General features: G+C 42.7%; 4 protein-coding genes across 4 annotated transcripts; 1 reads left to right on the top strand and 3 right to left on the bottom strand.

Annotated features, from left to right (window-relative positions):
- Window positions 1–3,750: 3,750 nt before the first annotated feature.
- Window positions 3,751–13,899, bottom strand: acte1 (actin, epsilon 1). Its single transcript, XM_062461506.1, has 9 exons — window positions 13,746–13,899; window positions 12,225–12,375; window positions 11,626–11,754; window positions 11,216–11,326; window positions 10,933–11,017; window positions 10,456–10,617; window positions 10,039–10,230; window positions 4,922–5,103; window positions 3,751–4,123 (listed from the first exon to the last, which is right to left on the bottom strand). The coding sequence occupies exons 2-9, from the start codon at window positions 12,351–12,353 to the stop codon at window positions 3,980–3,982; spliced, it is 1,134 nt and encodes a 377-aa protein (XP_062317490.1). The 5' UTR covers window positions 12,354–12,375; window positions 13,746–13,899; the 3' UTR covers window positions 3,751–3,979.
- A 6,938-nt stretch (window positions 13,900–20,837) lies between these two features.
- Window positions 20,838–22,368, bottom strand: guca1g (guanylate cyclase activator 1g). Its single transcript, XM_062460643.1, is given in 4 exon segments — window positions 20,838–20,972; window positions 21,708–21,777; window positions 21,831–22,028; window positions 22,171–22,368. Coding segments are annotated over 4 exon segments (588 nt in total). The 3' UTR covers window positions 20,838–20,850.
- Window positions 22,369–23,535: 1,167 nt separating this feature from the next.
- zgc:101566 (Transmembrane protein 263-B-like) lies at window positions 23,536–78,738 on the top strand. The gene is made up of 3 exons (XM_062461528.1): window positions 23,536–23,715; window positions 24,388–24,490; window positions 74,973–78,738. The coding sequence occupies exons 1-3, from the start codon at window positions 23,710–23,712 to the stop codon at window positions 75,251–75,253; spliced, it is 390 nt and encodes a 129-aa protein (XP_062317512.1). The 5' UTR covers window positions 23,536–23,709; the 3' UTR covers window positions 75,254–78,738.
- A 1,529-nt stretch (window positions 78,739–80,267) lies between these two features.
- On the bottom strand, window positions 80,268–83,547 carry chst1 (carbohydrate (keratan sulfate Gal-6) sulfotransferase 1). The gene is made up of 2 exons (XM_062460642.1): window positions 83,100–83,547; window positions 80,268–82,064 (listed from the first exon to the last, which is right to left on the bottom strand). The coding sequence occupies exon 2, from the start codon at window positions 82,021–82,023 to the stop codon at window positions 80,737–80,739; it is 1,287 nt and encodes a 428-aa protein (XP_062316626.1). The 5' UTR covers window positions 82,024–82,064; window positions 83,100–83,547; the 3' UTR covers window positions 80,268–80,736.
- Window positions 83,548–123,885: the final 40,338 nt, after the last annotated feature.

Here is a 123,885-nt window from a genome sequence, read left to right as displayed (position 1 = left end):
GTCTACAGGGAATAATACACTGCTGAACACATCTGTGGGCTTTCTTAACAAGTAACACCTTACAGTGTGCTTACACATTAAGTAACATGATGAAGTGTACTAATTAGCTCCACTTTTCTCAGGTCTTAATGTACTGAGGTAAATATGTATTAGCATAAAACCACGTTAGGTTTGGGTGTTAGGTTTGTACTTGGTTTTATTTATATAGTTTACTTACGGGTTTGGTTTTCAGGTAACAACCTGACAGCAAGTAGCCTACATATTGTAGAAGGCTGAGAAGAGCCGTGTACAAAGAGTGCTCTGGTTCTAACTGATTTTAGTATCGACAGCCAAAGACCCCAGCCAACGCTGTGGCGTAAATGTGTCAGAGAAGGATGGGGACATAGAGGTTTTCCAACCCCCCCCCCCCTCCTACTCACAAACACATACATCTCCATCCACCTCTCACCAATAGTGGCAATGGCAGCCAAGGATTCAGCCAGACTGTTCATCAGCCAGAGAGAGTGAGGCAGCCGCCCGGTCAGGCTAGGCAGATTTATAGAGCTGGCCTAGACACGGCACCGTGGGCAGCACACGGAAACCTTCTGATACAGAGACAGCTGTGTGAATCACAGGTACCATGTTGTAAACCGTGAGGAGATAGTATGGACAGCGGCTGTTGGCTGCCAGGAGTTATAAAAGAAGCTCTCAGTATATCAGTGGGTTGCTAGATACATGAATACATGATGTATTTTCATCCAGGTCTGACTGGTTGCTGAAAGATGGCTTAATAGCCTTTTTATCACAAAATAGCAGAAGACCGAATGATTCACTGACAACTTGATGCAACTGCAACGCAACTTTGATCGTACCAGTGCTAACACGTGGGTCAGTGTGCGAATTACGGGGGGGTTTGACCCCCCTAATTAAGAATTGGATCCCCCCAAAAGAGGTAAAAACAACAGGTCTAGGAGGTCGATAGATTTATATATCGTATTTACCTGTAATCGTCAATATTACAATATATTTATTCAATAACAGGTTGGCGATACACAGAAATGTTGACTTTATGGCAGGGCAATATCACACACATAAACACAGCGCGCGACTGACAAGTGTGCAATACAGAAGCTGGTTGAATCACCTCAGTGTAGGTACCACGTAGTGAGAAAGTGCAAGAAAGGTAAGTTAGCTATCTTATACCAAAACAATTACTAATATAATTTATATCTATAATATCTTTGTCAGGATTGTATTTGTAATGGAAATTAGCTACAGAATATTCACAAGAATGATAATGATAGAAGCACGCGCCTGCGCTATACTGGGTTCCCTTTACGCCCTGGAGAAGAAGTTGACCCCCCGATTGTCCTTGTATAATTCGCACACTGACGTGGGTCATCATGGTTTTATAATGAGACTTATTATTGCTTAGGAATTATGGTAATTTGAGGTAATTAAGTTATCATCCCATTATTTGATCCTTTAGGCCACCTTGCTTTCTGCTGATTAGGTAGCGTTCCTTTCCATAGAATACGGTAAATTAATGGGCTGATAGCATCACACAGATTATTTTTTTTACGTTTTTTTTTTTTTTAAGTTTAGTGCGCGTTTTCATCTTAAGCATGATCTCAATTGTATTTGTCTTGATTTTTCAAGTTAAAAGCAGGTGATTCTTTCATTTCTGCTCAATCAACTTTTCTCATTACGCAGATTTTATCAGGAAATGTAGGTCATCATACCCCTTATCATTCTGCAAATGAGTACTGGACTTTGGCTAGATTCGTTTTACACCGAAACAAACCACAAAAAACTGTGTAGCGAAATTAACAATAGCAGAGCTTACCTTGATTCATGGGAGGTACTGTCCGTACGGCGCTTCTCTACTTATGTACCTGCGCTTGAGGATGAGGGGGAACTAGCGAACGTGTCTGTTCGGTACTTCTCAGAAGGCATCAACAGATATCACGGGTAGTTTTCCGTTTTCAACAAGCACTGGGGTATCGTATGCTGCGGTGCGGTGGAGAAAAGTGTGTCCAGCGATTTATCTCGGGGGTATCAGAGGGGTAAAATGAGGTTTGAGACCTGGCGTTGGAGCAGCGAGCCTCGCACAGTGGAGGGAGGAGGGGTTTAGAATGTAGGTGCAATTAAACCACTCACTGTAATTCTTACCGAAACTAATCCCGCAAAGAAACAGCAATCAACCAAAATACAGACTCTCCAAATATATAATTTCTGCACGAGAATATGACTGCTCGATAATATTTGTTGTGTAAACTGCCTCTTTAAAAGCTCTATGTAGTCTTCAATGACAAGCACCAGGAATTATACTTGATGAGGAAATGTCTCACTTGATTTATCATCCTTTGTTTGGAGTGCAGTCAGTAGCAGTGTTTCTAACCCATGGAGGGGCTGTATCCAGAAGTTACCTCTGGTCAAGGACCCTGGGGAGAAGTTGTCATCATCACATCTGCTCGCCCCTGCTCTGAACTCACTGTCCCCCTGTGATTGGTGGTGGAGCAGGAAGTGGGGAGGAAGCCAGGGGATGAGAGGCCATTACTCACTCTGGCCTCCCAGATGCTTCACCACCTTCATTTGTCTTTGACTCCACATCCTGTAACTGGCCCTGCACAGCTCAGCTGAGCATGCCTGAACTGGGTCAGACAGACAAGGCAGGCAGACCAGGCAGGCAGGCAGGCAGACCAGGCAGGCAGACAGGCAGGCAGGCAATACAGTAGTTTACAGACAGGCAGTACTTAAACTATTTAGTACATTCAATATACAATATATTTAGGATTAATCCCTTAGGGGCAATTCCTGGAAGCAGGCATAGTAAATAACACAAATCAAAACCATTCGAAATGCAATTTCCCTATGAGCCCACTAGATTGATTGAATTCTTTCATTTTTAGGAAATGAAAACTTTTGAAAACTTGGTGAGATGCACATCACTCAGCAACAGACAGAAGCGGTTGCTCTGTAACATCTGGGCAGATGTTGTAGATAGCCCATTGCTGTTGAAGAACAACTTCACATCCCATTTTAACAATCAGGGGACGGTAAGACACAGTGGGGTCCTTGGGACAATGGCCCTGCCACACATCCATCCTCGCCAGATTATCATCAGATGAAGGGATATTGTCTGTTCCAGACAGGGCTAGCCTCTGCGCGAAACTGTAGTAGCAGGACACACACACACAGGACACACAAACACACGACACACATACACACTCACGTACACTCACAAATACACACAGGCCAGAAGTGTATGGTTATGCTGTTCTAGTTTGTGTTGGCCTGTTTCATTGCTACTGAGGGAGACACAAGACCCTGTGTTGTTCTGTGCATCTGACAATAAAAGACTTGAACTTGAACACAAGCCCTCTAGTCTGTGGATGTCTAGCAGACCTGACTCACCACTGGGTGCAGGGCTCAGAACAAACTGAGTCTCCCATCTCTGGTGACACTTTGAACACCTGCTACAGACTATATGGTGGTACCCATGCATCTTCAGGCACACAAGTGCAGATCATTTTAGAGAACACATTACCTCCATGAAAAGCCAAACGTCTGTCTCCAAGTGGAAAAAGATCTTAATTACAATGAGGGAGTTTCCATGTGGGGCACACATATATGAAGACTGTGGGAGTTACTACTGTGAGGGTTTTCTCTCAAACTTGCATGAGCTCTTTCAATGTAAACCACTGGATCTGTCTCACACACAGATCCAGAGAAAGTCAAAACCACCCAAAAAAACACACAACCCCAGAGTCAAAAGGCAGATGTCATTTATTTAGTAACATATCCAAACTAGAAAGTCTTTGAAGTGTTTGGGGACATTAGGATCGCACATGGGGCTCAGTGGTTTGGAGGAACAAGAAATAGGTAAGCCTAGGGGGAGCATGGTATTGGATGGTGTTGGGGGTTTAGAGGAAGACAGAGGTTAAGTAGAAAGAAAAGAAAGAGATTGGGTAAAGAGCAAAGGGAGGGGTGGGGGACTTTAGAAGCACTTTCGGTGGACGATTGAGGGTCCGGCCTCCTCGTACTCATCTTTGCTGATCCACATGGCCTGGAAGGTGGACAAAGAGGCAAGGATGGAGCCTCCGATCCAGACTGAGTACTTACGCTCAGGGGGGGCGATCATCTGGAGAGGGGAAGAGGAAGAAGAGAGAGGGAGGAAAGGGGGAGAGGAGAGAGATACAGTCAGAGATATGACAGACTATGATGCGTTATCCACTGTATGTACCTGACCGTGGGATACGCTGCTGTGGTGGTACTGTGTTCTTAGTTTCATGTTCCTGGTCCTGTTATTTTACAGCATGCATCAGGATGTGTAAGACTGTTTGTGGAACTCTGTGTGTGTGTTTTCGGTTGTGTATTGAATGATATAAGATTCCACTGTGGTAGAATGTGTTGTATTGGTAAAAGAAGGCAAGGCTCAAGGACTGTTCAGGTGGTGCATTCTGGAGGATTGATTTTTTTGTGGTGTGTTTGTTTGGGGGTGGGGTTTGAGAGAAATTCAGCTGCTGTATTGTGGGAAATTGATTTCAGTTTGTGTGCGTTTGTGTAGCTGATAGTGGATATATTGGTTTGTGGTGTGGGTGAGGGTTGGGGGGGAGTGATGCAGTGTTAGGGACTCCTGTTTTGTGCTGTGTTTGATTAATGTGGTTTCTGAGACATTCAGTTTGGCCTAAGGGAGATCAGAAGGGGTCGGTATGTAGGAGACTAGTGTTTCTGAAATAGAAATATATATTTTGTAATTGTATCTATTCTATCCATTGTCAAATGTATGTGTGTATGTCTGTGGGTGACCGCATGTGTTTGGTGTGTGCATATATGTATGACTGTGAGCGACAAAGAGAGAGAAACAATGACATTATGTGTGTGCGTGAGACAGAAAGAGAGTTGTCATGATCTTTAGTGTGTATGTGTTGGTCCACACCTTGATCTTCATGGTGGATGGGGCAAGGGCTGTGATCTCCTTCTGCATGCGGTCACCGATACCAGGGTACATGGTGGTACCACCTGACAGGACGTTGTTGGCATACAGATCCTTACGGATGTCAATGTCACATTTCATGATGCCGTTGTAGGTGGTCTCATGGATGCCAGCAGACTCCATTCCTGAAGAGACAACAGTCATTAGACTCACATTGGAACCACGCAACATCTCTCTCATCACAGACGGGAGGTCAGGAACTGCTCAACACTTTCCTCAATACAGACAGGAAACAAAATGCATCATTACATACACTGTAAAAAAACAGGAACAATCTGGCAGCTGGGACGCCAGATTAAACCCATTAAATGACAGTAAAAAAATATTAACATGAATTAACCGTAAAATAATTTTAATTTTCCTGTACCAAATTTACAAGATATATCTGTAATATTACATTACAGGCTGTTCTTTGCCGGTAAATATGTAGGGGGTCAGGTGGCTGAGTGGTTAGGGAATCGGGCTAGTAATCAGAAGGTTGCTGGTTCGATTCCTGCACATGTCAAAGACATTGTGTCCTTGGGCAAGGCACTTCACCCTCCTTGCCTCGGTGAGAATGTCCCTGTACTTACTGTAAGTCGCTCTGGATAAGAGCGTCTGCTAAATATAAATATGACTTTTGTTCATTGAACTTCTCTGTAAAAAAACATGTGTACTATTACCCTGAATAAATCAGATTTGCGGGGGAAAAAACGATTTGTAATTGTACAAACATATGTACGTTCACATTATAAACCCATGTTATGACACTTTTTTACTTCAATGTAAGAATACAGAATTTTCAATAAATATAATATTCAATAAAGCGAAAACAAGATATAACGATTTAACATATTCATTCAAAACAAGTCGTGTGCACAACACACTAGTGATGTGTCGTTCGTGAACGATTCGTTCATTTTGAACGAATCCTTACAAGGACTCGGGAGTAACGAGTCCTCTCAAAGAGTGATTCGTTCATTTTCTCGTGGCCGCGCATCGGGACTGTTGCATAGGCTCTGTAGTGGTAGCTAGAGGAAACAAACGATTCATTCATCTCCCGACTCGGTCTTTCTACGGGTCTTTGGATCATTTTTCACGTGACCTGCATAGGCTCTGTAGTGGTAGCTAGAGGAAACGAACGATTCGTTCATTTCCCTACTCGGTCTTTCTACTAGTCTTTGGATCATTTTTCACGTGACCTGCATAGGCTCTGTACTGGTAGCTAGAGGAAACGAACGATTCGTTCATTTCCCGACTCGGTCTTTCTACGAGTCTTTGGATCCTTTTTTCACGTGACCCGCATTGTATTTTTTTGTAGAGGAAACAGTTTCCTCATTCCCTTTCGCGTGGCCGCTGTTTCAGTAAGACGTGAATGATATTCGCTCAAGTCATACTGACTGGTTTTGTTATTTTCACTTTACATTTACACTTACAGTTTAGTGCAGTGTAATTGTTTGCCGTGATAATTAAATGCTAGTGTGATAATAAATGACCAAATCATACAAACTGTCATGATACATTATTTTAATGCAGGAATTTCTTTTAAAATTGTATCTGCTGGTGCACATGTCATGCACTAACCTACATGAGAATATGATACGTGTTTGCAGTGGACAGAAAAAAACATGTAGGCCTATAATTTACAGAAAAAGTGCGGTGATTTATTTGTATTTTTTTACAGTGCACAATTATGTCCTGGTTGTCCACAACCCTGCGTGATGGAGCCTACAGTCTTTCCCATCCCCACATTTGCATTGACCTACATTCTAATTTAGATTCTCTCTGAACTGCACATTTAAAGTTTCCACTATTTAGGCAGGGCCAGGGAGACTATTCAATATTCCGCTTTTGCATATTCTGTTGAAAAAGTACAGTTGAACTAGAAACGGCTGTTCCTGCGAAACAGCAGTGAGAATGCTGAAAACCTGAATGGGGATAGCTGACCATGCTAAAAAAGCTGAAAATAGTGAAAATTTAGTAGAAAGTTATAAGCTGAAGCTTCAAAGCAACCGAAAGGTATTTTTGAAAGGGACTGGAGCAGCATTCCAACAATGATTTGAAAGGATTTACCATTACTTTTAAAGGGAGAATAATTTGCACAAAAACCTTAATATTTTAAAAAGTATAAAAGTGAGAAATGAGAAAATACCCGCAAGCTGAAATGAATTTCAAAAATGTGTGAGTCACACAAAAGAGGCAGTGTGGAAGCTGAACTGCATCATATTAACAAAGCTAAGAGCTAAAATAGCCTACAATGTGGGAGAAGCTGAAAGCTGAACTGTTAAACAGAAGAAGAAGTAGGCTAGCTAGTCGTAACAAGAAGTTACGAAGTTAAGTTTTAACAGATTAAATTATAGTTGGGATAGTATTAGCAGTAGCAGATGTAGCCTATGCGTTTACTCGGCTTTCTTAGTTGGATTCAATGTGTTGATGGAATGAAACATACAGCAGTAGGGCCGATACAGGAAGACACGGCGACACTTTGTTGCAGAAGGATGATGGTGCAAGTTTTGTCCGTGGAGCATACAACGATTAATAAAAAAGAATCATGTAAACGTGTTTATTGAGTAATCGCATAACTAATTACACATGTAAACGGAGTAATCGTATTATTGGCATAAACCGACAATTGCTAGTAATCGTGTTTCTCATGGTCAAGTAAACGTACCAATCACCTGTGTGAGAGACTGAGTGGTGCGTGTCTGTCGTTATGGTGATGGTGCAGCTATGATTGCTAACGCGCTGAGGGCAGAGAATAAGAGAAATGTAGCTAGAATCCACACCTCAAACAAGTTAACCTAGGCGCAAAACTGTACGTCCAATCCAAAATATAAGGATATTTTCCGAGACCCAAGACTCTGCCGAAACCAGAGATATTCTTTATATGTCTGTGCAGTCAGAAATACGACTCTACCTGCAGTTTCAAAAACGTGTTCCTTTTGCTTTCCTGGTGCTTGTTTGTTTGGTTGCCACGGTGATGGCGCAGCTGTGATAGCTAACGAGCTAGGCAGAGAGAAAAACGAACATTTACCTAGCATCCACACCTCAAACAAGTTGACCTAGACGCAAAACTATACGTCCAATCCAAAATATAAGGATATTTTCCGAGACCCAAGACTCTGCCGAAACCAGTGATGTCCTTTATATGTCTGTGCGGTCAGAAATACGACTCTATCGGCAGTTTCAAAATCTTGTTCCTTCTTGCTTTCTCTGACTGATTTTACTCACCTCTCCATTGAAGTTAGTGAGAGAATTTGAAAGGCTGCTCTCGCTTCAAGGCTCATAGCTGAAAATCTGTAAATGTGAGCTCTTTAGTAGTTACATTGGCTGAAAGAGGACAATGTTTCCTACATTTTAAGGTATAACTTGTTTCTGTAAGTTAAACTATATGAACGTTAGAGGAATTTGTTTGACAAATTAGTTGAATATCAGAAAAAGAGCAGCAAGCAGAGTGTCTGCTTGCTGCTCGTTCATAAAAATCAAGAAGGAGCAAACATTTTAATGTATTTCAAACTGTCATAATTCAAAATTGGCTGAACATTTGAAAAAGCTGAATCATTTGGGAATAGCTGAATGTCTTGTGAACATTTTAAAGGTTGAATGGTGTCTCTAGCTGAAAGTAAGCTGAAGTAGTTACGTTTGAAAGAGGAGGAAGCTTTTTAATGATTTGAAAGGATTTACCATTACTTTTAATGGGAGAATAATTTGCACAAAAACCTTAATGTCTTAAAAAGTATAAAAGTGAGAAATACCAAAAGTCATAGCCATCATCTCCTGAAGGAGCTGAACGTTTTGATACAAAAGTTGTAGGAATCGGTTAAAGTATGCAGAACGAGTTAAAGGCCAAAAAACGGCGGAAGAACTGAGAAGTTGAAAAGCAATAGTGAGAATGCTTAACAGCATTCTCACAATGAATGTTTCATGAGTTGATTGGAGGGTGGTCTTTAGGATATGAGAGTGCGCATCAGGAGCAGAGACGCTGTGAGAGAAGGGCTTGGACGGCTCGTGATAGATGGAATGAAGAAGTATCAGCAGCGCGGTGCTTTTATGAAAAACGACACCCTTCATAAATTATTTATGCGGTCGGACTGTGTGTGCTGCTGTCATTTCCAGAGATTAAAATAACACTGAGATCCCATCATAAATTCTGCCGCGCAAAACCTCCCAAATTGAATGTGATATAATCTAAAACGGTTCAATAGGCCATGCCGTTTGTTTGCCGTTACACGTTAGAGTGAAGTGTATAATTAAACAGTTCTCTTCTCATTTTGGTGATAGGCTATGTGGCATCCTCACATATTTTAAACAGTTGGACCAAAACGACTGTTATGACTTAAATTAAAACTTCCCCTCAAGTTTTTTTTTCAAATTGCATTTCATTAATATGGAACCCCCTTGGAAACAAGCTGATTCTAGTTGTCACTGGCAGTATATTCGATTGCTCTACAGGATTTATGATCATCACTTGATTGCCCTCTCGTGGTTAATTGCTTGAATAATCTATCAGTCCCACCACAATACTAGCTCAACAGCGCAAATACAGGGAAAACAAAACTAAGTATTAGGTAACTGGTTGGTAGCTAGTGCTGGAGCTGGCTAACACAATTCTGTACTTTGGAGAACTGGATTATCTGCTACAGAAGACCACATCCACAGGCATAATGTACCAGTAAGTAAGCTATACAGCTGAGGTAACTACTAGACTTCCGCTGTGTGGGAACTGCAGGAGCAAACCAGTCGAATGGCGTACAAAAATACAGGGTGTTGATATGACAGCTTGGAAAAAAAAGCTATGTTACCACCCTGGCCGTCTCCCAGAAGTTAACAACCTACTAAACGGGCATTTTTGATAGTGCAAAAAAATTGAGAGACGAATTAGGGTGGGAAAATAATAATAATAATAAAAAAAGATCGGCCTATATGAGAGAGAATATAGGCCTTGCCAAATGCACACACACCCAATTAATTATGAACTTTACACACGATGAACTGTATGGAAATCCGTTTTACATCAGTTCATTGCAATTACTACATTACTTGTCTCAGGGTATGGTATGGTGGTTGTGTTTGAGACTGACCGATGAAGGAAGGCTGGAAGAGGGTCTCGGGGCAACGGAACCTCTCGTTACCGATGGTGATGACTTGACCGTCGGGAAGCTCGTAGCTCTTCTCCAGGGAGGACGAGGAGGCGGCGGTGGCCATCTCATTCTCAAAGTCCAGAGCCACGTAGCACAGCTTCTCCTTGATGTCACGCACGATCTCACGCTCGGCTGTAGGGTGGACACAAGCAAATATGAGAACGTTTCCATCACTCAATGAATGTATGCTGTTACACTATGTGGCCAACCGAGGGCGCTGTTAGTACATGCAATAATCATAGGACTATGGTAATCAAATGAAACTACAACTACCCAGCTTTAAAGCCTTTTAAACGACACTGTTAAACTAAATTATGAAAAATGAATTATGACATTTGTTTTTAGATTTTTGTATACCAGTGGTGACGAAGGAGTATCCTCTCTCAGTGAGAATCTTCATGAGGTAGTCAGTCAGGTCTCTGCCAGCCAAGTCCAGTCTCATGATGGCGTGGGGCAGGGCATAGCCCTCGTACACTGGCACGTTGTGGGTCACACCATCACCAGCATCCAGCACAATACCTGGCAGCAGTCATAGCATCCACAGGTCAGAGTCTCTGAGACGTTGAAGTCAATCTAATCTGAGTGGTGAGGCAGCAGCATGTGTAGATCCAAACACACATGCATACACACACATACTCACAAACACACCAACACACCCAAACACACACAGCAGTCTGTCTGAGAGCCCTTAAGGCTGACAGATGTTCACTTATTTGTAGATTATGTGCTGCGTCTGCTTGTTGGTTTAGGGCCCCAGATTTACAGGCAAATAAAGTGAATGTGTTGCAGCAGTGTGGTAGAGTGGCAGTGTAGCAGTCATGTCTGTGGGCTCACCAGTGGTACGACCAGAGGCGTAGAGGGACAGTACTGCCTGGATGGCCACGTACATGGCTGGAACGTTGAAGGTCTCAAACATGATCTGAAGAGGAAGGAGAGGAAAGTCATAACAGATTATTTGTCTGAAGAAAAGGCATCAAGAATGCACATGTGTTTTGACAGGTGTGTGCGTCTGTATGTGGTTAGTTGTGTGGGGTTGTATCTGTGTGTGTGTGTGTGTGTGTGTGTGTGTGAATGGACAGGTGTGTATGTATGAATATGTGTGTGAGTGTGTGTGGACCTGGGTCATCTTCTCCCTGTTAGCCTTGGGGTTGAGGGGGGCCTCAGTGAGCAGGGTGGGGTGCTCCTCAGGGGCCACGCGGAGCTCGTTATAGAAGGTGTGGTGCCAGATCTAAAGAGAGACAGGTGGTGGGGGTTAGACAGGTATGTTGACACAGAGACAGGTCTACTGACAGAGGTCAACTGACAAAGAGGTCAAAACAAACAGATAGATAGAGACAGACAGACAGACATACAGACACAAACAGAAAGACAGGCAGGCAGGACAAACAAAAATATTCAAGCATCCTCATCTTTAATCTGTACAGATGAGGCTATATTTCTTATTGTTCATGAGACCAGATAACCCTTCCATCAGAACTGCTTGTCTCCTTGCAGTCCTCAGGTCTGTGGTCTATGGCCAAGCCTCACCTTCTCCATGTCGTCCCAGTTAGTGATGATGCCGTGCTCAATGGGGTACTTCAGAGTCAGGATACCTCTCTTGCTCTGGGCCTCGTCTCCTACGTAGCTGTCCTTCTGACCCATACCCACCATCACACCCTGGGGGAGGGGGGGGGTGCACAGAGGTGGTCAGGAACAGGGCCATTGTAAAGAGGTTCAAGAAGAGGGATTTGCAAGGTCACCTGTTCACAGGGCCCGCCATAACTACTGATACCCCTGGTGACTCTAAAAATATACATATACCTCACACATACCTAACACATACCTCATACATACCTCTCAAAGCAGGTATTCTATGCACCTATACTGTGCATTACAAGGATTAGCAAGTACATTCCCATAACGGCATTCTCACAGCACATAGCACAGGCATCCAAAATGACCTTTCAAGTGAAGTGTTGATGACTGTGACTTAGAAGAAGACAGAGCTGACAGAAACATCTGTTTGTTTAGTGTGTGTTTGTGTGTGTAGACATTGTGTGTGTGTGTGGAGGTGTGGATTCTAAGTGTGTGTGTGTGTATGTGTGGATTTCAAGTGTGCAAATTATGTATGTGTGTGTGAGCATTACCTGGTGACGGGGACGGCCAACGATGGAAGGGAACACGGCTCTGGGGGCATCATCTCCGGCGAAGCCCGCCTTCACCAGGCCGGAGCCGTTATCACACACCAAGGCTGTGGTCTCCTCCTCATCACACATGTCTGCTTAGCTAGCTGTTGACCTGTAGCATAACAACACACACCAGAGGAGTGTTCACACGGGGCGAAGTGTTGCACAGTGTTTCATGACATAATCTTTAACTATATCAGAAACAATTCTTCATCTGTAGACAAGCTTGAAGCATCTGTTGTACTGACATACATTTTCTTACAATGGTGTTAATCATGACAGGACACTCAGCTTCTGAACAGACCCTGGGATGTATTCAGAAGGCAGAAACTCACGGTTCACCTGATATAGAAACAGGCTGAATAGATCAGACATGACCCTGGCTCTGTGATGTGAAAGAGGAGTATGTCTGGTCTAGGTCTTGTGTTTCTATCTGAATGGCCTGTGGAGTGCTACTGTTAGCCCCAGGTGTTGCTCATAACTCAGGGTGTCAGAGACACAGAGAACACCACGTGTCCTGTCTGGGAAACCCGACACTGCCCTGCACTCTCAGACACTTTGATCCCTCTTTTTGCTTGCTGTACGATGCTAAGTCACACTTGATAAGAGGTCAGACAAACATGTTTCAACAGTTAAGGTAGTCTTTATAATCCTTGTAGACAGTGGGCGTTACCTAGAACAAAACACACCTTTATTGACTTTATTCATCACATAGATTGAAATGATTTACATATAGCCTATATTTTATACATTAAGGGGAGGCTTTTATCCAAATGACATTCAAATAGTTAATTTAGAAAGTACAGCAGAAAATCAAAGTTCAAAAGTGTATAGTTCTTACTGTATGTCAGTGGTCAGAGTCAAGGAACGGTCTACCAGGCACAGTGCAAAGTAACCACATCTCAGGTATCAAGCATGGTGCAGCAATAATATCTCAACTACAGGGATATTATAATCTCAATTACAATATTTCATAGTACAGCAGCATGTATAGTGCAACATCAACCAATGTTGTTTGAGCAACAATGTAAGATATATAGGTACAACAGGTTAACTGATGTTCTGATAAGACACGGCCTTGGTTCTAGTCCGACATGGGTCAGTTACTATTTGAATAAACGGCCAGAGTTTGGGTGCCCTTGATTTTTCTTTCTTGGTTTAATCAACCAATGGATCAGTCCTTTAGGAGCCAAATGTGAGACACATCAAACACACTGTATTAAACAAACACCTTTCAAGTGCCAGATCTGTATAACTGAGCCAGATGTGGTTGAAGTACATACAGATGTTCCTCAGCGCTAACCACAATACTGTTCGAACTGTGCACTTCTGGTCCTAATTATTATATTATTATACTGTCATATTATTGTCTGCTGAATGTACTATGTGCACTAGTTGTATGTAGCTTTGGATGAAAGCATCTGCTAAATTAATCAAATGGAAGTTAAAAAAATGCAGTAGCTGCATGATAATTAGACTTACCCTGAGGTTCCGGAGAGGTAATGAGGAAGGGAAGCTCCCTGGAGAGACAAAGACAGAGAACAAGAGAGTGGCTGGCTTCACCTGCTCTCTGTATTTAAATAGGGGGAGCAAGGACCCATGGCCTCACATACCTCCCCAAGCCAACTCCTTTTTAGGAGACATTGTCCCTCCTGACGGGCCAATGTGGTGCCTACAGGTAGGTTGTCCTCTGTGAGAATAAGGAGCCTGGATGCATGCCCGCTCAGCCTGTCCATCACGCACACTTAATTTAATATTAGAAGGAAATTCATAGCCGGAGGATCCACTTTGGAGTATTGATTTGGATAGGTGAAAAGCTACACTGTGCGTATGAATTGAATACCCACCTAGCAGTCAATTATAATAGAGTATTCAACTTAGTCATGGTGTGATAAGATCATTTATTGTTGTGGAGTGTAAAAGAAGGGTGAGTGTGTGTTCAGTGCTGGAGGTATGTTGGTTGGTGACTATAAATAAGCCGACTGAGGGTGCATCTGTCATAATGGAGCCGGGAACGTTTGTCTTGTCATTCAGGCTCCAACCACCACAACAACCCTACCACATAACCTTCTCAACATACCATCAAAGGAAGTTTCGAGGCGTCCTGGGGTGTGGATAGGGACTGACATAAAGACATATAAAGACAAAGTCTATTCTGCCAATAGAAAGACAAGGCCCTCCTCGCTGCCCAGTGCCAACAGCAGGTCAGAGGAGACAAGTAAACTACGCCCCCCATTCGCTGTAATGCCCTGTCATTGGACCGTGGCCCAGTGTCTTTCTTCAGTTGGCACAAGACAGCAGCGCTGTGGCGGGCTATGTTCAGAAAGCTTGCTGATGGTAGTTAACCAGCCTGATAGGCCTGCTGATGCCACAGTTGTTAACTTGCCTGTTAGGCCTACTGATGCCACAGTAGTTAACCTGCCTGTTAAGCCCACTGAAAAGCTTTGATGGGACTGTCTGAACCAGAAGCTGTTTTTTCCTCTTTACTGATAAAAATGTGCATGAGTGGTGAAGAGGGATGAGTGGTGAAGAGGGATGAGTGGTGAAGAGGGATGAGTGGTGAAGAGGGATGACTGTTGAAGAGGATGAGTGGTGAAGAGGGATGACTGTTGAAGAGGATGAGTGGTGAAGAGGGATGACTGTTGAAGAGGATGAGTGGTGAGATAACCCACGAAGGACCATGCCTTCTCATTCTTGTTTCTTCCAAATCTATCAACTCAGCCCCTTTTACACAAGCCATTCAAGGTGGGAATGTGGCATCTTCATGCCATCTCGCAGTTCTGTATAAAAAGTTCAAACACAGAATGGGGGGTCATTGTTGTACCGGCATTAACCGGCAACCTTATGTGGGTTAGGGTTATGGTGAGGAATGTTGTGTATAGGTAAATCAAATATCAATATCTTTATGCACATTTTACTCCTGCTTTGTTTTAAACAGTTGTCATTCAGGTCCAGCCAGTTCCTCTATTACTCAGTGTGAGTGCTCATCAGGGTTGTAGTAAACTAGGATGACATGCTATGTGTCATGAGGTGAGGGTGGAGGGTTAGCGTTAGGTTGGGGGTAGGGTTCTATAGAGGACAGAGGAAGCCCCCTGTCTGTTCTTAATGGGGTATTTCATTATTTATTTTTTTGCCCTATTATTACCCTTTTATTACCCCTAGTGTCAACAGTGGAGGTGTGGAGGTCATGAGTGCAACAGTGAAGACACCAGGGTACCTAGTTATTTCAGCACATGGGTGATCCTCTTATGTCCACCCCTACTGCAGGCCGCTGGCCCTGGACCTTTATCAGCTGGACCACATCCAGGACTGGCACCCAACAACAACAGCACACAAACAAACACACACTGTTAAACCGATACATACAGAGTAGCACATGCACACACACACACACAGACACAATACACTGTCAGATACCCACAACACAGATTCACATGCTTACACAGGCACACAAATACACAAACACAAAGACACAGAGGCCCACACACACCTACACCCTCACACTCACATACACGCATACATACATAGTCACAAACCCAGACAAACACACACACACACCGTTTCCCTCCGCCCCTCAACCACACCCCTGAGCCCCTCACAATTAAATAGGCATGACCATGGTGGCCCCTAATAATTAATGATAAATGAAACAAGAGCTGTGTATTGTTCCATTAAAGATCCACTTCCTGGAACCCTGGTTGCTATGCTGGTCATGTGACCAGCCTGCCTGTGTCAATGCCACCCCTTGTCATAGTGAGCATTCTTAGACACTGAAAATAGCACCAGCTTCCCCAGATCCTTGCTCAGATATATACACAGATGGTCTCTACTCTATGTGACACAGGACAGAAACCATTAGATCCTGACAGAGTGAAACCTTGAATTAAATACACAGGTTCAGTATGAGGGGGCAGCTTCACAAAATACAGCTCTGAGCTTTGGTACAGCATGTTTTTCATTCTAACTCCTCATTATTCTGTTGCTAGAATACATAAAAGAAGCACACCCTTTTAGGAACAGATCCCACTTATTTGTCTACCTAAATGAAATAATGAGATCATGTGTTTTTCCTGGCTTCAGAATGGCGAGACTGCAGGGATATCTTGGGGTTGGTATGGCCTTCTGAATCTGTCACAGCAGGAATGGTCAGAATGCTGCAGTACAACAGACAGTTATACCTCCACAATGTCACAGAGACCCTGTTTGTCAATCAACATGGCATCTGTCACTGAGCAATGTGGTTTAAATACATACCTCCACTGGAAGGTGTATATAAAAAGTGCCTTTTGAAATGTTTGACCTTTTTCTCAATTGTACTCAAACATACATTTGAAACTACAAAGTTGGAAATGAATCAATCTGTATCTGACATCAATTTAAATAGATTCAGTGTATCTCACAGTGCTGTTGTTGGGGCATGTATAGCTCTTGTTATGTAACCACTATAGACAGAGATGGACAGAGAACCCCCGAGGACGCCTCTTATTGGCTAAGAAGCCCCCTATGTCTCTTATTGGCTAAGCCCCGAAGTTGGGTGACCTCTGACCTCTACCCCTCAGTCAGACCAGGAACTACCTATGGAAAGGTAACAATGTTGTGAAAACTGTTTCGATAAGTAAATTGTCATATGATATATTTATAGTAGATCATAGTTTTTTTTGCAATTCCAAAAAAACAAAACCAATACGTTCATTAAACGTGCCTGTGTTAGCAGTAGTCATAGTAATCCTTTGTACACACTATTTACCACCCCATATAGTCTGCTAACTAAGAAGGGGCCTGCTCTTAATGCTGCTTAATGTCAAAGATCACACAGGTACAATCCCATTATGTGATTATCCAGAGGGCTCAACACACACAAGCCAGGGCTGGACCTAAAAATACTTTTCACCACACGTCCCCCAGGAGTATGTCACTACGGAGCACATAGTAATAATGTCATAATTTGTACTGTACATTCCCAATGAAGTAGAATACAGTACTAACAGTGTCACTGTCCTGGCGTGGCAGGTATTGCTGGAAGATAGATCCAAACAACTCTGACAGATCCAACATAGATAGATCCAACACAATCTACCGTAGCCTATTTCTTCGATTAAACGCCTCCCTCAAGTAAACGCCGCCCTCGAATAAACGGCGCACCAAAAATGAACATTGGGTAATAAACACCGCCCTCGAATAAACGCTGCACCAAAAAAATCAGAAAACGGTTATTTAATTGGTTAAATTAAACACAGTATTTATTACACAAGTAAATCAAAAGTGTACAATATAGCGAAGTAGCTGACTTGGCCACTCGCGAATTCCCCTTTCATCAACCCCAAGTTAGCGTGCTACAGATCTGTTGCTGCTGGTTAGTGCTTTCTAAACATGCTGCAAATAGGAAACGGGCTGCAAATATAGAAAACACGCTGCAAAAAGGAAAGCACATAAACCCCGAAAACAAATGCAATAAAAAAAACATGTATTTGGTTGTGTTGTGTGTATTTGCAGCGCGTTTCTATATTTGAAGCGCGTTTATGTATTTGGTTGTGTTGTGTGTATTTGCAGCGCGTTTGCTGAATGCTGCCCATGTGTTGTCAAATGAATGAAGATGTTTTCTTAATTTTATTGTGTTTTTCTATTTGCATGTGTTTTCTTAAGTTGCAGGGCGTTTGCACGTCGGCCACCGTATGCTTCAAATTTCTACACAATGTAGACACACGCGTGGCTTCAATTTTAACTAGGCTTTGTGTTTGACCTCCTTGTCTATTCTTTGTTTGTCTGACTCTCTTACAAATTAAACGCCGCCCTCGAATACACGCCGCCCTCGAATAAACGCTGCAACAAAAATTAACATTGTGTAATAAACGCTACAGCGTTTAATCAAAGAAATACGGTAGTTTTCACTTTTACAAGAACACTGTGGGAAAATTAATGTATACATGAGCACATTTTTATATTAGATCTTCAAATTTTGGATCAGTGTAAATCTGACATTTAGTTTCTGATGGCATAATTCTAGTCAGAATATGAGTCTGATACCGCTCCGTTGGGCTGTGAGTATGGGGTGTGTTTCAACCGAACCCGGAAAAAAATGCCTCATCACTCAATTTGATAGACCTACAACCAATCAGATCAACGTAGTATGTTGTTTGTTGAAAACGAATTCAACCCAAGCGCTCTTTGGTGATGTGGTTGATTACGTTACTGTTGATCATCTGTCCACCATCGTATAAAGCCTGCCCTGACAATTTGATTGGTCCGAACAGCTCTTGTTCGGACATAGTTTTTCCCCAACCGAGCGACCCCAGACCTAGCCTGGTCCTAACCAGACCCTCCTACATTTCTTTTGTACTGAGGGTCTGGGATTGCTCCATTGACAAGCGTTAACTTCCTTGAAGGCGGGTACTCTGTTGAAGTTTAAAACTATTGGATCTGCCCAGAGCCACTCTGATCTGCCATAACCAATCGCTAGTGTTCGCCTTAGCCAACTCCTTCACCTCGGAGCTAGCTGCAGTAGCTGGAAAATCAAACTTTTCCCGAACCCCGTGGGGAGGAGGGCCACAACATCATGACCACCAACAAAACTCAGCAAGGATTGTTCTTGCTCCGGCTTTAACTTATGGATATTCGGCAGCGTTGCCACAACCGCAGAATAGCTTCGCTCGCATCTTTCTCCGCCGCCATTAATGAACTACAACTCAAACTAGTGCACGACATCAACGTCATTGTTCTCATCCACTCCCTCTGTTCGCTGATTGGACCTACAAAAAAATGTGTTTCTGAAAACCGACTGATGCACTGAAATCCCAGACCTAGTACAGAAGCAAAATCCAAATTGAGCGGAAGTACGTAGGAGGGCAGAGCCAGGCTACCCCAGACCAAACTTCCCGAACAAATTTTTTTGTGGGCGGGCTAAGTTTGGCTGGCACCCAGGCTAGGACACTAGTGTTTTGAACTGTTAATCAATTCAAGAAATGTTCTTCTCGCTTTCAAACTTTACTAGACAGGAATAGTATGAAACTGCTTAGAAATAGTCAGGTTTAATATTCACACATGGTGGATAGCAGTTTGTTGATAGAGCATCTGTATCCAATCTTCTGTCCAAAGATTTCAGTTTGTTTCTTCAACCCTCCTATCCACTCATCCTAACCAGATAAACAGTGCAAGTGAAACATGTGGTTAAATGAGGTATTACATTGAGGATATATTAGCATAAAACAGTGCATTTATTGACTAGTTATTGGTTGTGATAATTATATAGAGATATCATATTGAAAAACTAATCTGAATGAAATGTTTTTCCTTTAAAAAGTTTAGCATTGGGCATTGGTAGGTCCTTAAACAGAACAAAAAGTTTGGAACAGAATTGATTAGGCACCGTATGATCCATATGTCGAGCTAGCAGCTCTGTTCCAGACTTGCTTACTTCTCAGAACACAGCTGACAACTCCTGCTAACAACGCAAGAGTTTCACAAGTCTACACAATGTCTGTAGACATTTCTGTCCTGTCATCCCAGAATCTATCCACAGCCACTTCAGAGGAAGTGAATTTCTCACTGGGATAGGATATGGGTGTTGTTCAACTTTAATAAAGCGATCACTTAAACTTTCCAGTGTACTCTAATGCGCTGGTAAAGTGAGCATGTCAAGAGGCTTCAGTCATCAAGTTAGTAAAAATGCTATTGCTCATTAGATGTCACATCACAACAGAATGAAGCAAATTTAGGGATGAGAAAGGTTACCATTGTTCCCACTGCTCCTGTTGCACCTTTCCTATTTAAGAAATGTCCTATTTAAGTTATTGGTTACTGAATTTGTTTTTACTGTAAATTTCAAATGAACTAAATTAGGTGCATCAAGCACGAAATTTCAAGCTCCAAATGTTTATGGAAAAAATATGAATATAGTGATTTGCCATTTCTTGCTAAACAATGGAGAACTTGAATGTGAATATTTAAATGAAATATGTGCAACATGCCAAATGTACCTTGTTTGATTTCAAAAGTTGATGACAAAGTGACAATGAGATGTGAGAATAATGATCAATGTTTTCACTTCACAACAAGCTAGATCACTGTGTGACTGTTACACAGCATAATTTAGTTACACACTGAAGGTCATCAATGTATATTCAGCACCATCAATCGCCCATTTCTGAGTAGTTGATGCTGATGTTCAGTGTACAGTAGTTCACCTGCTACAGCAGGTAGGCAGGGTTTACATGCCTGGTATACCGAAGCCTTATCTGTGTGATCTATAAACATGGCTGCGGCCAGTCTTCACCCTGAGCGTACGTCCTTAGCTGAACCACAACGTCTTTCTGTCAGGCAGCAAGTCTTGTTCTTGTGTAATGAATTGGATTAAAGCCAAACCAAAGATTTAGCTCCGCTTTTCCTTGACTGGGAGCCATGTTGGATTGACTGTGACCTCAGCTTTTCAGAACTTATGATGAGAACACCATTGGTACAGAACAGGTCAACCAGCACGTGTAAAATTGTGATGTGTTGAAGAAAGACTTGGATGCGGCAGAAATCTCCATCCAGCATTGTTCTTCAGTGTTCTCTAGTTCTACCAGTCTGTCTAGGTATGGCACAGGGAACCTCATAATGTCCTTCTCCAGTGTTCTTTGAACCATCCACTGGCATTCACGTCCAGTTTGAGGATATTCATGATCCACTCATTTCTCTGAGCTCCCTCCATGAACTCTGACAGAGAGATCTGACCTGATGAAAGAGGAGCAATCTCAACATCTACATCAACATCTACATCAACATATATATCTACATCAACATCTACATGAACTGGAGTTGAATATAACTAAAGAGAGAAAAAGAATAGTTTGAGAGCCCTGTCACCCTTTTCCAGTCTCTAGCTAACATCCCATCATCCTAAACTAGACAGGGGTGGAGTTTAAGACCATGCTGCTCCATAGAAAGACCATGATCTGTTCCTGTATTTAGCCCTCCTTTAAACCGTGGAACAAATTACCTTTGCACCAAGCAGACCTCAATTTAATGTCTAAGCTTGAATAGTTCTTGTTTTCTAATATAATAGACTGCTTAGACCTAGGGCAGAATGTTTCACCTGTGTTTACCTACAATAAGCTGTCATACTTTTAAATGCCAATACATATGTTTATTTAAATATAGGGCCTACTGTATGCTGTTTGTGTCATAAGAATGTGGTCAGGAGGCTTTTCCTTATGTACTCAGTTATATACTCTGTAAACTATCGCCCAAATATCACTCATCAACACAACTTTGTTTTTTTGGTTGGATAGTCCATCTGTGGACAGTCTGTAGATTCTATATAGGCCTAGATGTTCTACAAACTAACCCTAACACTGTCCAGATAGTGTTACCTGGATTTGTATGTGTAGTAATAGCCTCAGTAATAAGTAATGTCATTATGAATAAGTAATATACTGATGAATGTAAGTAAACCACCAGAACATTTACCATCTTGGTTTTCATCCACAAGTTCAAAGAGTTTGTCGCAAACTTCGTTTGGTGTCATACCAGTGTTGTTCTGGTTTATTTTATAAATGATCTGGAAAGACATAAAGTAAAACACATTATCACAGTAGACTAACACTCCCAATGACATTTACAACTTTTTTTGCTCTGTACCTTGACGATGTGCTTGACCTCTTGTCGGTCCAGTTTGCCATTGCCATCCCTGTCATAGACTTTAAAAGACCACTTTAATCTATCCTCGAGTTTCCCCCGTAGCACAAGGTGAACTGCTGCCACAAACTCCATAAAATCGATCACATTATCCTGAAAACAAAGAGGTATTGTATTATCAAGCAGTAGCCTGCCCATGTAGGTACTCAATTGATTTTGCGATGTTTTAGGATATGCTGATAGATATGCCACAACTGAAATCAGATTAAAAATACGCTTTTTCGCGTAGGCCTACCCTGTTTGTATCAAAAGACCGGAATATCAATTCCATGTATAAACTCTCCTCCACTGACGAACTTGGAACTCCAAAAAGACTCCTGAATTCATGCAGGTGTAGAGCTCCACTCGGGCATTTATTCATGAAAGCTGTATAAAGACCCTGTATCTCTGCCAGTTCAACCTCTTCATCCGCCGTGCTTTGATTTTGTCCCATGGTAGCATCCGAATTATTTCAGAGCTAGAAATTACTGCAATTTTTTACGATAAGAATCGGGGCAGTATCCAGTTTGCATTGGCACCGTATTGCAGCACCATCTCACCTTTCACACAATACTGAACTAACCTAATCCGCTTGAGTTAAACTCCAGGTGAATTAGCTAATTTGTCAAGGACCGAGACGTTATTTATAGACATCTTCAATTTAAAACTCGTCCTTAAAAAACCTCGCGCTCACAGAATCCAAGAAAACCTTTGGGCACCTTTGAAGACAACATTAGGCTAAACGAAAAATTATACTTAGCCTAATTAATATTTTAATTCGGATTAATTGGATTTGGTTACATATAGGCTACATAGGATTAGTTATATGGTTATAGAATATCACAGTTTTTATTCTAAATATGATCATATGTACTTATATGATAGCCTTTATTTTTCATTAACATAGGCTAATTAAACACGTTAAAAGTCAAGAGAGAAATAAAGAAAGTAAAAGAGAGATGGAGAGACTTCGAGAGAGATAGAGAAAGAAAGAGAAAGTGAGACAGATATCCATATCCTTGTGAGTTGAGGACTATTAATGTCCTAGTTCATTATCCTGTTAAATAATTGGCATCTTTCAGCTACTCTTGCTGCCAACACTGCGATGTCATACTGTGCCCAGGCCGAGGCAGAGGGGGGTTAAAGCGCAGGAGTTTAAAGGTGACTTTGTTGTTCGTTTCTTTAAAGCGTTAATTTTTCTAGATCAAAGCATAGCTGATCAGTTCGGAAACATACGTTTCTAAGGTTATTAAGGTTATTGTCTCACTAGGGGAAACATTTACTGCATCAGGGTAACAGAAAATAAAACAACAGTAACGACAGAATAAACACAAAAAACGCAGTTTTCTCGTTTCTACCAGACAGGCTTTAAAACTCTCCATAAAAGCGCATCCCCAGTAATAAGCACGTAGCTACACACTGAGATAAAACCGAAACGTTTAAGTAACATTCACCTGATTAAATAGATCATGTTAAATAGCTGATGTCTAAAAATCTCCATAGTTGGATAGATCAGATTGACTTTGATGACTCGGAATGGGGCTACCCCCTTGTGGCCAAGATTGATAACTGCAAACAATGGTGGTTTCAACAAACAAAACATCCTAAACGTCATTTCCGCTTACATTTTGACAGCAAAACACTGCAAAATACGTCCAATACAAGACATATTCAGTGTTATGTGGTATTTTTACCAGCTGCTGCTTACACATTCAAAGTTTTGTAGAATCGTGGACGTGTGGAACGTATTTTTGAATTTAGGAATAGAGAACGCAGCAATTTTAGGGCTTAGACGATGAAGGTGAGTTGGGGGGTCGGTAATGGATCGTGTTTTGTGTTTTTCGCTGTCTGACGCGTTAGCTAGCTAGTTAGTACTAGTCTGCTGTCACTGACTTGGAAAGTATCGGCCTCTATTTTGTGGAATCTTAATTCAAAATACGTTTTTAGACTGTGAATGCACTGGTGTCATCATCATCACAACATTTGCTCCGAGTTACTCATCATTTATCAATTTACGACGAGCTAACTCTGATCTTTCCTTCCACGAATAACTAACTACTAGTAACCTCTGCTCACAGCCACAACAAATAATTACAGATCATGATGCTGCCTAGTTTAAATTGTTTACATATCTGAGGAAACCTGACACGTTGTCACTTAGGTATCGTTCCTGCTGTCTTTTGTAGGGTGTCAGTGTGGTGATATGATTATTATTTTTGCCTTGCGTCAACAACTGCAGATTATAAAAATCTTCTCTAACACAGCAAACTGCAGATCAATTGACCATAACAAACATTTGTTCCAACTGTGTCTTCAAACTTTGATCCCCATATCATTTGACCATACTCACATTATAACAGCATTGTGTCACAGTAGGTAATTAGGCCATGATGTGTTGCCACTGTAAAACAACCCAACTATTAGAATCTAATGCAAACTGAGAAAATAGCATTACATTCTCTCTTTTTTGCAGGTTCCCAACACAGAGAACGAGGTGGTTGAAGAAGCTAGCTCCTCCCAGGTGGACTCCAACCAGGAGGAGATTCCACCATACCTCCGTGAGGAGCCCCCAGAGGGTGAGAACAGCTGCAGTCAAACCCTGTGAGAGGTGGAGGGGAGAAAGGCACTAGTAGCATGGGAAACATTCAAGTACAATTTTTGTACCTGTTGGGTCTCACCCCCCTCCTAAATGTAAACACTGACCCATCAATACTTTGTACCTCTGTCCATCCTCCATCCATGACCCTCTGTCCAGAGACAACTGAGCTCGTATTCTCTTCCCTCTCAATCTTTTTCATTGGTTTTGATAGCTGCATGCAGTATTGCTTGATAGAATACACAAGCCTGAATTTTTGTGTTATTGACACAAAATGAGTCACCAGTGCAAGTCATACAGTGTATGCCAATGCTTTTGTCAAATGACACACACGACAGTCTGTGTTACGTGAGTAAAAGCCTGGGCCCAGACAGCATGGAGAGATAGAAGTGTCTGAAGGTGCAGTGTGGTCTTGTAGCCTACAGAGGGACATGTAACACCAGTGTTTTCTTGTTAGTTCATGTTTATGAAACAGGCTCTCAGATAGTGCTGTGGCAGAGGGCAGTGTAGCCTGTATCAGGACAGTGATTGGTTGGAACCAACTACCTTAACGAGCTAAACATGTAACTAACCTGATTTAGCTTGTCAGCCAGTTCATTATTAGAATCAGGTGTATTGAATTGTAGTTGGAGCAAAGGCTTACTGGATGGTTCTGTAGCTCTCCAGGAGCAGGCTTGGAGGCCACTGACCCAGGCGTAGTAGTATTTATAAATACAAGTTTGGTCATAAAACACTGTCAGGAATACAGCAATACTGTATAGAATCAGCCATAATTTGTTGGTACTCTGGGTTTGGGTCGTGCATTTAACATACGTTTTATTTAGACGATCACACACCTGTCTCTGTTATTCGTAGTAGTCACGAACAACTAGTCTCTAGAATTTTCCTCTCAACTCCTTTGGCCTGCATGAGCTGACCTTGTCCTGGTTATACGCTAGGCAAGCATGGAATCATTCGTTTAGATATGTCATTGCTGCTATTTATATTTATATTGTGTGTTAACTCTCTCTTCAAGTATTTTGTAACTGAACACAGAGTTACCTGAAAGCTTGAATTTCCATCATGGTTAATAAAAAGAACTGAATTGTTGGGTCCATTTGTCAAAGTGGCCTTGCACTAATGCAGGTAGCAGCAGCCAACCACCTCAAGATTGCAACTACTAGGCTGCAGAAAGGGAGCAGTAAAATAGGCTTTGGAGACAGTGAGGAGACATAAAAGAGAATATGAATATAAACGCCTTCCTCTTGACAGGACTTTTTTTTAAAGGCCTACCTCTCTTTTACTACTCTCTTTTACTACAAAGAAACTAGGTGATGCTCTTTCGGCATAAACAAATGCTATTTTTGGTCAAGGACTAGGAAATTACGGTAATTCATTTCACCAGTACAGTCGTGTGCCCGTCTGCAACCCTAAGTTGTTAGTGTTTTGTGGTGTTTAAAAACATGCTTTTATGTAGATTCTAGATTGTTTACCTCCCCTTGTAATTAACCAGACTGTAATTAACCACATTGTCCATCTCCATTGCATAAACCCATACACAAGCCAACCTCTTGACCTAGCTTGGACTTTATGTAATAAGATGTTGCTGTTTACTAGGCCTCATGACTGTGTAATATAGCAGTCAGACCACATCTTTACCTGTCAGAGAAGCTCAGGGCCAGATCATTCAGCTGAAACTGTTAAAGATCCTGTAAAGTAAATTCCATGTTTTGCTTCTAAGTACATTATATACATGTGAAATGAGTTCCTGAAAGCATGTGCAAAGCGCTAAAACTTTGTCGCACTGAAATGTGGAGTTAGACCGAAGAACAGTTTCTCTTCCGTTTCAGATCAGGTTTTAATGGGCGGAGCCAAAAAATGCCCTATCTACGTCATTTCGCCCCATCTACGTCAGATCACTGAATGTCTCCTCCTGCTGTACTGTTATTGTAGCTTACATCAGCTAGCTAGCTAGCTTCAGGATGTCTCCCACCACCCGCAACTGCATCTTCCCTGGATGCAAGAACTCCAGATGCGCTGCAACGCCATTTAAGTTCCCTGTTGATAATGAAAGGAAAAATAGGTGGATAGATTTTGTGAAGAGCCACGCTCATGGAAAGCTTCGGATAAACTCCAACAGCCGCCTCTGCGCCAGTGACCATTTCACGGCGGACAGTTTTAACATGGACCAGAGACAGACGGGGTTCACCAACGCACGGTTTCTCTTGCAGCGCGGAGCCGTACCGAGCATCGCCCCCCCGGCCGTTCATCCTCCGGTCGCACCTGGACCATCCACCGCCGCCTGCAGTTCATCACTCAGTTCTGTGTGCTTGTTATAATTATACTAGATAACTTTTCCAGAGGTATCTCTGCTATAATTAGTGCAAACCGCTAACTTGATATTAGCCTACTCGGTGTAGAATGATGGTATTTTGGTGAAATGGTAGCTAATGTGCTAAAAGTAGTTGGAGAGCTCACTGTCTGCTGTCTCTGCTGTAAATGTTTACTCTTGTGTTACAGCTCAGGGGAATATTTCATTTATATGCATCTGTATGTTTCACTCATTGAACAAATACATTCTAATTCTATACTGTTTTGTTCGGCTTGACATAGCGTCCATTAGGTTCGTAGGTAGCTTACTTGAGAAGGCAGCGCCTTCCAGAGGGGGCCGAGCTTCAGCTCCATCAGGCGACACGCCCCCCCAGTCTCGAACAGAGAAGACTGCTGATTTTCTTACGATTTCAAAGCCTAATTTAACATACTTGTCTGTGTTTTTTTTTCATTCCAATTTGGATGGGTAGTTAATAACACATTATTCTGTGGTGTGGTGAACTTGAAACTTGTTTTTAATTCCACTTTACAGGATCTTTAAAACAGTTTGAATGCATGTCATCAAATGACCACCAGGGCATCTCTGAACACAGAGTTTCATCATTTCAGCTGAGATCAGCAGAACAGAGGATGGCTCATTTGTCCAAACTTCTTGTAAACGTGTTCCTGAAGGGTGCTGCAAAGAATACCATCTGTTATGAGTTATTAATAGGACAAAATGAAAGTTTTATCGACGTGTTTTTTCTCTCGTCTCCTGTCCTGTGTTGTGTTGCATGCTGGTCTCTCCATCATCGTGACAGATCCAGCACACACCAGTGCTGCTGTTTGATGCCGTGTGAAACTGTGATGGATGGACTGTCAGGCCGCAGGCAGCCCTGTGTGGTGTGTGTTTGTGTGTGTGTGTTGGTGTGGTGTCTTGTCTCTCCTGTGTTTCTGCTTGATGTCCGATGAGGACAGCCCTCCCCTTGCCAGCCCTTTGTTCCAGTCACTTGCATCATGGGAGTATTTCCATCCAGTCCCAGCCCCTGTCATTATCACACACTAGTAAAGCCTAGATGATTTCAGTGATTACAATTATGGACAATCACAGTGTTGTCAGGGTAATGGTTGTCGTGATTAGCCTGGTGACCTTTACTGAATATTATTTCGCTTTCGTTCATTGCATGATTATGATCTAAAGCGAAGTAAAATGAGAATGATGGGCCAAACAGTGGGTGGCCAGGTTCTACTGTAATATAGTATGGTGGGTTGCCAGGTTCCACTGTAGTATAGAATTGTGGGTTGCCAGGTTCCAGTGTAATAGAATGGTGTGTTGCCAATTTCTACTTTATGCTGCCCATCAGACAGGTGTATTTATTGTACTTGAGGGCTGACTGAGACAATGTGATGTAGTCTCATAGCAGGGCTCCAGACTAACTTTTTTTACTAGGAGCACAGTAGCCCCTGACTGAAAAATTTAGGAGGGCAAACAGAACATTTATGGGCCCACCTTCAATCGACCTGCAATGCAATTATTAATGTAACTAGAGAGGGTACCATTTCTGTGGAAATTGTGGGGTGTGCTTGTGTCGGTTGCAGATGGGTCAGTTTTTTTACTGATATTTTTACAACTGATATACAGCGGCGCTAGCCTGGCTCTGCCCTCCTACGTACTTCCGCTCAATTTTGATTTTGCTTCGGTACTAGGTCTGGGATTTCGGTGTATTAGTCGGTTTTCAGAAACACATTTTTTGTAGGTCCAATCAGCGAACAGAGGGAGTGGCTGAGAATGATGACGTTGATGTTGTGCATTAGTTTGAGTTGTAATTCAGTAATGGCGGCGGAGAAAGATGCGAGCGAAGCTATTTGGTCTGTTGTGGCAACGCTGCCGAATATCCATAAGTTAAAGCCGGAGCAAGAACAATCCTTGCTGAGTTTTGTTGGTGGCCATGATGTTGTGACCCTCCTCCCCACGGGATTCGGGAAAAGTTTGATTTTCCAGCTACGGCAGCTAGCTCCGTTACAGTAGTGGTGAAGGAGTTGGCTAAGGCGAACACTAGCGATTGGTTATGGCAGATCAGAGTGGCTCTGAGCAGATCCAATAGTTTTAAACTTCAACAGAGTACTCGCCTTCAAGGAAGTTAATGCTTGTCAATGGAGCAATCCCAGACCCTCTGTACAAATGAAATGTACGAGGGTCTGGTTAGGACCAGGCTACAGCGGCGCACCACACAAGCTTGAGTTTAAATACATTATTTAATGTGACATTACGTACTGTACATGCAAGTCTTAGCTTAAATGACTTAAATGTATGATGTGCTTGTCGATCAGTCCTCCTACGCCACGACACGATCGTTGCTGAGCAACAGCGCAAACACAGGCCATACAGTAGCAACGCTAGTGCTAAATAAGTATTTAGCTGCTCGGCTCCATGACGCCGGGTAAAGGCTGATATATGCTTCTGCGTTTTTCGAAAAACTGACACATGGGAACGCCCTCGTCTCCGTGGAACGCCCTCTACGAGCTCTCCGTCAGCCCTCGGAGAGCCCCGGAGAGCTCGATGTGCACCTCCTGAATTTTCTAACTATCCGTCGTAATTTCGGAGAGCGACGGAGAGCTACGGAGACCCCCTTGGCTGTGATTGGTCAGTATTAAGAACCGCTTGCGTCAGGGGCGGGGTTGCCGTGATAAACAGGACGAACAGAATCCTTTGACCGCCATTGCTGTAAGTTTTCACAATTCATATTTCAGCTAAACAGTACATGTAAATCAGCATCTGAATTAAAATGTGACGAGAAATGGGCAGAGTAGTTGCTGAAAATGTGCGTATTTTATTGATGAAACGGCTAATTTGTAAATTTGCTCCGACTTCTCGATAACCTAGGTAAATAAACAATCCACGATGACTTACAAAAAAACGTTGCGCCACCTACTCTTCTGGCGGTGAATTGTTTTCAGCACCCACAGCCTACGGAGAACCATAAACGAAGTCTATCTGTCCGTATCCGTGCGTATCCGTGCGCCCGCCCATCCGTAAACGGAGACGCAGAAGCATATTTCGGCCTTAAGAAGGGCTTGTGAGACTGCTCACCAAATGAACGAAGGGGAACCCACTTGTCTGGCAGATTAAGACATGTTCGTAGGTACCTAGCGAAAAATAGCCTCAACTTTCCAAGGCTTTTAGCTAGGTTTATAGGTTACTAGCGAAAAGTAGCCTCAACTTTCCTAGACTTTTCGCTATGGTACTAATGCTGAGGGCTCGCTGATATCGCTCTTACTAGAACCTGTGTGTCATTGCTAACGTGTGCTGACGTTGTGCACACCTATTTGTAGGTCACACATGTGCAAGTTAAAATGCTCGCGATGTCTCAAAAACTGGTCGCAAAATGCGACCATTTGGTCGCAGTCTGCCAAGTTTCGTTTACACGTTTGATATTTACGGTGCTATGGAACAAAACCTAGTTTTTTCAACCCAGTTAAATCAGGACAAACCCAGAACTAGACCAGCCCCTAAAAGGACCAAAGCAGTGTAGACCGACCGAGTCAGAACTGACCCATTCAGAACAGGACTTTTCTGTCAGGGGACAGGGAGGTACTATATCCTAAATGAATCCCACTATGAAACAAGCAGAAACACGCTGTTGTTTAGCATGGAAATCTGATGAACTACTTTCTTGGTTACAACAAATGGAATCTCCATGCCCTTACCTGCCACAGTACATTACTTACATTTACATTTATGCATTTAGCAGACGCTTTTATCCAAAGCGACTTCCAAGCGAGAGCTTTACAAAATTGCATAGGTCACTGATCATAACAACGAGATAGCCCTAAACATTGCGAGCAGCCAAAACATGAAGCATACATTGTGAAAAACCAAATAAGTGCCAAAGGGAAGAACCATAAGAGCATGCAGTTAAACAAGTTAATATTTCACAGCGAGTACAATAATTTAAATCCGTTACAACTAACCAACAAGAGCAACAAGTCTCTCAATAAGAGTCATTGTGATCCTGGAGGAAACTAACATCAGGTCCAGCCAAGCATTCCTAAGTGCTGTTGTACTCCTGGAACAAGTGCATCTTGAGCCTTTTCTTGAAGGTGAGGAGACAGTCAGTGTCCCTGATGGAGGTGGGGAGTTGATTCCACCATTGGGGGGCCAGACAGGAGAAGAGCTTGTGTTGGGACCGGGCGCTCTTGAGCAGTGGGACCACCAGACGGTTGTCAGCAGAAGACCGTAGGTGGCGGGTGGGGGTGTAAGGCTGGAGGAGAGACTTGATGTAGTCGGGTGCAGTCCCGTTCACCGCTCGGAAGGTCAGTACCTTGAGTCTTGAATCTGATACGGGCCATGATGGGAAGTGTTACGCGCACGCCTAGTAGCATGGTGAGAGGGAGGTTGATATTCATTTCTCGGGAGTAACTTTTAAAGATAACACTTTAGTGGCGCAGCATCTGGGTGGAATGCTCAGACAGGTATCTCCTGATCTTCCGGATGTTGTAGAGGGTGAATCTACACGACTGAGAGACCGCAGCAATGTGGGCAGTGAGGGAGAGCTCGTCATCCATGGTCATCCCGAGTTTCCTGGCAGAGGATGTAGGGGTCACCGTCGCCGATCCCAGGGTGATTGAGAGATCGTGTGAGATGGAGGGTTTGGCTGGGATGATGAGGAGTTATGTTTTGGCGAGGTTCAGCTGGAGGTGGTGCTTGGTCATCCAGGCGGACATGTCTGTGAGGTAGGCCTCGATCCTAGCTGAGATCCCCGGATCAGTCGGGGGGAACGACAGGTACAGCGGCGTGTCATCAGCATAGCAGTAGTAGGAGAAGCCATGGGAGGTGATGATTGGACCAAGCGAGGTGGTGTACAGGGAGAAGAGGAGGGGTCCAAGGACGGAGCCCTGTGGGACCCCAGTGGAGAGCTGGCGGGGGCCTGACACTTTGCCTCCCCAGGAGACCTGGTAGGATCTTCCCGACAGGTAGGATGAGATCCACTGAAGTGCAGTGCCAGTGATGCCCATCTCAGAAAGTCTGGCGAGCAGGATTTGATGGTTAACCGTATCAAATGCTGCAGAAAGGTCCAGCAGACGGGCAGACTGGAGGGCAGTGGTGACTGACAGGAGGGCAGTTTCTGTGGCGTGGCCAGTCTTGAAGCCCGATTGGTTGGGGTCAAGGTGAGAGGAGAAGGTGGAGAAAAGTTTGTGAGGGTTTGAGGCAGAGTTAATTTTGTTCAGGAAGTAGTGGGTTTTAGCATCAGTTATGCGGGCAGAGAAGGATTTGAGGAGGGAGTGATACTTATCAAGGTCCAGACCGTCTTTAGACTTGCACCATCTCCTCTCAGCTGCCCGAAGACAACAACATCCGTGAGCCAGGGGCAGGAGGGAGAAGATCGTGCAGGCCTGGCTGACAGGGGACAGAGAGTGTCCAGTGATGCAGTTAAAGTGGATAACAGGGTGTTGGTGGCATTATCAGTGGGGTGGGACATGGACTCGTCAATGGGAGGGAGGATGTTACAATGGAGGAGAAATGGGAGGGGGATAGGGAGCGGAGGTTGCGGCGGAAATTTACGAGGGTAGGGGAGGTAGGAGGAGTTGGAGGGAGAGAGACAGAGAATTGGATGGAGTGATCAGAGATGTGTAGTGGGGTTACAGAGGTTAAGTCAGTGATACAGTTACATGTCAGGATGAGGTTGAGCTGTTTTCCTGCCTGGTGGGTCGCCGGTGTGTTCAGCAGCGTCAGGTCGAAGGAAGTCAGAAGAGACTCGAAGTTGACGGCCTGCGTTCCTTCGAGGTGGATGTTGAAGTCCCCAAGGACTATCAGTGGTGTTCCATCATCCGGGAGGAAGCTGAGGAGCATGTCCAGCTCCTCCACAAAGTCGACTAGCGGCCCTGGTGGGCGATAGAGGACAACTAAAAATGCTTTGATAGGATCAGTTAGCATCACATAATGGTGTTCAAATGATTTGGCAGTAACAGAGAGTGGGGTGGATGTGTATTTAATATGAGGGGACAGAAGCAAACCTGTCCCACCACCTCACCCGGTTGAGCGGGGTGAGTGAGAGAACGAGTGGTTGACGGAGAGAGCAGCTGGAGTTGCAGTGTTCTCTGGGTGGATCCATGTCAGCGCAAGGGTGTGCAGAGAAGCATTGGATGCAAACGCCGGGATGAAGTCTGCCTTGTTCACAGCAGACCTATAGAAAGAGAGATGGCAGGTGGAGAAGATCTGGATAGGTGGCTGAGATTAGAAGTGGAACGTATACTTTGTGACATATCTACGTCTACGTCTGCGAGTGTTGTAATGAACGGGAATGCTGAAGAAACACATGCTAGCTATGAATATGTTCTAGGTGGAATAGAATACAAATAGGGTGATACTTATCAGAAGAGGTGATCCGCCTCGTAGGCCATCCTCGGTGGACTCCCACAGGTAGACTCCCTGTCTTTGTTTGACCGAGTCTTCGTGCGCCGAGGCTGCCACTGCAGTGCTAGCCGCCTTAAATATGCTAAGGCACAGTTGACGATGGCCCTAATTATGTAAACAAAGCCAGGGTCTCACTCGGCGGCAAGTACCCTGAAACTCGATCTCTAGCTAGCTACCTATTGACCAATTTAGCTGCTATACCCTTAACCTCTGTCCCTGAGACAAAGTTTTAGCTAAACATGAATGAAACAAACTCTGGTTACTTACAGTCAACTTCATACAAACACTAATACACTTACACACAAATGCATACGTACACATACCTCTATGCACACACACCTCTGTGTTCACTCACACACATGCAAACCCTTTATGTTCACATGAACGCACCCTCCACTTAAGTCTACACACACACACACACACACACACACACACACACACACACACACACACACACACACACACACACACACACACACACACACACACACACACACACACACACACACACACACACACACACACACACAGTGCGGGCACACTGTCAATAAGACAATCCCATACACACATAAATACACACACCACTCAAAGCAAAGAGAGAATTAGATTTACCTCCATGGACTGTGTGATATTGTCAGACCCTGTGATTCTATGACAGAACATGCCTGGATGCCATCTGGAACTGTCTTCCCATCTCTGTCCCTCTGTCCCTCTCTCTCACCCTGTCTCCCTCTCACCCTGTCTCCCTCTGTATCTTCCGGTAGGTCTCACTTTCCATTAGTTTCAGCTCAGTGCGTCCTAAACTCACTGGAGATGTTTATCCAGCCATGAAATGCAGCGTCATGCTGTGAGTTTATACTGTGTCTGGTACAGGGGACCAGCCAGTCAGACCAGCCATTCAGACTAGCCAGATACACCAGCCTGATAGACTAGCAATATACACCAGCTTGTCGGACCAGCCTGCCACTTCCCAGAATGTTTTACCAAAGAGAAAAGAGGGATTAGCACTTGACTACATCAGCCTTGATCTTCTTCTGGTCCTTAGTCCAGGCTATGAGTGAACATAGGGCAGATCCTCAGTGCTCAGAATAGACAGTATGGTGAGGTTTTGTTTGTACACCACTACCAACATGATTATCCTGCATACTCTGTTGTAAGATTGCAGTGTGGAGTATTATTGGTATGTGTCATGGCTGGGGGTGATGGGAAGAGGAAATGGGGGAGTGCAGCCATGATGTGGCTGGTTATTATGTAGTGAAAGAGAGGAATGAGAGGTGAAGAAGGGAAGATGTTGGAAGTGTTGCTGACTATGTTAGCATCAGATGCTGACAGGATGCACAGACAGGCTTTAGTGAAGACATCCAAGGGAATGGAGTTTTAAAATGTCCATGTTAAATCCCCCTCAGGGACCCCTGTCAGCACACAGGACTAAGATGCCAGGAGGCATTTTAAACAAACAAGAAAAACAACGTTTGCTGTCTATTGAAGAAAGAGAGAAAGTGAAAGAGAGAAGATACGAACGTCTTCCTCTGATTTGTCAAATGCCAAGCATTTAGACTTAAGATAAAGAGGAACGGCAAGCTGCTCCTGTAGTGGTTATTTTTCACATCCAATTATTTTCTCCTGCGGTGTGATTTCCTGTTATCATCTGGCCTGTATTCTATCAGAGAGGATAAACAATGCTGGAGAGATGACAGTATCACACAGACCTCTCTCTCTCTCTCTCTCTCTCTCTCTCTCTCTCTCTCTCGCCCCCCCTTTCTCTGCCTCTGTCTCTCTTTGTCTCTTGCTCTCTATCTCTCTCTGTCTTACTTTTTTCTTGTGCTGTCTCTCTTAAGAACAATGAAAATCAGCAGGGATTCAGCTTGCCATCTGCACTGATATTTACACATTTTGACACAACTTTTCCAGCTCTTCCCACCTCTCTCTATTCTTCAACACAAACATTGAACTTACACTTAACACCAACAGTCCCACCCATATCATGCTGTACCTATTGACAGAAGGTTACACAGCAAAGAAGAAGCCTGAATATTGAAGCAGTGAGATGATATTCATGACCTAGTCCCTCAAACCATGGCAGCGTGTTGAATGGGCCTGTCTGGTCTAGGGGGGCTGTTTCCCGGATCCTCCAGAGAGCCTTTGTGTGCCCCAGGTGAGGACAAATTAAAGACATAAATCAAAGCTAGCTGGGGACAGTGCGAGCAGGGAGCTTAAAGGGGCGATACGGTTTGTGAAAGACAGCGTGAGGGATTAGCTGGGGCTAAGCCTAAAATGTGCACAAGTACGAGCACAGACAGGCATGCTGACACACATGCACATACAGACACATGCACTAGGCACACACGCATGCACACACATGCACACTTACATGCAGTCACACAGATATACAAACACTTGCATGTAGAAACGCACAGACACACACTCACAGACTCACACACACACACATAGAACAGACACACGTAAGCGTACGAACATTATCACCAACTTGTTAAAAACTCGCTCCAGGGTTCTATTCAGTCCGACTGGGAATCCTCAGTGTTTCTCAGCCATATGGCGGCGTCACAAGGACACAGTTGAGAGGAATGTCTTGGCTCTGAGCTCTGCTCGCGACTCAGAGCCAGCTCGGGGGACACAAGGCCAACACAACAAAACATGACTGTCTCTGTTGAATTATTGAAAATCAGTTTTCACCCCTTCCCTTCTCACCTGGCGTCTGATGAGCCCAGGTGTAGCGCCATGCATTATTCATGTACTTACCCTGGAAATAGAAGAGGTCTCTAAAATGGAGATTAGGTTGCATTGAAAGTTGTTTTTTGTTCAAGGTTTTTGACTGTGATCTGTGATGCTTGGTTCAGGTTATGCTGCTACTACTCTCTTGGTTACGACCAAAGGATAGCCTTACTTGCCATAGAACATTACTTTGATCACACAGACAAACATACAGACACACTCATGCATACACACACACACACACACACACACACACACACACACACACACACACAACACACGGACATCTACCTGTCCAAGAGTTATTCATACATCCTGTAATAAACAGTGTCATTGGTTGGTCTCTGCCTCCGGCTTTGAAGGCTGCCTTGGAAACAGCTCCATGCCTTCACATACACACTCACGCACTAGGGGTGGGAATTATTTGGTACCTCACGATTCGATTCAAATCGATTCTTGGGGTCACGATTTGATTAAAAATCAATTCACAATTAAAAATTTCTATATATATATATATGAATAAATAAATTAAAACATAAAAAAACTAACAAAAAAACCCCTGATTTTCTACATTTGTGAATCGATGTGAATCGCTAGAAGACTGAATCGCGATTCAAATGTGAATCGATTTTTTCCCCTATCACGGACCCACGATTGCACACACCCACATCACACAGTCCCACACACATACAGGACACACACACACAGCAGATGTAGTCACCCACAGTAGCACACTTACACACAACATACCCCAGCCACACACAGTAGCACTCACACAGACTACAAACTCGTTTTTCTACTTTAACTTTTGATGGAGACAGATGGCCTTCTGTCAGTGAAGCACAAACTCACGTTTATTTTCCTGCTGACTGTCAGGGACAGGCACTGGTGCACTGTAGACCATAGCTAATTATACATTTCCCTGAGCACTGGACAGGTTTTTTGTCGTGAATGTAGTTTGGGCAAGAAAGAGAATCCATAGATAGATAGATACAGCATCAGAGCTACGTTACCAGTCTATGACTGTCTTCAGTATCTGCCTAGGGTTAGGTCACCCTTTCCTCCCCCTCCCCCTAAACCGCCCCAATCATCGGACTAAATGTTCATCTTTTATGGAGAGACTGACACAGAACTGTCTGACTCAATCCCATGACCTGCTTACAGGAGGAGAAAGCAAATGTAGTTATTCCTCATAACATTAATGGGCTTTAAAAACAACAGCTGCAGTGACATGGGCTTCATGTCCCTCTGGATTAGCAAACTAGGCCATCCTCCCAATGACATACTCTCTACTTCCTATCTGGATGATAGACCACGTTATTTCCCCTCTGGATGATAGACCACATTCTCTATTTCCTGTCAGTGGATGATAAACCACCATCTCTATTTCCTGTCTGTGGGTGATAGACCATCTTCTCTCTTTCCTGTCTGGATGATAGACTAGGTTCTCTATTTCCTGTCTGGGTGATAGAGCTTGTTCTCTACTTCCTGTCTAGATGATAACACATGTTCTCTACTTCCTGTCTGGATGATAGAACATGTTCTCTACTTCCTGTCAATGGATGATAGACATGATAGAGCATGTTCTGCACTTCCTGTCTGGACATTCTCTCCTGTCTGTGGAAGGCCTATCTGTGGAGCACCATGATAGAATCAGAGCCTTAAAAAACAGTCCATTCATGGTGCTGTCCCATAGTCCTGTCAGTGAAAAGCTATGTTGATGCCTCCATGCTAGCTTTCAGCCTGACTAGACTACAGGTTCCAAAGGAAGCCTCTCTGCGCTTTTTATGTGAACAAACATTTATTCATGACGTCCTCTCTTGTCAACCTCTTGTCCCTATGGCTCTGGGTCCTTTGTGTTGGTGTACACCGCTCTGCTGCTGATAATAGCCTTCAACCCAGGGGCAGAGCAATAGTCTTAACTGTTTTTTCACTGTCTGGCTACCTAGCTGGTTGTTTGTTTTGTTTGCTGCCTTTTTGTCAGCTTGCTGTTTGGGTAACTGGCTGACTGACTGTGACTGACTGTCTATCTAGCTGTTTGCCTGGCTGGCTGTTTCTGTGTTTGGCTGACTGTTTCTCTGGCTGGTAGTTTCTGACTCTGGCTGACTGTTTGTCTTGCTAAATGTGTGGCTGACTGGTTGGGAGATTTGCAACTTGCCTGGACTCCACATTTGATAAAATAGTATTTTACTACTGTGTTTATGTGACGGAGCTGTTGCTCCTTATCATCCAAGGGAATAGCAGCAGATTTCCCCTGTCTCGCTTGCTCAGTCTATGATCAATGGTGAAGCTTTCCATCCCAGCAGGATAGCTCCTGCTAGACAGGGAGCAGGTACACTACAGCTCTATATTCAAAGACTTAGGTGTCCTCTTCTCTCTGCTCCTCCTCTCCCCTTTCCTCTATCTTTACCTCTTCTCTCGTTTCCTCTCTTCCTCTGCTCCTCCTCTCTCCTTTCCTCTATCTGTGCCTCCCTTTTCCTTTCTCTAGTTATACCTCCTGTCTCCTCTCCTTTTTCTGTGCCTCTTTTCTTCTCTCCTCTCTCCCTCTGCGCCTCCTCCACTCAGACTGATTACTGATCCTCAGGAGGAGTCTGCTGGGAGCTTGGGGGCTGTAATGTAGCATGGAGGAGGAGGAGAGCAAGAGTTAGCTGTTGTTTGTTTGGGAAGAATTCATCGTTTGGTGTCTGCTTTGCGCAGAATAATTTGCTTGGAGTTGTGGGAAAGGTGTGTGTGTGTGTGTGTGTGCTGGGTGGTGGAACCGGAGGGGCTAACAACTTGTTAGCGTGACTTTCTCCTTTCCAGGGTTGGGTCCCCAGACAGAGCCAGGTCTATCTCAACCTTTACGTCCGAGCTTTCACATGGCGCTGAGCTGTGGGGCTGTCCCAGGACACACTGACATTCTGTTCCTGACTGTGGAATCAATCCAGAGTGGTATTTCCTTTAGATGGAGTGACGGCAAGTTGCCTGTTTTCTACAGCCGTGCTTAGGGGATGATAACCAGGAAGAGAGGGGGATGATAACCAGGGGAATGGGTGTGAAAACCAGGGGGATGGGCGATAAGACTAGAGAGAGGGGGGTTAACCTGGGAGTAGGTGATAACCAGGAGGCGATTACCAGGGGATAGCCAGGGTGTGATAACTGGGGGGGGGGGGGGGGGTATTGAGCCTTACCAATCACCTTTAACTCCAAGGTATTGGTGATGATCATAATGATGATGGTGACAATGATGGTTATTATGACAATAATGATGGTAATGAAAATGCTAATGGCAATGATTACAATAATGGGGATAATGATGGTGACAGCGATGAAGGTGATAAGTACGATGATGATGATATAATTCTACGGAACTTGGAACATGCTGCTGTAGCTCTGCTCTGTGACAGGTATTGTCTAGCCCTTGTATAGCCCCGGCTTGAGAGATGTTGAAACACATCTCTTATAGTAGAGCAGGGTATTCAGGGCTCTAGTCGTCAGGGCCCAGTCGTCAGGGCTCCAATTTTCTGTGTGTCAGTCTTCTAGGCTCAAGTCTTCAGTGCTCCAGTCTTTAAGGTTCCAGTCTTCAGGGCCATAGTCTCTAGTCTTCAGGTGTCTACCTGTTAAAAGTCAGCCTGTCTAGCCCCATCAGCACTGCTCTCTGACCACAAGCTGCTGCCTGCTTATATTACAACTGACTTAGGGACCTGTGTGTCTACGTGTGTGCCTGCTTGTGTGCGTGTCTGTGTGTGCTTGTGTGTATGCATGCGTGCATGTGTCTGTTGGGGCGATCTGTCTATCTGTAGAGTGGAAAGTTTCCGTCAATCAGGGCTGGACTGGCCATCTGGCATACTGGGCATTTGCCCGGTGGGCCGATGCATTTTTGGGCCGAATCGCCAATAAAATGTAGGCTATAGGCTTCTTTTTTTTTCCCGGGCTGGCCCATAGAGAACTGACAGCGGCCCATTGGTTAATTTTCTTTATTGGCATTGGCCTGACCCAATCATATCCAGGAACCCCCTTCCCCTGATTCATAATATTGCCTCCCGCAGGCCCTAAGACACGAGCTGTTCGCTAATGCGTATGCTGGTTTAGCATCGTTAAAGTTTAGCATCGCTAAAATGGAGAAACGACCACCAAAGTGCAAGGGAGGCGCAGAAACGTTAAGAATAAATCTACAGGCGAATGCCACAAAAATGTGCAAAAAGTTGTTTGGGGGGGGCTTTATCTGCTTCAACATCAGCACCTGTAGAGGAAGGAGGAGAGGTAGCTGGCTCAGAGAGGCAGAAACATACTGAGAGGGTCAGGGAAGAAGCCGAGGAGCAGGAGAGTGACAGTGACAGGGCCATGGGAGCGAGTGAGGAAAAGATGGAAGAAAGAGTAGTTGATGACGTGGTAAGGAGTCGGCAAATTAACAGGGACTCAGGAAGGGAGGGAGGGAGGCTGTGTGTGTGTTTCGGTATTGTATTTAGCAGACACTTTTGTCCAAAGCGACAAAATATGAATCTTACAATAATTACAACTAGAAAGTGCATGTCCTGCAGAAAATGCGTTGGAATGCTGAAAGCTGAAATTATTTTTTACAAATTGCTGAAAATACAGAAATGAGAAAATACAGACTGAAATGAATTTCAAAAATGTGTGAGTCACACAAGAGGCAGTGTGGAATCTGAACTGCATCATCTAACAATGCTAAGAGCTGAAATACAATGCGGGTGCAAGTTTTGTCCGTGGAGCATACAACGATTAATAAAAAGAATCATGTGGACGCGCTTATTGAGTAATCGCATAACTAAATATAGCTGCAAGCAGCAATGAGGTGGCCAAGCAGTCGAATGACCCATAAAACATGTTGTACATCCTCAGAAGAGGGTTACGAGTACACGCAACAAGTTTGGTGTGAATCCATCAAAGATTTGCTGAGATACGACCCAACTTCCTGTTTGCTGGCTTAACGCCACATTTTGATTGGCCGTACCGGGCAAACGGTTTTGAAAATCCAAAAAACATATGATGGCTTTTGTGAGGCCTGGTCTGAAGATGATCTCTGCCAAATTTGGTGAAGATTGGAAAACATTTGTAGGAGTAGTACAGAAAAAACGTTTTTTCAGTAATTCAAAATGGCGGCCGCATCAATTCGGCTGTTATCACAAGTTATCATGTGTCACACACGGGATGTCCCAAGATATCATGAGACAAAGGAATCACTTAATAAAGGCAAACGAATCAACAGTTATTGGCCAAAACACATTTTTGCATCCTGCGGCCACGCCCAGTGATCACATGACACCAAATTGTTTGGACATCCTCAGATGAGGGTTCCGAGTCATCATACCAAGTTTGGTGTTGATTTCTCAAGGATTGGCTGAGATATGACCCAACTTCCTGTTTGGTGTCTTTGCTGCCGATTTTGATTGGCTGTACCGGACAAACGGTTTTGAAAATCAAAAATCTTTGGATAACTTCTGTGAGGGTTGCTCTGACGATGATGTGTGCCAATTCTGGGGAAGATTAAAGAAGAATTGTAGGAGGAGTAGGCTTTCAAAGGTTTTCGATAAAACCGGAAATGGCGGAAAATTTATATAACCGGAAATTGACGCCATAGGGTGTGTTGAACTCGTCTTGACCCAGGGAATCCAATGGTACCTCATTTTTGAAAATCGGTCATACGGTTCAAAAGTTACGTGTGTAAACACAAGTCCAACTTTGACCCGTTGGTGGCGCTAGAGTGCTCCAATGGGAGACATGAAACTTTGTGAATATAAAGAGGGGACTGTGCTTAATGAGTGTGCCAAATTTCACAACTTTTTACCATACGGTTCTAGGGGCTGCCATAGACTCCAATGGCAGAAGAAGTGTAATAATAATAAGAAAAGGTAGAAACACTTAGGTGGCTTCGCCGCTTCGCGGCTTGGCCACCAAATATAGATGCAAGCAGCAATGAGGTGGCCAAGCAGTCGAATGACCCATAAAAAATGTTGTACATCCTCAGAAGAGGGTTACGAGTACACGCAACAAGTTTGGTGTGAATCCATCAAAGATTTGCTGAGATACGACCCAACTTCCTGTTTGCTGGCTTAACGGCACATTTTGATTGGCCGTACCGGGCAAACGGTTTTGAAAATCCAAAAAACATATGATGGCTTTTGTGAGGCTTGGTCTGAAGATGATCTCTGCCAAATTTGGTGAAGATTGGAAAACATTTGTAGGAGGAGTACAGAAAAAACGTTTTTTCAGTAATTCAAAATGGCGGCCGCATCAATTCGGCTGTTATCACAAGTTATCATGTGTCACACACGGGATGTCCCAAGATATCATGAGACAAAGGAATCACTTAATAAAGGCAAACGAATCAACAGTTATTGGCCAAAACACATTTTTGCATCCTGCGGCCACGCCCAGTGATCACATGACACCAAATTGTTTGGACATCCTCAGATGAGGGTTCCGAGTCATCATACCAAGTTTGGTGTTGATTTCTCAAGGATTGGCTGAGATATGACCCAACTTCCTGTTTGGTGTCTTTGCTGCCGATTTTGATTGGCTGTACCGGACAAACGGTTTTGAAAATCAAAAATCTTTGGATAACTTCTGTGAGGGTTGCTCTGACGATGATGTGTTCCAATTCTGGGGAAGATTGAAGAAAAATTGTAGGAGGAGTAGGCTTTCAAAGGTTTTTGCTAAAACCGGAAATGGCGGAAAATCTATATAACCGGAAATTGATGTCATAGGGTGTGTTGAACTCGTCTCGATCCAGGGAATCCAACGGTACCTCATTTCTGAAAATCGGTCATACGGTTCAAAAGTTACGTGTGTAAACACAAGTCCAACTTTGACCAGTTGGTGGCGCTAGAGTGCTCCAATGAGAGACATGAAACTTGGTGAATATAAAGAGGGGACTGTGCTTAATGAGTGTGCCAAAATTCACAACTTTTTACCATATGGTTCTAGGGGCTGCCATAGACTCCAATGGCAGAAGAAGTGTAATAATAAATATAGCTGCAGGCAGCAATGGCGGGTTCCTCCTCAGCATTGCAAACCATTACAAAATTGACATGACACAGACATGTATTTCATACATGTACACAACATTTCAAGACAATTGGATCAATGGCTGATTTGAAGTCATTTTTTGAAATTCTTCACAAATTGTCACTGTAGAGAAATATCCATTCTGCCGACATTATGGGTTCTTGAGACTTATTTGTTCCCCATTGGCAATAAGGCATACGTACCAACTTTTAGACATGTTGGACTGACAGGGTTAAAATGCCACCCTTTTGAAAGTGACAACTTTGAAGCGTGTTGTGTCAGGCCACCTGTGCTCTGGTCAGGCCCATCATGCAGAGATCCATTCTTTAAAAGCTTTGATTACAACAATAACTTTATGAAAGTGAGGATACACTTCACTAAAGGAAGTGTGTAGGTTATGTACTACTACTGCTTGCTCTGCCCACACACTTTCCCCATCCATGCGGTTTCCCTCTATCCCAGCGCAGGTCATGCCAAGGCATAAATGCGGCAGCCGTATGAGTATTAGAAGTAGCCCAAAAAACATACCATACACAGTCACACTGTTTTCAAAACTGAAACTGGTTAGAAGACCATGGCTATTAGAACTCTACCTGAATTAAGCTCTCTCTAGAGTCTCAGTCAAACAACTGTCAAGAGTCATGTAGGGAACTGGACCAAGGTATAGCTAATGTCCAGCTGTTAGCAAGTGTACCTTGTGATGGTACAGCAGCTTAACAATACTTTGTCATGGTCAGACTCTCTGATCCCATTAAACTACACAACATGCACAATCAGGGTGACCAACAGTATTATCTTAAGTAAAAAACAATAACATTACACACATTTAAGTGAACGAACACAACAACTGAAATCCCTTGCACAGCTGTTGTAACCAAACTATTTTCCACAGCTATTTGCGTTTTTGGTGTGCACTGCATGCTGGGTACCCAAGGGCGCTGACGCTACAATATTTATTATCTAGCTGTCTTCCGGCTGTGTAATATGACGAGATGCTAGCGATGCAAACATGAAAGCTTGTCTCGGGGGGTCATGCATGTGATCTCACTACAAGCTTTTGATTACACGTGAGGACTGTTAGCAAAGTATTTCTATTCGTGTTTTGTTAGTGATTGAATGGTAATGTCAGCTAGCTAAAAACAATGTTAGTTAGCTTGGCTAAAATGGTTTTCATAGCAACAGATATCAACAAATCAGATCAATCTAACTTTATTCAGAAGGGGGGGGGGGGGTGGGAACATATAAACTAGAGGTGAAATGGTAGGCATTGTTCTGCCTTGAAGCTGCGTGCGCATCCTCATTGTTTGTAACCACCAACCCATCTATATGTAAAGATAACATCCAAGCTAGCAATTTCGCCAAATTTGACTGCAGATTTTTTACACCATATGTACTTCGTTATGGTTTTTGAGTCAAACAACTTGCTAAATGATTAAATGTCTGTTAAATGTCAAATCCAACTTTAAATGTATAAAAGAGAGAATTAAACCTAGAGGTTGAAAAGGCTACGTTTGTCTAAACTGACATGCACAAACTCAGAGCACTGAGTTTCAACATCCATGTACACATTTTGTCTCTATTTTTTATTCTACTCTTTAACGCATGACTATGTTTAACTTAATGTCAGCACCTCTCTGTCATCAATTGTCTCTGGAGTGGGGGATGGGGGCTTCTTATCCAACAAATTACATCCCTGAACTTTTAAAACATATCAATGGCCTACTACAATTGTAAACATCCTTTGGCCTTCCCATGCTGGGAAGAAAACTACAGTTTTTCTTTGATTAAACGTTGACCTTGAATAAACGCTGCACCAAAAATGAACATTGTGTAATAAATGGCACCTTCGATTAAACGCCTCCCCCAAAAAATCAGAAAACGGTTATTTAATTGGTTAAATTAAAACACAGTATTTATTACACAAGTAATTTACAAGTGTAGCATACTATTATCCCATGAAACACTGGCAGGCGCAAGTGTCTTTCTTGCTACAGATTTATTTGAAGCTTTTTCTCCAAATCCACCGTTAAAACTAAACTCACGCTGTAATGAGAAAATAAAGACCACATTAGCTTAATATGAACATGCAATGACATGCGCAGCATGTAAATAACATTCACCAAAGTCAAATACAGACACAAAACAACATACTTTGTTGGCTGCATGCTGTAGCCTACACAAGGGAATAGAGGTTTCCTTAGATTGCTAACAACCTCTATAACAACTTTAAACTTATCACTTAGAGTGAATGTGCATAAAGCTCCAGGACCTGACAACATCCCTGGCTGTGTTCTCAAGGCCTGTGCTCCTGAACTGGCAGGTGTTCACTGACATCTTTAACCTCTCCCTGTCGCAGTCTGTCGTCCCCAATAGGTTCAAGGGGGCCACCATCATCCCAGTCTCTAAGAAACCATCAGTGAACTGTCTCAATGATTACCGCCCTGTTGCCCTGTTGTGATGAAATGCTTTGAGACGTTAGTCAAAGACCACATTACATCCTGCCTGTCACCTGCATTAGACCCACTCCAGTTTGCAAATAGGCCGAACAGGTCTACAGATGATGTTGTAGCTTTGGCCTTGAACACTGCTCTCTTTCACTTGGATCAGAACAACATATACGTGCGGATGCTCTTCATCGACTTCAGCTCCGTTTTCAACACCATAGTACCATCAAGGCTCATCATAAAACTACAGGACCGGAACATCAGTCCTTCCATGTGCAGCTGGACAGGACACAGGCAGTACGGCTAGGTAACATCACCCCACCAGTCTAACACTCAGCACTTGTGCCCCACAGAGTTGTGTGTTAAGCCCACTGTTGTACTCTCTGTTCACCTATGGTGTGCAGCCACAAACAGCTCCAACACTATCATTATGTTTGCTGATGACACCACCATTATCGGCTGCATCAAGAATGGTGATGAGTCTGCCTACAGAGCAGAGGTGGCAACAATGACATCCTGGTGTCAGCATAACAGCCTGTTGCTTAATGTAGCAAAAACCAAGGAGTTGATAGTGGACTACAGGCGGCTGCAGGGAGAACATGCACCCATTCACATCGAGGGCACAGCTGTGGAGAGTCAAAAGTTTCAGATTTTTTGGTATCAACATCAGTGAGGATCTGAGCTGGACCACCATATTGGTGTGGTTACAAGGACAGCGAAACAGAGGCTCTTTTTTCAGCGGCGACTGTGGAAATTTGGCATGGACTGCACTATACTGACCAATTTTTACCGGTGCACCATTGAGAGCATACTGACTGGTGGCATTACAACATGGTTTGGCAACAGCACTGCCCAGGACAGGAAGACACTACAAAGAGTGGTCAAATCTGCACAGCGTATTACAAGGACTGCATTACCATCCATTCAGGACCTTTACAGCCAGCGGTGCAGGAGAAAGGCCAAGTGGATCATTTCTGACCCTAGTCATCCCTGCCACAGTCTTTTCTCCCTCCTGCCTTCTGGAAGGCGATACAAGAGTATAAGGTCCTGTACCAGCAGATACAGGGATAGTTTTCTCACACATGCCATCAGGATGCTGAACTGTCCTTGAAATATCTTTTTGCACTACAATTTTTCTTATTTTTTCTACCCTTTTTCCCCATTCTTTAGTATTGAATTTTTTTATTCTGCAAGTTGAACGGACATTGAGCACAAAGAATTTCATTACTTATAAATGCTGTTTATGAGTATATGATAATAAACTTGAACTTGAAACTTATCAGAGCTTTAAATTGTCTGTGCTTCGCTTGCTGTTAGGTTGTCGACTCTCTCACTCATGAGCGTCCCAAAAGGCCTTCAAAATAAAGTCACGTAATAATTCTGAATACAATGATATAATTCTAAATTAAGACATTGCTTGAAAAAAAATTATACATTATTATAATGCAATTGCGACAATTGCATTCAGGCCTATAGATAGTTATACATATTGTATACAATATGGCGAGGTAGCTGACTTAACCATTCCTGAATGTGCTTTTCATCAACACCAAGTTTGCGTGCTATAGATCTGTTGCTGGTGGTGAGTGCTTTCTGCACAGGTTTCTGTTTGAAAGCTAAAGTGTAAGAATGTTACGGCATGCTGCGTCAGATTTGTACACAAAGTAGAGACACGCGCGGCATACATTTTACACTGGGCTTTTGTTTGACTTCCTTGTCTATTCTGTGTTTGTCTATGGCTGCACTGCAGCTACAATTCACTGAATCTCTCTTACCAATTAAACGTTGCCCTTGAATGAACGCCACCCTCGAATAAACGCTGCACCACTAACTGCTCTATTAAAAGGGTTCACTATGAAGCAAACCATTCTAACAAAATAATAACAACATTTACAATGATTTCAACAAGAAGTCTCTCTGACTTGACAACTCTCTAAACAAGCAACTTTCCAAAGCAATCTCTGAAACAGCTGACCAGTGTGGTAATTTTATGTTGACAACTAAACCGCTGATTGGAAGTGCGCGGCTGATTGCCAATCACCAGATAGGGAGACTGATAGCCAACCGCCAACAAACGCTGACTAGACCATACCTGCATGCAGCGAATAGAAAGAAAGAGGGGAGAAAAGAAAAAACACACAACCACAACTATACAGACTGAATTAGGACATTTTAAACATGGGTCCGTAACAAAGACGTTGTTAAAAATGCTCATTCACATTCATTTTTCTCAATTAATCTTATCACTTAAACACACTGGTTTAGCATTTTTTCCCACAAGGAAGTCTAACCTCAACAGTGGATCCTTGGTCCCTGGATCTCTTGCTGGAACATGGCATCTAAAAAACACATAGAAAAACCATCAAAAACTATGAAATGTAACATACCACACTACTGCTTAACAATTTCATAGTCTTACATTATCATAACTTCATACTCAACAGTTCTAGTATACAGACCTTTAAGAAAATATTGAAAGGGTTAGGATTCTCAAAACACCAATCTCTGTACTTAAAAAAAATATTTAGACATCCATTATTTACCTTTATTCAATTTACACTGTCTACATTCAAATTTAAGTCTGTAAAATGTAAACATAGAGAAACGGACTCGACTATAAATACAAATTAAGACCAATTTATCTTGCAAATGGTTTTTACTTTAAATTCATGTTTCACCAAAAGAATCATCACAGTTTAACACAAATAACCAAACCTTACTGTTAAAATACTGCCAAGCCACTGACTCACATTAGAAAATTAAAACAAATAAACATAGCCTAGAAGATGTACCTGTAGGTCAATTACATAATCAAGAGCATGGAGTAGGAATGGATGGATGACAAAATACCCCGCCGAGCCCAATCCATTAAATATTTCCTACCCATAAGTTAATTTCCTGAAATGCAATAATTCACCAACATTTTGACAATTTCATGCTCCAAACTTTGTGGGAACAGTTTGGAGATGGCCCCTTCCTGTTCTAACATGACTGTGCAACAGTGCACAAAGCAAGGCCCATAAACACATGGATGAGCGAGATTGGTGTGGACGAACTTGAGTGGCCTGCACACAGTCCTGACCTCAACCCAATACAACACCTTTGGGATGAATTAGAGCAGGGACTGCGAGCCAAACCTTCTTGTTCCACATCAATGTTGGACCTCACAAATGCACTTCTGGAAGAATGGTAAAACATTTCCATAAACCTCTTAAACCTTGTGGAAAGCCTTCCTAGACGAGTTGAAACTATTATAGCTACAAAGGGTGGTCCGACATCATATCCTATGGTTTAAGAATGAGATGTCACTCACGTTCATGAGCGTGTAAAGGCAACCGAGCGAATACTTTGGCAATTTAGTGTATAAAATTGATACAAATATAAAATGTTATCAAGAGATGGGAAATCGTGCAGCATAGTACAACATGCCGATTACAAACGTATTGTAGCTCTATAGGCTTTCAATGGAACTCCTAAACGATCAAACCATGAACCCAAACAAAGCTAGCAAGCAAAACAACCATGGTACCATTGCTACTTGTTTAATGCTAGGTAGCTCTATCTGTGCAGCAAACTAGGCTACCTAGCTACAGTTTGGAAAAGAATAACTTACGATGTGAAGACCGTAGAAATAGAACAACCCAACCGCATAGTTACGCACAGTATACAAATTTCAAACGCGTCTCACAGAAGCAAGTATAATGTTAAAGATTGTACGGCTTGCTAGCCTGTAATACTGCCTGTACAAAGAGAAATCCTTAGCTCAGCTAGCCTAGATAGATTAGCTGCTATCCTGTTTACAACAGTATAAAAGTCTTCAAGTTATCATACGAATACAAACGCTAAAATACATGTTTTGTACTGCCGTTGTAGGCTCTTATTACTCACTGTCAAATGTAACAATGAAAATCTCTGAGGGCTGCAGGAGTCTCGTCAGTCGTTGTCTTCAAGTCTTCTCCAACTATAAAATGGCCTTCTTCTTGTGCGTCGTACCAAGCTCGCGCGTGTGTCAAGGGGCTCTGGCCCCTTGTGTGTGTGAGAATGTGGAGCACGCGCGCACAGGAGCAAAGGGAGAGAGGATTTGGGGAAACAGCCCTAGAAATTAGCCAAGCATGCATGTTTCAAATATTCACTAAAAATCGAGTTTTCATGTTACAGTCAACTTTTTCTCAGATTTGTGTACTCAACATTCTCAAGAGTCTTCATATGAACTAGTGATTGAATCAGAGTATCAGTTTTTGGCCGGCGGATGTGTAAAGCATTATTTTAGCATTAGCAATAAATTCAATTTGCTTTATATCAATCATTTTTTGAGGTATGAAGTTGCCTTTGCACATGGTAACATGTTGTAGTGTCTTCCACGTGACATACCAAGTTTGGTGTTGATATCTCAAAGATTTGCTGAGATTTGACCAAACGTCCTGTTTGGTTGCTTTGTTGCAGATTTTGATTGGCTCTACCGGACAAACGGTTTTGAAAATCAGAAATCCCTACGATAACTTTTGTGAGGCTCAGTCTGGATATCATCTATGGCAATTTTGAAGAAAATTCGACCAAAAATGTAGGAGGAGTAGGGAAAAAACGCGTTTCCTTAATCTTTATTGTACAGAAAAATCCAATATGGCGGCCGTTATAGCTTCTTGAGGCTTTTTTATTCCTCATGAGAAATAAGGCATATGTAATGAATTTTGGGACTTATGGCCTGCAAATGGCATCAATTTGAAAATTGACATATTGGGGCGTGGCCTGTAGCGCCACCTATTGTCTCACACGGCCCATGTTTGGTATGGTAGTTACTAATGGTCTGCAGTTTCAACATGCCAAATTTCACAACTTTTTACGGTACTGGTCTAGGGGCTGCCATTGACTCCCATGGGTAAAAAATAATAATACCACCAATAACAATAGGGTTCTCCTACCGGAGGAACCCTAAATATAGCTGCAAGCAGCAATGGAGGGGCCAAGCAGTCCAGAGCAGGACATGGCTTCCATAGCACTTGTGCAACAATTAAGTCACAACAACCTGTTGCACTCATGCAACACACCAAGTTTGGTTGAAATATATGTTTGCGTTCAAGAGTACTGATAGTTCAAAGTTATTTTTCTGGTATAACACTGCAGGCCTCCTCTGCTCCTCATGGGAACGATGGAACCCAAGTTTGGTGACAATCGCGCAAATGGTTGCTGAGATATGCTCTTGCGCCTCGTTTGGCGGCTTCGCCACCGCTTTTGATCGTCTCTACCGAACAAACGTTTTTGAAAATTGAAAATTCATATGATTGCTTTTGTGAAACTGGGTCTAAAGATCATCTTTGCCAAATTTGGTAAACATTGGACAAAAATTGGGGCGTGCAAAAGGTTTTTACACTTTTCCATGAAATCCAAAATGGCGGCCACGGCCATTCGAATTTTATGAAAAGTTATTAATAGTCAGGCTTTATATCTCACAAGACATCAACAGACAAAGAAATTACTTTATTAAGGTAAACACTTCAACCGTTATTAGCCAAAACGCGTTTATGCTTCCGGCCACGCCCCCTTTTAGTCACATGACACAATTTTTGGAGGACATCCTCAGAATAAGGTTCCGAGGCGGCGTACCAAATTTAGTTTCACTGCCTCAAACAACTGCTGAGATATGACTTCACTTCCTGTTTGGCGGCTTTTCTGCTTATTTTGATTGGCTGTCACGGACAAACGGTTGTGGGTATCAAAATGCTCTACCATAACTTTTGTGCGGCTTGGTCTGAAGAGCATATCTGGTAATTTTGAAGAAGATTTGACAAAGATTGTAGGAGGAGTAGGCTGTTAAAGGTTTTTGATAAAACCGTAAATAGCGGAAAATCTATATAACCGGAAATTGACCCCATAGGGTGTGTTGAACTCATCTTGGTCCAGGGAATCCAATGGTACCTCATTTTTTTAAATTGGTCATACGGTTCAAAAGTTGCGTGTGTAAACACAAGTCCAACTTTGACCCATTGGTGGCGCTAGAGTGCCCGAGTATGGGACATGAAACTTTGTGAATTGGACCAGGGGACTGTCCCCAATGAGTGTGCCAAATTTCACAACTTTCGACCAAGCGCTTCTAGGGCCTGCCATAGACACCCAGTCTTAAGAAGTATAATAATAATAATAATAATAATAATAATACTAACAATAACAATAGGTGCCTCGCAGCTTCGCTGCTTGGCCCCTAAATATAGCTGCAGGCAGCAATGGCGGGTTCCTCCTCAGCATTGCAAACCATTACAAAATTGACATGACACAGACATGTATTTCATACATGTACACAACATTTCAAGACAATTGGATGAATGGCTGATTTGAAGTCATTTTTTGAAATTCTTCACAAATTGTCACTGTAGAGAAATATCCATGCTGCCGACATTATGGGTTCTTGAGACTTATTTGTTCCCCATTGGCAATAAGGCATGCGTACCAACTTTTAGACATGTTGGACTGACAGGGTTAAAATGCCACCCTTTTGAAAGTGACAACTTTGAAGCGTGTTGTGTCAGGCCACCTGTGCTCTGGTCAGGCCCATCATGCAGAGATCCATTCTTTAAAAGCTTTGATTACAACAATAACTTTATGAAAGTGAGGATACACTTCACTAAAGGAAGTGTGTAGGTTATGTACTACTACTGCTTGCTCTGCCCACACACTTTCCCCATCCATGCGGTTTCCCTCTATCCCAGCGCAGGTCATGCCAAGGCATAAATGCGGCAGCCGTATGAGTATTAGAAGTAGCCCAAAAAACATACCATACACAGTCACACTGTTTTCAAAACTGAAACTGGTTAGAAGACCATGGCTATTAGAACTCTACCTGAATTGAGCTCTCTCTAGAGTCTCAGTCAAACAACTGTCAAGAGTCATGTAGGGAACTGGACCAAGGTATAGCTAATGTCCAGCTGTTAGCAAGTGTACCTTGTGATGGTACAGCAGCTTAACAATACTTTGTCATGGTCAGACTCTCTGATCCCATTAAACTACACAACATGCACAATCAGGGTGACCAACAGTATTATCTTAAGTAAAAAACAATAACATTACACACATTTAAGTGAACGAACACAACAACTGAAATCCCTTGCACAGCTGTTGTAACCAAACTATTTTCCACAGCTATTTGCGTTTTTGGTGTGCACTGCATGCTGGGTACCCAAGGGCGCTGACGCTACAATATTTATTATCTAGCTGTCTTCCGGCTGTGTAATATGACGAGATGCTAGCGATGCAAACATGAAAGCTTGTCTCGGGGGGTCATGCATGTGATCTCACTACAAGCTTTTGATTACACGTGAGGACTGTTAGCAAAGTATTTCTATTCGTGTTTTGTTAGTGATTGAATGGTAATGTCAGCTAGCTAAAAACAATGTTAGTTAGCTTGGCTAAAATGGTTTTCATAGCAACAGATATCAACAAATCAGATCAATCTAACTTTATTCAGAAGGGGGGGGGGGGGGAACATATAAACTAGAGGTGAAATGGTAGGCATTGTTCTGCCTTGAAGCTGCGTGCGCATCCTCATTGTTTGTAACCACCAACCCATCTATATGTAAAGATAACATCCAAGCTAGCAATTTCGCCAAATTTGACTGCAGATTTTTTACACCATATGTACTTCGTTATGGTTTTTGAGTCAAACAACTTGCTAAATGATTAAATGTCTGTTAAATGTCAAATCCAACTTTAAATGTATAAAAGAGAGAATTAAACCTAGAGGTTGAAAAGGCTACGTTTGTCTAAACTGACATGCACAAACTCAGAGCACTGAGTTTCAACATCCATGTACACATTTTGTCTCTATTTTTTATTCTACTCTTTAACGCATGACTATGTTTAACTTAATGTCAGCACCTCTCTGTCATCAATTGTCTCTGGAGTGGGGGATGGGGGCTTCTTATCCAACAAATTACATCCCTGAACTTTTAAAACATATCAATGGCCTACTACAATTGTAAACATCCTTTGGCCTTCCCATGCTGGGAAGAAAACTACAGTTTTTCTTTGATTAAACGTTGACCTTGAATAAACGCTGCACCAAAAATGAACATTGTGTAATAAATGGCACCTTCGATTAAACGCCTCCCCCAAAAAATCAGAAAACGGTTATTTAATTGGTTAAATTAAAACACAGTATTTATTACACAAGTAATTTACAAGTGTAGCATACTATTATCCCATGAAACACTGGCAGGCGCAAGTGTCTTTCTTGCTACAGATTTATTTGAAGCTTTTTCTCCAAATCCACCGTTAAAACTAAACTCACGCTGTAATGAGAAAATAAAGACCACATTAGCTTAATATGAACATGCAATGACATGCGCAGCATGTAAATAACATTCACCACAGTCAAATACAGACACAAAACAACATACTTTGTTGGCTGCATGCTGTAGCCTACACAAGGGAATAGAGGTTTCCTTAGATTGCTAACAACCTCTATAACAACCTTAAACTTATCACTTAGAGTGAATGTGCATAAAGCTCCAGGACCTGACAACATCCCTGGCTGTGTTCTCAAGGCCTGTGCTCCTGAACTGGCAGGTGTTCACTGACATCTTTAACCTCTCCCTGTCGCAGTCTGTCGTCCCCAATAGGTTCAAGGGGGCCACCATCATCCCAGTCTCTAAGAAACCATCAGTGAACTGTCTCAATGATTACCGCCCTGTTGCCCTGTTGTGATGAAATGCTTTGAGACGTTAGTCAAAGACCACATTACATCCTGCCTGTCACCTGCATTAGACCCACTCCAGTTTGCAAATAGGCCGAACAGGTCTACAGATGATGTTGTAGCTTTGGCCTTGAACACTGCTCTCTTTCACTTGGATCAGAACAACATATACGTGCGGATGCTCTTCATCGACTTCAGCTCCGTTTTCAACACCATAGTACCATCAAGGCTCATCATAAAACTACAGGACCGGAACATCAGTCCTTCCATGTGCAGCTGGACAGGACACAGGCAGTACGGCTAGGTAACATCACCCCACCAGTCTAACACTCAGCACTTGTGCCCCACAGAGTTGTGTGTTAAGCCCACTGTTGTACTCTCTGTTCACCTATGGTGTGCAGCCACAAACAGCTCCAACACTATCATTATGTTTGCTGATGACACCACCATTATCGGCTGCATCAAGAATGGTGATGAGTCTGCCTACAGAGCAGAGGTGGCAACAATGACATCCTGGTGTCAGCATAACAGCCTGTTGCTTAATGTAGCAAAAACCAAGGAGTTGATAGTGGACTACAGGCGGCTGCAGGGAGAACATGCACCCATTCACATCGAGGGCACAGCTGTGGAGAGTCAAAAGTTTCAGATTTTTTGGTATCAACATCAGTGAGGATCTGAGCTGGACCACCATATTGGTGTGGTTACAAGGACAGCGAAACAGAGGCTCTTTTTTCAGCGGCGACTGTGGAAATTTGGCATGGACTGCACTATACTGACCAATTTTTACCGGTGCACCATTGAGAGCATACTGACTGGTGGCATTACAACATGGTTTGGCAACAGCACTGCCCAGGACAGGAAGACACTACAAAGAGTGGTCAAATCTGCACAGCGTATTACAAGGACTGCATTACCATCCATTCAGGACCTTTACAGCCAGCGGTGCAGGAGAAAGGCCAAGTGGATCATTTCTGACCCTAGTCATCCCTGCCACAGTCTTTTCTCCCTCCTGCCTTCTGGAAGGCGATACAAGAGTATAAGGTCCTGTACCAGCAGATACAGGGATAGTTTTCTCACACATGCCATCAGGATGCTGAACTGTCCTTGAAATATCTTTTTGCACTACAATTTTTCTTATTTTTTCTACCCTTTTTCCCCATTCTTTAGTATTGAATTTTTTTATTCTGCAAGTTGAACGGACATTGAGCACAAAGAATTTCATTACTTATAAATGCTGTTTATGAGTATATGATAATAAACTTGAACTTGAAACTTATCAGAGCTTTAAATTGTCTGTGCTTCGCTTGCTGTTAGGTTGTCGACTCTCTCACTCATGAGCGTCCCAAAAGGCCTTCAAAATAAAGTCACGTAATAATTCTGAATACAATTATATAATTCTAAATTAAGACATTGCTTGAAAAAAAATTATACATTATTATAATGCAATTGCGACAATTGCATTCAGGCCTATAGATAGTTACACATATTGTATACAATATGGCGAGGTAGCTGACTTAACCATTCCTGAATGTGCTTTTCATCAACACCAAGTTTGCGTGCTATAGATCTGTTGCTGGTGGTGAGTGCTTTCTGCACAGGTTTCTGTTTGAAAGCTAAAGTGTAAGAATGTTACGGCATGCTGCGTCAGATTTGTACACAAAGTAGAGACACGCGCGGCATACATTTTACACTGGGCTTTTGTTTGACTTCCTTGTCTATTCTGTGTTTGTCTATGGCTGCACTGCAGCTACAATTCACTGAATCTCTCTTACCAATTAAACGTTGCCCTTGAATGAACGCCACCCTCGAATAAACGCTGCACCACTAACTGCTCTATTAAAAGGGTTCACTATGAAGCAAACCATTCTAACAAAATAATAAAAACATTTACAATGATTTCAACAAGAAGTCTCTCTGACTTGACAACTCTCTAAACAAGCAACTTTCCAAAGCAATCTCTGAAACAGCTGACCAGTGTGGTAATTTTATGTTGACAACTAAACCGCTGATTGGAAGTGCGCGGCTGATTGCCAATCACGAGATAGGGAGACTGATAGCCAACCGCCAACAAACGCTGACTAGACCATACCTGCATGCAGCGAATAGAAAGAAAGAGGGGAGAAAAGAAAAAACACACAACCACAACTATACAGACTGAATTAGGACATTTTAAACATGGGTCCGTAACAAAGACGTTGTTAAAAATGCTCATTCACATTCATTTTTCTCAATTAATCTTATCACTTAAACACACTGGTTTAGCATTTTTTCCCACAAGGAAGTCTAACCTCAACAGTGGATCCTTGGTCCCTGGATCTCTTGCTGGAACATGGCATCTAAAAAACACATAGAAAAAGCATCAAAAACGATGAAATGTAACATACCACACTACTGCTTAACAATTTCATAGTCTTACATTATCATAACTTCATACTCAACAGTTCTAGTATACAGACCTTTAAGAAAATATTGAAAGGGTTAGGATTCTCAAAACACCAATCTCTGTACTTAAAAAAAATATTTAGACATCCATTATTTACCTTTATTCAATTTACACTGTCTACATTCAAATTTAAGTCTGTAAAATGTAAACATAGAGAAACGGACTCGACTATAAATACAAATTAAGACCAATTGAGAACAATTTATCTTGCAAATGGTTTTTACTTTAAATTCATGTTTCACCAAAAGAATCATCACAGTTTAACACAAATAACCAAACCTTACTGTTAAAATACTGCCAAGCCACTGACTCACATTAGAAAATTAAAACAAATAAACATAGCCTAGAAGATGTACCTGTAGGTCAATTACATAATCAAGAGCATGGAGTAGGAATGGATGGATGACAAAATACCCCGCCGAGCCCAATCCATTAAATATTTCCTACCCATAAGTTAATTTCCTGAAATGCAATAATTCACCAACATTTTGACAATTTCATGCTCCAAACTTTGTGGGAACAGTTTGGAGATGGCCCCTTCCTGTTCTAACATGACTGTGCAACAGTGCACAAAGCAAGGCCCATAAACACATGGATGAGCGAGATTGGTGTGGACGAACTTGAGTGGCCTGCACACAGTCCTGACCTCAACCCAATACAACACCTTTGGGATGAATTAGAGCAGGGACTGCGAGCCAAACCTTCTTGTTCCACATCAATGTTGGACCTCACAAATGCACTTCTGGAAGAATGGTAAAACATTTCCATAAACCTCTTAAACCTTGTGGAAAGCCTTCCTAGACGAGTTGAAACTATTATAGCTACAAAGGGTGGTCCGACATCATATCCTATGGTTTAAGAATGAGATGTCACTCACGTTCATGAGCGTGTAAAGGCAACCGAGCGAATACTTTGGCAATTTAGTGTATAAAATTGATACAAATATAAAATGTTATCAAGAGATGGGAAATCGTGCAGCATAGTACAACATGCCGATTACAAACATATTGTAGCTCTATAGGCTTTCAATGGAACTCCTAAACGATCAAACCATGAACCCAAACAAAGCTAGCAAGCAAAACAACCATGGTACCATTGCTACTTGTTTAATGCTAGGTAGCTCTATCTGTGCAGCAAACTAGGCTACCTAGCTACAGTTTGGAAAAGAATAACTTACGATGTGAAGACCGTAGAAATAGAACAACCCAACCGCATAGTTACGCACAGTATACAAATTTCAAACGCGTCTCACAGAAGCAAGTATAATGTTAAAGATTGTACGGCTTGCTAGCCTGTAATACTGCCTGTACAAAGAGAAATCCTTAGCTCAGCTAGCCTAGATAGATTAGCTGCTATCCTGTTTACAACAGTATAAAAGTCTTCAAGTTATCATACGAATACAAACGCTAAAATACATGTTTTGTACTGCCGTTGTAGGCTCTTATTACTCACTGTCAAATGTAACAATGAAAATCTCTGAGGGCTGCAGGAGTCTCGTCAGTCGTTGTCTTCAAGTCTTCTCCAACTATAAAATGGCCTTCTTCTTGTGCGTCGTACCAAGCTCGCGCGTGTGTCAAGGGGCTCTGGCCCCTTGTGTGTGTGAGAATGTGGAGCACGCGCGCACAGGAGCAAAGGGAGAGAGGATTTGGGGAAACAGCCCTAGAAATTAGCCAAGCATGTTTCAAATATTCACTAAAAATCGAGTTTTCATGTTACAGTCAACTTTTTCTCAGATTTGTGTACTCAACATTCTCAAGAGTCTTCATATGAACTAGTGATTGAATCAGAGTATCAGTTTTTGGCCGGCGGATGTGTAAAGCATTATTTTAGCATTAGCAATAAATTCAATTTGCTTTATATCAATCATTTTTTGAGGTATGAAGTTGCCTTTGCACATGGTAACATGTTGTAGTGTCTTCCACGTGACATACCAAGTTTGGTGTTGATATCTCAAAGATTTGCTGAGATTTGACCAAACGTCCTGTTTGGTTGCTTTGTTGCAGATTTTGATTGGCTCTACCGGACAAACGGTTTTGAAAATCAGAAATCCCTACGATAACTTTTGTGAGGCTCAGTCTGGATATCATCTATGGCAATTATGAAGAAAATTCGACCAAAAATGTAGGAGGAGTAGGGAAAAAACGCGTTTCCTTAATCTTTATTGTACAGAAAAATCCAATATGGCGGCCGTTATAGCTTCTTGAGGCTTTTTTATTCCTCATGAGAAATAAGGCATATGTAATGAATTTCAGAATTTTGGGACTTATGGCCTGCAAATGGCATCAATTTGAAAATTGACATATTGGGGCGTGGCCTGTAGCGCCACCTATTGTCTCACACGGCCCATGTTTGGTATGGTAGTTACTAATGGTCTGCAGTTTCAACATGCCAAATTTCACAACTTTTTACGGTACTGGTCTAGGGGCTGCCATTGACTCCCATGGGTAAAAAATAATAATACCACCAATAACAATAGGGTTCTCCTACCGGAGGAATCCTAATAATAATAAATATAGCTGCAGGCAGCAATGGCGGGTTCCTCCTCAGCATTGCAAACCATTACAAAATTGACATGACACAGACATGTATTTCATACATGTACACAACATTTCAAGACAATTGGATCAATGGCTGATTTGAAGTCATTTTTTGAAATTCTTCACAAATTGTCACTGTCGAGAAATATCCATGCTGCCGACATTATGGGTTCTTGAGACTTCTTTGTTCCCCATTGGCAATAAGGCATGCGTACCAACTTTTAGACATTTTGGACTGACAGGGTTAAAATGCCACCCTTTTGAAAGTGACAACTTTGAAGCGTGTTCTGTCAGGCCACCTGTGCTCTGGTCAGGCCCATCATGCAGAGATCCATTCTTTAAAAGCTTTGATTACAACAATAACTTTATGAAAGTCAGAATACACTTTAGTAAAGGACGTGTGTAGTTTATGTACTACTACTGCTTGCTCTGCCCACACACTTTCCCCATCCATGCTGTTTCCCTCTTTGCCAGTGCGGGTGGTGCGGTGGCCGCATGAGGTTTATGTGTAGTCCAAAAGTTGCCTCCCACAATCAAAACATATTAACCGCAACATTGTTTTCAAACTTTCTCAAAGATGGCTTGAAAACCACAGATATTGACTCTCTTCTTGAGTAGATCTCTTTCCAGAATCTCAGTCAATCCAGAATCAAGATTAGCCTCATAGGCAATTGGTCTGGTCTAGGGCACAGCCCACGTTCAGCTCCTTGCAAGTATAGCCTGTGATAGTAAAATGGCCGACTCTCTGTTCCCATTAAACTACACAGCATGCACACTCAAGGTGACCAACAAGATTATATTAACTAACAAACAATGGCCGCTAAGAGCTTCTTAAGAGCGTTCTAAGAACGCTCTAGAACGCTCTTAGAACGCTCCTAAGAAGCTCTTAGCGTTAAGAGCTTCTTAACGAATCTGGGAAACCCGGCCAATAACATTACAAACATCTAACTGAACGAACACAACAACTGAAATCCCTTGCGTAGCTGTTGTTTTTTTAACATGCCGCACTGCATGCTGGGTACCCAAGAGCGCTGACGCTGATTATCTAGCTGTGCTCCGACTGCGTGATATGACGAGATGCTAGTGGTGCGCTGAGGTCTCAGAGTCTCCTGCCCGAGTTCAAGTTCTGCCCGATTAGCAAGCTATTTTTACTAATGTTTTGTTAGCAATTGAATGGTAATGCAAGCTAGCTAAAAACAATGTTAGTTAGCTTGGCTAAACTGGTTTTCATAGCAACAGAAATCAACAAATCAGATCAGTCGAACTTTATTCAGAAATGGGGGGATGGCGGGAACATTAAAGGTGTAGGTACAGTAAAAGTGAAATGGAACGCGTCTTTCTGCCTTGAAGCTGCGTGCGCATCAACAAGACCCCATCTATATGTAAAGATAACATCCAAGCTAACAATTTCGCCAAATCTGACTGCAGCTTTGTATACCATATGTACCGTGTTATGGTTGTTTGAGTTAAACAACTTGCTAAATGAATTAAATGTCAAATCCAACTATAAATGTATAAAAGAGAGTTCCAATCAAATCTGAATTTGTTTTAAACCTAGAGGTTTAAAAGGTTACCTTTGCCTAAACTGACATGCACCAACTCAGAGAACTGAGTTTCAACAGCCATTTACACATTTAGTCTCTATTTGTTACTCTATTCTTAAGGCATGTTTAACTTAATGTCTGCACCTCTCTGTCACCAACTGTCTCTGCAGTGGGGGCTTCACAGGGTGTCTACAGGTATAAACAAGTTAAATGTAAGACCTTTTAATACCACTTCCAAATGAAATTAAAGACCAAACTTACGATGGAAATACAAATCAAAAGTGGAAATATACAGTCATCTTTCCAAGTAAACACTGATGTCTGTTCAATATGAACAGTATGGTAATATGACAATAATCGGTTGAGTTTAAGAACATTGACTAAATGTGTGTAATGCGGAAGGATAACACAAAAATGTAATTGCTGTCCTAAATTATACTTATTATTACACTAGGGTGGAAATGGTGGAGCAGAAACTAACAATTCCATGAATCCCATGGAAACAAAGGCAAATGTGTGAGATGTACTGATGTGGAGCACAAATGCTCCAAGAAGCAGTACTTCTCTTGAGTGGTTTTTATTCAGATGAATAATCATTGGATTCAGGTCAAAAGTCTATCACTTGAACTAGTTTCATCACTTAAGACACAAAGTCAGCAGCTTGGCATACTGGCACATGGAAAGGATTAAACATTTAGACTTTCATCAAAGTAATGCTGGCTTGTCCTTTTTCATCAATGTCCTCAAAAAAGCAGGCTGCAGAGCTACTGTGTCTGTGGGGTGACTGTCTCTGGAGGGCTGGCAGGCAGGGGCAAGCAGGGCCTGCAGGCAGGCAGGCAGGCAGGCAGGCCAGCTGGATCAAGCTGTTCTGGGGTCAGGGCTGAAGAGAAGCTGTCCAGCTAGAGAGGGGTAGTCCAGCAAGGGGTCTGTGTGGATCTCACCATCCTTGAGTCTGTTGCATCCTCTGTTGAACTCTGTTGAGCAGGCCTCTGCATGACCCTCCAGACCTGTCAAAGTGAAGAAAGGGTCCATGTCAGTTGTGAAAAATGAAGCTTTTCCCATCTACACTTGATACAGACTTCAGTTTTGACTGTGAAATGCAGTGTCATTACTTGAACTTGAATCCAAATGTGTTGATACAGACTTCAGTTTTGACTGTGAAATGCAGTGTCATTACTTGAACTTGAATCCAAATGTGTTGACCTCATGGAGACCCATGCAGTCACTCGAAACACGGGTTCGATTCCAGGCTCTGGCAAGAGTATTTACCTCTAAACTGGTCAATATATACACATCTGACAAAAGACCAGCTCGACCTTTGCTTGTAAACAGTGATTCTGACTGTAAGAGACCTTTAAATAGCCTGACTTACCGAAATTGGCAAAACTAGCCTGGCTAACGTAGGTCGCTTTCTCAGGGCATATGACGAATGAAACAGGCTCGCCTTGAAAAAGTCTCCCTGCCGCATAGGCTTATTACAAAGACTTTCACGCCAAAAATCACCATTATGAGCCGACAGGTCTGTGGGGAATTGCTTTTTCTCCTAAAGGCTGCTCTCCTCGACCTTTTTGATGAACAATTCGCCGAGATGCAAAATGACTCACTAATTAAAAACACAGAGGAAAAAAGCTAGAGCTACAGTAGCTACTTTTCGAGTTCGGTTTTCCGTCACTTCAGAATCACGATCTAAAAGGTCTAAAAGTGGTAAACCTTCACCATAATTCAAGAGTAGTGTACTTTCACAAGCCCAATCATTAATTCTAGCTTAAAATGTGTAAAACCAGGACTTACCGAAAGTGGCTGCCTCCAACACGGCTTTCACGGGACACGACTTTCACGGGACACAGGAAACAACAATGGCCGCCGAAAAATAATTTATATTCGTAACAGCGAGCTGCGATTGGAAGCGAAATGAAACAGGGGCTAAAAAACGAGGGTGGGGGCTTGGTCAGCACACATTTTCAAGAAAGCATGCGTGTGTCATGGGGCTCTGGCCCCTTGTGTGTGTGAGAATGTGGAGCACGCGCGCACAGGAGCAAAGGGAGAGAGGATTTGGGGAAACAGCCCTAGAAATTAGCCAAGCATGCATGTTTCAAATATTCACTAAAAATCGAGTTTTCATGTTACAGTCAACTTTTTCTCAGATTTGTGTACTCAACATTCTCAAGAGTCTTCATATGAACTAGTGATTGAATCAGAGTATCAGTTTTTGGCCGGCGGATGTGTAAAGCATTATTTTAGCATTAGCAATAAATTCAATTTGCTTTATATCAATCATTTTTTGAGGTATGAAGTTGCCTTTGCACATGGTAACATGTTGTAGTGTCTTCCACGTGACATACCAAGTTTGGTGTTGATATCTCAAAGATTTGCTGAGATTTGACCAAACGTCCTGTTTGGTTGCTTTGTTGCAGATTTTGATTGGCTCTACCGGACAAACGGTTTTGAAAATCAGAAATCCCAACGATAACTTTTGTGAGGCTCAGTCTGGATATCATCTATGGCAATTTTGAAGAAAATTCAACCAAAAATGTAGGAGGAGTAGGGAAAAAACGCGTTTCCTTAATCTTTATTGTACAGAAAAATCCAATATGGCGGCCGTTATAGCTTCTTGAGGCTTTTTTATTCCTCATGAGAAATAAGGCATATGTAATGAATTTCAGAATTTTGGGACTTATGGCCTGCAAATGGCATCAATTTGAAAATTGACATATTGGGGCGTGGCCTGTAGCGCCACCTATTGTCTCACATGGCCCATGTTTGGTATGGTAGTTACTAATGGTCTGCAGTTTCAACATGCCAAATTTCACAACTTTTTACGGTACTGGTCTAGGGGCTGCCATTGACTCCCATGGGTAAAAAATAATAATACCACCAATAACAATAGGGTTCTCCTACCGGAGGAACCCTAAATATAGCTGCAAGCAGCAATGGAGGGGCCAAGCAGTCCAGAGCAGGACATGGCCTCCATAGCACTTGTGCAACAATTAAGTCACAACAACCTGTTGCACTCGTGCAACACACCAAGTTTGGTTGAAATATATGTTTGCGTTCAAGAGTACTGAGAGTTCAAAGTTATTTTTCTGGTATAACACTGCAGGCCTCCTCTGCTCCTCATGGGAATGATGGAACCCAAGTTTGGTGACAATCGCGCAAATGGTTGCTGAGATATGCTCTTGCGCCTCGTTTGGCGGCTTCGCCACCGCTTTTGATCGTCTCTACCGAACAACAGTTTTTGAAAATTGAAAATTCTTCTGATTGCTTTTGTGAAACTGGGTCTAAAGATCATCTTTTCCAAATTTGGTAAACATTGGACAAAAATTGGGGCGTGCAAAAGGTTTTTATACTTTTCCATGAAATCCAAAATGGCGGCCACGTCCGTTCGAATTTTATGAAAAGTTATTAATAGTCAGGCTTGATATTTCACAAGACATCAACAGACAAAGAAATTACTTTATTAAGGTAAACACTTCAACAGTTATTAGCCAAAACACGTTTATGCTTCCGGCCACGCCCCCTTTTACTCACATGACACAATCTTTGGAGGACATCCTCAGAATAAGTTTCCGAGGCGGCCTACCAAATTTAGTTTCACTGCCTCAAACAACTGCTGAGATATGACTTCACTTCCTGTTTGGTGGCTTTTCTGCTGATTTTGATTGGCTGTCACGGACAAACGGTTGTGGGTATCAAAATGCTCTACCATAACTTTTGTGCGGCTTGGTCTGAAGAGCATATATGGTAATTTTGAAGAAGATTTGACAAAGATTGTAGGAGGAGTAGGCTTTCAAAGGTTTTTGATAAAACCGGAAATAGCGGAAAATCTATAAACCGGAAATTGACGCCATGGTGTGCATTGAATTCGGCTTGATCCAGGGAATCCAATGGTACCTGATTTTTGAAAATGGGTCATACGGTTTAAAAGTTGCGTGTGTAAACACAACTCCAACTTTGACCCATTGGTGGCGCTAGAGTGCCCGAGTATGGGACATGAAACTTTGTGAATTGGACCAGGGGACTGTCCCTAATGAGTGTGCCAAATTTCACAACTTTCGACCAAGCGCTTCTAGGGCCTGCCATAGACACCCAGTCTTAAGAAGTATAATAATAATAATAATAATAATACTAACAATAACAATAGGTGCCTCGCAGCTTCGCTGCTTGGCCCCTAATAATAATAATAATAATACTAACAATAACAATAGGTGCCTCGCAGCTTCGCTGCTTGGCCCCTAATAATACTAACAATAACAATAGGTGCCTCGCAGCTTCGCTGCTTGGCCCCTAATAAGAAAAGGTAGAAACACTTAAGTGGCTTCGCCGCTTCGCGGCTTGGCCACCAATTACACATGTAAACGGAGTAATCGTATGGCATAAACCGACAATTGCTAGTAATCGGGTTTCTCATGGTCAAGTAAACGCACTCAGTGGCGTAGTAGAATAAAACAGTTCCATTAGCAATAGTAGTAAAGGAGATATTAGCAGCACCTGCAGAGTCACCTCTTGTAAATTGTATTAGGTTGAAATACTATCAAACTCTGTCTTGTGACTCCACTAATCAGCTAATACCAATCACCTGCGTGAGACTGAGTGGTGCGTGTCTGTCGTTGCCACGGTGATGGTGCAGCTATGATTGCTAACGCGCTGAGGGGAGAGAATAACAGAAATGTAGCTAGAATCCACACCTCAAACAAGTTAACGTAGACGCAAAACTATACGTCCAATCCAAAAAATAAGGATATTTTCCGAGACCCAAGACTCTGCCTAAACCAGAGATATTCTTTATATGTCTGTGCAGTCAGAAATACGACTCTACCTGCAGTTTCGAAAACGTGTTCCTTTTGCTTTCCTGGTGCGCGTTTGTTTGGTCTTCACGGTGATGGCGCAGCTGTGATGGCTAACGAGCTAGGCAGAGAGAAAAAAAACAAACGAAACAACATACCTAGCATCCACACCTCAAACAAGTTGACCTAGACGCAAAACTATACGTCCAATCCAAAAAATAAGGATATTTTCCGAGACCCAAGACTCTGCCGAAACCAGAGATGTATTTTATATGTCTGTGCGGTCAGAAATACGACTCTACCGGCAGTTTCAAAATCTTGTTCTTTTTGCTTTCTCTGACGAATTTGTCCCAACATTTGCATTAGTCTCTATGGGGCTTGAGACAGACTTTGTCTCACTCTCGGGCTCCTCACGCAAAAAGTAAATAACTGTGGGTTTCCATACCCATATGAGTCCGACCAGCACAAGCACGGCATCGTTTTGTTCCAAAATGAAGCTTGAAAAGTTAATATTGTGGCCGTGAGGGCAAAAGTGCCATTTAAAAAAGAAAACGGTTTCGGACTCTGCTGTCACTCTGAATTTGCGCAACATTCCAATGCCTCACTCTAGCTCTCTACATAGAAACCCATGTAAATCTCAGAAACGGTTTGAAAAGGTCATGAAACATAATCAGTGATATTGAAAAAAGTTGAATAGATATCAAAAAGCTGAATTATTAAAAAATAGTTTAGGGTTTTGTCAACATTTTAAAGTTTAAATGGTGGCTCTAGCTGAAAGATTGAGGAAGAAGGATTTGGAAGTTGAAGAAGTTTAAAGAAGTTTGAGAGGATTTGAAAGAAAACTCCATTGGAAACCCATGTTAAAAATATTATGAATATTGATTTATATTAATTCAAGCATAAGAGGTACAAAGCTGAAAAGTCATAGCACCCATGGCCTGAAACTGCTGAATTTTTTGATAGCTGAACGGTTTTAATAGCTGAAGATTTGAAGGCGCTGAAAGGTGTCTTGGAAGAAATAGAAGAAGTTGAATAAAGATTCAAAGAACAATACTTGGAATGCTGAAGCAGCATTCCAACAATAATAAAAACTAGAAAGGCATTTCCTGCTGAAAATGCGTTGGAATGCTGAAAGATGAAATTATTTTTCTTAAATTGCAGAAAATACAGAAATGAGAAAATACCCGCAAGCTGAAATGAATGTCAAAAATGTGTGAGTCACACAAGAGGCAGTGTGGAAACTGAACTGCATCATCTAACAACGCTAAGAGCTGAAATACAATGCGGGAGAAGCTGAAAGCTGAACTGTTAAACAGAAGAAGAAGTAGGCCTAGGCTAGCTAGTCATAAAAAGAATATTATAGTCTTAACAGCTGAAATTATAGTTGGGATAGTAATAGCAGTAGCAGATGTGTGCATTGAGTGCGTTTACTCGGCTTTCTTAGTAGGATTCAATGTGTTGATGGAATGAAACATACAGCAGTAGGGCCGATACAGGAAGACACAGCGACACTTTGTTGCAGAAGGATGATGGTGCAAGTTTTGTCCGTGGAGCATACAACGATTAATAAAAAAGAATCATGTAGACGCGTTTATTGAGTAATCGTGTAGCCGGTGTGTATCGGTGAAACTCACTCCTCAGGTATGTAACAGGCCACCCGCATCAACGAATAGCTAGCTTTTCGTTGGCGTAGTTGGTAGTGGTGGCGCTTGGGAAGCCAGAGGTGGTAAGTTTGAACCCAGTGCGGGACGATTTGCCCGATACCTCTGACGGAGCTTGCAAGACCACGTCTGTTACAATCGCATAACTAATTACACATGTAAACGGAGTAATCGTATTATTGGCATAAACCGACAATTGCTAGTAATCGGGTTTCTCATGGTCAAGTAAACATACCAATCACCTGTGTGAGAGACTGAGTGGTGCATGTCTGTCGTTACGGTGATGGTGCAGCTATGATTGCTAACGCGTTGAGGGCAGAGAATAAGAGAAATGTAGCTAGAATCCACACCTCAAACAAGATAACCTAGACGCAAAACTGTACGTCCAATCCAAAATCTAAGGATATTTTCCAAGACCCAAGACTCTGCCGAAACCAGAGATATTCTTTATATGTCTGTGCAGTCAGAAATACGACTCTACCTGCAGTTTCGAAAACGTGTTCCTTTTGCTTTCCTGGTGCGTGTTTGTTTGGTTGCCACGGTGATGGTGCAGCTGTGATGGCTAACGAGCTAGGCAGAGAGAAAAACGAACATTTACCTAGCATCCACACCTCAAACAAGTTGACCTAGACGCAAAACTATATGTCCAATCCAAAAAATAAGGATATTTTCCGAGACCCAAGACTCTGCCGAAACCAGAGATGTCCTTTATATTTCTGTGCGGTCAGAAATACGACTCTACCGGCAGTTTCAAAATCTTGTTCTTTTTGCTTTCTCTGACGATTTTGTCACCAGATTTGCATTGGTCTCTATGGGGCGAGAGTTGGACTTTGTCTCGCTTTCGTGGGGCTCTGAACAAATGTCTGTTGTCTGTTGGATTCAACAGACAACTGTCTACGACCAGCACAAAATTAGCTATCTATTGATCCAAAAACGAAGCATGAAGAGCGAAAATTGTGGCAATGCTGGCAAACTAGAAATATTTTTTCAACGACATCCGAAGCTGCCCTCCACTCTAAGCGTTTCAGTCTGCACTCTAGGGTTTCACGTAAACACCCATGTAAATCTCAGAAACGGTTTGAAAAAGTCATGAAACATAATCAGTGATATTGAAAAAAGTTGAATAGATATCTAAAAGCTGAATTTAAAAAAAAATAGTTTAGGGTTTTTTCAACATTTTAAAGTTTAAATGGTGGCTGTAGCTTAAAGATTGAGGAAGAAGAAGGATTTGAAAGTTGAAGAAGTTTAAGAGGATTGAAAGGATTTGAAAACAAAACTCCATTGGAAAACCATGTTAAAAATATTATGAATATTGATTTATATTAATTCAAACATAAGAGTTAGAAAGCTGAAAAGTCATAGCAGTCATAGCCTGAAACTGCTAAATATTTTGATATCGGAACGGTTTTAAAAATCCTGTAAAGTGGACCTGGAAACGAGTTTTAAGTTCGCCACACCACAGAATGTGTTATTAACTACCCATCCAAATTCAAATGAAAAAATAACACGACAAGTATGTTAAATTAGGCTTTGAAATCTTGAAAAAATCAGCTGTCTTCTCTGCTTGAGACTGGGGGGACGTGTCGCCTGAAGGAGCTGAAGCTCCGCCCCTCGCTGCCTAGTGCCTTCCTCCGACCCAGATAATGGACGCTATGTCAAGCCGAAAAAAAACGTATAGAATTAGAATGTATTTGTTCAATGAGTGAAACATACAGATGCATATAAATGAAATGTTCCCCTGAGCTGTAACAGTAAAAATGGACACCAGAGACAGCAGACAGTGAGCTCTCCAACTAGGCTACTTCTAACACATTAGCTATTTCACCAAAATACCATCATTCTACACCGAGTAGCCTAATATCAATTTAGCGGTTTGCCCTAACTCATAGCAGAGATACCTCTGGAAAAGTTATCTAGTATAATTATAACAAGCACACAGAACTGAGTGATGAACTGCTGGTGGCGGTGGATGGTCCAGGTGCGACCGGAGGATGAACGGCCAGAGGGGCGATGCTCGGTACGGCTCCGCGCTGCAAGAGAAGCCGTGTGTTGGTGAACCCCGTCTGTCTCTGGTCCATGTTAAAACTGTCCGCCGTGAAATGGTCAGTGCAGAGGCGGCTGTTGGAGTTTATCCGAAGCTTTCCATGAGCGTGGCTCTTCACAAAATCTATCCACCTATTTTTCCTTTCATTATCAATAGGGAACTTAAATGGCGTTGCAGCGTAGATGGAGTTCTTGCATCCAGGGAAGATGCAGTTGCGGGTGGTGGGAGACATCCTGAAGCTAGCTAGCTAGCTGATGTCGGCTATAATAACAGTACAGCAGGAGGAGCCATTCAGTGATCTGACGTAAATAGGGCGAAATGACGTAGACATTAAAACCTGATCTGAAAACGGAAGAGAAACTGTTCTTCGGTTTAACTCCACATTTCAGTGTGACAAAGTTTTAGCGCTTTGCACATGCTTTCAGGAACTAATTTCACACGTATATAATGTACTTAGAAGCAAAACAGGGAATTTACTTGACAGGATCTTTAATAGCTGAAGATTTGAAGAAGCTGAAAGGTGTCATGGAAGAAATAAAATGCTGAAGCAGTATTCCAACAATAATATGAAGAAGTTGAATAAAGATTCAAATACTTGGAATGCTGAAGCAGCATTCCAACAATTAACAGTAAACAGTTTAAAAGTTGCTAAGCCAATATTAAGCAAAATAGTAATAATAACAATACAATATCAAATATCAATATGTATATATTTTTTATACCATAAATATACAAATCATAACTCTAAGAATTAATTAATTATTTAAGTGTAAGATCAACAGATAAGTCTTGAGACCCTTCTTGAAGGATCCAAAACTATCACATGAAGCAGAACACTAGGCAGCTCATATTATAGAATGCACGCATATTTTAAGGACTGTCTGCAGGGAATGTGTCTGACCAGTCACGTGGGTGTGGGCTGCCTGGGCCAAAAATGCCAGGGCCGATTTTTTGTCCCAGTCCAGCCCTGCCGTCAATGTTTTCAGAAGTTTGACCTTAAACTAAATTGCTTACCCTATGTTTAGTGTTCAGTTTTCTTTTGACTGGCTGACTGTGTGGGGATCCTGTTAAAAGTTTTATGCCTCATACATAAACTATGTGATTCAGCAGTTGTGTTATGCCTTTAAGGTACAAAGAAGCACAATAGGAGCCCGATTTTGCTTGTGCAAAAATAGGTGTACACATGTAAGGGGCAGTATTAAGATTAAGAGGTCATTGAGTTATGTGCGTACAGTATATTGCGAACGTGAAGTAGGATATACTGTTATTATTTAAAACTTTTAGGGGTGGATTTCCTCATCTGTCCTGGCTGTAATAGATCATATCCTGGATTTGTTCATTGTTCAAAATCATAAAGTTTGTATTCTAGCTAGTTAGAGAAGCACACAATAACTCCACTTAACCAGAGAGTGTTGAAGGGTGAGTGTATTGATGCTCAGAGTATGCACAGAAGAGGTAGAAATGCATAATTACCACCTGCCAGGTTTAAATGTTTGCAGCAAACTTTTAATTTCACTGCGGAGAAGACAGGGTGTTGAGGAGGAAAAGATCACAGAGACTCCAGTATCACCTTAACACGGCCTCGTCTGCTCTGAAGCCTCCGATAATTAAGACTGAGAGACATGGAGAGAGGGATAGAGAGATGGAGTGGGAGGGGGGGGGGGTGGAGATGGAGAGAGATGGCAGAGAGAGAGAAAGGGAGTGGGGGATAACTAGAAAGAAGGAGAGATAGGAGGAGAGAGAGAAAAAGGAACAAAGAGAGAGCGGGAGAAAGAGAGAGGGAATTGGAGAGAACGGCTAGCTCCTAAATGAGGCTGCTGAGACAGGTTCAGAGTGCACTGACAGGCTAGTGACAAAAGCAGTGTCGATGAAAGCGTGTGCATCCGTCACCATGCTAGTAAGTACTATTTATTATTACTGGGTGGTTTGATGGTAGAAAGGCTGAGCATTTTATCATTCAACCAGCCTCAGATTAAGGAGAAAATTGTCTAGGAGATGGAGGTTTTTGTGATTTGCTGAATTTACAGTGCAGTAGTTACAAACAAAGTTCTCTCTAACTGTCAGTTATTCTCAAACTGGTATCAACGCTATGTCTAACTAATGATTGGCCTGCCCTGGATCCTAGCCTAACCCAGTATAGCCTACTCCATCCTAGTCCTAGCCAAGCCCACCCCAGTCCAGCCTACTCAATCCTAGCCCACTCCCTGTGTGACTTGGCCTACACATTCATATGTTCCTCACCACTCAGTGTTTCCCATTATATTCGCGCTCCGACGGCATGTCATTTCTGTCTCTACATGGTCGGGCGACCATGTCTCTACATGGTCCCCCCCCCCCCCCCCCCCCCCCAAAGCTGTAAACCTAGGGTAAACACTGCCACTAGCCTTGTTTACTAACAGCTGGTAGTTCAACCCAGAGATATGGATTCACTCGGCTGTACAGCTGCTATCACTCCTCACCTCACCTCTTCACATCTAACCTTCTCACCTCGATACACCACCTCACCACTCACAGTTAACACCCTCACCACCTCCACACCTCACCCCCTAACAGCTGACCTCACCTCACAACTAACCTCACCACTCCACAGCTGGCTCTTCAACACCGTCTTCGTCTTTCCCACATCAACAAAATATGAACGGTTTTAAATAGCACTATTGTTGTCAGAGTAGCGTTATTGACAGGCTGGCTTGTTTTTGTTATCACCGAGAAGACACTGGAGGCAGCAGAGAGTCAGTCTGATGATTCATTAGCAGTCAGTCACGTGTGAACTGTCATGCTCGCTCAAACAAACTCAGCACTTCACTAAAGCATCAGAAACACCATCCACTACTATAAGTTAACCCCTCAAACATATTGAAAGAGAGACTGAGCTCCTCTGGAGTAAATGGTGATGACTCCAGATGACTGTAATCAGAGCCCAGGCCAGCGCAGGTCTGGACATTGCAGCCTGACATAAGAGGAGTGGGTCTCTGTTTTAAAGGTGATGAGGTTCTTGCAGAGGTGGAGTTGGTCGCTCTGTTCGGAGATGATGTGCTTACAGTGCAGGAGGTGGGGAACGAGGAACGGCGGTGATTTAGGAGTCTCCAGGGCTTGTTATCCTTCTATCCCATCATGCACCATGAGGGAGGGAAATGCTACCCTCAGCAGCAGCTCCCTCAGAACTCATTACCCTCGTTAAAAACTCTCCTTTCCTCTCCTCTCCAGCTGCTCTTCACCTCCACACAGGGCCCTCAACAGGTTCATTCTTTAATATCTCTCAGTTTTATGAGAGTTATTTATTTCTGGCCATTATAGCTTCCCCAGACAGTAATATAAGCTACAGGCTGGGTGAAAACACAATGCTACTGTGCATCTCTGCTCTGAGGGAGTCTTGCTAATAAGGAGAATAGGATAAAGAGTGTTAAAGAGTGCCTAATGTCTGGTGAGTATGTGGCTCTGTTTGACTTAGTTTAGTTTAATGTAGTCTTTATGAAGAGTTGTCTAATTGAAAGATTAGGTGTATTTATTAGAGTGTTCTCTGTTCGCTTGTTACTCTAGTATAGTATAGTTACTCTAGAATAGAGAGAATGTGCTGCCTCATAGTGACACCTCTGAACACACGCATACACACACAGTTCTCTTTGAGAAGGCTAGCTGGATCTGGGTTGCGCTAAGATGGCCCCAGACTGGAATGAGGCTGGGCTGGGCCAGGAGAGATGGGACAGAGGCAGAAGGGAGACAGAGACAGGGGTTAGGCAGATCTGGGGAAGGAAGGATGTGTCTTCAAAGCGCCCTGTGCTCAACTTCCTGTCTCCAACAGGTGCACTCTGGGAAAGGAGCCAGCTGCTGATGAAGCTGCTGATGAACCTTTCCCACAGGGGAAAGGTTCCTCACTCCCCACTCCCTCCCTCCCCCCTCCTTTACCCCTCTTCCCACCTCCTCTGAAGCTCTGATGTTCAAAGGGAAGGAGGTAGACAAAAAGTAGATAAGGGGGATCAGTCTTTTCTTCTGGCAAGTTGTGTTTGTGTCTCCCTTCTCTCTGGACTTGTACTTAATCACAGATATGAACTAATACTCTATAGCACTAATAGTACACCAGCTGAACTCTACAGTCTGCTTGTCTTTCTCTGTTCCTCTCTGGGATTGATAGCGAGTTACTGTACCCTGAACTGTGGGAAATAGGACCCTAGGAATTAGGACCCTGGGAATAGTGAGCAAAGCCATCTTCTGTATCTGTATTGATCTGAACACTAGCCCACTCCCTTCTGGAGGGCCAGAATTATGTAGCTAGGTGTGTGTGTGTGGGTGGTGCTGCTGCTGCTTTCAGTCTTTTGATGAAGGAAGCCCTAAATAGAAGCAGCACTAGCAGCGGGCCTGCCAGCATCCCAGCGTTGTGAGTAGAGAAAAGGAGCTGTTCTAACGTGCCTGAGAAGCTGCTCTACACTCAACCATCCTTCCAGGTTCTGCCCTGATCCTACAAGGGCTGCCAAAGTGGATTCCACACTTTAGTGGGTATGTGGGTGTGTGTGTGTGTGCTAACAGCTAACAGCTAAACTGGATGGCCTTCACGTCTGTGTAGAAGGAATGACATAGACAAGTCGAGGGACATCTTCTTCTGCTCTCTCTCTCTCTCCCCCTCTCTCTTTCCCTCTCTTTCTCTCTCTCTCTCTGACACTTGGGGACAGAGGAAGAAATGAGGAGAGGGAGGGAGAGTTGGAAAACACATATGGCTGCCACCTCCATGTTCATGCTGGATTGAGGGGGAAGGAGATATAACATGGCGCCACATCACGAAGGGACGTGACAGGGAATAGTTTATCATTTGGGCAGGGTTTAAGCAGTCTGCTGTCTGCTATCTGTGAAGAGATAACATGGGGGGGGGGGGGGGGGCATACTGAAATCAATGGACTAAATTCATCCAAAATATGATGATCCATTACACAGAGGATGAACATGACTTCAGTAAACGTTAAACACGTTTACATTTACATTTTACATTTAGTAATATAGCAGACGCTCTTATCCAGAGCAACTTACAGTTAGTACAGGGACAGTGGGTACAGTGCCTTGCCCAAGGACACAACGTCATCCTGCACAGCCCGGAATAGAACCGGCAACCTTCTGATTACTAGCCCGATTCCCTAACCGCTCAGCCACCTGACTCCCCATTTATTAGCATGGTGCACTTAGAAGAGAGATTGAGCCAGTTCCAGTTCAATCACCTCTCTTTTCATCACGTACACTCTCTTCTCTACCCTTTTTTGTCTTGACCCCTCTTCCCTCTCTCGCCTCTCTGTCTTACCCTCCTTCTCTTCTCTCCTTGTGCACCCTCTCTCTCTTCCGGTCTCTCTTTCAGTCTTCCCCTCTATCTCCTGTTCCTTGTTCCCTATCCTTTCCATCTCTACCTCTCTTTCATCCGGCCCCATTTATCGCTCTTCCGTGTTCTTTCTCCCCCTTGAGGTTTCATTTAAAAGCTTTATCACCCATATTTCTTTCCTATATGTGGAAGCCTATGAGTCATCCTGGCTGATGGCTGATCTAGTGCTGGGACTGAGTTGTAAACAACCAAACACATGTTGTTATTCACCACACAACACAGACTCTACAGAAACATTAACATTTTATATTTCCTTATTTACCTCTCTCACTATTTCAAGGTTCCCAAGGAAAGTCATACGGTATTGTTGTTTTATTGCTTTGCAGACATAATATAACCATTCCTTTTTCTCTTTCTCGCCTATTCTCTTTGTTTCTTTCTCTATTCTTCATTTGTTCCCTCCTTCCTTTCATTCTCTTACTTTTTGTTTCTCCTTCTTTGTCCATCTCTCTCTCTCCCTCACTCCTCTCTATCTCTCTACCTCGCTCTTTCTCTCCCTCCCCCTCTTTTCCTCACAGACCTGGAGAAAGATCACCCTAAGACTGAAGCTGGCATTGTGTGGAGAGTGGGGGGTGGCCTCTTCAACATTACCAGGGGTGCGGTGGGTGCCACTCTAGGGGGTGTGGCCTGGGTGGGCTGTAAAAGCTTTGAACTCACGAAGACGGCGGTGACCAGTGTACCCGCTGCCGGGGTGGGCCTGGTCAAGGGCAGCGTCTCCGTGGTGACAGGCGGCGTCGGAGCGGTGGGATCAGCGGTGGCCAATAAAGTCACACCAAAGAAGAAAGACAAGTCTGATTAGACCCCACCCCCACCAAGACACCCTGCCCATTTCCTGTTTACTATGTGTTTGGATTGGTTTGCGTGTGGGAGACCTGGTTGCTAAGGACGAGCGGAGGAAGGGTTTTAGAGGATGGGATGGGTGGGGAGAGGGGGGTTATTAGGATGTGGGAGGTGACATGAATGTTTTAGCTCACTTCCGAGGTTGCCCTGACGTTGGAGTCTCATTTCTGATTGATGAGAAGTAGGGTGGGGGGAGTGGTTGGGAAAGATGTACAGGGAGAGGGAGGTGGGGAGGGAGAGGGGGGCAGGGAGGGTGGGCGGTCGGTCATATTTCTGGATAAGGACAATGTTCTGTTTGCTGTCTTGCACAAGACGGAGGAACAATTTGCACCAGATTCAGAAAATAGGAGTGAGTATGTTGTAACGCTACATTTGAAATAGATAAACAAGGATTTGGCCTTAAAATCAGCACCAACACCCTTCTCAAACAAAACAATGATGTTTATCCAAGTTTTGTTTCCAGTTCCAATACACCATTAAAATCAGTGTGCTTGAAAGGATAGTTTTTTTTTGTTATCAAGCCTCTACGACAACAAAACTACTTTACTTTTGATTGTTAGACATCAGTGAAATGAGAACACCAATGACCAGTTTTTATACAGTTAGGTCCATAAATATTTGGACATTGACACATTTTTCATCATTTTGGCTCTGTATACCACCACAATGGATTTGAAATGAAACAATCAAGATGTGCTTTAAGTGCAGACTTTCAGCTTTAATTTCAGGGTATTTACATCCAAATCAGGTGAACGGTGTAGGAATTACAACACATTTGATATGTGGCCCCCCCCTTTTTAAGGGACCAAAAGTAATTGGACAATTGGCTGCTCAGCTGTTCCATGGCCAGGTGTATGTTATTCCCTCATGGGAGTTCGTTATTTTATTGACAAGGAGCAGATAAAAGGTCTAGAGTTCATTTCAAGTATGGTATTTGTGTTTGGAATCTGTTGCTGTCAACTCTCAATATGAAGTCCAAAGAGCTGTCACCATCAGTGAAGCAAGCCATCGTTAGGCTGAAAAATCAAAACAAACCTATCAGAGAGATAGCAAAAACATTAGGTGTGGCCAAATCAACTGTTTGGTACATTCTTAAAAAGAAAGAACGCACTGGTGAGCTCAGCAACACCAAAAGACCCGGAAGACCACGGAAAACAACTGTGGTGGATGACAGAAGAATTCTTTCCCTGGTGAAGAAAAACCCCTTCACAACAGTTGGCCAGATCAAGAACACTCTCCAGGAGGTAGGCGTATCTGTGTCAAAGTCAAAAATTAAGAGAAGACTTCACCAGAGTAAATACAGAGGATTCACCACAAGATGTAAACCATTGGTGAGTCTCAAAAACAGGAAGACCAGATTAGAGTTTGCCAAAAAACATCTAAAAGAGCCTGTACAGTTCTGGAACAACATCCTATGGACAGATGAGACCAAGATCAACTTGTACCAGAATGATGGGAAGAGAAGAGTATGGAGAAGGGAAGGAACTGCTCATGATACAAAGCATACCACCTCATCAGTGAAGCATGGTGGAGGTAGTGTTATGGCGTGGGCATGTATGGCTGCCAATGGAACTGGTTCCCTTGTATTTATCGATGATGTGACTGCTGACAAAAGCAGTAGGATGAATTCTGAAGTGTTTCTGGCAATATTATCTGCTCAGATTCAGCCAAATGCTTCAGAACTCATAGGACGGCGCTTCACAGTGCAGATGGACAATGACCCGAAGCATACTGCGAAAGCAACCAGAGTTTTTTAAGGCAAAGAAGTGGTATGTTCTGCAATGGCCAAGTCAATCACCTGACCTAAATCCAATTGAGCATGCATTTCACTTGCTAAAGACAAAACTGAAGGGAAAATGCCCCAAGAACAAGCAGGAACTGAAGACAGTTGCAGTAGAGGCCTGGCAGAGCATCACCAGGGACGAAACCCAGCGTCTGGTGATGTCTATGGGTTCCAGACTTCAGGCTGTCATTGACTGCAAAGGATTTGCAACCAAGTATTAAAAGTGACAATTAGATTTATGATTATGTTAGTTTGTCCAATTATTTTTGGTCCCTTAACCCTCGTGCTGCCTTCGGGTCACATGACCCAAAGGTTCATAACGAACCATTGTGGTGTTTACCCAATACAAAAACAAATAAAACTAATTTTCTTTTAACCATTCCAATGTGGGGGGTCTGAGACAGCCCGACAGTTAAAAGAAAATGCTTCACTTTGTTTTTGTATGAGGTAAATTTGTCGCAATACGACGGTGGGTCACAATGACTGATGGGTCAGAATGACCCGAAGATAACACAAGGGTTAAAAAGGGGGGGGCACATATAAAATGTGTTGTAATTCCTACACCGTTCACCTGATTTGAATGTAAATACCCTGAAATTAAAGCTGAAAGTCTGCACTTAAAGCACATCTTGATTGTTTCATTTCAAATCCATTGTGGTGGTATACAGAGCCAAAATGATGAAAATTGTGTCAATGTCCAAATATTTATGGACCTAACTGTATGTGAATCGTGCTGATACAGTGTAATCAAGTACGTACCTTGTTTTGAGGCTTGCCTGCCACAGTGAGTCCTACAGTGAGTATAAGTGGAGCTCTTTTTCTACTACTTTGTATTATAGAGGAGGTGGGGATGGATCGTTTTCTTGCTTCATAAATCCATGGACAGCTTCATCCAGGGGGCATGATGAATAAGTCCTGTCTCGGCTCTTCTTTCTTTCCACGCCATGTTCAATTATCTAAGTTTGAGCTTGAGCTGTCCAAACAAACTTTTTTCCACCTCTAAGCAGTCACACCCACATAAACATCAGTAAAAAAAAATGTTTTCATATTTATTTTCTTGCCATCTGTACTCCAGTGTATGTGCTTCTGGGGATTAACTAGGTACTGATACAGTAGTTTAGCCCGACATAGCCGGAGGTGAAGGGATAGCTATCATCGACACACACACACGTGTTTTCCACAACTCTTGTCCCATTCCATTTCATGTTTTGTTTACGACACATTGACAACGAATTATTGTCCATGGAAGTGAGTGTTATCTTACTGTAGACGTACTCATTTGGATTTAATTGGTTCGGTTGCATTTAACACTACACAATTGTCACTGTTTCCATTTTCAGTTGGAACATATAGCACACTCCCACTCTGCATCGTTTTTCTTTTGTTATTGTGTCGCATGCTTCAAGTTGTAGTTCTAAAGCATATAGTATCTACAATGCTAGCATTAGCAGCTTGTATTTCTGTTTCATTTTCAATGATTTCTGACCTCCCTCTGTGTGTTTTTATCGCTTTCCTCTGCACATTTTATTCAGCTACTGTAGTAAATATGTTTTGGACTCTGTTACTTCAAACTGGACTTTTAGACTTAGTAGATTTTGTCTATCATAGAACTATTTTTGCAAAACTGATGCTGTATTCTATATAAAGCTACTTGTATTTTACATTGGCCTTGTGTGTTTTATTTCACCCCTAGCCTGCTTATTTTGGTGATTGTATTTGATGACACACTAGCTATGCATAAAAACACTTCAATATAAAAATAAGAAAATAATGTATACATTGTACAAATTATTTATATATAATGTCTTGGTATGGAACTATAAGTGTCTGAACAACCTAAGCCATCCAGTAGCTCCAACAGTCATGGGAACGTGAATCTCTATGACCAGATTTGATTGGATGCCAGTATGTCTGACCAATAGGCTCAGAGGCAGAGGGAGGGGCAAACACATCTTTTACTAGCCCTGCCTCAGCTGGGCAGCTTGTTGCCTCAGCACACAGGAGAGATGAGATACAGCGTGAGCCTTTCCATGCATGTCTGATTTGCCTGTGTGTACCTGTCTGTGTGTGCCAGTGTGTGTGTTTGTGTGCGCACCTGAGTGTGCTTGTGCATGTGTGTCAATTAACTGATTAGAAGGCATGACTGCAGCTGAAATCAACAGCTGCAGTGGGTTGTTGCACTGCTATCCCCCCAACCCAATGGGTTGGGGGGATAGCAGGTCATAGCCGTGAAGGAAAGACACCAACTACTGCAGAGACAAGCAAGTGTCTCCAGATACTCCAGGAAACTATTCAACATCCAGGGTTTGATATTGTTTACTGTGCACAAACAAATCAACTCGCCCAGAGCAGTGATACATTTTTAAATGGGGTTCAGCGTAGCAGCTTATTCACTGGCAGGAGCCGGGCAGTGTCGTTTTCTCACTGGGGCGGGAAGAGCTGGCAGGGACTACCTAACATATCTGTGATCAGAGACGTTTCTAGAACAACACAGAGAAAGAACCAAATCCTGCGGGTGTCTGCTTATCAGATTTACCATATGGGTGTGACGCATCTCTCCCTGGCAAATCAGTTGTTTTGGCGAGAAGGTGCCAGGAGGGAGGATTCAGAATGACAGATCCAGATTGAGTGAAATGCCTCATGATTACATTTGGTTTGTTTGACCAAGCCTCCTCAATCAGTTCCATCTTCAAGCTAAACCCTCCTCTTGAGTTTGTACTGAACACAAGCTGCTCTGAGTCTGGACCTGCTAGATCTGCTTTAGGGAGCCATGCCTGGCTGTGTGACTGACACGCCGTCACCATCTCACACACTAATTTGAGGAGACAGCTGGAGAAGAGGTCAGCTTTGTAGGGAATTTGCCTGAAACGCTTTCCCGTCTTCTCTCCTTTCACGCTTCCTTTCAACATGGCAGACACCACTGTGACATGCCCTTCCAGCCTAGCCAATCATCTGGTTAAAGACTGTGTTGTAACAACTCACCTGCTGCTTGCAGCCTATATTATCTCCTGACCTGGTGCGAGGTTGAATATATCACATACTGTATTGATCCTAGGTCTAGCAGATAGCAGGACACTCTAACCTGGTCTAACCTTACCTCAGAGACTGTCACGTCAGTCTTGTTGTCCTGAGGTATCTGGCTGTCTGGATGTGACAGGGACCTGGATGTGAAGCTACTGAAGTGGACAAAAACATTCACTTCTCTTTTATTGCACATAGTGTCCTATTATACATTTCAGTAGCTCAGTTATGAGATCTTCAACCTTTATTGGGTACAGTGAGTAAAGACGTTGTAGGTCAGTTGAACTGGATGTACAAATAATCAACATTCACGTTTGTCAATGCAACAGCCAGCATTCAGGAGATTTAAGTATGATGGTGCTTTTTTTCTCTTTTTGTTCATGTCACTTGAATTGAACACCTCATCTGCTTCACCACTAGATGCACACTGGTACACACTGAAAGTCCTAAACAGCGTTTGTCTGAATGGGTGTTGTGCTGATACGGACGTGGTTCAGTAGTATATTACCACAAGATCACCTTCAAGGTTCTGGAGGTTTAGTGCAAATATGAAAGAAGGAAATTAAGGCTACGATATAAATATATCAAAAATAGTTGTGCAGTAAAGTTTAATAAGGATACGATAAGTAAGACCTTTGCTACAAAAACGGTAGAAAAGTTTTCTCCTCAATAAGCGTGATGGACAGGTTCTTCAGCTCTTCGGAGGAGTTCACTGTCTTGTATCCCAACTCCTGCAGGGTGTGCTGACACACCGTCTGGGTGTAATCAACCATGTCATAAGGCAGCTTGAGCCTCCAGCTCTCCGCGTTGGCTGCAGAGTCCCTCACCGTACCGTACTTGTGCTTGGCCGACAGGTCGCTGCTCCCTCTTGTGTTGTTCTGGATCCAGTCAGCCACATTCTTGTCCATGGGCAAGCCCAGGAACTCGTAGATCTCCCTGGTCTTCTGCAGGGGGCTCCTAGCCAGGTCCTCGTACCTCACCAACATGTACCTCCCTCTGAGCCAGGCGGGCCTGCTCAGCCCCGTGGTGATAGAGCTCAGGAAGTCCTCACACATCATGCTGAGCTGGGTGAGGTCCAGGTTGTAGGGCCTGCGCCCAGTGGCCCTCCAGATGCGCCACAGGCGGTAGGTGTCCCTGAAGGTCTCGATGCGTGAGGCCAAGATCCCCCGGGGGTCCCTGACCAGCTGCACCACCTTCAGGTTAAGCCTGGGGTCCTCCACCAGTGCTCGCAAGTTGCTCACTTCTGGGACTCGCACCGTCTTTATTGCCACGTGGCGCCTCTCTCGGCACGCCTCGGCCGCCAGCGTCATGTTGAGGAAGGCACACTTCCTTACACACTCGCCCTCGTCTCCGTTTGCCTCGGCGGGGCCGTGTGCATCGCACACAGGAGGGGAGCACAGTGCCCGGCTGGCGCCCCGCCGGAACAGCTTATCAGTGCTGTGATTGGCCGGCTGGGGCTTGATGTAGCTCTCCAGGAAGTAGAGGTCGCAGTCATAGAGGCTGCGGAGGAGGTCGCGGCTGGCGCCCAGCATCACCCGGCGGTCCACGGTGTTGCGGCTGTGAGAAAGGCGTGGGATGAGGGCCGTCTGGACGTGGTAGAGGGGCTCAAACAGGTAGAACACGTCCTGGTGCTGGTTGAACAGCTGGCCCACGAAGGAAGAGCCACTGCGGGTGGTGGCCAGGATTAGGACGTGGGTCTTCCTGGAGGCGTTGTAGGAGAAGTTGGAGATCTCCTCACAGCCCCGGAGCTCACCGCCCTCTGCCTCCTGCCCCCCGAGACCGAGCCCCAAGCCCAGGCCGCAGTTCACAGGGCTGGAGACTGGGCACAACTGGAAGGGCTTAGCGGTGAAGGTCCGTATGGCTGTGTACTGGATGGCTATAGAGGCTAGGGCCAGCAGAATCACGGCCTTCCAAGAACATTGCATGGCTGGATAACTTCATCTAGACGACGAGGGATGGGCAGATCCTGCATGGAGGACAGAGAGATTGAAAGAGAGAGAGTGAATAGTGAGGAAGAGAGGAATTATAAGGATCCCTCATTACGTTGAGATTATTCATGCTTTAGGCTATACAAAAGAGACACAGGCAGATAACAGAGCAGCAAAGTGTTTACCACCAAAGACAAAAGCGTTGACCATTTCAAAGATGTATAAATCTACTATTTTATATCCTAATAATGAGGATTTCCTCTAAAAACAAGACAAGATTTCTCTAATTGTATTTCGGAATTCAAATATCTGTAAGGGTTGTTAAGCATAATATAGACTATGCCATTGGCTTGACAATTGTTCTTGTAATCATTCAAAATGTCATCTTAAAAAAGATATGCGTGACGTTTGACGATATAGCTTGTGATAAACATTGACAGATTTGCGATCAGATCAGAAAACTGTATCATATATATTGACCTGATATATTCAAACAAATCCATTCCAGGTTTGTCTTAAAAGCAATTATTTTCTAAGCCAAGTGACTTTCTTTATGTAGGCCTACGAATGAAATGGAATTAAACAAAACCGCAAATTTCCCCATACATTTAGTTTGTTGATTTTTCCAAAGTATAGGCTACCGCTGGCCTAGGTAATATACAGTGAATCAGTCAAGTCAAGGCTATACATGTCCTGTTGTACTTCAAGTAAGTACTAAATATTTCCCAGCCAACACCATATAGGGCTGGTGAGGTGGCGGCACCTGTAGAAAAGCGTCCAGTAATGTCTCTCACGCAACGCCAAGTCTGGCACAGACTGATGTGACAGCGAACAATTGACGACAGCGCGCGCCGACATCTGATTTACCGCAGTGCAACAAAATACGGTCTCATTCGGGGATGATCAACCTGCTCAAATAAGACGTCAGGTCATATATCACGAAGCATTTTCGAATGGTTATTCATCTTGTAAACTTGAACACTCCGCCATTTCAGAGCTCATGTTAACACATTCAATGCAAAATGCAAAAAAAGGCTAACATTAAAGGCAGCCAACAAAGAACACTTTCTTACCTTATAAACGCATATTAGGCTAGTAAAATGCACATATGTTATGGATTGAAGTAAAAAATCCAAACGTTATTTCCATAGAAATCCGGTGTTTTCGGTCTAGACATCGTCGAAGGGCAGCTGCCCTGTCGTCCGCGACACATCTGAGCATTAAACGAGATGAAACGCTCGAACAACACCACACAAGCAAACAGAATCAATGCTCGTTTCCCGGGAAGGAAATCAACAAATCACAACGCCAGAAATAAGTCGGGGGTCCAAGCGGACGTTCACAAACATAGTGAGGAGGCAGATCATAGCATCACACGCAGAGATCAGTTCTCTGCGAAGCGCGGAGTCTGTATATGACTTTGTGGTTCGTGTACGGACTGCCAGGGCTGGGCAGGCTGGTTTCGCTGTGTGAGGTGTTCCAACTGCCAAGCAGAGCCCTAACTGGACCACCCCACACTTCCCATCATATCCTTCTCTCCTCCTCCACATCCCTCCCTTCGTCCATCCCGCCCTCAGCTCCATACAGACGCTCACAGATGGCCAGGGAAGAGAAGACTACCGGAGTTCTGCATTGAATCTAGATGAATCAATGGTGATTTTGTTAAATATCAAACCACTTTTCTTACAACCTACCATTCCTTTTAAATGAACAATCCCTCGTTCCCAAAACAATAAAACCTGATCACACTATTATATGATTATGAAAGCATAATGACAAACATGATTCTGTCTCTCTCATTAGAATGTGAAAGGAATATATATATATATATAGCCTTCAATAACTGCAGGAGAAGAGATGGCTTGTCCTTAGTAATGAGTCATGAAACTAACAGTATGATGTGCTATAGCCACAAGAAAAGAACCTGTCTGGCCGTGGCAGTATAACCCATTTTAGCGTTAGGAAAGGAACAGAAACACTCCCTTGTGCCAATGATTTCTGGAATAATGGCTGGTAGATAAGAGTTAGGCTACACTTGCAAAACAAGCTTCAATCATGGTGAATGACTAAACCCTGCCTGCAAAACCATGTCTCATTTATTCACACTCGAACAGCTGACACCCCCACCCACTGCTCAATAAAGTTGAATAAAGATGCAAAGCCAAGCTTGTAACCTTGAGGTGAGCAGGGTTGTTAAGGGATTTCAGAGTCTCCCTGCTCATTTTGGAGATAGAGTGGCAAAACGGGTCATGACTTTAAAGAGTAAGTGCTTTTTTTGAGAAAAAAGCACTCAACAAAAAATAAATAAACAGGACAACCTTGACATTAAATTAGTCAATTTTCTCTTATAACATTTTCTCTTGTTTTGCCCGTAATGAATCATTCAACAGAGCTTTTTAACTGGTAAAAACGTCAAAGGGTTTAATCTAGGAGCTCTGGTGACTGGACACCAGAGCACATACAACACTAACACTGTGACAGAGTATCTCTGAGGGAAGCTGTAGCCAAGCGCCTCTCTTGTAAAAACAAACTAGGACGTCATCCAACATTTGATTGTAAATTCATATCTCATATACCAACTATAAAAAGTGTGTACTACTTGTTTAAAGGCTGTCCAGATCATGCAGATGCCTGCTTAAATTGCAATATCCTCAAATTGGCGCAACAATGGCTAATCTATGAGAACGCCGACAATCATATTTGCCGGTGTTGAATTTCAAAATGTTTTAAAATGGAGGCCATGGACAAGCGGAACAGTGTGTGCTACCTGTATGTATGGCTCTGGAGATATAACATGTGTGATTCCTGTAGCATGTATGTCCCCCAGAGAGAATGAAGACAGCAGCTCAATCAGCCTCACAGAAGCAACACACTTGATTACTGCATTCTCATCAGTGGTCATGGTCTGATTGGGGAGAATTCAGGATGAACACCTCCCTTTAGGCTGAGTGCTCCAGACTAGTGACGAACACTACGATGACATTGATGATAATGATGATACTGGTGGCTAGAATGACAATAATGGGGATGCAGGATATATGGATGGCTGGATAGACAGACAGAGACAGATAGATACCATAGGTGGTTCACGGTGATGAGGATTAAATATGGCCAACACATTGATGATGATCAAAACACTGATGTTGATGATGAGGAGAATGCAGATGACAATGATGGGAGGGGATATTGGGCAGCCCCCAGCTTCACTTCCTGGCCTGAGATTTTCCATGCTGAATAACAATGTGACACACAGAACCACATCACAAAAGGACTAACGGTGCTGTGTGGAGTCTAATTCAAGCCCCTTCCCCTAGCTCCTCATTTTGAAGCAATGGCCCCAATGGAGCTTGGTGGTATTGCTATTCCGTTTTGGCACCCAGCTGTTACGGTCATTTCATTCTACTGGTGCACAGTGCCCATGATAAAATTGGTGGCACACACACAAACGCACATTTAGTCATTTAGCAGACGCTCTTATCCAGGGCGACTTACAGTAAGTACAGGGACATACACACAGCTTCCTGGAATTATAGATAGGGCACAGTGCCTGCGATAATGTCGGTGACACACACATGTCTGAAATTATAGATATAGTGCAGTGCCCGTGATGCAGCTGGTGATGACAGTTCTTCTCAATGGCTTTGGTACCTATATTTCTCAGATCACATTTGAAATTCTCTGATGTAGCCTACTTATTCAATCTTGTCTTTTCTAGTCACTTATGCACTATTCTAGTCACTTATGCACATTACAAACTAACAAACTAATAACTCTCTTCAGTGGGTACACAAGAAAATATCTGTAATGGCGAACAATGCATTATTTGGCGATTTAATAAATGTTTAATCTCTCTGTTCTATAAACTTCAGCTGCGTTGATGATTGTTTCAATAGGGGTTATGCGGAGCGCCCAGGAAACGAACCGGAAAACAGATGTAATAATTCCCGCTGCTGTGCTAACCCAACGGCAAACCCAGCTAGTTCACACAATCAACAATAAAATTATTATTATTATGAGCATTTTGGGCGTTTTAAATTATTTAACTGTGAAGACCATGTATTTATCCAAACCGTTTAAGTACCAGATGCGGGAAAATCCGAATAGTGATTTTTACTGCGTATCTCAGTGTGAAATGTCCGGATGACCTGATGTCGTACCGCCTGGCTAAATGCAGAATTCCCATATATCTTGAAAGCTGCTGTAGGGCTGTTTTGGGAGCCCCTTTGTCACTGGTCACCCAGACACTCGTTGATTTGCATGAATGCTAAAATGACAATCACACCTTAATGACCACCTCTGGAAAGGTGGTCTCAACAGTTGAAGAGGAAGGTGGACTGAGGAAGACTGAAATTATCATTAACCCTTGTGTTATCTTCGGGTCGTTCTGACCCATCAGTCATTGTGACCCACCGTCGTATTGCGACAACTTTACCGCATACAAAAACAAAGTGAAGCATTTTCTTTTAACCGTTGGGCTGTCTCAGACCCCCCACATTGCGAAGGTTAAAAGAAAATTATTTTTATTTGTTTTTGTATTGGGTAAAATTGGGTAAACACAACGATGGTTCGTTATGAACCTTTGGGTCATGTGACCCGAAGGCAGCACGAGGGTTAAACATTTACATTTAGTCATTTGGCAGATGCTCTTATCCAGAGCGACTTACAGTAAGTACAGGGACATTCCCCCGAGGCAAGTAGGGTGAAGTGCCTTGCCCAAGGACACAACGTCAGTTGGCACAGCCAGGAATCGAACTGGCAACCTTCGGATTACTAGCCCGATTCCCTCGCCGCTCAGCCACCTGACTCCCTCCTCCACAATTAAACGTTGTGTTCTTGTACATATTGTTCTAAACAGCTTTTAATGTCATGTTTGATATGATTTTGTTTCTTATTTTATGTATTACATTCAAAAAATAATTGTATTGCTGAAACATGTACATTTACAGGGTTTACAGAGTTTGTGCTTGCAGCAGACCAACATGTGTTTAACATATTCCCTTGTCTTGCAAGGGCACCACTTGGTCTACTGCAGCCTTAATTAATGATCCAATTAGAATTTGTATGCGTTAAACAACTTTTCAGTCATATGGCCGGTGTCCCCATTTTAGTCAGGTTTGGGTGTATATAGGAAGACGTTTTTACCAATCACTTTGAGTTCTGTTTACGATACAGCTCCGGTGCGTTAGGTGCCTAGTTTTCATTGTGAATACCTTTGTTAACCATTGCTCTGAAGTTATGTTTTGTATTTGATGATATTTCATTATCATTGTATTGATTATCTTACTATTTAGATAAACTATTATTGTGCATTTTAAGTTACTTGTTCTCCTTGAAACGTATCTATCACGCTACGGCGGTGAAAACTTTGATCTAGTCTGGTTGATGCGGTATACTGATTATAAACATAGGTTTTAACCTAAGGCCTCTGAGTTACTTACAGTGGATCTCCACGCTCCAAAGGAATTTACCGGAGCCTCTGAGTGATTGGTTTACATATTAGGTCGGTGGTTAAATCCACATTATAGTAATGATAAACGACTGATTAGTGAACACGCATACTTTAGGGTCGATGCTCTGATCAAGCAGACAATTTTTACCTACGCCAGAGTTTCATGTCATTAACTGTTTAGCGCTCAAGGTTACAGGTAACGCACTTTTCTAAAATTGGAGTCAGATGTTAACGAGTCAATTATCTCCCTGAACATCTAACCAGAATTGAATTGGGTTTCCCAAGCCGGGGACAAACACCAAAGCGTCTCCGGCCTTACGATCCTCTTACCTACACTGCCCTCCTCGACCTTTTTGGTGTAAAATTGACCGACATTCAGAATTATTTACTTTGTGACATGACGCAAACGAGACGTGGCTGCACTAAGACTATGCAGTTTACAGGGCGAGCCATTCTAACTCAAATAAGACTATCACGACCCAAATCAAAATTCTGAGTCGACAGATCAATGGGGAATCGCTTTTTCTTCAAAAGGCTGCCGTTCTCGACCTTTTTGGCGCAGAATTCACTGAGATATAAAATTGGTAACTGGAGGCATCTTTTGTAAAACAGCACCATGTTAGCATAGAGTGTACAGATCTGGAAGTGATGATGTCTGTTTTACAGAATACGGAAGTGTTTTCCGCATAACCCCTATTGCGTGCTGACTAGCAATGTTCAGCGCACACGTATAATTTACATATTCAATTAGCCGTTTTTAACAGAAGTCATATTTAAATATGTTACTAACAACTGGCCGACTTGGTGGAGGTCTAATCCCTCCCCGTGTGTTTGTACCAGCCAATTGTGAAGTCTTTGTAATTTCCCAATTATTGGTTCATTTAAAAATACATAACACATGACACATTTTTTTAAATGTATTACAAGCCGCTATGCACTGTATGCCTGATATGCACGCTGAAGCGTTTTTAGACGCGAATAGGCGTAATTTATGCAAATTTGTGTGTTTGTATTGACTTTCCATGTATCGTATTTTTTGGAAATAAAGCCGCGGTTTATTAGCCTGGCTCTGCCCTCCTACGTACTTCCGCTCAATTTTCATTTTGCTTCTGTACTAGGTCTGGGATTTCGGTGTATAAGTCGGTTTTTGAAAACAAAATTTTTGTAGGTCCAATCAGCGAACAGAGGGAGTGGCTGAGAACGATGACGTTGATGTTGTGCGCTAGTTTGAGTTGTAGTTCAGTAATGGAGGTGGAGAAAAATGTGAGCGAAGCTATTCGGTCCGTTGTGGCAACACTGCCGAATATCCAGAGCAAGAACAATCCTTGCTGAGTTTTGTTGGTGGCCATGATGTTGTGGCCCTCCTCCCCACGGGGTTCGGGAAAAGTTTGATTTTCCAGCTACGGCAGCTAGTTACAGTAGTGGTGAAGGAGTTGGCTAAGGCAAACGCTAGCGATTGGTTATGGCAGATCAGAGTGGCTCATGGCAGATCCAAATAATGTTTTACTTCAACAGAGTACCCGCCTTCAAGGAAGTTAACGCTTGTCAATGGAGCGTTCCCAGACTCTCTGTACAAATGAAATATATGAGAGTCTGGTTAGGACCAGGCTAGCGGTTTATACCCCGATTGTACATTTTTCTTGTGGTCGTGAGGCTTATATTTCAATGCGGCTTATAGCACGCTTTTATAACAAAATAAAAATAGAAACCCTTTTTTCGCTAGCTATTATGCTAGCTAACTTAGCCCGGAAGCTAACTAAAGCTAGCGAGCTACCGTTTCGGAAAAATAACTTATGCTTTGGGGACCGTCAGAAATATTTAGAAAAATAGTTTTGTTTTCTGTATCGCATTCTCATAAATAAGACACAACTGACCGAGGAAACTAAATTTGTACAACATTGTCCCTGTCATATGCCCAACTATCCATGTCTCAAGAAAACCACAAGGAGGATAAAGTGGTAGGAATAGTGCCCATATCTGTGATGCAGCTGGTGATGATAATGTCGTAGCACATTTCCAAATGACATCAGTAAACACATTAATCTGTGAAACATAATTCACTGATCTATAGGCCTACGGAAAGTATCCACTTTATATTGTCAATGAAATCAATGACAATGAAAATCCAATCCCTGTTGTCTTTCTATAGGCTAAAACGTTGTAACTTTGTGTAGTCCAGAGCCAGTCTAGACAGCAACAATTGTAGTAACAATTGTGTGTATAATTCCAGCTACACCTACTGAAATAAACCTTTAAATATAGTATTTTTCTTAGTGAGCTAGCCAGTATTTCATCAGTAAAATAGTCTTGAATTTTCTGTATCGCACTGACATAAATAATTTTTTGCAGTGGGGGCAGGTCAACAACAACAATGTTCACTATATTTCGGAGCAGGTTAATGTAATAGTCTACTGCCTAATAGCTAATGTAATATTGCACATATTTTTGTCATATTTCCCCTAAAGCAATAATGATAGGCTACTTAAAGACAATCCCTTCCACTCATAAAGTACCGTATTTCTTCGATTAAACGCCGCACTCAAATAAACGGCGCCCTCGAATACATGCCGCACCAAAAATGAACATTGTGTAATAAACGCAGCCCTCGATTAAACGCCGCACCAAAAAAAGAAAACGGTTAGCTTATTTAATTGGTTAAATTAAAACACCTTTTTATTACACAAGTAAATCACAAGTGTACTATAATTCCCTCGAAGCACTGGCAGATACAAGTGTCTTTCTTGCTACAGGTTTAATTGAAGCTTCTTCTCCAAATCCACCGTGAAAACTAAACCCACAGTAACGAGAAAATAAAGACCACATTATCTTAATATGACATGCGCAGCATGTAAATAACGTTCACCAAAGTAAAATACAGACACGAAACAACATACCTCATTGCTGCATGCTGTACACAAGGGAAGAGAGGTTTCCTTAGATCGCTAACATGTTTGCGTGTTACAGATCTGTTGCTGCTGGTGAATGCTTTCTGCACAGCTTTCTGTTTGAAAGCTGAAGTGTAAGAACGTTTCGGCATGCTGCTACAGATTTCTACACAATGTAGACACAAAACCCACTATTAATTACATTATCTTAATCATACCTGCAAACTCAGAAGGGCTGAAAAAAGTGACACATTTTATACAGCCCCCCCCCAAGAAAATAAGTGATAATGTATAGAACGCCGGTCATTATCGGGAAAATAAGCCAAGACAGGGCGAACAGCACCCCAATGCGAAGCGGAGGGGTGTAGCTTCGACCTGAAGGGGAATAATAATAACTACTTACTAACCGAGAGTGAGGTCATATCGCTCGGTCGAGGTTAGTAAGTTGTTTAATATATGGCATTTTTAGCTCTTTTCATTTAAAACATGTCATTTTGTTCAACGCGTCGAGAGGGGGCCAGTTGAGGTGGCTCGGGCATCTGATAAGGATGCCTCCTGGACGCCTCCCTGGTGAGGTGTTCTGGGCACGTCCCACTGGGAAGAGGCCCCGGGGAAGACCCAGGACACGCTGGAGGGACTATGTCTCTCGGCTGGCCTGGGAACGCCTCGGGGACCCCCAGGAAGAGCTGGTGGAAGTGGCCGGGGAGAGGGAAGTCTGGGCCTCCCTGCTTAGGTTGCTGCCCCCGCGACCCGACCCCCGGATAAGCGGAAGATGATGGGATGGGTTTTGTTCAACTCTCAAGTCTTCTCACGGTGTGTTTCAGGTGTTGCCTAGCAACCAATCTGAAATCTGAGCAATCAAACCTAGAAATCTGCCTAGCGCTTGTCGTTTTTCTCTGCGTGTTCACACTTTTCTGCTATTTTAGAAAGTTGTACTGTCGTTGCCATATAATAAATGTAGCACAGTCCACAGACAAAACACGGTACCATCACACCTTCTCCTACCCCCGACAAGGAAAGGGTCTTCCCCCTTTGTCCTTCTCCCAGAGGAGAAGCTTCAAAGCTTCTGGCCCAGCATGGGGTCAGAAACAGAGGCCACACGGCCCACAGTATCAGACAAAGGATTGATAAGGAAGAACTTTCTTATGTGGATTTACAAACATATTCTCAAGGACTACATGGCTCATGGACACTATTTCAATGACAGTAGTTGATGTGTTATAATGTGTTTTTCTCATTTACTTAGAACGTTGTTTAACCCTTTGACGCGTACGAACACACCGGTGTGTTGAGTCCTGGCTGGTCCCTGGAGCGTACCAACACACCGGTGTGTTGGAACGCGTCCTTTAGAATGTCCAGTTTGGCTTATTACGTAACAATAAACTCTTCAGCATTAGCCTACGCGTATGTTATAAACATGAATCTCAATTTACTGTATATTTTGAGAAAGTTTACCTTTATTATCCATAAGAAAACGTTCAAACAATTTAGTTTAGCTAATGTTAGCTAACAGCTAACCAAAAATAACTCACGCTTTACTCACGCCACCTAGTAAACCATAATATTATCCGTTTTCCTTGACTTGGCTATCGCTTTCAACAGATTTTACTATTGTACAACCAACCAGAGATCGAAATAATAGATATACGTTCACAAATATGCATCTAAAACATCTGACATTCGTCTGTCTTTCGTCTCGTTTTGAGCTACTAGAGGCCATCTTTGATTTTTTTGTCTTCCGGCAACAAATATGACCCTTGATGATGTACCCCTTGACCCCGTACACCTCAGTATTTTCTCGTGAGAAGAGTAGGTCATCTCGTTGACCATTTGACACCCACAATGCAGAGTACTGATCAAAACAAAAAACATGGCAGCCTACATTATCGTCATTAGCCAAGTTAGCTTCTCGAAAGCTACACTACGATAATATATCATATCAATTCACTGTGGATTCACCTGTGTGAATATTTAAAAATCGGAACAGTAATGACAGTACTAAGTTATTTTAATAAATATTTTAATAAGTTAAAAAGCCCACACCAACACGTTTCTTAATTTTTAACACGTATCCTTTTACTCATTTCAGGTAGCTAATTACATGTCCAGGAAAGGGTACAATCTCGTCATTGTCACGTTACATATCAATGAATATCATTAGCACACAGCTATAAAAAATATCACATCAAAATTATTTAAAACCTTGACACTGTGTACGGGTAGGCAAAGCTTCCGTCAACATATCGGCAAAAAGGTACAGCATGTTTGAGTTGTGTGATGTACTGGCTATGTTTAGGACATGATCCTTTACACAGGATCCACTATGGACATCCAGGATCATGAAGGGCTTGGGATTTCTGGATCTGTTGTCATGACAAGTCAACTGGTATTTATTGTCATCATATACTTACAGTACACAATGAAACAAAACAACGTTCTTCCAGGACCTAGACATAACCTAGACAACTACAACAACTGTGTGGAATTAGGTCAATAAAATTGGTCCAATAAGACAAGATGAAATTTGTGACAAATGCCTCAAAACACCAAGAAGTGGGGATACTGTGAATGTAAACAAGTAAGCTAGTGCAAGGGAAACTGAATGTAAACATAACATACTAATACCATAATACATGGACATCAGTTATTGAGGTAGCAGCAATATGCAAAAATATTGAGTTTGATGATGTACAGGAGCATGTGGGGTGCATGGGTTTGTCCACAATGCGTGTGGGTTTGGGGATGCAGCATTTGGTATAGATGTTTGTGAGGGAGGGCAGAGAGATCCTGACTATCTTCTCAGCTGTCCTCACTGTCCTCTGCAGGCCGTGATGCAGCTCCTTGGGATGCTCTCTACAGTCCCTCTATGCAATGTGGTGAGGGTGTGGGATGGGAGATGGGCTTTCAGCCTTTGCAAAAAAATAAACATGCTGCTGGTACATCAAGGAATTAGGTGTTTGACGGTCTCGTTGATGTTCAGCAAGGAATGGTCACTTTGTGCTGACCGTACTTGCTCGACACCTGAGAGAAGGCCATGTACTATACATGGACAATTTGTACAGCAGTGCTGTCATGTTCTGTTTCTTGGAACGGGGCCTGTGCGGGCCAACATTCACCTGTAAAATTATAGGGAGATGTTCAAGATATAGAAAACGGTCAACAGCAGGCAATCAAGTGGTATGACAAGTGGTGCGTTTCATTACAGTATGAAACATTACAGTCATACATTGCCGTCTTGTCATTTCAATAGGTTGTTAGATTGAATAAGCATAAAGTCTGGTTTATTCTACATGTCGTCCATCAACTAGCCCTAGCCCAGATTTTCCAAACAAATTACACTTGCCTCTCATTTTTGCTTGAACTGTGGCCTGACAATAAATGAGGAATACATTTTCTATCAACACGGAAATTAATGACAGTAGATGGTAGCAAGAGATCACAAAACATAGCCATCAATATAGAATGGATGTCTGAATTATTGTGTTTGCTTTAATTGGACTAAACATGGCAAGTTAGTAATCGCTAGTTACCTGAATCATACCCTTTACTACGAGCTAGCTAGCAAAAACATCAGATAGTGGAAAACAACCACAGGTCATGCTTTCGTCTCAATATCATGCCACAGGTATGTGTATATTTTGTGGGTATAAATAATCTACTCACCAGAAAAGTTTCCCAGATAAATTGAAGCCAACCAAATAGGTTTGAAGGTATCCAAGCAGCATGAGCTTGCTTGATCGCCTTTCGCCGAGGTGTCTGGGAGTCATGTTCCAGTCTCGCCTACAGTATAGCTCAATTTGGTTGACGATCAACAGTTGCTGCTAATTTACTTGGCTATGTTACGTAGTGTAGTAGGATTATAACAAAGTAATGCAAGTGCATATAGTCAGTCTAGCGTATTACTAGGATTGTAATGTATCGTTTTGTTTTCGTTTAGCTGGCTTCCATCCAGTAACTTATTTTGTGAACACTGGCTGCGTTGCCAACTCAGAAGGTTTACGAGATGGAAGCCAGCTAGAGAAAACAAAACGATGAATAGAAATCAAATTAGAATGACTGGATGTATCCAAATTATTTTGTATTCGTTATAATCCGACCACACAAACAACGTAACCTAGCCTAGTAAATTAACAACAGCTAACTTGTTGATTGACTCTTTACTACACTACGAGCTAGCTAGTTTGGCAAAAACATCACCTCGTGAAATACAACAGTTCATGCTTTCATCTCAGTATCGTGCAAACTATATGGGTGGTATAATTTGAGTTATACGAATACTTCAGTCACCAGAATAATAGCCAAAATATCTACTTTGAAGGATTCCGCCAGTCCCCTGAAGCGGAAGAAATACGTAATGAGAAGGTGGATAAACAAAACAACCAATGAATGGAGTATTCGTCACTAATACGGGGTGCAAACTAGGTCAATGGAAAATGCGAACCGATAAATACTTAAATTGTATAGCAATTCGATTTTAATGCGTCATAATCAATTTCTGGAACGTTGAGATTGATCCAAACTCACGCGCATAAAAAACTCACTCTGGGGGACCAGTCAAGGAATTTAGAACCTACGTGTGAAAGGGTTAATTGAGGCTTGATTATAACTTCCCTTCAAGTATAGTTAAGTCAGCCAATCTTGATATCAAAATGATTGTACCATACTAACAAAACCATTTATGAATGTTGTATTGTTATATTCGGAAGTTTAAGCATTCCATGGACAGTTGAAATAACGGAACTCAAAAGGTACAGCCACTTCACACCTAGGCAGATCTCAGGACGACGCCCAGGTGGGGGGAAACGGACCAATGAAAGAGGTCACCTTCACGGGGACCCCCCCCTTGTTCTTTGGAGTATAAAACCTCCAAACGTACAATCACCCTCGCTTGTTCGTAGGATTAAACTGAGGTGAACGCGTCACTCTCTAACCTATTCCTCTCAATTGGCACATTCACTGAGCGCCCGGAACTTTGACGAGAGATTCCGCTTTCTATTCGTTGGACATAACGAACCTTTGACTCCTTCTTAAAACCGACAAAAGTAACTACGATTTGCAATATTTCTTACTTGTGACATATTGGCATGTTGTGATTAAATTGTTGATGTTTGATTGTATTTTACAAATGAGATAACTTAACCCTTGTTAAGTTAGTTGCCCTTGCTCGTCCATTGTTACCAGAAAGGCCTACCTGTCCCTCTCTACCCCTCTCCCACTCTTTCTCTCTCCCTCCCCCCTTCACACGCGCTCTACACAGCCATTGTGTTGCTCGCCCTCATTTGCATACAGCCACTGTACTACTCTGACTAACCCATAACTTATCTGGTATTTGTTCATTATAATTACATTCTCCTAAATAAATCATTGTGTATAATATTCGCGTATCACTCACGTTATCTGATCTGCTCTACTTTCATAGAATTCACTACTTAAGATTAGACTGATTATTACGAAGGCTATTATTTCAATATTATTCAATAAGGTTTCCTCTATCCCTTTAACAATAAGAGGTGGTGCCCCCAAGAACTACATACTTTATTATAAATTAAGTATTGCTAATCTTAAACGAGCATACCCTGCTACATAAATAATAAATAAAATCATAAATAAATACATTCTTCAGGTAAAAAAATAAATAAACATTTATTAACACCACTGAACACAAAACAACCTTAAAACTGGTCGAGTGGTGAGTAAAAAAAAAAAAAAAACTCATTAACGTTAAACCAGACACCAATGGGTCTTGTTTCATAACGTGTTCGTTTTCATTTTGCTCATATCTTACGACAATATATAGGCCTAGGTACATATAAAAACAGATAACAATAGGCTACTAATCAGGGCTGGAGTGGGGCCACTTTTCAGCCTGGGAGTTTCAGGCCCAAGACCGGCCCCCTTCTTTTTGTATAGCTACCAAACAGGGCCGGATGCAGCCTGCTTTGACTGGGGGTGCAGTGAACCTTTCTGGGGGGTATCATGATTACAGAAAGGGATCGTATTATTTTTTATATTGATACAATTTTTGAGACAGCTTAACGATCCGAGTGTTAATCAGGAGCCAGACGTTGTAAACATTCGGGGCTTAGCCAGAACCTAGGACGTATGGGTTTGATGTGATGCAAGATAGGGACTTCCACGCTTAAAGGCCATATGGCAGGTTTATTTTTCCAACGAATTTGCGCTATTGCTTGTTGGTAATTAACATTTAAACTGTTATCCATTGTACTTGATGTTGTTGGGTGTCACAAAACGGAATATAATACGAAAAAGTAGCTACTTTTTGCAATGATTCTTCTTTCCCTCACAATGCATTGCATGACGTCACGTTGGGGAGACGACCGACCAAAGCCCGCTTAGAGACCATTGAAATCGATTAGAAATAAACAGTAGGCTAGTACCAGAGAATGTCTAATATGGTCTCTGCTAGTACCATCAAAACATGGGACATCTAATCGGAACTGTGTTTACAACGTCGGGGAAATATTTCATTAGGGATGATCTTGGGGGGATTTCTAGGTGGGACTGGCAAGTTAGCCCATAGCTAGCCAATAGCTAGCATGATGTCTTCTTTCTAGATCTAGATAAGTTTACCGGTAGTACTAGTACTAGTACCGGTAGACTAGTACTAGTCTACTTATCGGAACTACAGCTAACGACATGATTGTCCTGGACAAGTGGAATTTTTTGTAGGGCAGAGAAATGTACCTGCCCCACTGAACAAGGGAGTCAGTTGGCTGAGCGGTGAGGGAATCGGGCTAGTAATCCGAAGGTTGCCAGTTCGATTCCCGGTCATGCCAACTGACGTTGTGTCCTTGGGCAAGGCACTTCACCCTACTTGCCTCAGGGGAATGTCCCTGTATTTACTGTAAGTCGCTCTGGATAAGAGCGTCTGCTAAATGACTAAATGTAAATGTAACAAGTTTAAACAAAACAAAATGCCATGTTACTGTACTTGCACTGGCCAGCTTGCAAATACTGAGGATAGCCTACCGAAGTTGAGTTACAGGGTTTCTGCAGGTTTCAGTAAGTCAAATTGAAGACCTTTTTAAGACTTTTTAAGACCATAAAGATCGAAATTTAAGACCTACATGATGCATTACCAAAATTCAAATCAAAGAAATTCTGAAAAAATCATTTTATTAAAATTCATTCAGTCATTGAAAAAGCATTAATTTTACACACAGGTTAATCACATTAGTAACCTTCTACACCCAACAACGTGCCAAATCCCCAAAACCTTACCCTCAAAATAAAAATAGGGTAAAACAAACTTGCCCTCAAATAAAGAGAGAAAGTGTGTGAGTGAGTGTGTGACTCCAGCGCCTTCACAGTTCACACCCAATCGAATATTTTTTTGGCTAAGTTTGCAGCGAGCCTCGTACCTGGAGCTGGGTACCGCTTGTAACCAACAGCGGAAATCGCTGTGATCTAGCCATGTCTCGTTGAAAGTACACATTTTCCACACGTAGCCGAACTTTAACAAACTGTGAGGAGACGCAGACGTATTTCGCGGGCAGGTATTGCATTTATCTCAGGATTTGTAGTTTTATCACCGCATACGTACCAACACCAAGATCCCACAGAAAGAACTCCAACACACCGAACCAACGTTCTGAGGGCAGCGTTCTGCTGTTTTTTTTAGCAACGACTCTAGAGCTCCGCTCTGTAGGCTACGACTCATTTTTTTTTTGCTACTTTATAAAAACGCTGCGGCCAGCGTTCCTGGAAATGAACGAGGGTAAAACTTTTTTAGACTTGACTAGATTACATTTAAGACCTCGGCTGAAAATCTAGCCGTTTTTAAGACTTTTTAAGGCCTTAAATTTTAAGTTCAGAATTTAAGACTTTTCAAAACCCCGTGGAAACCCTGAGTTAGCCAATGTCGTTAGCGATGCTAGCTAACGTTAGTTTGCTAGCTGTATATAACATTTCACTGGGTCTTGCAGCTGTTTGATTGACTGAAATTATTATGAAATGTTATGTTCTACTAGCCATTTGCCTACTTTTGCAAGTCACAGTATTTCCAAGCCCTGATAGTGTAACTGAGAAGACACAGTAATTCCTCTTTCAAGTAATAAGCCCCCATTCAAGAGTTTACATTTATGTAACCCGGCTAGGGTTATTAGTATTATCATTTTATTTGTGGACGGGTTTAATTATTTTAAGAAGGGTCTATTACAAATATAAACCTTTTGGTTTGTGTTCCTTTAAGAGTTAAGCCTGGTAGTTACATTTGTGAGCAATGTACATACAGAACATGTGGGTCGTGCTATCAAATTTGTGGAGTTAAGGTCTAATTGGATGCTATTTAGATTAATCCCGCCTCTAATAGAGAGTGGGATTGGGATTGGTAAGGAAAGCGAGCGGAAGGCCGCGAGAGGAGAAGAGAGAAAAAAAAAAGAAGAGAAACGGCGTGTAGAAGCCCGAACGGACAAAAGTTTTGTTCAGATTTATTGATTAAAGTAAGCCTATGTTATACCCGGAGTCGTATGCACCGCTTGAGTAAAATGATCGTTACTTTCTGTAAGATATAGTGCGAGGCACTGGAGTATAAACCCTGTCTGTAACCTATCGTGACGGACTGAGTTTGAACCTGGCTAGCTAGGTGTTTTTCGCTACCAAGCGTGGTGGAATGGACTGTCGGCGTGCAGAGAAGAGGATTGTATGCTAGGTCCGCGTACTGCTGGAGCTGGTTACCGACGGAGGAACGTGAGCACTGGTGGACCAGTTCAACTTTGTTCTAGAGTCGGAGCGGAGTTCCCCGGAAAGTTTGTTTTTTGGCTCTTCGGAGTGAAGCAGCCATTTGTGAGTTTAACGGCCACCACGCTCTCAAGCCACGATACAGGCCTGCAACGGAGAGTGGTATGCGTGTGAGTGTGTGTGGGCCCACAGTACACTGTTGTGATAAGTAATTACGATATTGTAGCACCTTAGCATCTTTGCTATCTGTTAAGTTGAGTATTGGAATTGAAGTTTGTATTGTTTTCTTATGCTGGTGTACAACTACCGGCAATAACTCATTTGGTTTTCAGTCACTGAAGGTTTATTTAATTTTATAACACCAATGTAACCACCCAGTAGAGGGGTAAGGAAACGTTTGTATTTATTTTACCTGAAGAACCACCCCAGGGTGAAATTGCCTTCATTTATTTGATGTGAATAAAGATAAGTGTTATTTGGACTAAGTACAGGGTGTGTACATGGTAATCATTAGCCTTGAGATAAAACATACACTACGTCTATGACTAGATACACTGGTAAATAGGACTTATAGTTAATAGGACACAGGAGGGGATTTATAGGTAATTCGCCGAGAGGCACACATAGGAACTCGGGTGCCCGGCCATTGGATATACCAGGGTAGAGGGCGCTACATTTACATTTAGTCATTTTAGCAGACGCTCTTATCCAGAGCGACTTACAGTAAGTACAGGGACATTCCCCCCGAGGCAAGTAGGGTGAAGTGCCTTGCCCAAGGACACAACGGCCGGGACCAGAAAGGCCTACCTGTCCCTCTCTACCCCTCTCCCACTCTTTCTCTCTCCCTCCCCCCTTCACACGCGCTCTACACAGCCATTGTGTTGCTCGCCCTCATTTGCATACAGCCACTGTACTACTCTGACTAACCCATAACTTATCTGGTATTTGTTCATTATAATTACATTCTCCTAAATAAATCATTGTGTATAATATTCGCGTATCACTCACGTTATCTGATCTGCTCTACTTTCATAGAATTCACTACTTAAGATTAGACTGATTATTACGAAGGCTATTATTTCAATATTATTCAATAAGGTTTCCTCTATCCCTTTAACAATAAGAGGTGGTGCCCCCAAGAACTACATACTTTATTATAAATTAAGTATTGCTAATCTTAAACGAGCATACCCTGCTACATAAATAATAAATAAAATCATAAATAAATACATTCTTCAGGTAAAAAAATAAATAAACATTTATTAACACCACTGAACACAAAACAACCTTAAAACTGGTCGAGTGGTGAGTAAAAAAAAAACAAAAACTCATTAACGTTAAACCAGACACCAATGGGTCTTGTTTCATAACGTGTTCGTTTTCATTTTGCTCATATCTTACGACAATATATAGGCCTAGGTACATATAAAAACAGATAACAATAGGCTACTAATCAGGGCTGGAGTGGGGCCACTTTTCAGCCTGGGAGTTTCAGGCCCAAGACCGGCCCCCTTCTTTTTGTATAGCTACCAAACAGGGCCGGATGCAGCCTGCTTTGACTGGGGGTGCAGTGAACCTTTCTGGGGGGTATCATGATTACAGAAAGGGATCGTATTATTTTTTATATTGATACAATTTTTGAGACAGCTTAACGATCCGAGTGTTAATCAGGAGCCAGACGTTGTAAACATTCGGGGCTTAGCCAGAACCTAGGACGTATGGGTTTGATGTGATGCAAGATAGGGACTTCCACGCTTAAAGGCCATATGGCAGGTTTATTTTTCCAACGAATTTGCGCTATTGCTTGTTGGTAATTAACATTTAAACTGTTATCCATTGTACTTGATGTTGTTGGGTGTCACAAAACGGAATATAATACGAAAAAGTAGCTACTTTTTGCAATGATTCTTCTTTCCCTCACAATGCATTGCATGACGTCACGTTGGGGAGACGACCGACCAAAGCCCGCTTAGAGACCATTGAAATCGATTAGAAATAAACAGTAGGCTAGTACCAGAGAATGTCTAATATGGTCTCTGCTAGTACCATCAAAACATGGGACATCTAATCGGAACTGTGTTTACAACGTCGGGGAAATATTTCATTAGGGATGATCTTGGGGGGATTTCTAGGTGGGACTGGCAAGTTAGCCCATAGCTAGCCAATAGCTAGCATGATGTCTTCTTTCTAGATCTAGATAAGTTTACCGGTAGTACTAGTACTAGTACCGGTAGACTAGTACTAGTCTACTTATCGGAACTACAGCTAACGACATGATTGTCCTGGACAAGTGGAATTTTTTGTAGGGCAGAGAAATGTACCTGCCCCACTGAACAAGGGAGTCAGTTGGCTGAGCGGTGAGGGAATCGGGCTAGTAATCCGAAGGTTGCCAGTTCGATTCCCGGTCATGCCAACTGACGTTGTGTCCTTGGGCAAGGCACTTCACCCTACTTGCCTCAGGGGAATGTCCCTGTATTTACTGTAAGTCGCTCTGGATAAGAGCGTCTGCTAAATGACTAAATGTAAATGTAACAAGTTTAAACAAAACAAAATGCCATGTTACTGTACTTGCACTGGCCAGCTTGCAAATACTGAGGATAGCCTACCGAAGTTGAGTTACAGGGTTTCTGCAGGTTTCAGTAAGTCAAATTGAAGACCTTTTTAAGACTTTTTAAGACCATAAAGATCGAAATTTAAGACCTACATGATGCATTACCAAAATTCAAATCAAAGAAATTCTGAAAAAATCATTTTATTAAAATTCATTCAGTCATTGAAAAAGCATTAATTTTACACACAGGTTAATCACATTAGTAACCTTCTACACCCAACAACGTGCCAAATCCCCAAAACCTTACCCTCAAAATAAAAATAGGGTAAAACAAACTTGCCCTCAAATAAAGAGAGAAAGTGTGTGAGTGAGTGTGTGACTCCAGCGCCTTCACAGTTCACACCCAATCGAATATTTTTTTGGCTAAGTTTGCAGCGAGCCTCGTACCTGGAGCTGGGTACCGCTTGTAACCAACAGCGGAAATCGCTGTGATCTAGCCATGTCTCGTTGAAAGTACACATTTTCCACACGTAGCCGAACTTTAACAAACTGTGAGGAGACGCAGACGTATTTCGCGGGCAGGTATTGCATTTATCTCAGGATTTGTAGTTTTATCACCGCATACGTACCAACACCAAGATCCCACAGAAAGAACTCCAACACACCGAACCAACGTTCTGAGGGCAGCGTTCTGCTGTTTTTTTTAGCAACGACTCTAGAGCTCCGCTCTGTAGGCTACGACTCATTTTTTTTTTGCTACTTTATAAAAACGCTGCGGCCAGCGTTCCTGGAAATGAACGAGGGTAAAACTTTTTTAGACTTGACTAGATTACATTTAAGACCTCGGCTGAAAATCTAGCCGTTTTTAAGACTTTTTAAGGCCTTAAATTTTAAGTTCAGAATTTAAGACTTTTCAAAACCCCGTGGAAACCCTGAGTTAGCCAATGTCGTTAGCGATGCTAGCTAACGTTAGTTTGCTAGCTGTATATAACATTTCACTGGGTCTTGCAGCTGTTTGATTGACTGAAATTATTATGAAATGTTATGTTCTACTAGCCATTTGCCTACTTTTGCAAGTCACAGTATTTCCAAGCCCTGATAGTGTAACTGAGAAGACACAGTAATTCCTCTTTCAAGTAATAAGCCCCCATTCAAGAGTTTACATTTATGTAACCCGGCTAGGGTTATTAGTATTATCATTTTATTTGTGGACGGGTTTAATTATTTTAAGAAGGGTCTATTACAAATATAAACCTTTTGGTTTGTGTTCCTTTAAGAGTTAAGCCTGGTAGTTACATTTGTGAGCAATGTACATACAGAACATGTGGGTCGTGCTATCAAATTTGTGGAGTTAAGGTCTAATTGGATGCTATTTAGATTAATCCCGCCTCTAATAGAGAGTGGGATTGGGATTGGTAAGGAAAGCGAGCGGAAGGCCGCGAGAGGAGAAGAGAGAAAAAAAAAAGAAGAGAAACGGCGTGTAGAAGCCCGAACGGACAAAAGTTTTGTTCAGATTTATTGATTAAAGTAAGCCTATGTTATACCCGGAGTCGTATGCACCGCTTGAGTAAAATGATCGTTACTTTCTGTAAGATATAGTGCGAGGCACTGGAGTATAAACCCTGTCTGTAACCTATCGTGACGGACTGAGTTTGAACCTGGCTAGCTAGGTGTTTTTCGCTACCAAGCGTGGTGGAATGGACTGTCGGCGTGCAGAGAAGAGGATTGTATGCTAGGTCCGCGTACTGCTGGAGCTGGTTACCGACGGAGGAACGTGAGCACTGGTGGACCAGTTCAACTTTGTTCTAGAGTCGGAGCGGAGTTCCCCGGAAAGTTTGTTTTTTGGCTCTTCGGAGTGAAGCAGCCATTTGTGAGTTTAACGGCCACCACGCTCTCAAGCCACGATACAGGCCTGCAACGGAGAGTGGTATGCGTGTGAGTGTGTGTGGGCCCACAGTACACTGTTGTGATAAGTAATTACGATATTGTAGCACCTTAGCATCTTTGCTATCTGTTAAGTTGAGTATTGGAATTGAAGTTTGTATTGTTTTCTTATGCTGGTGTACAACTACCGGCAATAACTCATTTGGTTTTCAGTCACTGAAGGTTTATTTAATTTTATAACACCAATGTAACCACCCAGTAGAGGGGTAAGGAAACGTTTGTATTTATTTTACCTGAAGAACCACCCCAGGGTGAAATTGCCTTCATTTATTTGATGTGAATAAAGATAAGTGTTATTTGGACTAAGTACAGGGTGTGTACATGGTAATCATTAGCCTTGAGATAAAACATACACTACGTCTATGACTAGATACACTGGTAAATAGGACTTATAGTTAATAGGACACAGGAGGGGATTTATAGGTAATTCGCCGAGAGGCACACATAGGAACTCGGGTGCCCGGCCATTGGATATACCAGGGTAGAGGGCGCTACATTTACATTTAGTCATTTTAGCAGACGCTCTTATCCAGAGCGACTTACAGTAAGTACAGGGACATTCCCCCCGAGGCAAGTAGGGTGAAGTGCCTTGCCCAAGGACACAACGGCCGGGACCAGAAAGGCCTACCTGTCCCTCTCTACCCCTCTCCCACTCTTTCTCTCTCCCTCCCCCCTTCACACGCGCTCTACACAGCCATTGTGTTGCTCGCCCTCATTTGCATACAGCCACTGTACTACTCTGACTAACCCATAACTTATCTGGTATTTGTTCATTATAATTACATTCTCCTAAATAAATCATTGTGTATAATATTCGCGTATCACTCACGTTATCTGATCTGCTCTACTTTCATAGAATTCACTACTTAAGATTAGACTGATTATTACGAAGGCTATTATTTCAATATTATTCAATAAGGTTTCCTCTATCCCTTTAACAATAAGAGGTGGTGCCCCCAAGAACTACATACTTTATTATAAATTAAGTATTGCTAATCTTAAACGAGCATACCCTGCTACATAAATAATAAATAAAATCATAAATAAATACATTCTTCAGGTAAAAAAATAAATAAACATTTATTAACACCACTGAACACAAAACAACCTTAAAACTGGTCGAGTGGTGAGTAAAAAAAAAACAAAAACTCATTAACGTTAAACCAGACACCAATGGGTCTTGTTTCATAACGTGTTCGTTTTCATTTTGCTCATATCTTACGACAATATATAGGCCTAGGTACATATAAAAACAGATAACAATAGGCTACTAATCAGGGCTGGAGTGGGGCCACTTTTCAGCCTGGGAGTTTCAGGCCCAAGACCGGCCCCCTTCTTTTTGTATAGCTACCAAACAGGGCCGGATGCAGCCTGCTTTGACTGGGGGTGCAGTGAACCTTTCTGGGGGGTATTATGATTACAGAAAGGGATCGTATTATTTTTTATATTGATACAATTTTTGAGACAGCTTAACGATCCGAGTGTTAATCAGGAGCCAGACGTTGTAAACATTCGGGGCTTAGCCAGAACCTAGGACGTATGGGTTTGATGTGATGCAAGATAGGGACTTCCACGCTTAAAGGCCATATGGCAGGTTTATTTTTCCAACGAATTTGCGCTATTGCTTGTTGGTAATTAACATTTAAACTGTTATCCATTGTACTTGATGTTGTTGGGTGTCACAAAACGGAATATAATACGAAAAAGTAGCTACTTTTTGCAATGATTCTTCTTTCCCTCACAATGCATTGCATGACGTCACGTTGGGGAGACGACCGACCAAAGCCCGCTTAGAGACCATTGAAATCGATTAGAAATAAACAGTAGGCTAGTACCAGAGAATGTCTAATATGGTCTCTGCTAGTACCATCAAAACATGGGACATCTAATCGGAACTGTGTTTACAACGTCGGGGAAATATTTCATTAGGGATGATCTTGGGGGGATTTCTAGGTGGGACTGGCAAGTTAGCCCATAGCTAGCCAATAGCTAGCATGATGTCTTCTTTCTAGATCTAGATAAGTTTACCGGTAGTACTAGTACTAGTACCGGTAGACTAGTACTAGTCTACTTATCGGAACTACAGCTAACGACATGATTGTCCTGGACAAGTGGAATTTTTTGTAGGGCAGAGAAATGTACCTGCCCCACTGAACAAGGGAGTCAGTTGGCTGAGCGGTGAGGGAATCGGGCTAGTAATCCGAAGGTTGCCAGTTCGATTCCCGGTCATGCCAACTGACGTTGTGTCCTTGGGCAAGGCACTTCACCCTACTTGCCTCAGGGGAATGTCCCTGTATTTACTGTAAGTCGCTCTGGATAAGAGCGTCTGCTAAATGACTAAATGTAAATGTAACAAGTTTAAACAAAACAAAATGCCATGTTACTGTACTTGCACTGGCCAGCTTGCAAATACTGAGGATAGCCTACCGAAGTTGAGTTACAGGGTTTCTGCAGGTTTCAGTAAGTCAAATTGAAGACCTTTTTAAGACTTTTTAAGACCATAAAGATCGAAATTTAAGACCTACATGATGCATTACCAAAATTCAAATCAAAGAAATTCTGAAAAAATCATTTTATTAAAATTCATTCAGTCATTGAAAAAGCATTAATTTTACACACAGGTTAATCACATTAGTAACCTTCTACACCCAACAACGTGCCAAATCCCCAAAACCTTACCCTCAAAATAAAAATAGGGTAAAACAAACTTGCCCTCAAATAAAGAGAGAAAGTGTGTGAGTGAGTGTGTGACTCCAGCGCCTTCACAGTTCACACCCAATCGAATATTTTTTTGGCTAAGTTTGCAGCGAGCCTCGTACCTGGAGCTGGGTACCGCTTGTAACCAACAGCGGAAATCGCTGTGATCTAGCCATGTCTCGTTGAAAGTACACATTTTCCACACGTAGCCGAACTTTAACAAACTGTGAGGAGACGCAGACGTATTTCGCGGGCAGGTATTGCATTTATCTCAGGATTTGTAGTTTTATCACCGCATACGTACCAACACCAAGATCCCACAGAAAGAACTCCAACACACCGAACCAACGTTCTGAGGGCAGCGTTCTGCTGTTTTTTTTAGCAACGACTCTAGAGCTCCGCTCTGTAGGCTACGACTCATTTTTTTTTTGCTACTTTATAAAAACGCTGCGGCCAGCGTTCCTGGAAATGAACGAGGGTAAAACTTTTTTAGACTTGACTAGATTACATTTAAGACCTCGGCTGAAAATCTAGCCGTTTTTAAGACTTTTTAAGGCCTTAAATTTTAAGTTCAGAATTTAAGACTTTTCAAAACCCCGTGGAAACCCTGAGTTAGCCAATGTCGTTAGCGATGCTAGCTAACGTTAGTTTGCTAGCTGTATATAACATTTCACTGGGTCTTGCAGCTGTTTGATTGACTGAAATTATTATGAAATGTTATGTTCTACTAGCCATTTGCCTACTTTTGCAAGTCACAGTATTTCCAAGCCCTGATAGTGTAACTGAGAAGACACAGTAATTCCTCTTTCAAGTAATAAGCCCCCATTCAAGAGTTTACATTTATGTAACCCGGCTAGGGTTATTAGTATTATCATTTTATTTGTGGACGGGTTTAATTATTTTAAGAAGGGTCTATTACAAATATAAACCTTTTGGTTTGTGTTCCTTTAAGAGTTAAGCCTGGTAGTTACATTTGTGAGCAATGTACATACAGAACATGTGGGTCGTGCTATCAAATTTGTGGAGTTAAGGTCTAATTGGATGCTATTTAGATTAATCCCGCCTCTAATAGAGAGTGGGATTGGGATTGGTAAGGAAAGCGAGCGGAAGGCCGCGAGAGGAGAAGAGAGAAAAAAAAAAGAAGAGAAACGGCGTGTAGAAGCCCGAACGGACAAAAGTTTTGTTCAGATTTATTGATTAAAGTAAGCCTATGTTATACCCGGAGTCGTATGCACCGCTTGAGTAAAATGATCGTTACTTTCTGTAAGATATAGTGCGAGGCACTGGAGTATAAACCCTGTCTGTAACCTATCGTGACGGACTGAGTTTGAACCTGGCTAGCTAGGTGTTTTTCGCTACCAAGCGTGGTGGAATGGACTGTCGGCGTGCGGAGAAGAGGATTGTATGCTAGGTCCGCGTACTGCTGGAGCTGGTTACCGACGGAGGAACGTGAGCACTGGTGGACCAGTTCAACTTTGTTCTAGAGTCGGAGCGGAGTTCCCCGGAAAGTTTGTTTTTTGGCTCTTCGGAGTGAAGCAGCCATTTGTGAGTTTAACGGCCACCACGCTCTCAAGCCACGATACAGGCCTGCAACGGAGAGTGGTATGCGTGTGAGTGTGTGTGGGCCCACAGTACACTGTTGTGATAAGTAATTACGATATTGTAGCACCTTAGCATCTTTGCTATCTGTTAAGTTGAGTATTGGAATTGAAGTTTGTATTGTTTTCTTATGCTGGTGTACAACTACCGGCAATAACTCATTTGGTTTTCAGTCACTGAAGGTTTATTTAATTTTATAACACCAATGTAACCACCCAGTAGAGGGGTAAGGAAACGTTTGTATTTATTTTACCTGAAGAACCACCCCAGGGTGAAATTGCCTTCATTTATTTGATGTGAATAAAGATAAGTGTTATTTGGACTAAGTACAGGGTGTGTACATGGTAATCATTAGCCTTGAGATAAAACATACACTACGTCTATGACTAGATACACTGGTAAATAGGACTTATAGTTAATAGGACACAGGAGGGGATTTATAGGTAATTCGCCGAGAGGCACACATAGGAACTCGGGTGCCCGGCCATTGGATATACCAGGGTAGAGGGAGCTACATTTACATTTAGTCATTTTAGCAGACGCTCTTATCCAGAGCGACTTACAGTAAGTACAGGGACATTCCCCCCGAGGCAAGTAGGGTGAAGTGCCTTGCCCAAGGACACAACGGCCGGGAATCAAACCGGTAACCTTCAGATTATAAGCCCGACTTCCTAACCGCTCAGCCATCTGACTCCCGTGTTGAAGTGTTGAGCATTAAATTAGCTGCACGGTCTGTAGAGATATTGGGACGAAACTGCAATACAGTACATAACAGAAAGTGTTTCATTCTGCAGAAATTGTGTAAATGTTTAATGTAACAAATATTTTTTTTTATAACACCTCAATTGTTATCATTTGTATAATATTACAGCTCATCTTCGTTGGTCAAAGGCATAATCTTTACCAGGACGTGACTTTTGTGCATGGAAAAGTGAAACATAAATGTAGGGCCTTTGTAGGGCCCAAAGGACAAGTCCAAAGGACAAGTGCCTCAAAAATGTAACGTTAGGCCCTGAATGATCACTGTCACTAGATATAAAGAAAACGTTGACTTTCACTCGGTGCTATTCACTGACAGTAAAAGAAAAATGTATATGTGCACTGCTGTTCGTAGACTAGCTCCAGAGATCGTTGCTGCATTGCTAAATGATAGCAACTCACCAGGACACTTCACCAACTCTCCACTCATTCTTCTCGGACCATCTATTTAATTGGCTGACGGCCATCAGGTCTCGGCAATCCCTCATTTGCCCTCTCATGTCTACTTGGTTTGAAATTATACGGCTGCGGGCCATCATACACATTAGTGGTTTTTGCCACCTTCTCTTCATCCCAGTCAGTCGCCATAGTTCTAGTACTAGACTGAGGCTTCTCTCCTCCACGACTCCCCAACATGACGATTGGCACTAATATGCTAATGCTAACACCAAAAACAACAAAAACTGGTCTTTAACACTATTTGGAGACACCATTTGGAGATATTTTAAATGATATACATATCTTGAGTTCTTCATGTACCCATTAATCAACAGTAGTGTTTAACCTGCCATATGGCCTTTAAATTATTTTTATTTTTTTGTCTCATTCTGTGTTCTTCTGTCTATAACTATGTGTTTTTATGTTGCTGCCTGTCTTGGCCAGGTCTCCCTTGAAAAATAGATGTTTAATCTTAATGGGACTCTCCTGGTAAAATAAAGGTAAAATCAATTTTAAAAAGTCTATCTGGAGCAAAGACGAAGATTAATACATTAATACATTAGGTTTTAAGCATCTTGACTCCGCAACTACACTCACTCATCAATTACGGTCGCTAGTAGCAGGTATATTGTCTTAAAACTAGGGCTGCAACAACAAATCGATTAAAATCGATTATTAAAAGTGTTGGCAACGAATTTCATTATCGATTTGTTGTGTCGCGCAACTACTACGCCACTCAATAAGTCGCGAAGATGTTTGAGTATAGGGCTGCAACAACGAATCGATTAAATCGATTAAAATCGATTATTAAAAGCGTTGGCAACGAATTTCATTATCCATTCGTTGTGTCGCGTGATTATTACGCCACTCAATATGTCGCGGAGATGTTTGAGTATAAAAAAAAAGTTTAGTTGAGCGCGGAGCGGAGGTAGAGGAAAGGCCATCGGAGAGACGTTGTTGAGTAACGTTGTTCTGAAACACATGGCGGAGGCAGAGAAATCAGTACGACCCAAGTCATCCAAGGTGTGGGAGCATTTCACACTAAATACATCGAAACAGTGTGTTAATTGACCGAGGTGAAGTTAGTTTCATATTCGACATTCGTCTCACATTCGGAAGACGATACTTTGCAGTATCACGTTAGGGACCGGGTGAAAACAACCCATACCATTTTGAAAAATGTAGACTTTTATAATATTTTTAGGAATATAAAACCTCAAACAGACACCAGAGTATCTTAACAATGTCTGGTATACTTCCACAGCCTTTACTTTTTCAATGAAGTTTCAAATAAAATGATAGAAAATCACTGATCTTTGAAAATAGCTTAATCCTCGCAAATCTTAACTTTTTTCAAAATTGTGTCAAAAAATCATAAATATACACCACATTATTCTAATAAAGTCTGGCCTACTTCCACAACCTTTCAATTTTCAATAAAGTTTTAAACAAAACTCAAATAAATTGCTCATCTTGGAAAATAGCATTAAATACATGCTAGTATTAATAACTTTTTCAAAATTGTGTGCCTGTTTGTGCACATTCTGAAGATTTTTTGTACTGTGAATTTGCACTGTCAGTCCTGTTTTTGAATAAAGGGTTGGAAATTAATGCTGTTTTGTTTTTGTTTTTTTTATCCGATTCGTCGATTAATCAAAAAAAAATAATCGACAGATTAATCGATTATTAAAATAATCGTTAGTTGCAGCCCTATTTGAGTATTAAAAAAAAAGTTTCGTTGAGTGCGGAGCAGAGCGGAGGTAGAGGAAAGACCATCGGAGAGACGTGGCGGAGGCAGAGAAATCAGTTCGACCTAAGTCATCCAAGGTGTGGGAGCATTTCACACTAAATACATCGAAACAAGTGTGTTAATTGACCGAGGTGAGTTTCATATTCGACATTCATCTCACATTCGGAAGACGCTACTTTGCATCGTCGCGTTAGGGACCGGGTGAAAACTACCCATACCATTTTGAAAAATGTAGACTTTTATAATATTTTTATGAATATAAAACCTCAAACAGATACCAGAGTATCTTCACAATGTCTGGTATACTTCCACAGCCTTTACTTTTTCAATGAAGTTTCAAATAAAATGATATAAAATCACTAATCTTTGAAAATAGCTTAATCCTCGCAAATCTTAACTTTTTTCAAAATGGTGTTACAATCTTAAATATACACCAGATTATTCTAATAAAGTCTGGCCTACTTCCACAACCTTTCAATTTTCAATAAAGTTTTAAACAAAACTCAAATAAATTGCTCATCTCTGAAAATAGCATTAAATCCACGCTAATTTTAATAATGTTTTCAAAATTGTGTGCCTGTTTGTGCACATTCTGAAGATTTCTTGCACTGTGAATTTGCACTGTCAGTTCTGTTTTTGAATAAAGACTTGGAATTTAATGCTTTTTTAAAATTTTATTTTTATCCGATTCATCGATTAATCAAAAAAATAATCGACAGATTAATCGATTATAAAAATAATCGTTAGTTGCAGCCCTACTTAAAACCATGCCAAGTTGTGCCACTGTTAACCGCTGCCAAGTCTTGTTAGATCACGTTATATCCATTTAATCGATTCAATGAAAATAGGCATAATTATAGTTTGTTTTTTTGAATGTAGAAAACACAGGCCATATTTCTACACTGATGTTAAATTGAAGGCAGTATGAAGACATTTTGTTTGAATAGAAAGTTGACAGTAGGCTACGTAAGTCTGCATTATGGAAGATTTCTGTTACCAAAATAACTACTAAGCTTTCTTTGTCTGGCGAGAACAACGACGGAGCCAGGTATTCAAGTTAACAGTTTATTTAATCCGATACAATGCGTTGGAAATCATACTCAAAATACGAAAAAGAAAAACGACGTGGTGAGTTCCATCTACAAAAGCCCTATATTTCTAAAAGCCAAGTGAAAGGAATACTATACAATTCAATTTAATTTAATAAGAGGGACAGTGTATGAACATTAAAATGTAAATGCACCCAATTATAGCCAAAAGGCTAGTTTCCGTTGGCAGAGTGAAAAAGGCTGTAACCTAAAAAAAAGGCATTAAGTTAAAATATATATTTGATTTATTTTATTATTTGTTATATAACAAACATAAAATCCCAATACACAAACCCCACTTGGTCCTTAACCATGGGTAGAAAGTAAAGAACAATGGGTACAAACAAGTGGTAAATATAATTCTACTGCTAAAAAATAATTCTACTGCTTACCCACTAAAGATCACTTTTTTGGTTTATTATCAACCATGTTTTGAGATTTCTTTTAAAGCAGAATGAGGTTGATTCCCTAATGTTCTGTGGGAGATGGTTCCATTCCCGGGCTGACCTAACTGAGAAAAATTTCACAGTCTCCTCTTGCTGCCCCTCGAGTAGCACTGGTTGCTGCTGTTCTAAACTTGACTAGGCTGCATAGTGGTATACAGTGATAGCATTAATTTTCGTAAAGTTTGCATCATGTATCTGATTCTTAAAGTACTCAAAGTATGACATGTACAGCTAGTTGCAAGCGTTATATTATGTAAACCAAGTGAACTGGCTCTTTAAAGATGGCGTCCCCGTTAATTTCTATGGAAAGTGCTCAGTGGCGTAGTGAGGCAAGCCAGAGCGCGAGTTCCAGTTCCGGGTCGTCCAGTCTTGCACAGAACAGTGGCTCGCCATGTTCCTAGCTCCAAGGCTCGTACACGCTCGCAACTAGCTGGAGACGTCATACTTTGCGACAACCAGTTGCGAGTGTGTGAGCTAAGGCAGAGATTCCCACAGCACTTTTCAGTTAAGGCTGCCGCCAAAGCAACACACGCCTGCCGCCTTAACTACGTAGTCAAAAAAATTATAATAATACATTCCAAACCGTGACCAACGCCAGTCTCCCTTCTCTGCAGAATGCATTAGTGTACCCCACAAACTAGCCCCCCCCCCCCGGTCAGACAGCAAACCCCACCCTACCACCTTAAGTAACACATTTTCTGCGGGAAACCCTAAGGTATTGCAGGAGAGTCAGAAAACTGTCAGAATAGAGTCCGATCAAGAAGCAGATACATCATGAGAACTTTACGAAAATCAATACTATTAGTATTGTATAGTATTCCTTTCACTTGGTTTTTAGCAAGATAGGCCTATTCTAGATGGAACTCACCACATGTTGTTCTTTTTGCTTCGTGTTTTTAGTATGACTGCCTAAGTATTGTGTAGGATTAAAGAAACTGTAAACTTGAATATCTGGTTCCTTCGTTGTTCTAGCTCGGCAAATAAAGATAAGTTAAATAGGCCTATATATATGTTTCTAGTCTGTGTCAAGCTGTCATTTTAGTTTTTATTCATTTTAGTAACGTTCATACTCTTTTTAGTCTAGTCAAGTTTCAGTAAACTAAAAGTCTCAGCATTGTCTTATTTTAGTCAGACTTATCCATGACTATTTTCGTCTAGTTTTAGACGACGAAAACTGATGACATTTTAGTCTAGTTTAAGTCAATGAAAATTGACTGGTTTGAAAATCAAACCAGAAGTAGTCTAAGCAGTACTCTTGGGAGGCGTGTTAATGCAAAAACCATTTGTTTAAATGTATTGGTCTAGAATAAGGTATGCAAAGTCATGTTGTTGATGCCAAATTCAGTTCAGTGTGATTTCTTTGTGAATGACAAAACTAGCTACAGTATTTGGCCAACAATATGCTTAACACATGCAGTCAGTCAGGTAGGAACGAAGAACCCACTTTAGACTCTCTCATACAAACAAATACACACAGAGTACACACACTAATCACACGTTAACACACTTTACACTCTCTCACAAACAAACACACACACGCTAGTCACACACGTTTGTCTCAGTCGTTTTCAGCTCCAGTGGCTAACGTTTAAAGCTAACGTCTAAAGCTAACGTTAAAATGAGACACATTCAACACAGCGTCATGAGTTGGCTAATAATAATAACGCGACTAAACGAAACGAAATAAAGTTATAACATTTCGTCTCGTTTTTATTTTCTAAACCGCATTTTGTCTCGTTTTTATTCGTCAACAATATTGCATTATACATTTAATTATAGTCATCGTCACATGAACAGCATTTACGTTGCGTCTCGTCTCGTTTTCGTCACGTGATAAAGGTTCGTTGATGACGATATTTAGTCATAATTTTCGTTGACGAAGGCAACACTACTTGAGGAGGACGGAGGCTAGCTGTCCTCCGGATGTACCACAGTTCTATCACAGACAGTGCTGTTGAGTTACCGTAAACCTACAGTTCAATATTGTTATTTAAATAGATCTTTCGGAGACATATTAATATATTTAGTATAGTTTTATCTAAAATGTGTAACTTTTTAAAAGTTTAAACATTTTTATTTTTATGAAATTACACTGAGGAGGATGTACCTCCTCTTCCTCCCCTGACGAGCCCCCACTGCTCAAGCAACTGCTTAACTTGGCCGTGTAACTGGATGCGAGCGTACGACTGTCGCGTAGCATCGGATGCTCTCTGTCCACACTGAATCCATCAAATTCACTTATGTTACGTCATGTACACTAACCACGTTACTATGACTTCATGTGCTACAAAGCTTTGAACGCGAGCAAAAAAAAATTAAGAACGGTGTTTGTTAGGGCACGGTGTTAGGGCACGGTGTTGCCAAATGACGTTGTATCAGAAGGTCAGAAGGTTCAGAAGGTTGCCAGTTCGATTCCCAGCCGTGCCAAAATTACGTTGTGTCCTTGGGCAAGGGACTTCACCCTACTTGCCTCGGGGGAATGTCCCTGTACTTACTGTAAGTCGCTCTGGATAAGAAGGTCTGCTAAATGATGTAAAAATGTAACGAGTGCAAGATTACAGTAGAATACATTTACCTTGCCCGAGGCAAGTAGGGTGAAGTCCCTTGCCCAAGGACACAATGTAATTTTGGCACGGCTGGGAATCGAACTGGCAACCTTCTGATTACTAGCCCGCTTCCCTAACCGCTCAGCCACCTGACTCCCTGAGAATACATGTTACGCCACCGGTCACTCAACCAGTCGTTTGTAGGCTGGGCTAGCAAGCTAGCAGTGGCACAGAACAGTCACGTAATATGACGAGACTGAATTTTAAAGTATAAAAACACACTAGGGACACTGACAACGTTGGCAACCCTGCACCATGCATTATTAGTTTAATGTAATCTTTATATTTAGGCTTGTCACATTACGTAACTTTGTTCTGAACAGAACTGGGTGTGCAGACACATGCAATAAGTTTCTCCATCTTGAAATTGTAAAACCTAGAAATGTTTACCATGATCAACAGTTGCTACTTTACAAGAAACAAGAAACCAATCCGATTGGCCAACGCTAGCGTTTTCACGCTCCTCATTTAGCCTACATAGTTGAGAAAATAATTAGGGTGAATAAAAGCCTCCAAAGTAATATCAAAAAAATAATGATAAAGTCTACAACTTTACAAATGTTCACCATAGTCTACAATTATTGTATTAAAATCTTAATAACAGTTTTTTATTCAAATATAACCATAACTAATATGGTGTTTTATCATCCTGCAGCTTCGCCCCTTCGCAGCCTGTGTGATCGGTCCAATTTGATAACATGGGCGCCGAAAGGAAAAGGCGGCGCTTCCAGGCGCTTCGCAGCTAATCGCAGCACTTCGCAGCCACAGTGTCCCAGGCGTAATGCTATGTAGTTGTGGCTTGCTAGCCTAGAGCTAGCGGGGGGTTTTAGAGGTTAAAATGTGTTAGCATAGACAATAGTTGCCTAGTAACCAAGATGGCTAATCATCCATATTCCTATTTTAGCTTGTTAGCTAGCCTGCTAACCTTCTTTAAATATGGCCAATATATAACGTCGGCTTTTATGATTTTAAGAAAAAATATTCAACAGAGTAATTTAAGAAGATGCAGATTTTAGAGGGGTTCTTAAATGTTTTCTCTGGCCCTTGCTCGGCCTAACTCATTCAAACCCATCCTCTAAAGATTACCAAAGTTACATATTTTGCTAGTATCCACTGACAGTTAACCAGTTTTTCGCTCACCTTTTTCTTGCTCCGCTCTTCACTGGCGCCTTCGTGCGAATGGATGAGTGTGTAGGGTTGCCAGCTCCAGCAAAAAAAATCAGCCCAACGAGTGCTAAAAACCAGCCCAAAATCCAGTAGCGGTTAGAACCGAAACTGTACTGTACTGTAGCGAGAGGTACGTGACAGTGGAACGAGTGGTACGTGACAGTAGCTATATGGGGTATGGGGGTGATTAGTATGGGGGGTGATTAGTGTATGGGGGGTGATTAGTGCCCTCACACACTCGGACAACATACACTGCGTACTAGCTTTGCCCACAATGTGCGTGTCGTCTCAGCCTTTTTATCATTGGTTCTCAATGGGGGTGATGGCGGCGACGTAGTACGTGAGGGAACTTTGATAGCGGCGACGTATATGGCGACGTTATCTTTGTAAACGTTACATTAGTGCGTGTGACGTGTAGCCCGTCTGACAAGCATGGAGGCCGCTACGCCAAGCATCTGCAATGATGGACGCCGCTACGCCAAGCGTCTGCAATGATGGACGGCGCTACACCAAGCGTCTGACAATCATGGATGCCGCTACGCCAAGCGTCTGCAATCACGGACGCCGCTACGCCAAGCGTCTGACATTATGTGGTAAGTTAGCTATGCCATTATGTGGTAAGTTAGCTATAACCGGTCTCAAGTTGGCAACTGTATGCTAAGTGGCTAGCTAGCTATCAATGGGAGAAAAACATGAAAGTACATGATCAAGTGTGGCTATTTCAGCTAGCTAGTGTTGGGCTGTATTGGCACCTGAATTAGACTCCGAAATTACCATAGAAAATTGTGTTGTGTGTAAATATAGTTTGAAGCAAGTTTTCATGTCATGTTTGGTATCAATTTCGTATTTTATGCATCACATGATTCTAGTAATGTTTTCAGTGTTGTAAGATGTATATTTGCTGGTTTGATAGCCTTTTGTTTTGTCGTGCAGAGGCCCAAAATGTGTTTACATATTATCTTGTCTTGCAAAGGCATATTTGGCTTACTGCAGCCAAGTACCAGTGATGGTCCATTTGAATTTGTATGTGTTAGGCAATTGTTTCTTCATATAGCCGGCGTCGCTATTTTAGTATGCAGGATGGGTTTACAAAAGGAGAAGCTAAACCAATCACTGAGTTTGATTAGCCTCCTATACTTGCTCAGGTTAGGTGCGCTATGTTTATTTGCATTTAAAATACCTTTGTTATTGTTTGCTCTGAAGGTAGCATTTGTTTCTGTATTGATTTTGTTACATTGTCATAATGTATTGATTATCTTACTATTTTGATAATAAACTATGTTTTTGCATTTAAAGTTACTTGTCCTTGTGCCTGCTTTCAATGTTTGGACAATATTATTTGCTGGAGTCCTAAGTCACTATCAAGAGAGAGCCTTTTTATGTGTCCCTGACAAAGAAGAGGTGACTATGAGTTGTATGTGTTGGTTTTAAAATGTAATACCATTTCATGTATTTTAAGTTGTTTTGTGTCCACAGGAGGATTGGTTTTCACCACTGTTCTACCCTTTAGTCTGATTTTTAGCTGAGTTCCAGTTCAAGTCTTTTATTGTCAGATGCACAGAACAACACAAGGTCAAACTGGGCACTGAAATTCTTAGGACACGACAACGCAAAGCAACCTGGCATAACATAAGTACCCTGAACATAGATTACATCTATGATAAGAAAATAACAACTCCTAAATATACAAAATAATATACAATACAGTATACTAAACCTGTAATAATACACATATTAACCTACACTAACCGTATAAACCTATACTAACCTAAAGACAAGTGGGGTAATAATTAGTGCAATATTGCTGATAGTACAACCAGTAGCTGAAAGTGACAGTGTGTAAAGTGGTTAGTGAGAAAGTGGTGAGAATGTGTCCATTCAGAAGCCTGATGGCCCTTGGAAAATAAACTATTCTCCAGTCTACGTGTGCGAGACCGAATGTTTCAGTATTGCCTGCCTGAAGGCAACGGGGTAAAAAGACTGAAGGATGGGTGGTAACAGTCTCTTTGAATCCTGCCAGCTTTCCTGAAGCATCGTGTGGTAGGTGTCCTGTAGGGCTGGGAGCCTCCCGCCGATGATTAACTCAGCAGACCTGACCACACTATGTAGGACCTTGTGGCCCCTGTCTGTGCAGCTCTCATACCACACTGTGATGCAACCAGTCAGTATGCTCTCTATTGTGCATCTGTAAAGGTTAGTGAGGATGACTCAGTCCATGCCAAACTTCTTCAGTCTCCTCAGGAAGAACAGGCGTTTCCGGGCAGCTTTAACTACCGTGTGAGCAGACCATTTTTTGGAGTCTCTTGGAGGGGTGCTGGAAAGCGCTCCTCCCGGAGATTCCCTCGTCATCCTGGGGGACTTCAATGCTCATGTGGGCAATGACAGTGAGACCTGGAGGGGCGTGATTGGGAGGAACGGCCCCCCCAATCTGAACCCAAGCAGAAGGAGCTTCAACTCCCACCTCCGGGAGAGCTTCGATCATGTCTCGGGGGAGGCCGGGGACATTGAGTCCGAATGGGCCATGTTCCGGGCCTCCATTGTTGAGGCGGCTGACCGGAGCTGCGGACGCAAGGCGATCGGTGCATGTCGCGGCGGCAACCCTCGGACCCGGTGGTGGACGCCGGAGGTGAGGGAAGCCGTCAAGCTGAAGAAGGAGGCCTATCGGACTTTGTTGGCTGGTAGGACTCCAGAGGCAGCTGATTTGTACCGGCAGGCCAAGCGGAATGCGGCTTTGGCGGTCGCGGAGGCAAAAACCCGGGCGTGGGAGGAGTTCGGCGAGGCCATAGAGAATGACTTCCGAACGCCTTCGAAAAGGTTCTGGACCACCGTCCGGCGACTCAGGAGGGGGAAGCAGTGCACTGTCAACGCTGTATATGGTGGGGATGGTGCGCTGCTGACCTCGATGGGGGACGTCCTGGATCGGTGGAAGGAATACTTTGAAGACCTCCGTAATCCCACCAACACGCGTTCCGACGTGGAGGCAGAGTCTGGGGACATTGGGGGGGGGCCCTTCTATCTCTGGGGCTGAGGTCGCCGAGGTGTTTGAAAAGCGCGGTGGCAAGGCCCCTGGGGTGGATGAGGTCCGCCCGGAGTTCCTTAAGGCTCTGGATGTTGTAGGGCTGTCTTGGTTGACACGACTCTGCAACATCGCGTGGACATCGGGGACAGTGCCTCTGGACTGGCAGACCGGGGTGGTGGTTCCCCTCTTTAAAAAGGGGGACCGGAGGGTGTGCTCCAACTTTAGGGGGATCACACTCCTCAGCCTCCCTGGGAAAGTCTATTCAGGGGTGCTGGAGAGGAGGGTCCGTCGGATTGTCGAACCTCGGATTCAGGAGGAGCAATGTGGTTTTCGTCCTGGCCGTGGAACTGTGGACCAGCTCTATACCCTCGGCAGGGTTCTGGAGGGTGCATGGGAGTTTGCCCAACCAGTCTACACATGTTTTGTGGATTTGGAAAAGGCGTTCGACCGTGTCCCTCGGGGGCTCATGTGGGGGGTGCTCCGGGACTACGGGGTACCGGACTCCCTGATCGGGGCTGTTCGGCCCCTGTACGACCGGTGCCAGAGTTTGGTCCGCATTGCCGGTAGTAAGTCGAACTTGTTCCCGGTGAGGGTTGGACTCCGCCAGGGCTGCCCTTTGTCACCGATTCTGTTCATAACTTATATGGACAGAATTTCTAGGCGCAGCCAGGGCGTTGAGGGGGTCCGGTTTGGTGACCTCAGGATCGGGTCGCTGCTTTTTGCGGATGATGTGGTCCTGTTGGCTTCATCGGGCCGTGACCTCCAGCTCTCACTGGAGCGGTTCGCAACCGAATGCGAAGCGGCTGGGATGGGAATCAGCACCTCCAAATCTGAGGCCATGGTTATCGACCGGAAAAAGGTGGAGTGCAATCTCCGGGTTGGGGAGGAGATCTTGTCCCAAGCGGAGGAGTTCAAGTATCTCGGGGTCCTGTTCACGAGTGAGGGAAGGATGGAGCGCGAGATCGACAGGCGGATCGGTGCGGCGTCCGCAGTTATGCGGGCTCTGCATCGGTCCGTCGTGGTGAAGAAGGAGCTGAGTCGAAAGGCGAAGCTCTCTATTTACCAGTCGATCTACGTTCCTACCCTCACCTATGGTCACGAACTGTGGGTAGTGACCGAAAGAACGAGATCGCGAATACAAGCGGCCGAAATGAGTTTTCTTCACAGGGTGTCCGGGCTCTCCCTTAGAGATAGGGTGAGAAGCTCGGTCATCCGGGAGGGGCTCAGAGTAGAACCGCTGCTCCTCCGCGTCGAGAGGGGCCAGTTGAGGTGGCTCGGGCATCTGATAAGGATGCCTCCTGGACGCCTCCCTGGTGAGGTGTTCTGGGCACGTCCCACTGGGAAGAGGCCCCGGGGAAGACCCAGGACACGCTGGAGGGACTATGTCTCTCGGCTGGCCTGGGAACGCCTCGGGGCCCCCAGGAAGAGCTGGTGGAAGTGGCCAGGGAGAGGAAAGTCTGGGCCTCCCTGCTTAGGTTGCTGCCCCCGCGACCCGACCCCCAGACAAGCGGAAGATGATGGATGGATGGATGGAAAATTGACAACAGATGTTAAAAAAAACTTGACTTTAATCGAAGGATCGCCTCACATGGTCATTTCCGGTCTCACGAGATGATAATACCGATATGGCATAATGGTGAGCTAGCTGATTATCTTCCTAGCTATCCACATAATGTCAGACGCTTGGCGTAGCGGCGTCCGTGATTGCAGACGCTTGGCGTAGCGGCGTCCGTGATTGCAGACGCTTGGCGTAGCGGCGTCCATGATTGTCAGACGCTTGGCGTAGCGGTGTCCGTGATTGTCAGGCGTAGCGACGGTTGTATGTTGATCAGGTGTGTGAGGGCACTAATCACCCTCCATAATTAGTGCCCTCACACACTCGGACAACATACACTGCGTACTAGCTTTTCCCACAATGTGCGTGTCGTCTCAGCCTTTTTATCATTGGTTCTCAATGGGGGTGATGGCGGCGACGTGGCGACGTAGTACGTGAGGGAACTTTAATAGCGGCGACGTATATGGCGACATTATCTTTGTAAACGTTACATTAGTGCGTGTGACGTGTAGCCCGTCTGACAAGCATGGAGGCCGCTACGCCAAGCGTCTGCAATCATGGAGGCCGCTACGCCAAGCGTCTGCAATGATGGACGCCGCTACGCCAAGCGTCTGCAATGATGGACGCCGCTACGCCAAGCGTCTGACAATCATGGATGCCGCTACGCCAAGCGTCTGACAATCATGGATGCCGCTACGCCAAGCGTCTGCATTCACGGACGCCGCTACGCCAAGCGTCTGACATTATGTGGTAAGTTAGCTATGCTATTATGTGGTAAGTTAGCTATAACCGATTTCAAGTTGGCAACTGTATGCTAAGTGGCTAGCTAGCTATCAATGGGAGAAAAACATGAAAGTACATGATCAAGTGTGGCTATTTCAGCTAGCTAGTGTTGGGCTGTACCTGAATTAGACTCCGAAAATACTATAGAAAATTGTGTTGCGTGTAAGTATAGTTTGAAGCAAGTTTTCATGTCATGTTTGGTATTAATTTCGTATTTTATGCATCACGTTTGAAGGATTCTTAATCTTTAGTGTCTAGTAATGTTTTCAGTGTTGTAAAATGTATATTTGCTGGTTTTATAGCCTAGAGTTTTGTCGTGCAGAGGCCCAAAATGTGTTTACATATTCTCTTGTCTTGCAAAGGCTTATTTGGCTTACTGCAGCCAAGTACCGGTGATGAGCCATTTGAATTTGTATGTGGCAGGCAATTGTTTCTTATAGCCGGCGTCGCTATTTTAGTATGCAGGATGGGTTTACAAAAGGAGAAGCTAAACCAATGAGTTTGATTAGCCTCCTATACTTGCTCAGGTTAGGTGCGCTATGTTTATTTGCATTTAAAATACCTTTGTTATTGTTTGCTCTGAAGGTAGCGTTTGTTTCTGTATTGATTTTGTTACATTGTCATAATGTATTGATTATCTTACTATTTTGATAATAAACTATGTTTTTGCATTTAAAGTAACTTGTCCTTGTGCCTGCTTTCAATGTTTGGACAATATTATTTGCTGGAGTCCTACTTTTATAAAAAAAATGTAGGGCCTATATAAATATTGGATTTAGTGCTAGTTGTCACAGCAAGTAAACTAACAATTTAGTATAATTGAGAAGGATGTCGATACACATTTGTTTTTACTTATTCTCCAAACTATCATATTCTTACATTTACTTACATTTATGCATTTAGCAGACGCTTTTATCCAAAGCGACTTCCAAGAGAGAGCTTTACAAAAGAGCATAGGTCACTGATCATAACAACGAGATAGCCCCAAACATTGCGAGCAGCCAAAAACATGAAGCATACATTGTGGAAAACCAAATAAGTGCCAAAGGGAAGAACCATAAGAGCATGCAGTTAAACAAGTTACAATTGAACAACATGAAACTCCCCACAAGAGTGCAAGAGTGTACCTGTAGACAAAAACAATCAACAGTAAAACATTTCACAGCGAGTACAAGAATTTGAAACCGTTACAACTAACCAACAAGAGCAACAAGTCTCTCAATACGAGTCATTGTGATCCTGGAGGAAACTAACATCAGGTCCAGCCAAGCATTCCTAAGTGCCGTTGTACTCCCGTAACAAGTGCGTCTTGAGCCTTTTCTTGAAGGGGAGACAGTCAGTGTCTCACCCCTGATGGAGGTGGGGAGTTGATTCCACCATTGGGGGGGCAGAAAGGAGAAGAGATTGTGTTGGAACCGGGCGCTCTTGAGCGGTGGGACCACCAGACGGTTGTCAGAAGAAGACCGTAGGTGGCTGATGTAGTCGGGTGCAGTCCCGTTCACCGCTCGGAAGGTCTGTACCAGAGTCTTGAATCTGATACGGGCCGTGATGGGAAGCCAGTGGAGGGAGATGAGGAGCGGGGTAACATGGGAGCGTCTGGGTAGATTGAAGACCAGACGGGCCGCCGCGTTCTGAATCCTCTGGAGAGGGCGGGTTGCGCATGCTGGGAGACCGGCGAGCAGCGAGTTGCAATAGTCCAACTTTGAGAGGACAAGTGCTTGGACTAGAAGCTGGGTGGAATGCTCAGACAGTTATCTCCTGATCTTCCGGATGTTGTAGAGGGTGAATCTACATGACCGGGAGACCGCAGCAATGTGGGCTGTGAGAGCTCGTCATCCATGGTCACCCCGAGGTTCCTGGCAGAGGATGAAGGGGTCACCGTCCCAGGGTGATGCTCTGCTGTATTCTTACTCAACAACGATGATAACATTGGCAAACACCAATGACAGCTAGCCTGCCTAGCCAGCCAGTTGCACAGTTTCCTGAAGGCTTTTTAAATTGTAGTTTCAAAGTAAAAACGAATGGGTGAAACTTCTTGGTTAGTTACAACTTTTAATTGACAAAATTGACAACAGATTTTAAAAAAACTTGACTTTAATCGAAGGATCGCCTCACATGGTCACTTCCGGTCTCACGAGATGATAATACTTGACATTCTCTGATAATACCGATATGGCATAATGGTGAGCTAGCTGCTTATCTTCCTAGCTATCCACATAATGTCAGACGCTTGGCGTAGCGGCGTCCGTGATTGCAGACGCTTGGCGTAGCGGCGTCCGTGATTGTCAGGCGTAGCGACAATCACGTAGCGGTTGTATGTTGTTCTGGAGTGTGAGGGCACTAATCACCCCCCATAGTCTTGCAGCTTTTGTTTACTGTCGTGTAACTGCCCCGCGGCCATTTTAGAATAGGAGAACAGGCTA

The sequence above is a fragment of the Osmerus eperlanus genome, chromosome 5 (genome assembly GCF_963692335.1).
Source record: "Osmerus eperlanus chromosome 5, fOsmEpe2.1, whole genome shotgun sequence".
NCBI classification, from domain to species: Eukaryota; Metazoa; Chordata; class Actinopteri; order Osmeriformes; family Osmeridae; genus Osmerus; species Osmerus eperlanus.
This window is presented reverse-complemented; position numbering and strand designations above follow the sequence as displayed.

Coding starts and splice junctions, on each gene's coding strand:
- acte1 (XM_062461506.1), bottom strand. CDS start 12,353: ATGTGTGATGAGGAGGAGACCACAGCCTTGGTGTGTGATAACGGCTCC. Junction 11,327..11,625: donor ACTGGGACGACATGGAGAAG/GTGAGGCTTGGC, acceptor GTCTCTCTTTAG/ATCTGGCACCACACCTTCTA. Junction 10,231..10,455: donor ATACTCCTTCGTCACCACTG/GTATACAAAAAT, acceptor TCCACCCTACAG/CCGAGCGTGAGATCGTGCGT.
- zgc:101566 (XM_062461528.1), top strand. Junction 24,491..74,972: donor CCGTGAGGAGCCCCCAGAGG/GTGAGAACAGCT, acceptor TTTTCCTCACAG/ACCTGGAGAAAGATCACCCT.
- chst1 (XM_062460642.1), bottom strand. CDS start 82,023: ATGCAATGTTCTTGGAAGGCCGTGATTCTGCTGGCCCTAGCCTCTATA.